Source organism: Pinus tabuliformis, chromosome 6 (assembly GCF_031772625.1).
Source record: "Pinus tabuliformis cultivar Carrire ecotype Pingquan chromosome 6, CPIR1, whole genome shotgun sequence".
NCBI classification, from domain to species: domain Eukaryota; kingdom Viridiplantae; phylum Streptophyta; class Pinopsida; order Pinales; family Pinaceae; genus Pinus; species Pinus tabuliformis.
Window position 1 is genome coordinate 526,894,949 of NC_142292.1, and position 144,179 is coordinate 527,039,127.

The window sequence follows — 144,179 nt, forward strand, 5'->3', positions numbered from 1 at the left end:
TTAGGCATCCATTAAAATAATTAATTATTTTAATCAAACTGTCTCTGGGTGGAATTTCCCAAAACGATTTATATGTATTCTGGAATATATGTGTCCTAGCCTCCCTGCAAATTTTGAGGCTTAGATCACATCTGATGCTACCAGGAATTAACAAGAGACATAATGGATATCTTGAAGGACCAAAGACCATGCTTTTTTGTAGATTTTCGGATGTGAGGATTTTTTCGTGGGAAAATAACCAGTAGAAATAATTGATTTTGGGAATGAAATTATTCAACCATATAATTTTCCAAATTGAAAACTTAGGAAGGATCTATTGAGAGAAGAGTAGATCCTCATACCCTACCTTCACCGAGTATATATGTGCTTTCCATCCCAAATGATATACAACCTCTCGATGCCAAGGGGCACATCTAGTCAAGCTTTTATGTAATTTATCTGCAAGTCTTTGCATATTTGAATGGATAAGCTCTAGTCGCCAATCAAACCACTCACCATAGTTATCCCACTGTGAAAATTGCCCCAGATTAGTAATCCCAAAATTTGACAGGTGTTGATAGAGCAGCCTTAAATCAGGATTCGAGAGCATATGTGGTTGTTGTCACTGCTACAACACCCTCCAAAAATTTCACTACATTTGAATTTTGGAGCCTATTATCACCATCGTATATAATGTGTCACCTTGATCATCAAATGTCGTCTCATGCTATTTTATGTGTTTCAAGTGTCCTTGAGTGGTCTCAAGTGTCGTCTCATGCTATTTTATGTGTTTCAAGTGTCCTTGAGTGGTCTCAAGTGTCGTCTCATTGACTAGAACATTGTTAGGCGCGTGATTGCAAACTTCCACGGTCAATCATATTGTTAGAGCTCTCAACTCTTGGCATCGCAAACCCAAATGTTGGTTTTGGTTTGTGGATGATACCTTTTTCATTTGGAAACATTGTCACCATGCGTTGGATGCCTTTCATTCCCATCTTAATAGCATTTCCACTTTTATCCAGTTCACTATGGAAATTAAATCTAACAAATCCCTACCTTTCTTAGATGTCCTTGTCACCCGCCTCCCCAATGGTTCCCTATCACATCAAGTCTACAAAAAAAATAAAAATAAAAATAAAAAAGACTCATACAGATCGTTATCTCCATGCCCTTTCTCATCACCGCCCATCCCAAAAGGTTGGGGTTCTCAAAACCCTCTTCTCCAGAGCTTTAAAAATCTTTGCCCCCCAATTCCTTTCAAATGAAAAATCCCATCTAGTCAAGGCTTTTAGAGCTAATGGCTATTCCTATGCTCAAATCTCCAAATCTCTCTGGTCTATTTCTCACCCTAAACCCAAAATTTTTGACCCCTCTTCCTCTTGTGGCCTTGTCACCCTCCCTTACATCAAAGGGACCACAGATCTTATTGTTAAGATTCTAGCTAAAAAAAGCATAAAAACTATATTCAGACCCTACAAAACCCTTAATAAATTGCTCTGATAGGCCAAAGACATTTCGGATCCCATGCAAGGATCAGGGGTTTATAAAATCCCTTGTTCCTGTTGGAAGCTTACATTGGTCAAACGGGTTGTCCCTTCAAAGGCAACCTCAAGCAGCACATTGCTGACACCAACCACAATCGTCTCTTAAAATTTGTCATCGTTGAACACTCTTATAAATCCAAGCACATAATTTGTTTCAATCAATCAAAAATCATAGCCTTTGCACCATCATACAACTCTCGTATTATTCGAGAAGCCCTCAAAATCGAGAAGAACCCTAATACCTTTAATAGGGAGAATGGTTACATGCTCAGCTAATCCTGGAAACCGTCATCCACCATATCACCTGGTGACTCCTTCCCCATCCTTGATCTTTATCTTCCCCCTTCTGAGTGCCCCTGGTTAAACTTCACCCCTCCCCCCTCTTGATCCTTCCCTTCATCTTAAATTAAATTTGTGATCATCCTATTGAATCTTTAACCTTGATCTAATATCTATAGTTACATATATTCTTCACCTTATTTTTAGACCTCTTTTTATTTTATTTTCATTTTTCACTTTAATTCTTAGCCTCTAATTAGACATTAATCATTTTATTTACTCGCTTTAATCTCTAAGCATCTTAGTTGACTTTAATCCTTTCTCCTTAAATCCTTTATTATTTTATTTTTCACTTTAATCCTAAACCTCTTTATTTGACTTTATAATAAGAAAGTTTTTGTTGGTGTTATTAAATCCCCTTCACCATAATAGTCCCCCTTTCACTTAATGTTGACCCATCTCAACCAATCCTTAAATTCTACGATCTATAGGTTTAAATTTTCATATAATTATTTTCATTAAATTAGGTCCATATAATGATTATAATTCATATTAAAATAATAATAATAAATAAAAATAAATAAAAAAAATTGTATCTAGTTCCTTACATTAACTCTCTAGATTTTCAATTAAAAATTAAATTTAAAATATCTTATTTTTAATTTTACTGTTTTCAATTTTTCAAATTTACCACATCGTAATCATTAGTATTTTGGGAATTTCAAAAATTGGTCAAATATGAGTTATTTATTTAAATCAAAATTTTACCGTTAGCCCAACATTCAAATAATTTCTAGTTTCAAAAATTGGTCAAATATTATTTATTTAAATCAAATTTTGACCGTTATCCAACATTCAATTATTTTCCTATAAAAAGGCTCTCCAACACTCGTTTACTCATATGGCTCTCTGTGGTCCCTGATGATGGATGGAGCCACCATCTGAAATGTTGGACAGATCACACATATTACAGAGTGTTAGTCCGGAAATCTCTAACAATCTTTAGGTTCATTTCATGTTCATAACATCTGTGTTGTTGTAAAATGACAATTTTGGGTTGTAGTCACACACACTTCACTTGTGGTACTTGGGGAATGTGTACAAAGTAGTGTTTTGATTTATATTTATCATTGTTTAATCTTGTCTAGTTTTCTCGATGAGTCAGTACGAGTCACGCGTTTTTATGTTTAAACTCGTCACATTCACCCCTTTTCCTATATCCCAGACTTAGACAATTCTTTGGTTTCAAAGCAAACTCATTGAGGCCAAGAGCGCGTGAGCGCACCCTAAAGCCTTGATCAGGGATCCTTCATTGTTCATAAGTGCGTAGTGTGCCCTCCAAGAGCACAAAGTGCACTCCTTAATCCATCCTTCCATTTCCTTGTTTCAAACTGTGCCCTTCAAAAACCGAGCCTTCCTTTGAGCACACTCCTTTGACCTGAAGGAAAGCGCACTCCTTTGACCTGAAGGAAGCACCCTCCTTGGGAGAACTCCTTCGACCTGAAGGAATGTTACCTCCTTGGGAGAACTCCTTCGACCCAAAAGAATGTGGCCTCCTTGAACGCATGAGCACACCTTGAAGGCCTTAAGCTTCATCCTTTAGCCTTCAGACTTGCACCATGTGCCCTCATTGGTTTCCTTTGAGCACACTCCTTTGACTTGAAGGGATGTGCCCTCCTTGAGAACACTCCTTCGACTCGAAGGAATGTGCCCTCCTTGAGAGCACTCCTTCGACTCGAAGGGATGTGCCCTCTTTGGTTTCTTGAGTACATGAGAGCACTCTGAAGACATGAAGCCTCATCCTTTAGCATTCAAGAGTGCGCCCTGTGCCCTCTTTCTCTCCCTTGAGCACACACCGCACTTGAGAAGCTCGATTCCTTCCCCCTTCGTCCTTTGGACTTGTGCCATGTACCCTGCCTTGACTGTCTCCCTCTCTTGAGTTCATGTTGAAGCCACGAAGCCTTTCCCCTTCAGTCCTTCATCCTTTCAAAGTGCACCCATGTGCCTAAAAGCCCCTTTTGTCCCTCTTGAGCGCACTAAAAGAGGCATGAATAGAAAATATGCATAAAACATGGTAGAATAGGAGATTTTCAGGTTGATTGTTGCTTGCCATGAGTGATTGCAGACACAGGTATTCTAGAAACATCATGGCAAGTATACACGAGGGATATCAGGCAAAGATAATAAACGAAAGTTGCATGAAGAACGAAGAGAACACTTGAACCTTGATAATCAAAGCACCCCAAAGACTCCATTACATCAAATACCCTTTGGAGGGTGAGGACATCAACGATTGAAGCTGCTTTAAGAAATGAAGACACAACTGGCAGCCACGTCACCACTGGAGAAATTCCATGTAATCAGTCACTATCAGTCCCAGTCATCAAAGATAGTGACATGTCAAGTATCATCACATGATGATGTGGAAGTCATGATGTATTATTGTAATCATTGTAAACACAAATAAGTGGAAGTCTAAGAGTCATGTATGAACTAAAGAGTCATGGAAGTCCAAAATACATGTAATATCAAAAGTCATATGTAATTCCAAATGTTGTAGAAGTCCAAAGGTCACTGGAAGTTGGAAAATCAAGAGTCATGAAGATGTGAAAGGTCATTCCTCAAGTTATAAATAGATTCGCAGTCCTCATGTAAAGGAATTTTAACCTTGGCTTCTCCCACAAGGTATTAGAGAGACAAAGATAGTAATTTTGGGAGCAAGTAGTGGCTCTAATGCTCCACTCTTGGAGCTAGTGGTGTTCATTATATTTATATATCTTGGGAATTTTGCTTAATATTGAAGCCTTTTTAGGGCAGCACATTTTCATGGATGGATTGTGAATTTTTCTAAGACTATTCTTCAAATGTTTATTGTTCAGGTTTGCTTCCACCAGTATTGGAGTAATTGAACTAGTTTGGTGACTTTAGTGCTTCTTGTTGGAAATGTGTTGTTATCTTTATAATTATCGTCACATCTTTGTGAACTATTTTGCTTGATGTTAGACGAGCCTTTCTCTTTCACATGTGTCTCTCTTAGAGGCTCAATTTATTCTCCCTCCATAGGGAAAGAACCTAGATACATCTGCAATCATATATTCACAAGGCACACACACTTGCTCATTCAAAAGGACATTTGCGCTTCTCTCTCTTACTGATAGTGAAATCTAAGGCATATCTTTAAGTTAACGACAGTCGGGTTGTATTCCGTATGGGACTCCTACACCAAACGGTGTAAAGTCTAATTGGGACCTTATATCGGGGAGATCCCCTTTATGTTGGCGGTTTCCAACGCCATCAACAAGGGTTTAGTCATAATCAAATCAGTCTAAATGTTGATACGAGATCCATTCTTAGGGGTGCAACTAATATGATTGTCAATAAAAAAAGAGGAAGATGATATCAGCCTCCAGATTGGAGATATCTTCTTAGACTATTGTAATCTCGTCCTTTCATCGTTGCCTGTGCCACACTTCGTGAGGAGAACATGAGCCCACCATGCATCCAGATTTGTTCTTAATTTCCAAGCCAACTTAGCTCCCATTGCTTGATTCACTGAGGCAGGATCTCTAATCCCCATACCTCCATGCACAATGGGGGAGCGCATGGTATACCATTTAACTAAATGGAATTGCTTTGAAGATGCTTTGTTGCCTTCCCATAAGAACTTCCTAGCTATCTTCCATAAGGCATTGGGAATATATTGAGGAGATAAGATTATAAAGAACTGATAGATAGGAATTGCAGAGGATTGCTTTGATAAAAACTATGCATCCCACAAGGGTGATCCATTTAGCTCCCCATGATTCCAGTTTCCCCTTGACTTTTGCTATCACATTGTGCCATGCTTGTGGAGAGTGGGATTGAAGAAAAATCAAAATACCTAAGTACTTAAACTCTCTCCAATGTTTAATTTTGCTAAACCTCATCACCTCCCCAATTTGTAGCCTCTTAGATATCAATATGTTCTAGGTATAAATATGAGATTTGGTTGAGTTTTCTATCCCTCCATAGGCCTCCAGAAAATTGTCCAATACCACTTTGAATCTCTATGCAATTTCCATCGAAGATCCTCCCATGAGAATGATATCATCTACAAATTAGGAATGGTTTTCACTTTAAACTTTAGGGGTGAATCAACGACCTTTAAGATTGTCGGATTGAAGCTCATGATCAAGGCGCTTACTCAAGGAGTCTGCCATAATAATGTATAGGAAAGGGGAGAGTGAAAAACCTTAGTGAAGACCTTTGGAGGCTTGAAAAAATAGGGTGAATCTGTCATTGACTAGGGGTGCGATCCAAGGAGATTTGATGCAGATAGAGATCCATTTAACAAAAGTGTTACTAAAACCCATTTTACTTAATATTTTTAAAAGAAAACTGTGCCTAACCCTATCAAATGCATTGGCTAAATCCACCTTTATATCCATTCCATTGTCTTTCCTCAATCTATTGGACTGGATGGTTTCTTGAACCAATATTACGTTATCAAAAATTTGTCTCCCTGGAACAAAACTTCCCTGGTTTTCAGAGATAATGGATGGAATATGTCTCTTGAGACCGCCCGCAATAATTTTAGAGATGATCTTGTAGGATATATTACATAAGGAGATTGGTTAGAATCTGGAAAAGGATGAAGGCTTGGATTCCTTTGAGATCAAAGCTAGAAAAGATGAGTTAATTCCCCCTTCTATGAAACCTTGCTTTGATAAATATCCAACCATTCTGCACATATATTTTTTAATTGTTTCCCAAAAGTGTTGATAAAAGTCCATTAAGAAGCCATCTAGCCCTAAATCTTTGTTTGGATGAAGGGAGAAAACTACATTGTGAATTTCTTCTTTAGAGGGAAGCTGAGTTAAATGATTGTTTGATTCCTTAGAGATCATAGGTTAAATATGTTCCAACACATTTTCCTGAGAGTCTAATGAGGGAAGAGAACTCTCAAGAGTATAAATTGTTGAAGAAGGCAACTAAAACTTCCTTTATCTGCTAAAAATCTTCGATCTTATTCCCATTGACGGCTATTGTCTGAATTAAGTTCTTTCACTCTCTATTCTTGGCCTATTTGTGAAAGAATTTGGTATTTTGATCTCCTCCCTATATCCAGACACTTCTGGACTTGATTCTCCAATATTACTCCTCCTCCTTTACATTGAGTTATATTATCAAAGGCGAGTCTTTCCTTTTGCAACATCTCTAGAGTCATTGCATTCTTATCCATCGAGGAGTGGAGTGAACTCATTGTGTGCTCAATGTCTTTTATAGCTGCTTGTTTTTCGACCTGCATGGCTTTGGCCCATAACTTAATGCATTCCTTTATCCTTTTAATCTTTTGCTCCCATATTCTGATAGGGTTTCCCTCTACCCATTAGGACCAGGAATGAGAAACCATAGCGTGAAAATCCAACAACTTGAACCATAACAAGTTTCATATGAAATGGATGGGGCCATAGTTGACGGGGGGAATAAAAGCCAAATGGATTGAGCGGTGGTCACAGCTGCACCATGGGGGGATATCAAATTTGATGGAGAGGTTACTTTGCAGGAAGGCATATGAGATGAGAAAACAATCCAGCCTGACGACAATGCGGGAGGGCCCATATATTTTGTTGTTCCAAATGTATTTAAGGTTGGACGAAATAGGATCGAAGAGTTTAAGATGAGAGATAAGGTCCTCCATATGCTCCTGGAAATCCATGACAGGAAGGCATCCTTTTTTCCCAGCTTAGGAGAGTGGTATTAAAGTCCTATCCTAATATACCATTGGCCCCAAATTCAGAGTATTTAAGCACCATTAGAGAGCCCCAACATTCTTGCTTATCACGATAACAAAACATACCTTATTGGATGATAGATCGAAGAAGATGTTATCTATTGGTTATTTTGAAGGGAGTTGAGAAGGCGGACCTATGTAGGATCCCATTACATGCATAAGCCTCCCAATGCTCCTTTGTGCTTACTGCATCTAACCCACTTCCATTCCAAATTTGATGATGATGTGTTACCATATCTTACTCTTGCAACTTGGTTTCTTGTAGTAGGGTAACTAAGGGTTTCTCCTTTCAAATCAGAGGTTTGACTTCCAATCTCCTTTTCTCATACCCCGGACCTATGCAATTCTAAGAGAGAATTATCATTGTTTACTTTTGGAGGAAGGCGCCCCTTTGATGGGACTAGGAGCAACTTTTATTTTATTCCCTTTGCTTCCCAGACCTTTGGAGTGAATACTTTTGATGTTTGAGTTCCTTTTCATCTTTTAGTTTGTTCAATTTTTAATTCCTAATTAGACTTCCTGCCTGAGCAACGGGCTTTGCAATCCTTTTCATGAGCTTTCTCTACTTCTGATTTTTCATCCATAGAGCTTGTAAAGGTATTTACAGCAGCTCTGTCTTTCGAGGAAATAAATATATCTTCCTCATCAAAGGAATCATTCTTGGGATGCGTCAAGATCCATTGAAGGGATCCCTTCTGGATCATGGGTATCCTAATGAGGTGGCATTGGAGCATTACTAATCGAGACATCTCCTTCAGGCCTTTGGGGGATAATTTCCCCTTATTCTCCTAACGTGTTTAGATCCTCATATATAATTCTCAAATCTCCTAGAGTAGGTGATTTTCTTGTTCTTTCACTACTACCTTTGGATTTAGATTTGGGGGATCTAGAGGGGGGTAGATTTTGCTGAGAGTGTTGGATTTTTTGTTGTATAGGAGGGTTTTGACATTGAGGACCTTTATTTCTTTTGGATTACTGCCATTGTTCTCCATCTTCACCTTGATGATCATGATCCTCGACTTTTTTGGGGTAGTTCCTAGCAAATTGGTCATATTCATGGCGACCCTTACACTTGAAGGGTAACTGGTCATATTCGACTTCTTGAATGTGAATCCAACTGTCCATGTTGAGGTAAATTACTACAGGGAGGCCCTTGTGAAGATCAACCTAAACACATATTCGAGCACATGAGAAGAGACCATATTTTAGTTTTGCACAATCTATGTACTTCCCTAGAGCATTATTAATCCTTCTGAAGGTTGCATCGTTCCAGAAGTGCATAGGAATGAAGGGTAATTTCGCCCAGGCTCGAAATATGGATGGGACATCGCACTCCGGGTTGAAATTTGGGCTCCATCGATCTTAATAAAGACCCTGAGCTCCCATGAAGTAAGGCCCACTTCTAAAGATCAGATCTTGATCAAACTTGTTCTCAAAATAAAAGGTGAAGAAACCCTTGCCACAAAAAGAAGAAGAGACCTCTCCTTTGATAAGAGGTTCCCCGTTGTTCAGGATCCATTGACCAACAATTTTGGGGGATCACCATATCTCCATAAATTTTCCAATCAGACCATGATCTACACGCTGAAGAGCTCATTGACAAGCTTGAGGTGCAAAAATTTTGATCTTGGGAATCTCATCAAGTTTTTTGTCGGAACAAGATTTAGAGGCTCTTTGGAAATCTGACCTATTCGAGACCAATGAGTTGAAGGTCGCGATCTGCTGATCTAGAGGAGGAGGAGAGACCGAAGCGGCCATTAATGCGCGTTGGCCTAAAAGGAGCTTCAAATCACAATCTAGAAGGAAATAAACATACAAAAGCTAGGCGAGGAAAGGGAGAGAGACAACGAAAGAGAGGAAAACACGCAGCAGGCTGGCAATCGAGAAAAGCGCCAAGGGCCACAGGACCACTAAGCAAGGGGGAAGAAGAATGGACGTTGCAGGGATGCAAAGGATAATCAAATTCAATTTTTCATCTTGATTTTACAAATTAGATAGTATAGTAACTGTTATTTTTTTAAACAATTATGAGAATTTATGGAGAATTAGTACCGTCGAAAGATCAGCTCCACTATTACACAATATAACTATTTATATATACTACTAATGGACCGGCTACAATATGTCTCCAGAGACTTGAAACCACGAGATCAGAAAATAAATTATTCACCAAACCACTCAAACTAAGATCCTTTGACTAATTGTTAATATAGACAATCAAGAATTTATTACAACAATATAATATTAAGAAAAATATTAATATAAGAAGCCATCTAAATTTTTCATTTTAAATTTGAATATATCATTTATATATAGAATTAAAATAGATTTGTTTTTCCTAATCATTAAAAACTAACCCAAACTAAATTATACTAGTAATCACAATTTTTAAATACATAATTTTATATGCACATTAAAGTGGTGTAGATCTCATGGAAACAACATAGCCATCACATATTAGACATACATCATTGTGTCCTTAATATTAATGCAACAAGTAATAGCCATATGTCATAGACCATATAAACTTCAATAATATAGAAGGAATCTTAATGAAGGCCACATAAAAGTTCTAAAATTGATCATATGTCATTGGCATCAAGGTAATCCATCGACTATTTAAGCATCGTTATTCTCTTGGAAAATTAATGTAATGAAAAATTGACATGTGTAATCTCATTCTTAATCATGTGGGCACCCACACCAAGATCTCATCGACTATTTTACCATCATTATTCTCTTGGAAAACTAATGTAATAAAAAGTTGACATGTGTTCTTAATCATGTGGGCACCCACACCAAGATCTCATCGACTATTTAAGCATCGTTATTCTCTTGGAAAACTAATGTAATAAAAAGAAAGTTGACATGTGTAATCTAATTCTTAATCATGTGGGCACCCACACCAAGATCTCAGCCATAGTCTCTCACGAGAACTAATGACATGTGACTATTGTCTGCGTATTACCTTTACTTGAGGTCATTTGGAAATATGAACATGGTTTCTCGTAGAAAATTCTTCCTTTTATAATAAAAACTCAACCATGATAGCACTGAAAATCTTAATGAGTAACTCTAAGTCTAATGTTGCAATCTAGAAGAAATTATTTAGTTAGAATAACCCAAAATGTAAGTAAAAGTCAAAATAAAATTAGGGATGCTCCCATATAATTTCTCTTTATTCTATAGGGTGGATGTGTCATAGCGTACATTAATTTCTTCATGATTGTAGGATTAAGTGAAACTAAGGGTACTTCTCCATCACTTCTCTTCTTTTTATTCTCCGCGATGGATGTGGCATGGCTTACATTAATTTATTTGCAATCAAAGGCTAAAAATTTTCGCGATGGATGTGGCATGGCTTACATTAATTTATTTGCAATCAAAGGCTAAAATTTTCCGCGAGGGATGTGGCATGGCTTACATTAATTACGCCGTAAGGCGTTTCCCTTTGGGAGAAACTCCCCAGCTGCCCACCTGTCCTCACTGTGCACCATTCGATGTCTTGTTAGACGATTGAATTACACTCCTCCGTTGATTTGAAATACACCCACATCTGGTGATTGTGACCGGCTCGAAACTTGTGAAGGCCGCCAACGGTTGTAACTGCCTCTGGATTCATCTTGCCCAGAGGTTATAACTGGTTATGGATTCATCTTGCACAACGGTGTTATGGATTCATCTTTCCCAATGATGATATAGTAGCAGCAAAGAAGCGAATCTGTTGTAAATTACAGTAACGAAAGAATGAGCGTCGTTCATGTCTCTACTCTTCAGGGATATATATGTATATATCTCTTTGTTGTCTTTTCTTGTGAATGCCCTCAGGTATATATCTGTATACACCATATATCTCTTTGTTGTCTTTTCTTGTGAATTCCCCCGATGAATAAATGGCCCCTGGTAAATAGGCTGAAAGAAAAATTAAAATTACTAAGGAATTTGACTGGAGAGTTGGTTTGATTCAAGTAACCTCAAGCAATACCGAGGAATTTGACTGGAGAGTTGGTTTGATTCAAGTAACCTCAAGCAATACTGAGGAATTTGACTGGAGAGATGGTTCGATTCAAGTAACGTCAAGCTTCCAATCTCACAATGAAGAGATCCAGCTTAGATCTAACCCATATATTATAAGATTTTCTGTCAAGCTTTCACCACTCCAAAGAAATGGTCATGCTCAGCTTATTTCTGGCCAGGTATAGTTCACTGAATTGTCTGCAATTATGCTTCTTGTGAGTGTGTTTAAACTCAAAATTAATTTCGCAACCGCCAAAAGGTGACCAATTTAATTTTGCAATCGTCAGAAGGTGACCAACAATAGCTGATATGCTTCCTTTGAACGACTTTCCGCTGAGATTTGAAACCTCCAAATTAATTAAATTTCCTATTTCTAGAGGAAGCGTTTCAATGAGATTATTTAGGCTCATATCCAGCTTTCCAAGTTTTCTCAACACTCTTATTTTGGGAAGAATCGTGCCATAGAGATTATTGTCTACAAGAAGGAGATTAGTAATCCAATGTGCAGAACTTAGAGATGTTATTTAGTATGAAGGTTGTGAAGAGGTTGTTCTGCAACCGGACGCATTGTAGTGAGACGCCTTCTTGTAGAAGGCGGGTGATGTTCCCCTCGAGCGATTGCCACTGTATTACCCCTAAGGAATGGATCCATTCAATCCGATGGAATACGATTCGAGATACTCCGCGAGAAGGCATAGGACTAGCGGTTGTTATTGCAGAAAAACAACATTGTCATATTTGGAACATGGCCAAGTCCAGTAGGCAGCCAACCTTCGAATTTTTTACTGGTGAGAAACAACACCAACGCCAATGACAATGCCAAATTGTGTTTTAAATTTGATTGACGGACTTTGTCATGTACTTGGATGTGGTTGTGTGCTTGCAAATTAAAATTGAGAAAGACACAGTCATAGTCATTGGCTACCCAATCCCTTCTGCCACATATGATCGTGTCTTGATTGGATCTAATTGCGTCTCTCAACGAACCTGTCAACAATTTCATGTTTCTTGAAGCGCAGACTTGGTCACTAAAACGAAATATTTTCATTTTGCCATTTTTGTTAGCGTTTTTAGTTGGAATCTTGTCGCATGTTCAATGTTTTTAAATGGTTCAAATCAACAATCTTAAATTATGGTTTTTAATTAAATATTATGGTTTTTATATTGAAAATTTGAATATCTGAGGTTTATTGGGCTCAAAGACTTCACCTGGGACCTTCATTTTGCATGGTTTGGATGAATTGTTTGGTCCAAAGCTTGTGGTAATGATTATAATATATTGTTGTTTCAAAATGTGTGGAATTTGATCATTCACCTTTATTATACGCACAACTACGCTAGGGTATATATTGCCTGTATGTAAACAAGGGAGTTTATTATCCTTCCTTTCTTCTTGTAATGTGAATCTACAACATATAGGAGGTTGTTTAGAGTATTTATGGTTGCTAACTAGAGTTTTGCCCTGTTTTATTGAATTATGTCTACAATTCTTGTTACTTTACTCTGCAATTTTAAGGGAGACCTGCAATTTTAAGGGAGACTCGCTAGCTCAAGATTTTCTATATAATTATACATGAATTGAATTGGATGCGAGGATTGAAGTTTTTAGACCATTTTTTGTTTGATTATATGAGAAATTTCTTTGAGAAACATTGCTCGAGATAGGAAGTTGTGGTGTATAACATGAGCTATTTTGGCTTACACATTAGGGGTTGTGGTGGAGAACATGAGTTGTATTTGTCTTATAAGTTGTGGTGTATAACCTGAGCTATTTTGGCTTACACGATAGGGGTTGTGGTGGAGAACGTGAGTTGTATTTGGCTTATGTGCTGCATCAAAGGGGTTTCTATTATGTCAAAATCGTCCGGGACTTGCTCCTAGCTTCATCCCTTTTGAAATATGCCACTTTGGTTGAATTTTATATTGTTAATGTTAAAAACTCGGTGGAATTCACAGACCCTTCTATGGATCTGATTCCTCATTACATCTTAAAATAAACATCGACAAAAAAAAAACCATTGCATTCAATCAAGGATCCATACCTACATTCACCAAAAGGGCATAAAATAAAACTTAGTTGCAAGTACAGTGTTGAAATTACTAAGCATTCCCTCAATTGACATATTACAATCTAAATCAATAGGATAGTGAAAGAGGAGTTCCCTTTACTTTTAACACCATGTTATTTCTCTCACTGGAATTGTAACATATCACATCTCTCTTCATCTATGCTCTTTCTCCATATGTTATTGCCTTACGGCGTTCCTTTGCAACATTTGGTGCAATTGCTAGTTTATTTTCAATCAAAGGCTAAAATACTAAAGGGCCATAATTAATATTAAATGATATTGAATAGTTAGTCATCACTACCCTTACATCCATTGATTTGGAGCATTGATTGGTTGTTGCAAACTAGGTGATACTTGTAGCACACGCATTGTCTCATTTAATGGACTCAAATATACATACAACTTTGTATATTCAAGTATATATAAGTAGACTTATACATGGGCGTAGATTTGTGGTTGTCGAAATAGTAAAAAGAGTGATAATTTCATGGATTAAGCATAACAATGAGACATGGATTAAAACTTAAAATTATCATTTAGATCCATCTTAACTTGATTGTGCCTCTAGCATATTGATGTGTAAGAAGTAAAGTCTACTATTTACTTTGTATGTGCTTACATATATGCCCAAATACACAATTGAATTAAGTTTGGGGATTTGCACTAATATGCACCCATTTGGATCTAACTTGATTGTGCCTTTAGCATATTGATATGTAAAAAGTAAAGTCAACTATTTACTTTGTATGTGCTTACATATATGCCCAAATACACAATTGAGTTAAGTTTGGGGATTTGCACTAATATACACCCACCTTAATGTATGTAAGCATTTTTTTTTTGGGTCAAAGCTACATAAGTAGTTTTTAAAAAATATATACGCCATATTGTATTTTTCTAAGAAATATATAGGCCATATTGTATGAGTTAGTATTTTTTAAGAAATATATAGCCCATATTGTATGAGTTAGTGCTCTTCCTTAGTTCAACACAAAGTATTATGTGGTGACAACGGAGAACTAAACTCATAAGTATTGGGAACTTTTCACTTCATTTTAGATGTCTAGAGAAAATTGTTCAACACAAAGTATTATGTGGTGATAATGGAGAACTAAACTCGTAAGTTTTGGGAACTTTTCACTTCATTTCAGATGTCTAGAGTAAATGAGAGCACATTAAATGGAAAACTATTGAGATAGGATCACATTGGTGTTTATAGAGTATCATTGTATAATGTGGCCTTAGATTCTACTAAGAGCATACATGTGACAATTTTTCATTGATTGTAAAAAAATTATAGGGAAAAGCTACCCAATCATAACCAATGGTCCCTGCACCATTAATATTCCAATTTTGGAATTATTTAAAGGCTCTTCACAACATTTCCTTGAAAAGTTTAGCATCCAATGGTGCTTTGAGATGTGTATGACTTCTATTGACTCAAAGAGTCATTGTGAATTTTGTTGTCATTCATTCATGGGTTTCAAACCTAAGTAGGTTATCCTTATTCATTAACCTTGTTGTATTCACTCGATAATTGCTAAATAATGGGCACTCGAGTGAAGAAAATATAACTTGTATAAATTGATTTTTACTCAATCTTTTATCATCAACATATCCATAATTTTGTACAACAATTAGGTTTCAAATTCATCTTATCTAGATTGTTAAAGGTAAGAACTTCATTGTATGTAAATGATGAAGTCTAAATTGATGATGAGATATTTACATCTCTCGTGCATTATTAGTGGCTTCTATCACTCTAACCTTTAGCCCTCCAACTCTTCATTAATAAGATATTATGGAATAATAAAAATAAACTAGGTTAAAAAGTTGTCTACATGACACACCCTCCTCTATCAAATTCTTCCCTTTGTTCCCTTCAATGTCAACCTTTGCCATGTTAAAAGCATGCTAGTTATGAGTAAAATTTGAGAGTCCTTATAGCTTTATATCTTTTTTTAATCTTTTGGAATACATTCAGGTTTGTTTTAAGAGGGGAGAGTTAGGTTATTAAATTGAAAAAACACTTTATTTTCTTACATTCAACTCATTACAACCTTTGTGATAAATATAACTATTTATTTACAAATTCTTACATTTGAAAGACCTAGGTCATTATGAAAATTATTGGTATGTTTTCCATTCATTAAAAAGCTTACTCAATCCATAATACATTACTACATGCCTTCTATTTAGCTCTACCCAATATTTCTTGCCTTATGGCACTATAATCCAAGATAATAAGATAATACATGTTCACCCATTTGACTTTCAGAGGAGAAGTCATTTACAATCCAATGATCATATTATGTTTAATAATACAAATTCACTACGATATATTTAACTTTTTTCTTATCTATGAGATCACTCCTCTAATATTCCTTATGGGCAAGCTTTGTAGTGTATAGATTTTGTACTTGGAGCTATTATACACTTAATACTCAACAATGACACGAGGTTACCCATTTTTCATGATGGTTTATCATGCATTAGTTGTCCTTCCCTGTCTTGTGACTTATCTAACGATAAATGTATGAATGTAGTTTACCCCTTTTAATGTCTAGTGCCTAGATAAAGTACCCGCCGTCTTTGTCTACATCATTATTTTCCCTTGTTTAGCCCTTCGTGGGTTCTTACCATAGGCATACTCTTCCTAGTTCGATCAATATCAATATGCATTCTTGATTTAATCACTTGGTCAATTGGAGATGGCCTTGAGAGGCTTCCAACATTCTCAAATCCATTTGGAGGTGCATGTAAAGGTTCATTAGGCCAACTTTGATCTCCCCTTTTAATGTTCTTCTTCTAGAATATGATCAATGTGTTTTATGGTTGATCCACCATTAGATTTCGTAGATTTGCAGAAATCATAGACCACGGGTAAATTTCATGTTGATGACTTGGAAAACCTACATCCTGGTCAAATCCATAGATGGATAGCGGAAAATTAAGGTTTATACCCATAGTTATTTGTCATTCCTTTGATGTGACTATGTTATTTTGTTGCTTATATGTATCATTCTTTTTGTCATTATTTGGACTCTTTTCATTCTCTAACACATTAAAACTCCATCATATTTGCACTCAAATGCTTCCCAACTTATTTCTCAAACTCTTAGGTTGTTTTGATTCATTCTCTTACACAACTTTCTTTGAGTAGAGACTACGCCTCATAAGTTTAGGCTCTCTCTCTATTGGTTTGCTTTCTTCCTATTGTTACATCAATTAATTTGGATACATGGTTTCCTCAAATATTCTTCAAACTTGCTTTAAGGGGTCACCTTAGAGCCAAGGTCACACTTGATATATCATATTCCTTAATCTCTTTATTGTTGTTTATTTGATATACATTTTATAGTAAACATATCACTTTTTTTGGGGGGTAGTTTTCCAAGCATTTGTAGGAGAACCTTTACATCTGGGAGCACAACATGATGTTTGTCTCTTAGTATCTCTTCAAAAGGTGTTTTGGGTATTCTTTAGCCTTGGTAACATCCACATTTCCCTTATTTTCTTATGGCTCCATTTCTTCCATTTCTTAGATAGAACACATAGTTTAATTATAGGCTAATTATTTGCTTTCTAAGCTCTTATTTCACTTCTTCATTGCTACAAAGACCCTCAAAAACTAATTAAAGTACATGGTAAATTCAACCAACCTTAAGTTAAAATTAATTCAAACTTAATCAATAATTTAATGGCTAATTTTTCCATCACCTTCCCTTGAGTTCTCAATTGTCATCAACAACAAGTGAAGACTCCACCCACCCATCCTCTCTTTTCATAGTGGTTGGGCTAATTGTGTAATGGTATAGTGCTTCACCCTAACTATTGAATTATAAGCTCTATGTTCCAACCAATCCTCAAGCCTATTTTTTGCATGCTTACTTCTTCTCTTTAAACAATCCTTTTCTCTATTTTTACGTGCCCCATTCACCAATTTTGATTACTTGCTTTCTCTTTTTTCTATATATCTCATTTATCAATTTTATTTGTTAATGAACATTATTATCGAATTTAAAAATATATATTTCAACCATAGTAGTTGAATAAGCACTATTGTCCATCTTTACATCTTTTGAGAAAAAATATAAATATTAATAAATAAATAAATATTAATGTAAAAAAAAAGAGTGCATTAAGGTTAAGTAAATTAAATTGCCAAAAATTTGAGATATAAATTTTTGAAATAATAAAATGAAACATATCCCACTGTACATATACATATACATATACATATATTTATGAGATATAATGGTTTGTGGGATACACAAACACGTAGAGGAGCGCCCATCCAAGCTCTTTATAAATAAAGAGTATTGGTTTTGGTTCCTCTCTTCCTTTCCTCAAATTTTGAAACTTTTCCATCTATTCCTTTCCATAATTTGTAAAAAAAGAGAGGAAGCACTAACCATGTATAAGGTCACTGAGACTACAAAGGTGAGAGCACATTCCATGGAAGAATATTAATATATGATCATTTTGGTGTTTCTCAAGTATCATTGTATGATGTAGCCTTAGTTTCAGTTGAGACCATACACATGATAATTGTATGATAGTATCCTTAATTTCTTTTGAGAGTATAAACATGAAAATTCTCCGATAATTGTAAAAAAAATTGATACGTAAAAATTACCCGATAAGAATCAATAGTTTTAATTAATACTTTAGTTTAGGATTTTTTTTAAAGAGTATTCAAACATTTCATTGAAAAGTTGAGCATCTCATGGCACTTTGGCATGTGGATGCCTTCTAATTACTCAGTGAATTTGGTTGTTAGTCGTTCATGGGCATGCCATTTTTAACATTATCTGGGTTTTGAACTTGAGAATGCTATTTTTAGCATTACACTGATTATATTGGTTCAATGTTTATTAAATAATGTGCATTCAATTTAAGAATTATATATTTTAGGTAAAAAGATTTTAAGGTAGTTAATCCAGTTATAATTTTCCTTAACGTAAAAAAAATAATGTAAATTTTGAAATGAAAACTGTACTGAGTACCTGTTCTTTTGAGGTAGTAAGTGTTGATTCAGAATATACCATTTTTTTGGTAGTATATTTTGACACTTTAAATTTTTTTATGTATCAAGTAAGAACATTTTTTGAAAATATTAATCATTTTTTAGGGGTTTTATTTGACACTTGCAATTTTTTAATGTATTAAGTGTGGATAGTTTTTTTTTTTTTTTAATTTTAGTAATTTTCATATGGATTTTGAGAAGCATCGAAGCATCAACATTTTTTTAAGGCATATTTTTGACACTTTAAATTTCAGTATATTCTAAGTATGCATTAAAAAAATTTAAATGTTGATCATTTAATCATTTTTCAAGTAGTCTAGTTCCGATAAAACACATTAAGAAAAATAAAAACTAAAAATAAAAATAAAAAATTAAAAAATAATAATAAGTAAATAAAAAAATTATTAAAACATAACAAATTTAAAAACATGGCAAAAAAAAATTAAAAAAATAAAAATATATTTAAAAAAGTTAAAGAAAAAATACAAAAAATATTTCAAAAAGATACAACAAAAACGATATTAGATAATTTAGAAAAAATTAAAAAAAGGGAAAAAACAAAAAAATTATATATATATATATATATATTCCCGATCCAACGGGACCAAGGGGTGGAGGGTTGATTCCTGGAATCAGCCCCCCACCCCCTGGGCCACGAGGGTGGGGACGGAAGGGGTTGTGTGACCCCTACACCTGCCCTACCCCACCCCCGCCCCCGCGACCCAATGGGCCCAGGGGGTGGAGGTCGATTCCGGGATTTGTTTATTTATTTTTAATTTTATTTTATGTTTAGTGTTTTTTTAATTAAATTTTATTTAATCATTTTCAAAAAAATATTTTTTTTAGTCTTATTACATTTTAAGTTTTTTTTAATGTTTTTTAATGAGTTATTTAACGGAGTTGAATCCCAAAAATAATATTTTATCTAATATCATTTTTTTGTTCTTCTTAAATTATGTATCTTTTTAAATACTTTTTTCTATTAAAAAAATAAAAATTAAATATATATTTTTATTTTATTTTTTATCATTTATTGAGTTCATTTTGTTTTTTGTAATTTTTTATATATTTGTTTTTTTTGCCATGTTTTTAATTTGTTTATATTTTAATATATATTTTTATTCTCTTGCTATAGTTTTTTTTGTTTTAATTTTTAGTTTTCTCAATATTTTAAATTTTGTTTTTTAGTCATGTTTTATATATATATATATATATATATATATATATATATATAATTAATTTGATATTTATTTTTTTTGCCATGTTTTAATTATGTTATGTTTAATATATATTTTTATTTACTTATTATTATTTTAAAAAAATTTGTGTTTTTTCTTTTTGTTTTTTTTGTTTTTTTTTCAATGTTTTTAATTCATAGTTGAAATTTTGTCAAAATTTTAAGGGTTTTCGGAGTCATGATATTTTATATTTAACACTATGGCTCAAAATTGTTGGAATTTTAAGGCTTTTAGAGACATGATATTTTATCTTTAATGTCATGAATCATTGGAATTTTAAGATTTTTCGGAGTCATTATATTTTATCCTTAACGCCTTTGCTAAAAAATATTGAAAATTTACCAATAAATAAATAAATAAAATATTTCAACATCAACATGTTTAAAAATAGTTTTTATTGGCTTTTACTGCCATTTTTAAAAACTGTTGAAAATTTACCCCAAAAAAACGTTATTCCATCAACATTTTTCGTTTTTGCACTATTTTTCATGTTTTTTTGGCTTTTTTTTGCTAGAGTTATCATTTTGAGTTTGCAATTCTCGTTTAAAAGTTTAAATATTTAAAATCATTCCACATATATTATAAAGGAACCTAAATTGACAATGACATATTTGCATTTTTCATGCTCCATTGGTGGCTTCTATCATTCCTGAGATTGGCCCTCTAGCTCTTCATTAACAAACTCATGTTGGGTGTATGCTAGTTATATGTCAAACTTGGACTTGAGTACATGAGACTCTATCTTTGTTTTCATATTGTGTAATGCATTCATGTTTGTTTAAGAGGGGAGACTTACATTTTTTGATTGAAAAACACTTTATTTTCTTTTATTCGACTTATTATAAAATATATGATAATTTATTTACAAATGTTTACATTTTGAGATCCTAAGGTCATTGAAGATTACATGAGTGTTTTCCCTTTCATTAAAAAACTTAATCAATTCCATAATAATTTGTTACATGCCCAATATTTAGCTCTATCGATGGCCTATCTTCTCACACCATTATTTAGGCAAACAGGAAGAGACACATGGATCCTTTTGATTTTTAAAGGAGGAGTCACCTGCAATCCAATGCTCAAATTATGTTGATAATACAAATTCACTATGACATATTCTAATTTGACTTCGTATCTAAATAGAGACCACTCCTCCCATATTTACTAATGAAATTTTGATTTGGCTTTATAATATGTAAATTTCAAATTAGTACTTCCATATACTCAACATTCGGCAATGACATGAGGCCTCCCACTTTTCATGATGTTTTATCATGCATTGGTGGTCCTTCCCGGTGTTTCCCCTTGTCTAGGACTAAATGCATTAATGTGTTTTATCCCCTTGTAAGGTCCCTTGTTCTCTTTGTTTAGACCATTAATTGTTTGTGTTTAGCCTTCTTGGTTTCCTTTCTTGAACATACTCTTCCTACTTGGATCAACCTCAACATGCATGCTTGATTTGACCGCTTTGTTAGTTGGAGATGTCGTTGGGAGGTTTCCAACATTCTTAATTCCATTTGAGGCATACAGAAAGGTTCACTAGATCAAGTTTGATCCCCTTTAATTTTCTTCTTGGGGCATGCAATATGTATAGGAGTTGTCTTTAGTGCGACTTTTTGGACTTTTTGGTGCCAGAATTCGGTGGAAAATTTTGAGGTGAAATCTTGATTTGTGTTATTTAAAATGGTTTTTTAAGTGTATATATGGATTCAGCACCCCGAAAAACCCCTAGGGCACTTCAATTGTGCAGGGGTTACCCATTAAGCTTGTGATTTCAATAAATTCCTGTCGGATTTTAGATAAATTAGACTGGAAAAGCTTTCAAAAAGTCACACTAAAGACAACTCGATATGTATATTGTATGGTCCATCCACCATTATCTCCCATAGATTTGCAAAACCCATAGGTGAGAGACCCCATTTTGGGCCAAAATCACGTAGATGACTTGGGAAACCTACATTTCCTTGGTCAAATTCGTAGATGAATAACACAAAATTGTGGATTCTACCTAAACTTATTTGTCACTCCCTTAATGTGACCAATTGTTTCACTGTATATATGCATCATTCTTTTCTTTTTGTTTGGACTCTTCTCTTATTCTCTAAAGCACTAAAATTCCATTAGATTTGTGATCAAATGCTTCCTAACTTCATTCTCAAACTCTCAGGTTGCTCAGACCCAATATCTCCATTAACTCTTTTATAGTAAAGAATTTGCCTCATAATTTTATGCTCCCCATTAGTTTGGCTTCTTCCAATTATCACATCAATTGGTTTGTAGCCAATGTTTCCTCAAAACTTCTTCAATATCACCCAAGGGAGGCACCTTAGAGTCATGGGAACACTTCATATATCATATTTTATAATATCTTTATTGCTATTTATTTGATAGACATTGTATTATGCACATATCACTCTATTTGAGAGGTAGTTTTCCAAGTATTTTGAATGAGAATCTTGGCATCTTGGAATGTAGTGTGAGGCTCAAATTCTCGCAATTATTTAATAGGTGTTTTAGGTCTTCTTTAGCTTAAGTAGCATCCATGCTTTCCACTATTTTTCTATGACTTCATTTCCTTTCGTGATCTAAAAACCGATCATCCTCTAATACTTTGCAATTTTTAATAAATTTGGGTCTTCAAATGATCACATAACTTATTCAAAAGTGAATAGTTAAGTTTTAAATGAACTTAAAAATGAAACAAAATTATATGAAACCCAACATGATAAAATTGAAAATGAGAACCACCAAGTGACAATGGAGTTCGTCCAGTGTGGACTACGTCTCCGGGCCCTGCTTCAATGTCTAGGCCACTTTATTGATCTCGGCAACAAAAAGAGTACATTATAGATCTTTGATTCATAGGGTAAACCACGTGTAAACTTCCTTCTAGTGTAGCATTGTTTCTTCTTTAAATAAACATTCTCCTTTAGAGAACTCTCAGTCACAAGTTGGCTCACTTCAGCAAATAAATGATGGCGCCAAAAGAAAAGGACTCTCTTACTGAATGTGGCAACAAGTCCGCGTACTCTTTATGAGATCAAGAAGCACAAATCCAACTACTTCATAATGAAGTGTCAAAATAGTCTTTTCCCACAATCATACTGAGAATCGACTAAAACTATCTGCTCTAATGAAGAAACAGTTGTTGCAGATGCGTCCGAAAGGCTCGAAAACCCCTGTCTAGGCTCTTTCTGTGCTAAAAAAAGGTCTCCATATGGCCTCGAAAAAAAACAAAAATGATTTTTGACTACAACGCAGAAGGACTTGGCTCTGCAAATTGTTCAACATAAAATGCTAAAATCACAAAAATATTGTTGTCATTGCGTCCATAACACCCAAAAGCCCTTGTCTAGGCTATTCTTGGGCTCAAAAAGGCTAAAAATGGCCAAGATAGGCCTCCTTCCTCCTTTCTCTACGATATATCCTACAAAATGACAATTTCACATGTTTTTGGTGTGAATCCTACCTCAACTGGTGCAATATGTCGAATGGTTAGTTGGATGTCGCAGGCCCAACTACCACCCCTTTTCATGGTCATGTGGCACATCATATGGCTAAGGGTGCGGGCCAGAGACCACACGCCCACTTGCACTCTACCCCTGGTCGCTTTGGTTGTCATGTGGCCATAGGCCAAGGCCATGCGCCAACCCCGGCTCTAAGCCCTCCCCCTATGGTCACTGTTGAGTGTATGGGACTAAGGGCCAGGCTAACTGCCTGCCCCCCCACCTTCAGCCACGATCATGTGCACTACCACTTAACCAAGGGCTAGGGCAATGTGCCCCGCCCCCTCCTTCAAACATAAAACCACGACATTTTAAATATAAAATTGCCACTATGTATTAATAAGCGGCTTTGGTGGTTTAGTGGTTCGGTGGTTAGTTTTTTGAGGTGAGGTTGTGGGGTCAAAACCCCCCGGGTTAGTCAACTGAACCAATAAACTTTTGGCACAAAACCCGAGGATGGTGTGGCGCCCTCCCATTGAGCCATGTGGCACCTCCTAATTGGTCCACACAAAAACACAATAGCCAATAAAATTCCACCACTTGTCCCTGTATGATTATGCCACATGTTAGCACGTGATTGGCCCATCTATCTATCGTACCTGCACAGTCACCTGCTAATGTCAACGCCATGTCACCTATATGGACTGATCTGTGTGGATTACTATCTCTTTTCCCATAAGATAATGCTTCCACTTCTTCACAACTTGCACCATGGCATAGAGCTCCTTATTGTAGGTAGGGTAGTTAAGGACTACCCCATGAAATACTTCAGAATGGTAGCATACAGGCCATCCTCCCTGCATCAAGATAGCTCCCATATCATACCCACTCACATTTGTCTCCACTTCAAAGGGTCGTTGCAAGTTTGGTAACGCCAAAACTGATTCTTGACTGATCTTCTTCTTTAACTCCTCGAAAGCCCTCTGCTGACCTTTTCCCCACTGGAAACTCTTCCCACCTTCTGTTATGGCATGGAGCATTGCTGCTACCACTGAAAATGAGGCTATGAATTTCCTCAGGTACAGTGCTACCCCAAGGAAACTGCTGACCTCAAAAAAATTAGTGGGCACAGACCATTTCATGATGGCTTCCATCTTGGGAGGATCTATCTTTAGCTCTCCTCCACTGATCACATACCCCAGATACACCAAGGACTGCTGCGCAAACTCACACTTCTTGAGATTTTCTAGTAGTTGGTGCTTCTTCGATGTTTCTAGCACCTACATCAAATGTGAAATATGCTCCTGCCAGGTAGCACTATATAGCAATATATAATTTAGATAGACAATAACAAATGAATCTATAAAAGGGTGTAGTATATAATTCATTAATCTCATAAACGTAATTGGTGCATTACATAGGCCAAATGGCATGACTAACCACTCATACAAACCTTGCCTGGTTTTGAAGGCGGTCTTCTAGGTATCTTCTTCTTTGAATCGAACTTGGTGATATCCAAACTTCAAGTCCAACTTGGTGAAGTATTTTGCTTGCTGTAACTGATCCAACAAATCATCTATCTTGGGCAGGGGGTATATGTTCTTGAGCGTGATTTTGTTCAACACCCTGTAATCTATACACATCCGCTAAGTCCCATCCTTCTTCGACACAATGATGACGGGTGACCCACATGGTGATGTACTTGGTCGAATGACACCCTATTCCAACAACTACTGCAATTGTTTCTTCACCTCAATTACTTCTATAACAGATTTCCTGTACAACCCAATATTCGGCAATGGGGAGTCTGGCAATAGTTGGATCTCGTGCTTCACTTATCTCTTAGGTGGTAACCCTTTAGGATCTTCGAACATGTCCCTGTATGCTTATAATGACTCCTCCAATTGTTGCTTTTGTTTCTTAATACACCTATCCAGGGATGTCTTACCTCTTATTGACTCCTCTTCAAGCTAACTTTCTCGTAAAAATACTAAAACATACTTCTTGTTGGAGTTGATCAATTTCTTGGCTTGGTTGGCACTTACTAGTGAAAATTTCAACTTGCCTTTGTGCGTGTTGATGATGAACGATTTTCCATCCTTAACAAGCTAATACTAGTTGGCTCTCCTCATGAATATTGCATCACACATGTACATGTACAGACTCTCAAACATAACTCCACATACATAAAGGGGGACCACATCTAGATCTAATTCATCAATAAAATCAACACTGATAGCAAATCTAATTTTGCATTGTTTAGTTACCTTCAACTTTGCATCCTTATTTACCCATCCTAGTGTATATGGGTTTGGATGATCATGAACTTCCAACCCCAACTTCTTGACCAACTCTATTGCAGTGAGATTTAACTGCAATCCTAAGTCAAACAAAGCATCAATCTTTGTCTTCTTGACCTGTATATTTATATGGAAGTATTTGGTCATTTCTTTCTCTTCTTGCTACTAAAGGCTACTTAGATTCACCTCCTTCTGCATTAATGTACAAATGATCTTCTCATCCACGTCCGAGTTGCTTTCAACTTGGTTGTTCGAATATGTGGCCATGAGATTATTCTTCTTATTATCCTTTTTCTTGTTCTTCGGGTTTAGCTCTGGATGCAACTTCCAACACTTCTCCTCTGTTTGGTCATCAATGTTGCAGTGGTTGCTAGGATCTTTGCACTGGTGTGTTGTGGCTGTCATATTCTTATCTTTTCCCCTTTTTTGCTTCTTCTTCCCCTCCTTAGAAGCATCTTGTTGCTCCTTCTACTTCGATCCGCTTGATTGCACTCTCTTCAAGCCTATGTTCTCCAGGTACTGTGCCTGTACACAAGCTTCATCCACCGATTTGGGCTTGAACAACATCACTTTCTGACGCAAATGGTGGTGCAGACACCCCAAATACTTAAGGAGTACATTTGGGTTCTTTGAAGAGATGCCCAACATTATAACCATCTTTATGAATTTCGTGGTGTACTCCTACTCACTTTGGCCTGACTTTTACCTGAAGTTATGGCACCCGATCCATTGGTCCTCACATACCCAATGGTATAAAACTGTGACTTAATGAAGGTTTTGAAATCTTCCCACTTAGTTATTGGAGGTTCTCCCTGCAACCTTAGGGTTCTGTGTGGCTTTCCCACCAAGTTAGTGTATGACCCTCTAATTTCAGTCACGCGAATGAGATCTTTTGCCCTTCCTTGATTTGATGGACGCTGAAATAAATTTCCAGTTGTTGCAACCAATGGTTCAGCTTCAGACCATCGATGTCATCATGGTACAACTTGAAATTGGCTTTTGCTTCCATTGTAAACAGGGATTGATTCACAACACTTGAACTGGGTTGAACTTTTCCGAGTTCTTTCTTTGGTTGGTTCTTCGTTTCTTCCTGATATCTTGATCCCCCTTTTGATTTATCCTCTGCATTCAAACTCTCACCTCTACAGATTCACGAGGAGGTTTGCATTGTGGTTTATATCCACGACTTGTTGTTCCAATTGCGAAAACCTCACCTCTATAGGATCACGAGGGTCATTTACAGATTCGTCGGTCATGATTAGAGTTTTATGATTTTTAACCCCACCGACCTAGATCCCCTTCAAACTCCACAACCCAAAGAAACTCGCTCTGATACCCATATGATCTGTAACTACCATGGATATTCCACTAGACAGTTCGTCTTAACAGATCTGATAATATTATATTAAAAAATTGAGATTCTATATTATTACAATTTTATTAAACTTTAAGATATGTAGATTTAACTGTAATTAGTGAATGCATGCAAATGGAAATTATGCAGAAAAATAGAGAACAAACAAAAAATCTCACACACACATAAGAAATAAAATATGCTCTGGGAAACCCTTTTGGGAGAAAACCCAACCGAAAGGTGAGGCTGCTTCACTCTCTTTCTCTATTTGGAAATATGGCTACAGGTGCAAAGAAGTAAGGCCTGTGGCATGCTACAATGCACAAATCCTCCTTATGTGCTCTACCTTCTATCCCTTTTGGCTATATTTTCTCATCTATGGAACATAATGCTCTCGAAAGAATGGAATGCCTCTTCCTCATAGTGGCTTGGTTACAACACAACTCGATAGCCTACTAGTGGTTAAGTTTGACTACATCAACTCTTAACTAGAGTTACAATATAGATTTTTCTAGAGTCTTTTACATCACAATCATGTGGATAACCCATTTTCCATGAATAATGGGGGTTGACGCGACATCCTCCTTAATTATAGGTGTGAAAACAGGACGGATAACTTCTGAGTGGCATAACTTTTGCATACAGACTCCAATTGACACGCTTCTTGCGTTGTTGGAAAGATCTTTGTGTGTAGAACTACTTAAAAGGGGTGGAGCCAAAGTGGGAAATTTTTGCCCCCAAAAATTTCATTTGATGCCTCAAAATGCTCTTGAAAGGTTTCAGGCCCCGTTTCGCCAAACTGGGTCCCGTTGGTAAAAACAGTCCCATGAGCTGATTCCTCCACTTTTTCCACTCCGAATGCATCTAACTCGGATCAGGCTAGGGGTCAAGATAATTGCCTACCCCCTCCGCCTTCCGCCATGGTCATGTACACTAACACGTAACTAGGGGTTGGGGCCACGTGCCTTGCCCCCTCCGCCAAACATAAAACCACAACATTTTAAATATAAAATTGCCACTATGTATTAATAAGCAACTCTAGTGGTCTAGTGGTTTGGTGGTTAGTTTATTGAGGTTAGGTTGTGGGGTCGAACCCTTGCTTGGTTGGTCGGTCAATCCAACAAAATTTTGACACAAACCCTGAGGGCCATGTGGTACCCTCCCATTAGGCCACATGGCACCTCCTAATTGGTCCACCCAAAAACACAAAAACCAATAAAATTCCACCACTTGTCCCCGTATGGTCATGCCACGTGTTAGCATGTGATTACCCCATCTGTCTGCAGTATCTGTGTAGTCACTTGCTGATGTCAACACAACGTCACCTGTACGACCTGACCAACAGCAGCTCGGTCAACCCTACAAGTTGACTTTTTAGCTTTTTGCCAAAAATTCCAGAACACGATAACTTACACATACGGTGTTAGATTGAGGCAATTTAAGCGTCATTGGAATCAGAACAATGAGATCTACGATTTGGCGCATGTTTTAAGTGATTTTGAGCATATTTTTGATCCACTGGATTATTTCGTTCTTAGGTAAAACACATAATTTTATTAGAAGATAAATCTTAATTACTTTCTACTCTCTATTTTACTTTCTCATTGCTACGAAAATCCTAGAGAATTAATCAAAATACCTTATAAAATCAATAATTCATATTGAAATTAACATTCTTTTTCATTTTTTTTTTTAAACTTAATTGCTAAAGAAGCAATGAACAAGCATGTTTGAAGCGTGATTATTAAAGCATTGATGAAGAAGCATTTGTTTTCTATAGAAAGCAATGGTCCAGATGCAATACTATGTGTGTGTGTATATTAATGTACCATGGATGCCATTTCCATCTTCACTAATGTACAAATATGCATGTTTTCATATGTTTTGCAACTAAGTTGGCAATCAACATGCCTCTATGGAATATATATATATATACTTTGAAAGGGGGCTTTATAATTGCCATTGAAAGCTACTATAAAGGGGTTCTAAACCCCCCTCATAAGTTGCTATGAGGGGGGATCCTAATACCCCTAAACTATACTACGCGGGGCGTTACTAATGAACCAAAAGTTGCTGCAAGGGGGGTTCTTAATGCCCCTAAAAGTTTGTACAAGGGGGGTTCATATCTCTTCAAAAAATCCCCATAAAAGGATGGACTTTTAGACTTGATTCTTTTAGGAAGGATTTTTAAAAAATCCCCCCCAAAGGTCACTTTTCAAGGGGGGTTCCAAACTGACACCAAAAGCTGCTTTTTAGGGGTGGTTTGCAAGCGCCCCCAAAAGGTGTCTTTTGTGGAAGTTTGGCCTGTTCTGGGGTGTGTTGTTTAGGTTGGATCAACCTTTTCAAGGTAGGGAGGTGCATTAGCTTGAGGAGTATTATCCTCCTTTTCTTCAATATTTTCAAGTGGAGAATGTCACAGGTGGGTGAGCTTCTAGGAGCACTTTCCCAGACCGAGGTTAATTTCCTTAATCTCCACAACATAAACATGATAAGTTACTTCCCCTTCCTCCACGTGGACTGGGTCCCACATAATATTTGAACCCTGTGATCCATGACTTACTCATTATACAAGAATTTGGGCTTTCCACCTTGTTGACATACACACCTATAATGGTGGCCTACCATGCCACATCATCCCAGGGATTTGATCTCGGTAGGTCCCTCTTGGTCTTTCAAAGAAGGTGATATCCCATGAATTTTAAAGAAAGATTATCTTTCTTTGGCAAAGGAAGTTATAATGGGTGTGAGAATGCCTTCTTCTACAACGCTGTTTCACCGTGAAAGACCATTTGTCGCGAATCCTAAATAAACATATATTTAGACTTAGTAAATATTATTATTATTGTTTTTTTCTATCACTTTCTCTTAAATTCTCATTTCACAACAACTATTTATTTTTATTAACCAACAAAGACTTTAACACAATGACCATTTTTATTTATTTTCATTAACAAACAATAACTTTACCAAACTAACCCTACCCACACTAGATTGAGCTAACCCCTAACCTTAGTGCTATAAGCTCTATGCTTCCTCTACTCTTAAAAACCAATTCTTGATAATCTACTAACCCTACCCACAATGGATTGAGCTAACCCCTAACCTTAGTACTATAAGCTCTATGCTTCCTCTACTCTTAAAACCAAACCAATTTTTGATAATCTTATTTTTTTTCTCCTTAAACAATCCTTTTCAAGGTACACCATTCACCAATTTTGATTAGCTAAGAATATTAAATATCAAATTAAAAGAAAGAAACCACACTGGCCTAACAAGCGATTTTGTCCATCTTTTCATCCTATGAGACGAGAAGATTTAATGTAACAGAAAGACGCCAAGTAAATTGAAGTACCAAGCAATCGAGATCTGAATTCGTGAAATTAGAAACAAGAAAGCGAGGTTTACCCAATCCTACAATACATAATTCACAAACACAGAGGGGTGGGGCCATCCAAGCATATTCTATAAATATTGGGCTTTGGTTTTAGCTCCCTCTCCTCCCTTCCCAAATTTCTGAAACTTGCCATCTGTTCCTTCCGGAGATCGGCAGATAGACACAGGAAGCACCAACCATGACTTCAGTTCCCAGGAGACTACGAAGGTGAGCAGCCCAACCCTCGTTTTTTCCGTCCATTTTTTCCTTTTCACTTCCAAGCTGTTGTTTGGCACAGTCCATAATTAAATTTGAAGCCTTAACTGCTTAAACTTGGAGCAGATCAAACTGTACAGAATTTGCTTTTCCAACTGTACAGTCAGGCGGTTCTGTAGTTTGTAAGTTGTTTTGTTTCTTGTAATTGGTGGCTAAGACTGATCCAACCCACGGACATTGTAAATTTTTGTTTTGGGCATCAAGAAAAAGTCCGCCACTTCTCAGGTTGGTGAGGTAAATTAAATTTCTTTGTACATAGATAGTATGGAAGCCAGACAAAGGGCTGTTCCCCATAGGATGCTGTATTAGGACGAAGTTGGGTATCAGTATCCGAGATTTTGATGATCATTACAATATTTCAGCTTTTGACGGAACAGACCCTAAGTTTCACGTTCCATGTTAATCGCTTGGATATGATAATTCATGACGTCATATGCTTATTTATTTTATAAACTATTTTCTTCTGCTTAATTTATTTTTACCAGTTAAATTTTAATGGCGGTGGCAGGGAGGAATGCAAAGCTGACGCGTAGCTCCGTGGAGTGTCTGAGGTAGTCCCAAAGAAACGCCCTTCCCCTGTTCGAATCCCTCTGAGAAGAAAAATAAGTCGTCAAACAGCGAGTAATTTATGATGCAGAACATGACTACAAAACTCGGTGCTCCTCTAACTGTCTCCTGTTTTTAATTTTCAATTTAGCTCTGTGTGGGTTTGCTGAGAGGGGGCTATTTCGGAAATGGGCTTAATTTATTTTCTGGCAAATTGGAGTAAATCATGAGATCAGGCATCTCGGCAGTCAGTTCATAATGCTAAAAAGGCTGGGTCTGTAGGCGTTTTATAGGGAGATTAATTAAAGTAAATTATATTTGACAATATGATTTAAGATCGGATTGTAAAGTAACGTCGTGAATCTGCAACCTTTATTCAAGGTTAGGGTAGCTTATCACTAATCCGATAGTCTACACTAAATTAAGTAAATAAATTAAGAAATCCGCAGTCGAATTTACTTTTAATTGGAAGCTGAACCAACTGTGGTGTGGAAGGTCTTGCTTGGGTTTAACCTGAATCACTTTTCACTTCACTGAGAAGAGGCTGTGCAACAGGTAGGCGGCCTCATAAAATGTCCATTCACAATCATTATATGTAATAACGAGTACCCAATCCTTTTTGCCGATGGCATACTGTTACTGCCACAGTTTCCCGGAGGCATTCTGCAGACGTCCGGGCGTTGGCAAGTAGGATGAGAAAGCCACCACTTTTTGTTTTGTTGGTAGTTGTATTTCTTATAATTCTCTCGGCCTTGTAGGCTGAACACTTGTTGCTGATTATTGATGGTCATATTATATGGCCTGATTATTCACAGCGGCATCAGTCTTATAGTCCTAGGATTCCTTTGGCCAGTTGAAAATGATGTCTCTCCAGCTTTCTGTTGAGTCAGATCACCATATCTCTCTAGGATTTAGAGGCTCCGACCGCTTCAGGAGGTTGAGCCTCATAAACACTTCATCTTCAACATCCCATCTATCATCTTCAAAATATCCATTTAAAGAAGATTTTACAGTCTCTACAAGGTCTCAGGGGCCATTGTCCTCTTTCTTCAGTTGCCCTGGCCAGAGATGTTTGGCTTCTTTATTAGAGAGACAGCTACATTCCCACTCTCATCGTTGCATGGGTTTACTAGAGGCCCTAGGCTAATCACCTCTTTCGTTTGGCCCATCGCAGTAGTATGGGGAGAGGGCAAACTATTAGTAGATGCCATGAATATTGGGATGGGAAGCAACAGACCAGTCCGACATTGCCCCTTCACCCTCTAGATAGTTCTAGAGTTATGCAGAGATACACGACAATCCCCCTCCATGTCTAGTCCAGGAAGAATGTCTCATTTGGTTCCTCCCCTTCACGAGTATGTCAACCTCGGATAGTAGGAGAGCCATTCTGAGGTGCTTCTAAGTTCTTACAACCCTCCTAGTTAGTCCAAATACCTCCTCTCGTTCTGTGGCACTCTCCCAACAACATAATAATGTTTAGTATCGGGGAATCTACTGTGATCGACAACATTGCAAACTCTTCCAGTGACTGAGAGTAGCTTCATTCTGAGACTAGTTCCCATTTTTCCATGTGTTTATTTAATTCTAGAAAATTCTCTTATACGTTGTACAGGGTTTCCTTCGTTGCTGAAACTCTTGTAATCTTTCCCTTTTTATCTTCATGCATTATTGTTGGTCTAGATTTGTTACTTGTTTAGGAGATTCGTTATTTGTTACTGACAGTATTCTTGAATCCCTTTGACCTTTCTTTGGTCATGAGTAGACGTTACTATAATTTATTTTATTTCTATCTTGGTTTGATGGGCAACTTGTCAACCCTGCCATTCACTGATGTGTTGGTTGTAGAGGTTGTGATCCTTTCTTTTTGGATGTACTCATTTATCTTTACTCTTTAGTGTTGTTATCAAGTTTGAAACAAGTTATATTCACTTCATCTTTTAGGAAAAAAACACATTGATGTTTTTACTTCATCATTACATCTTTGTGGCCCCGATGATGGATGGAGTGTTCACCTCAAATGTTGGACATTTCATAATTTTCTACACAGTTCACCTCTAGGAAAGTTCATCATTGATGTTTTGTTTTGATATTCAGTAGGCACTGAAAGCAGTCCATCAGATGAGCAACAGAAACAGCCACTGCACCAGCAGCAGGTTCCGCCAACAGGCATATCACCTGCACATGCAGAATTTATGACACGACAAACTCAACTTGAGCTAGGACACACTGTGAGTTATTTTACCTAACCAGTTATCAATGTACTGCATTTTCCTCTGGGCTAAATTGACATACTGTTAATGCTGCAAGCCATGTGAAATTTACCTAAATGGATTGCTTATAAGGAAGTGTGGTAAAATAGGATGTTTGTTATGGATAACATATCCAATGTGGAGTTCAATTCATCAAATGTATTTGGATGGGCATGAATTGAGATGCTCATCTAGTACAATGAAGTATATGCCAGTTTTGTTAAATATTTTGGATCTCAAATTTCTGACAATGCTATCTCATTTTGAAGGGAACTGATACTTTGTGGCAAGCTCGAACTGCATATCTATATCCTGATCCCTTTTATGGAAACTATGTCGCAGCATATGGTGCACAAGCCATGGTATATTATATTTGGCTGAATCACGAGTGATTTTTGTAAATAGTTTGGTTGATTGGGTTGAAGTCAGTGGTTGAGATATTCTGTCCACTTATGCTTTCCCTGCAGAAGTTGAATTGTGGTATTTGCATGCCAAAAATTACCCTCCTGGCATTTTGTCATCTTTATGTTTTAGTATGTTACAAAATCAGCTACTTCTAAGCAAAAGATTATGATTTATTGGAGTTTCCTAAATGATCAATGTTGTGTAGATTCCTCCTCATATGCTGGGGGTGCCTCAAGCTGGTCTTCCATTACCACCATCAGATGCCGTTGAGGAACCTCCCGTCTATGTAAATGCGAAACAATATTATGGAATTTTGAGACGCCGACAATCACGAGCAAAAGCAGAGTCTGAGAACAAGCTGGTAAAGTCTAGAAGGGTGAGTTCCGTTATCTTGTTTTATTCAGTTACTTTTAGAGCAAGAATACAATTTTCTTGGTGGTGCAGTTATTGTTTTAATTATGTTGGGCTTGGTTTCACATAGGATGTGCAATCACCAAGGTGCTAGAATCTATTTGAGCTGTTTTTTGGGTTTGTTTACTGTTTTCTTATAATGGTAACATGATTCTAGTCTCCTGTTGCCTTTCTTTGATAGAAAACATGAACCATTATTAATTACTTCATGGGCTGTCAAGCCATGAATGAAAACTCTTTTGTTTAGACCCTAGGGAGATTGGCAAATATTTCATAACTGCTAACACAAATTCAATGAAGTAGTTGTTTGTAAAATGTGATCGCTTGGAATGTGGAAATAGGACTTCTCTGGACTACAATATCAACAACATAATTTTAGGAGAGTTTGGAGTGGAAGGTTTGCAATCAAATTGTTTGCACATTGCCTTGATTTGGTAATCATACTCTTTAATAAGGTTTGCTTGTTGTAGCTCTATAATTTGTAGAGATTGTTGTCCATTAATTGTCCAATAATATTACACTTGTTTACATACATGCATCCAAGCTTGGTCATCAAGGATGCCATTGATTCAATCCATGTAAATTCCATTTTTAATAGCATATATTTTTTTTCCTATTTATGTGTGGACTGCAGATAGTTTTAAGTCTCTGCTCATTTGATCTCATGGAGGAAGAATAATACATCTGGAAGTGGGAACTTTGCTTGCATGCAGGGGAGCAAGCTGAAACCCCTAGATTTGCTTTAATACCAAAGTGATTTGGAACTATGTTCCATATGTGTCATGCACCTTTCCATTGTAGCTCTCTTAGCAGATTCTTTGAAATTTTCTTTGAGTCAGTGGTCTCTAGACACAACTTTTCCATACAAGGGCCTTTGCTTCTAGCTTAAGGGTTTCACATGGTGTTTTAACTTTTTAGAGATTGCACTTCTTTATCCACTAAATCTCTCAAAAGAACTAGCAACAGATTAGATGAAGAAAATAAACAATAGCATAACATAGACTATACCAAAAGAAATAATACTAGTGCAACACACAGACTTAGGATGCTACACCAAAGTCATTTGTAAAAATGCTATTATTTCAAATTATGTAATACAAAGAACCCCAATTTTACACGTGTGTAAAGCCGTAAACTTTGGCAGCAAATGGCTATCTGTTTTTACAAGTACCCAATAAATAAATTCTGCTATTAGAACCTTAGTGACTGTCAACATTGGAAGGCCAAATGACATAATAGATCCTATTTATACAAACAAATTCTGATCTAGTTATTGATGTTGGAAGGACAAAAATCATAATTCTTTGGCATGATGATAGTGATCTCCCAATGGCATTCATTGGACTTTTCCATCTACCAATTAACTTGCATACACAATCTAACACTAATGGAATGTAAAATGTGCACACAAATTCTCAAATCAGACATAATTCTTTTAATTGGAGAAAGTCCTCGCGAGGAATAACAGCTCCAGATTTTTAAAACTTGAATAACAACTATTACAATCAGTTTGAGTTTCTCTACTTAGATTCTATTTTGCTACTATTTCAATTTTCTTTCTTAGTGAATGCTTTGATACTCTCTTCTACCTTTGAACTCTAAGACATGCTTTAAAAATGTTCCGAACTCTTATCTTATGTCCAAACCTTTTGAATTTCTGATCAAAGCTCATTCTCCAAGGGCTTCTTAGTAGTTAGGCTCGACCTCTCAATGGGCAAGAAGTTGCATGTCATTTCAGTTATCATAAATTGCTCTCTTGGCAACTGCCCAATTAGCTATTCTGTACTTGTCTGCCACTTTGATTCCCAATGATGTAGATTGTTTTCGACTTTGCTTGGTTGTGGTGTAGTGGTGTTCCACACACTTGTATCCATCATTAGTTTCATCCTAAAAGTTCTTATTGGCACTATGTTAGATGACTTCCTCGACTTTGTCAGTTTTTAGGTTTGTTGATTGCCATCCATCAACCTTTGTCAAATTTTGGATTCCATCGAGTATTTTTGACTTTGTCATAGACTTGCAATTATGTTGGCTTTAGCTTGAATTTGATCCTTTACAGATCATACCTCCCCACTTAGGAGGCTTTTTGTGGTGCAAAATCGTGGTGACTTTGAGGTTTGGGAATCTCTCATAGATTTGTTTCTTTGTAAACCACTTGGCATTACCCCACGCTTGCGCTTTTAATCCAACCTACAATAGTTCATGTGATTTTTTCTGGGTTTCATGACCCTTCTTCTACAAGATGGTGTCTTCTAGCAACCTTCCTTGTTGGTCCATTGCTAAGTTAGTCATTGTTGGCAATAATGGTTTTGTCCAACCCTCATTACGCATTCATGGTTCAAAAAGTTTTATCTTGTCAACATTAATGACATAATAAATACCCATATAGATAGGAAGATCAAGGTCAAAAACATGTTAGCTATTCGCTATATGATCTTGAAAGGTCCATGTTAATTGAAGTTAGAGATGGAAGCGTTTTGCTAAATTTAGAAGTGCAATATATATGGCAGAAGAACCCGCATGTGAAGCTAAGGTGCAATCTTACTTTCTCTTAGTGTTGACTTAGGAAAATTCTGTAATTTTCCTTTAGTGAAAAATAGTAAATCGAACTCAACATGCATGGAGATTTTATCTTAGTTCGACTTCAGTTCAGTGAGGTAGTTTGACTTGAGTTCAAGAGGCTAGTTTGCTTGAGTTCAAGATGTCAGTGAGACTTGAATTTAGTGAGGTGGTTCAACTTGGGTTTAAGGAGCCAGTTCGCATGACTTTAAAAGTAATTTGATTCTATATAGACAAGGACACAAACTTGGTGAAACATATGATTATGCATTAGCAAGAATTTGTGTGTTTTGAGCTCAGGAAAATAGTTCCAAATTAAGGCGTGAGGTTAGGGAGAGCCAGAGCGCATCACTTGAGGAGGCTGAGATAGCTTGTGCAAGGAGGCAGTTCTGTCTGTATAGTTGTTACAACCAATGTTGCACGAAGCGGGGACATTTTTTGGAAGCGTCATTTCCCAAAAATCTAGGAAGCTAAGTGTCTACTATATATATATTTAAATATTTTGTTGCATTTATATTAAAAACATCCAAAATACCAATTAGTTGTAGAAGACATGAAAACATGCATGTTTTTAATTAGTTATTCGAGCATGCATATTAAATTTTAGTTGTAGAAGATATGGCATCCATGATTCCATTGTACATCAATGATTAATTATTTGAGCATCAACCATCTAGATTCTAGTAGCTACAAACATACATCAATTTTTTAAGCATAACATAAAACATAAAACATTTAGAAGATTAAATCATCAAACATTCAAGTAACTTATCTAGCAAGTGAGCAACTATCAACATGAGTCATGTCCAAAATTCAAATAATAATGTTTACAAAATAGGCCACTTGGCCACCACCAAGACTCAAGTACACAGTATTCCACCTTATTTCCTTTTGCACCAAATCAGACGATAAGCGTTCCCAATACGGCAATTTCTCACTTCCATTCACCGAACTTTGATAGCTATGCCAGCTCTTGGGAAGACTCAAAAGGGCTAGGCTTACCTATTCTTCTTCAGGGAGAGTAACACCGACCCCACCAAGTTGATCTCGACACTGTGTAAACTTGCTCAGATACTGCGAAATTGTGTCATTCTTCTACATCTTGATACTTAAAAATTTATCCTTAAGCGTAAGCTTCCTGTGGTCACCATTATTCTCGAACAATTCTGTCAGTGCTTTCTACATTGCGAATGGAGTTTCTTTTTCGTGGAGATTTGAAACAATGTGATCTTGTACTCCGTCCAAGATTATTCTCCTCGCCTTGGCTACATATTTCTTCCACTGAGCAAGGTTCTGGACATCAGATGCTTTTGGTTTTGCAACATTTGACTTGATGTATTCTAGCAATCCAATGTCATCCAATATCGCCTCCATGCGATCCTTCCATGCAACAAAATTAGAGGTGCCTTCCAAGGCATACTCTAGCCTTAGTCCATTGAAGGCCATCTTCTCAGCTCTGAAGAAATCTTGCTGCATTGAGCTCCAAAATCGAACCTCTTGAGAACAACTTCGATTTCTTGCTCTAATGTGTATCTTGCTTTGATACCATGTAGAAATTATGATGTAGATTCGCAACTTCTCATGAAGTTTTAATCCAAATCACAAGACACAAAATTAATGTACTGCTCTGCGAAAATTAATTCACAATCTAGAACAAAAATTTTAGACATGCAATAAGAAATAACACACATGCAACAAGTATTTTTCCCGGGGAAAGCAAATTGCTAAAAACCCCAATGCCTGCTTGCATTAAATCAAAAGAATAGAGATGTATTACAATTGCTTTGCTCAACTAAGCACACCCTACAAGTGAATAACCTATCTCTTTGCTCACTAAAAGGCTCTGACCCAGACTTAGTCAAATTTTGCCTCTGCTTGAGCTCCTATTTCCTTTCGCTGTTCCTTGAGAAATTAGGCCCCTATTATTTAGGAAATTCCTCAAATTGATTGTGCAATTCCTTTAGGTTGATCATCTGACTGCATGCAACACCTGTACACTCAATACTAGTCTACAACTGATGTTACACTGCCTTGGAATCTCCACCAAGCCTGGGGAACTCGAATTCTCTGCATGCACTAGCTATTTTGGGTTGATTTATCAGTTAACTAGATGATCACTGAGTTTGATTGAAGTCCCACTGCTTAACTGACCTTCCACTAGTTCCTCCAAAAGTTGGAACTAGTTTAATTGAAAACAACCTGAGATAACTGACCTTGATTGCTACAAATTAGCAATCACACATGCTAAACTGAACTCTAACTCCTCCAACTCGAATTTACTGAGTAAACTGGGTGACACAAGCCATGTCACACAAGTTAACATCATCCAAGTTGTCTGTTGATGTGGAAATTCGGATTTTATCAATTTAATCAATGTAAAATCAAATTGATATTTTCTTGCTGCATTTTTCAACAACAACCACAAAGGTACACATGGTACATGGCACTTATGATTGAAGTGATGGACTCGCAGAACATGGTGGGAAAAAATAGGTCTTCAGATTCGTAGAAGAAAGTAGGGAAGTTTTCTAGTTCAGAGGTAGCAACGATAGCAATAGAGAACGTGGTAGTGTTTGAGACAGATCATGATGGACGAGGTTCTTCCAGAAGCAACTTCCTTGCTAAGAGGGGGTGTTGAAACTAGTAGCGAGAAAGGTCCTTTTTTGACTTGTGCTTCAGTCAAAGAAACCAAGAAGCAGTTTTCCTTAACATGCACAAGTTCCTAAAATTTAGGACGAATTCCTAAAAATCAGGACAAATTCCTATAAGTTAGGATAGTTCATGAAGCAGTTTGATTGATATGCAGGAGTGGAAGGTTCAACTTGTTGTCTTCTAGTGCGAGTTATCTTTGGAAAAAGACAAATGAGTGAGTCTCAAGTTCTAAATTGAGATGGGCGAGTTGCATGAGTAAGTTAGACTAAGTTAACTCATTAATCACTAGTTTGAGTTCCAAAAATATAGCTTGCCAGATTTAGCCTATTCAAAAAGCTTATAAGGAGGACGAAGGCACATACTTGTTTCATTGTTTTGTGAGTACAAGGTTGTGAGACAAGACAATAGAGTTGACAGGTTTGTGAGTGATCAGGAATTGATCGAAGACAAACAATAAGGTATTACAGACTCATGTGCATGGATGTGCCTATGTTATTTTATGCAACGGATCGATAAGATTTCGAAATACACAGACACTGAAGTAGTTAGAGAAAATACAACAGGCAAAACATATAAACACAACAAGTTTAATAAGGAGTTCACCCAATACTCTTGGGCTACGTCTCATGGTCCAGCCTTCAATGGTGGCCTCTCTGTTATGTTTTCAAAGCAGAGTTTTTACAATAGTGAGCTCAATTTGAGTCTCACTCAACAGATGGATATTAGCAAGACTGTACTTGGATTCCCCAAGTGTCTGGAGTACACAGACTCTCTTTACTGATTCTCGACCTCCTATGGGTCACAAGGGTATGAGTCCAATCTGAGACTCAATACATGACAGGTATTTATAGAGGAGTTCGCTTGAACCTCTCAAGCCTTCTTTGGAGTACACAGACTCTCTGCTCTCTCTGTCTCTGTCTCGATGTTGCCTTTTGCTTCTGCATGTTAGCTCGATTTCTTCTCTCTGTTCTCTGCTCTCAGCTTTCTGCTTCTAACTTACTTGCTAACTGCTTTCTTCTTTCTCTGTCAGCTTGTGGCTTTAAAGCCAATCTGCTTTTTTTGACTGTTCGTTTCCGCTTCTCGGCTTTCTAGTTCCCCTGCCTCTGTCCATTTGAATTCCTCTGTTTTTGCGTCATCATCACTGTATAACGCCTCATAGAGAGGTGGCCACCTGTTTCATAACGAACTGAGTGTCAGTTCTCTTGGACGTTTTCGAACGACTGTTTTTACCGTTAACTCCAAGAATGCCCGCGAACACGATCTTCTGCCAACGCATCGTCCACGTCGGACTTCAAATCTTATACAACTCTGCCTGTTTACCCCGTTGAATCCGGTCATCCATCGGATTGTGTCTCCGCCATCGATCTGGAGCCTCCAGATCCTACGGTTATCGTCCATATCGAGTGGATAAGTAGCATGACATTTACCCGTCTGATGTGAGCGGTTTTCTCTCTCTTCTGCCGAACGCGTGGCACCCATTGTGTTGCATCGGGCGGGACTCGGGTGAAACCGCTTACCACTCGAAGTCTTTCTGATATTTTGCCGGTTTATGTGGGACCCCGCCTCTGACGGAATCGGTGCAATATCCGTTACATTTTATAACTTTTTGGGTCCGGTTGCTCGAGGCTTTTCCTTCTTCGAGGGGTTTGCCCGGTTGTCGCTAATCACATATCAGAAACTGCCCCCGTTTCTTGAAATGACCTCTCGTTCTGCTAATTTGTGACAGCGCGCGTTACCATGGGCTGACGGTCTGCACGCTTGATCGAGGGTCTTCGTTGCTCTGCGCTGATCACGAGGATATCTCTGATAAGCTCGATCTTTATAAGACTTTGAAACTTTGGCATGAATTTTACAGAGTTCATGAAAACTTAGAGAGTGTTCTAGGATCCAATTCGGATCACGACCTTCCCACTGAAAAAGCTTTTGGACCACCAAAAGTTGGTTTTTAAGCATCAATCAAGTGAGGGTACAAATTCCTCGCTTGCCCAATTTCTATCCATTTCGCATTGCTTGGTTTTGAACCTTTGAGTCCAATCCTGAGGTACTCAACATCCCCTTTGTGCGTAGTTCTCACCTTCCTGTCCAGAACTGTATCTTCTTGCAATTCATTGAGATATTCAGGTAACAGATCATCAATAGAAGGCAACTGACTCTGCTCTTCGGGATCTTCAATCAATGAAGGTTCAAATAGTCTCAAGCTTTCTGCATTAACAACTGAATAGATGTGCATGTAAGCTGGCAAATCAAGGCGAAAAGCATTCTCACCAATTTTTTCAAGTATCTTGAAAGGTCCATACCTTATTAGCTTCAACTTCTTACCTTCACCTTGCATTCTGTCCTTGCTGATATACAGCCAGACTTGATCACCAACTTGGAAATTATGCTCAATTCGATGCTTATCATGCCTTGCCTTGTATTTGGCTTGGCTCTTTTCCAATTGTTCCTGTATTGCCTGGTGAATCTCTTGGATTTGTTCAATGAACTTGGTTGCCTTGTCCACATCACTGTGTCCATCAACTGCTATGTCTTTACCGAAGACAAAATCCAAGGGAGACCTTGGTGTGAAACCAAAACAGGCCTCGAAAGGAGATCTCTGTGTAGAAGAATGTTTAGCACGGTTGTAAGCATGTTGCACATAACATAAATGTTCATCCCAAAGCCTGAGATGCTTACTGCAATAGCCTATGAGCAACTAGATCACTATCCTTTTGACTACTTCTGTTTGGCCATCTGTTTGTGGATGAAAGGCTGTGCTCTTCTTCAGTCTGGTGTCCATCAATTCCCACAGACTCGACCAAAATTTTCCAACCAATCAGGAATCTCGATTAGATACAATGGAAGTGGGTAATCCAAAATGAACCCATACATGCTGAAAGAACAACTTTGTTGTTTGTTCAGCTGTAATCTGTTTGTTACAAGGTATTAAAATACACATTTTGTTGAACCTATCCACAATAACATATAAATAGTCATGACCTTTTCTAGATTTAGGTAGTCCCCCAACAAAGTCCATGGAAACACTTTCCCAAGGATGAGAAGGAACTGGTAGTGGAGTGTACAAGCCTAGTTTTCTATTGCTGGGCTTGCTTTTAGCACACATAATACATCCTCTTACATATTTAGAAACCGTCTCATTCATTTTTGGCCAATAACAAAATCTTTGCAGCTGTGCAACTGTTTTACTTACACCAAAGTGACCTGATATTAGAGAAGTGTGTGCTTCTCGAATTATCTTTACTCTTTCAGTTTGTGGAATGCATAACTTTCCAAAATGATACAAGAGTTGGTCCTTAACATGATAATCCAATTCTTCTACTTGTTTGCCGCGACTTAAAGTTGCATATACATCTTTAAAATCTATATCTTGAGCATACTATTCAATGTAGCTTTCATGCAATACTGAATTATGCTCAAGTATAGTAGATGCATTTATGATTGGTTTGGACAACATATCTGCAACTTTATTGTGTATGCCCTTTTTATATCTGATGACAAGATGAAATTGTTGTAGAAAACCCATCCACCTATAGTGTCTTGATTGCTGCAACTTAGTTTGGGAGTGTAAATATTGAAGTGGTTGATGATCAGTATGTATAACTGTCTCTTTGCCCATTAAATAATGTTTCCACTTTTTCACACTCTGTACTAATGCATACAATTCTTTATCATATGTGGGATAATTAACTACTGCAGAATTAAATGTCTCGGAATGATAACATATGGGTTTACCGTGTTGCATCAACACTGCTCCCATGGCATAGTCACTGGTATCTGTTTCAATTTCAAATGGTCTTTGAAGATCGGGCAGTGCTAGTACTGGTGCTGTACTAATCTTTTCTTTTAAGGTGTCGAAGGCTTTCCGCTGTTTGCCTCCCCACTGAAACACCTTGTTCAATCCGGTTAAAGCATGTAAGGGAGCTGCAATCAAGGAAAAGTTAGCAATAAACTTTCTCCAATACTGTGCCGCTCCTAAGAAGCTTCTAACTTCTGTAGCAGATTTGGGTTTAGGCCAGTTTACAATGACTGCAACCTTAGAGGGATCTATCTTCAATTCACCACTCCTTACAATATGACCCCTCCATGTTTTACTAAATATAAGAATGTCATCTAAATATACAATGACAAAATCATCAATAAAAGGCCCAAGTACATCATTCATTACTCTCATAAAAGTAGCAGGAGCATTGGTTAAGCCAAAAGGCATAACTAACCACTCATACAATCCCTGTTTTGTTTTGAAAGCAGTCTTCCATGCATCTTGCTCTGCAACTCTGACCTGATGGTAGCCACTATGCAAGTCCAACTTGGAAAAATAAACAACTTCTTTTAACTGATCTAATAGATCATCTATGCGAGGAAGGGGATAACAATTTTTGATCGTTATATTATTTAGTGCTCGGTAATCAATGCATATTCTCCATGAGCCATCTTTCTTTCTCACCAAGACAATAGGAGACCTACATGGTGATGTGCTAGGTCTTATGAACCCTTTCTCGAGCAGCTCCTGTCCCTGCTTCTTGATTTCTGCATTCTCTAAAGCGGACAACCTGTACATTTTGATGTTAGGCAATGGAGCATCTTGCTGCAAATTAATATCATGTACTATTTCCTTTTGGGGTGGCAGACTTTTAGGTTCTTGAAATAGTATATCATATTCTGAAACAAATTTTTCTAAATCAGCTTGCTGTTTAGCATTACAACCCTCAAATATATTGGTTTATTTAGGTTTCTTTTCCTTTACAACCATTAATAAAAATTGTTTGCATGAATTTACAATTATTTTCATCTGCCCTGAGTTTATGAGAGTATAATTATTCTTGAGTTTATGAGCTCTTACAATATATTCGATTCCATTTTTAACGAGTTGATACTTGTTTTCAGCTCTATAGAAAATAACTTTCCTATCATACAAGTAAGGACTTCCTAAAACAATTCCACATATATCCAAAGGAACTATGTTTAACTCAACCTCATCTACAAATGCTGACCCAAAAGAAAACTTAAGTTTACATTGTCTAGTCACTTGTAGCTTTGCTTTATCACATAACCAACCTAGTGGATATGGCTTCTTGTGAGGTGTGGTTAGTAATCCAAACTTCTTTACAATTGCTTCAGAGATTAAATTTACTTGTGAGCCACTATCAAACAAAGTATCAATCTTTTGATGCTTGGAAATAACTTGAATATGAAAAAGCTCATGTCTTTTCCTCTCATTTTCTTCATTATCAGTAGATTGTGCAGAATTACTAGTAGATGCTTCAGAATTTTTACCTTTTATATCTGTGGCCGTAATTGTTGTTTCATCTCCTGAGTCTGACCCCAAATCCTTTTGAATAGCTGCAACAGTCTTCTTCTTTTTGCCATCGAACTTCTTGGGTCTCAGCTTCGGATGCAGAATCCAACAATGTTCATCATCATGTCCATCCTTCTTGCAGTGAGTGCACGAAGGCTTGGTCTTTTGTACAACATTTGTCTTCCTCTCTTTCCATTTCTGTTCTCTTTTCCTTGCTTTTGCTTGCAGTGGGTTTTGATGATCCCCCAACTTCTGGGTTCACATTCTTGCCTCTAGCCTCTAGATGTGTAGCCTGAACAGATACCTCATCTATGCTAGTGGGATTAAACAAGAGAATGGTGTGCTTTAAATTGCTGTGTAGACCACCTATATACTTCAGCAGAGTTTCAAGTGAGTCTAAAGAAATTCTTAGAATCAAAGATCTCTTTCTAAATTCTTGAGTGTAACCTTGTACACTTTGCCCTTTTAATTGGAGAAGAGTTTGCTAGCTCATCATGGCTTGCTACATATAAGCTAGTGGATAGAATTGCTTTTTAATTGCAGAAACAAATTCACTCAAGACAGAAAGAATTTTACCATGCTTCTTCATGTCAGCTTGTGTCCTGCCTTCCCACCATGCCAAGGCAGTGCCTCCAAGGCATAGGCTGGCCAGCTGAATCTTACTTTTGTCTGAATCAATGCTCTGCATCCTGCAATACACATCAATCTGTCTAATCCAATTATCCAGCTTCTCTGCATTCAACTCTCCATCATATATCTACAAATTAAATTTAACATCTAATTTAATCAAAGATGTTTTTATTTTCTGGGCTATTAGGAGGTGTGGGAAGCTTTTCTTCTTTCCCTTTTCCTTTAGAAATGTCATGGAAGAGAGATTCTTCTACTCCTTTATCTTGTTTGGAGTTTGCTAAATCTTCATCTCTACCTTTCTTAAATTCTCTATACATTTCCTCCAACATGGCTCTCATGGTCATGAAACTATCCATGAACTGGGAGTCTGATTCCAAGGGACTTTCTTCTGACATTTTCCTCTTAGGGTAGACTCTTCCAATTTCTGGGTTAGCTTCAACCAACTCTCCTTCTCCTAATTTGAGCTTTGTCATAGTTAATATTCAACAACAAAATCCAACACAAGCTTGTCTAACCTTAACAACCTAGAGCTTTGATACCACTTGAATCAGAATTGATCGAAGACAAACAATAAGGTATTACAGACTCATGTGCATGGATGTGCCTATGTTATTTTATGCAACAGATCGATCAAATTGTGAAATACATAGATACTCAAGCAGTTAGAGAAAACACAACAGGGAAAACATATAAACACAACAAGTTTAATAAGGAGTTCACCCAATACTTCTGGGCTACGTCTCCCAGTCCAGCCTTTAATGGTAGCCTCTCTATTATGTTTTCAAAGCAAAGTTTTTACAATAGTGAGCTCAATTTGAGTCTCACTCAACAGATAGATATCAGCAAGACTATACTTGGATTCCCCAAGTCTCTGGAGTACACAAAATCTCTTTACTGATTCTCGACCTCCTATGGGTCACAAGGGTATGAGTCTAATCTGAGACTCAATACATGACAGGTATTTATAAAGGAGTTCGCTTGAACCTCTCAAGCCTTCTCTGGAGTACACAGACTCTCTACTCTCTCTGTCTCTGTCTCTGTCTCGATGCTGCCTTTTGCTTTTGTAGGTCAGCTCGATTTCTTCTCTCTGTTCTTTGCTCTCAGCTTTCCGCTTCTAACTTACTTGCTAACTGCTTTCTTCTTTCTTTGTCAGCTTGTGGCTTTAAAGCCAATCTGCTTTTTTTGACTGTTCGTTTTCGCTTCCCGGCTTTCTGGTTCCCCTGCCTCTGTTCGTTTGAATTCCTCTATTTCTGCGTCATCATCACTGTATAACGCCTCACAGGGAGGTGGCCACCTGTTTCATAACGAACTGAGTGTCAGTTCTCTTCGACGTTTTCGAACGACTATTTTAATCATTAACTCCAAGAATGCCCGCGAACACGATCTTCTGCCAACGCATCGTCCACGTCGGACTTCAAATCTTATACAACTCTGCCTGTTTACCCCGTCGAATCTGGTCATCCATTGGATTGTGTCTCCGCCATCGATCTGGAGCCTCTAGATCCTACGGTTATCGTCCATATTGGGCGGATAAGTAGCATGACATTTACCCGTCCGATGTGAGCAGGTTTCTCTCTCTTCCGCCGGACGCGTGGCACTCATTGTGTGGCATCGGGCAGGACTCGGGTGAAACCGCTGACCGCTCGAAGGCCTTCCGATATTCTGCCGGTTTATGTGGGACCCCACCTTTGACGGAATCGGCGCGATATTCGTTACATTTTATAACTTTTCGGGTCCGATTGCTCGGGGCTTTTCCTTCTTCTAGGGGTTTGCCCGGCGATATGCGATTAGCGACTCGCATATCAGAAACTGCCCCCGTTTCTTGAAATGACCTCTCGTTCTGCTAATTCGTGACAACGCGCGTTACCATGGGCTGACGGTCTGCGCACTTGACTGAGGGTCCTCGTTGCTCTGTGCTAATCACAAATTGCAACTGTTACGAGGATATCTTTGATAAGCTCGATCTTTATAAGACTTTGAAACTTTGGCATGAATTTTACAGAGTTCATGAAAACTTAGAGAGTGTTCTAGGATCCAATTCGGATCAGTGAGGGATTGCGCCAGTTTTGGTGTGAGCTAGTAGAGCTAGGAAGAGCGTGAAGAAGAGACCTATATGCGGAGTTTTGGTAGAGAAATTGCTTGTTGTTGTGTGCTAGGAAATAGGAGGAAATTTCCAGGCTAGCATAAGGATATAGGAGCTGAGATAGGGGTTTCTTGCAAACAGGTTTCAGCTAAGTATTAACATTGAGAAAAACCAGTTCTCTGGTGAAACATTTGCCTTGTAATAAATTCTATTTTCTCAAACCTTGTCAATAAAATTCTCAATCAAGTAGAGGGTTTTCCCAGTTAGGTTGCTTAGAAAAACTGTGTTGTTGAATTGTGTGATTGCGTATTTATTTATGTTCTTATTCAGCTCCAAAATAAGTAGAGAAATTCTGTGTCTATATGAAAATAAATTAGTTTCAGATTGCTCATATTAGTAGTTGTAGAATTTCGTGGAATTTCTACATTAAGTGATGCCGAAGAGCATGTCAAGAGTCCCAGGAGCACAATTTGGAAGATCAATCCTCTGAAGAAGTTTTCAAACTATATGACACTAATAAGTAGCATCATTGAATAAGTAACAAACAATAGGTTTGGAGGAATGCCATGGTGGAGGATGATGTGTGGAACATTGTGCCAAGGTTGAAGGGAAAGCCAGTCCTAGGTTGTTCTTTAAGAAGTTCCTTTCTCGTCAAGAGGGAGCGTTGATGTTTGTAGCATCAAAGAGGAACTTCTGCATAGGTCTAGTGTTGAACGTGTGGAAGTTGTCCAAAAGGGTTCCTTTCTATTTTGTAATTCACTATAATTAAGGTTAATTATTGTTAATTTTAGATAACGATGCTATGTTCTATGCTTTAGAGCAATTTACTTCAATTTTTCTTATTAGCCCAATATCAATTTCCAGATTAGAAATCACATTAACATTGATAGTAAATGCAGATAGAACCAGTGTTACTTGGGAGCGGGAGCGACATTTTGAAAAGCTCCCTATTTGGGAGCGAATCCCGGAGCGTTTTATATATATATATATATATATATATATATATATATATATATTGATACATATATGTCAACAAAAACATGTAGAATGATGAATTAGATATAAAAAAACATAAAATAACATAGATTGAACCATATAACAACAATCATCTAGAAGTTATAATCTTCATCAACCATGTCCACAAGTTAGTAACATACAACATATTGAGTTATGATTCATCAATCTTAAAGTTTCAAGCTTTCAAAATTCAATATATAACATTTATCATCATTGATCACCAAAGTTGTACTTGTAAGCTAAGTGTAACCATTACAACAAATAATATCTAACATAAAATGAAACAACTTTCAACTTTCATGAAGCATCATATTCATAATTCATTACTACTGAGTTATAATTGCCAACTTCAAACTTAAATTGTCATATATTGTTTAAAAAAATATCATAATAAATATGAAAGAGTTAATTGTTATAAAAACTACTAGAAACTAGAAAAGACAAGTAAATCTATTATCTATTGCTTATGCTTGGGCCTCTTGCCACAATGAGAAATGTCTAATTTTTTAGTCTTGTTGGAAAATCAGGATCTTTATCATTAATATCACCCTCTAAGCATTAATATCCAGAGGTATCTTTGTCATTACCTCTGTATCTGTATAGGGATCTTTGTCATTAATATCACTCTCTAAGCATTAACATAAGATTAAAAGAAGCATAGCATGTCAAGTCAAGATTTTGTTTGAGTGATGCGTACATTTTTAGGAGGGTCATGATAGAGGAGTTCGATAACCAATGTCACTAACATCAAGGTACATAGACGGATTGGTGCTCTTGATTAAATACGAGTTCCATACCCTAATACATGACAAAATTCAATGGAAACAATGCAATTTTGAAAAACTGATAAGTCTGCTGGATTTTGAATGAAATCTAAAATTTTACTTTTTGCATATGAAATCCAATGAGGTCGGGAGGGCGCTCCCTAAAAAAAAATCGCTCCCTGCCTTTTTGGGAGAGTTTTGCCTTTTTTGCAATTATTTTTTTTGCAATGATGTTCCAAATGCAATTGTTTTTCAAAGAAACAAATAAGTTTTTAGTGGGGCAGCTTAATGATCAAGTCTATGGCCCTAGTATTGATATGCGATTCATGGTAATGTTAAATTCTTAAAGTAAAAGGATGAAAATGAAGATTAAAGAGAATTTCACTTTTACTTTAAGAATTTAACATTACCATGAATCGCATATCAATACTAGGGCCATAGACTTGATCATTAAGTTGCCCCACTAAAAACTTATTTGTTTTTTTGAAAAACAATTGCATTTGGAACATCATTGCAAAAAAGGCAAAACGCTCCCAAAAATGCTCCCAAAAAGGCAGAGAGCAATTTTTTTTAGGGAGCGCGCTCCCGAAATCGCTCCTTTTTCGGGAGCGCGCTCTCGACCCGCTCCCGAGTCGCTCCCGCTCGGAGCGCGGATTGGGAGCGGGATCGAGGGGAGGGGGGAGGCGCTCCCCCGCAACTATGCATAGAACATAAACAATAAGCAGAAGACAAGCCAATACAAGAGGACACAATATTTGGCGGATGCTAGGAACCCCAATGGTGGGGAAAACCCTTTTGTCAAATCTTCTTATTATTCTTCAAAAGTTGAACAGAGAGAGTATACATCATACGAAATTTACTTTCTCAATCACTGTAAAACAGTTTAGTCAAACAACATTCAGCAAGATGCCCTAATTAGAAAGTCAACGCTGGTCAAACCAGTAGAAAATTTCCTCCAAATAAGCTCATTCAAACCCGGTCAACTTGGTCTCCAAAGACAGTCTGAATTAGCCCAAAACAGTCCTAAAATTCTCGGTCAAACTTGGTTAATGCAAAGTCAACACTGCGGTCAATGTTGGTCAAACAGTTGCAAATTCCTCAATTTCTGTGCTAGGGGATGCAGCCTAAGGAAATTGAATTTCCTGCCTGAAAAATGCAGTCAAAGGAGGGAGCTTGACCCTCGGTCAACACTGGTCAACATTCTTGTAATTTGCCCAAAATAGATCTGTAATTTTTGGCTTGAAATTTTAGTCAACCCAAGTCAACGCATGAAGAAGAAGATGCTCCTGTTTGTTGTACTAACCAGTGAGAATAAGAGAGAAAGATGTGTTGATGGTGTCCAAATGAGGAAAATGCCTCTTTTATTTATACACAATGTTGAGGGTGAAGAGACACGTCTATTGGGCTTCATGAGCCTACATTAGACTTCTGGCCGACCTTGACAATTTGTCCATAGAAGAAATAAATTCATAATTCCATTTCTACTTGTCAGAATGAGATGATCTTTAGATCAATCTTGCACCTCTCGGAAAGAGGAATCCAATAAAAATATCATCTCCATCATATGAGCTGTCCAAGGTGGAGTTTGGCCCTAGTTGCCAAATTTAACACTCCCTCTCAACTAGGGAGAAATCCACCTGCCAAACCATCTGTCAATTTGTACCATCTCTGACATCCCTGCTTTGCTTTGCTGAACCATGAAGAAATAATGAAGAAGAAATGATCGAGAGTGTATCATACCACTCTCCATTGATCCCAGATCAATATAAAACATCCTAGAATAGGGAATACGGTAGTACACGATGCGTCCATCGGTAGTACTATGGTCCCTATCCTCATTTCCCAACTAATTGGTTAGATGAGAGGTACTTCCCATGAGTCCCGGACTGCATGGGTAGGATGTATCGATAGGAGAAGGTAAAACACTCATCCTGCTCATATGCCATAGTAGAAGGTGAACCACTCATCCTATGCATATATCAACTATCATGGGGTATCACAGGGGAAGGTGAACCACTCACCCTATACACAACGCACCACTAGGGGAAGGTGAACCACTCACCCTTTGGTTGCTCATAGCTCCAAGAAGTACCCCAAGCCCCCCAGAGCTCCTAGAGCTCAATATCCAACTCAAAAGGGACCCTCATAAGAGGGTCTTTCCACAACTCCAAGTCGTTCACGGAAGGTTAAGAATTGGATCTTCACCAGGGGCTTCATAAAGATATCTGTGACCTGTTCATCAGTCCAAATGTGATGGATCCTTATTGCTCCCCATTGTACCATATCTCGGATAAAGTGGTACCTGATATCAATATTCTTGGAGTGGTCATGAAACATGGGATTCTCAAAAAGACGAATCCCACTTTGGTTGTCGCAGTAGATCACAGTGGTATCCAACACATGCCCAAACAACTCACTAAAGAGCTTCCTCAACCAAACAACTTCACAGGAGGCCATACTTGCAGCAATATATTCGGCCTCGGCGGTGCTCAAAGCAACCGATTTCTGCTTCTTGCTCATCCAGGATATCGAAGCAAAACCTAATGAAAAGCAACATCCCGATGTGCTCTTACGATCCACCACACTGCCAGCCCAATCAACATCATAATAACCATGGAGCCTCAAATTCCCGGCAGTGTATCTTAGCCAATAGGTGATTGTGCCCTGGAGATATCTTAAGAGATTCTTGGCAGCAATCCAATGTATGTGATGAGGCTCAACCACAAATTGACTCAATGTATTCACTTCAAAGCATATGTTCGGACGGGAGTTCACTAAGAACATTAGGGCCCCCACGAGTTGACAATACTTATTAGAAGGATTTCCCAAATTGGGCCTAGTAGCACTTCCGCATAACTTCTTGAAGTTAAGTTCCATTGGAGTAGTCATGGACTTACAATCCACCATCCCAAATCTTTCAAATAGCTTCACAATGTATTTTCCTTGGGAAAGGAAAATCTCACCTGGTTTTTGCCAGACCTCCAAGCCTAGGAAGTAGTGAATCAATACTAGGTCCTTCATCTTGAATTCGGAAGCCAACTCCCTCTTACATTGATAAATAAGAGGGTCTGCACCTGTCAAAAAGAGATCGTCCACATAAAGTACCAAGATGAGAGGTCTATCATTTTCAACCTTGAAGTAAAGGTTCAGATGAGCTTCACTTCTTGTAAAACCCAACTTCATTAGATAACTGTCGATCCTCTCATACCAAGCTCGGGGAGCTTGCTTCAACCCATAGAGGGCTTTCTTCAACTTGCATACATGTGTCTTTCGATCTAGAACTTCAAACCCCTCGGGTTGTTATACATAGACTTCCTCCTTAAGTGAACCATGCAAGAAGGCGGTCTTGACATCCATTTGATGTAAATTCCATCCTTGAGAGGCAGTAAGGGCAATGATCGAACAAATGGTGGTATATTGGGCAACTGGTGCAAATATCTCATCATAGTCCACACATTCCTTTTGAGAGAAGCCCCGAGCAACAAACCTTGCCTTGAACTTTTCAACACTTCTATTAACTCCATGCTTGATCTTGTAGAGCCATTTTGAGGTGACAAGAGATTTGTGCTTGGGTCTAGGGACCACATCCCAAACATCATACTTCATAATCGACTCATACTTTTCGTTCATAGCATCCTTCCAAACTTGGTGCTTCACAACTTCTTGAAATGTGCAAGGCTCAGTTTGAACAATGGTGCTCATGGAAGCTAAGTACCCTTGGTACCTATTTGGCTTCTTACTTTCATGAAATGTCCCCCTTGGTGCAATATGTCTCTTTGCATCTTCGAGAGTGTCCCTAAGCCATGAGGGTCTCCTTTTTAAGGAGGACTCATGGGAAGGTGGATCAATGGGATCCATCGATCCTTCAACATCGGGCATCGACTCATCCTGCGGTTCTCCCTACTTTCTCCTATCTTCTTCTTTGTCCTTCCTTGGAATAGGAAGGTTCCTAATCTTCCCAAGGGCAACATCTTCTTCGAAGGTGACATCATGACTTATTTCCACTTCTCTTTGACCAGACACATAGATTCTATATGCCTTTGAAGTTTCACTATAGCCCACAAATGTTCTTTTCTTCCCAGATGCATCCAATTTACTTCTCTTTTATTTCGGCACATGAAAATACACGGGGCTACCAAAAATTCTAAAATGAGAAACATCAAGTTTCTTACCAGTGAAAACTTCTTCGGGAGTTTTGGAGTCCAATGCTTGATGAGGGCATCTATTTTGAACATACACGACAATGTTGGCAGCTTCTCCCCATAGGAACTTTGGAAGGCCTTGATCATGAAGCATGGCACGAGTGGCTTCTATAATAGAACGATTCTTCCTTTCAACAACACCATTTTGCTCAAGAGTATATGCAGTAGTAGTCTCCCTCTTAATGCCAACTTTTCTACAATAGTCATTGAACTCATTTGATTCATATTTGGTTCCATTATCAATCCTCAATATTTTGATCTTCTTTCCTGTTTGATTTTCGACCAAGGCTTTGAAAGAGTGGAACCATGTTAACACTTCGTCTTTCTTCTTCAAGAAATAAATCCAAGTTTTGCAAGAGAAGTCATCCACAAAGAAAGCATAATATAAATATCCTCCCAAAGATGTCACAGTCCACATACCAGATGGATCAGAATGAACCAATTGCAAAATGTCGGTAGTCTTGCTATCACTTGATGGGAATGGTCCCCTTGTATGTTTTCCTTCGGCACATCCCTGACAAACACCTTCATGTTCTACTTTAAATTCGGGCATACCTGTCACTATCTTCCTTGCATCGGGGAGGGCTTTATAATGAAGATGAGCAAATCTTTGGTGCCATAATTCAGATTGAAGAGATGTACCGCAAGACATAGCTCCCAATGGACTTCCTCCAGCTTGATATAGGCTGTCAACCTTGAATCTAAGAGTAAATGCTTATTTGAAATTTCTTTTCCAAACATGTACCTTTCCATCAATGAATGCCACCTTGAATCCTTTGTCCTCTATCGCCGAGATAGATACTAGTTTCTTCTTTAGATCGGGTACATATAGTACTTCTTGTAGATGAATGGTGTTACCTTGATTCAATTGAAGAGTAACATTCCCAACTCTTTTCATGGGATAGGTGGCATTGTCTCCAAGAATGATTTCCAAATTTATATTATTTTCTATTAGATTTGAAAGAGCTTCCTTATACAGTGAAGTGCCTTGAGGCACCACTATCAATCAACTAATTTCCCAAGGTATCCGGAGGAGATGCAGTAGAGAGGGCAGATATAAGATAAAATTCTTTTTGCTTGTTATCTACAACATTAGATTCATCATGCCTGGAGTTTCTTGATGTTTTGGGAGGTCAACTATTTCCATGATGAGTTGCAAGAGCATTCCTTTTTCCTTTGTTGTTAAACCTGCCATTCCTTTGATTGTTGTTGCCCCTAAAATTGTTGTGGTTGTTGTTGTCATCATCCCGAGGTGTATCCCTTTTATTAGGACACTCCCTAGCATAGTGGCCAAACCTGTTACAAATGAAGCATCTACCCTTTCTTCCATCTTTGAATCCTTGTCTTCCTTGACCTTGCTTCTTTGAACCTGCATTGTTCTTATTTTTAGCATGAGCAGAGAATGTAGTAGGATCATTCCTATTTGAAGGCATGTCTCTCTCTATCATCCTTGTTTCTTCTTGAGTACATCTAGTCAACAATTCATCAAAACCTGGAATCCGGTCATTGTTGAGGATAGTAGTGTTGAACACATCCCATTCACGAGGGAGACCTCCAAGGGCAATGAGAGTGAGCTCCCTGTCATCTATAATTTCTCCAATTGATAGAAGGCCATTTTTGATTTCGGTGATCCTCATGAAGTAGGATTGGATATCTTCTCCTCTTCCCTTCTTTATGTCCTTCAACTTGTTCTTGAGAAAGAAGACTTGGTGTGCATTGCTAGCTTTAAACATACTAACCAACTTGTCATACATCTCCTTAGATGTGCCCAAATCAGAGATGTAAGCAACTAAATGCTTATGAATGGAATCCTTGATGATCTTCTTAGCTTTGACCTCACCTTTCTTGTACTTTGTCTTAGCAGTAGCCAATGCATTTGAAGGAGGTTCAACAATCTTTCCTTGCACATAGTCCATAACATCATGCTCTTCCAAAGTCAAGTCAAGAGACATCTTCCATGCATGATAATCAGACTTATCATTGAGCTTGTCATCAGATTTGAAGTAAGATGAGGAGGCCATTGAATCTTGTCCTTGTCCAACAAATCTCAGTGATTTCTTTTCTCACTCTTGCTTGGGCTTTGTCTTCACCTCAGCTCTGATACCATGTTAATTTTAGATAACAATGGTATGTTCTATGCTTTAGAGAAATTTACTTCAATTTTTCTTATAAGCCCAATATCAATTTCCAAATTAGCAATCACATTAACATTGATAGTAAATGCCAAATAGAACATAAGCAATAAGCAGAAGACAAGAGGACACAATATTTGGCGGATGCCAGGGAAAAACCCCAATGTGGGAAAAACCCTTTGATCAAATCTTCTTATTATTTTTCAAAAGTTCAACAGAGAGAGAGAGAGTACATCATACAAAATTTACTTGCCCAATCACTGTACAACAGTTCAGTCAAACAACAGTCTGTAGGATGCCCTAACCAGAAAGTCAACGCTGGTCAAACCAGCAGAAAGTTTCCTCCAAATAAGCTTGGTCAAACCCAGTCAACTTGGCCTCCAAAGACAGTCTGAATCAGCCCAAAACAGTCCTGAAATTCTTGGTCAAACCTGGTCAACACAGAGTCAACGCTGCGGTCAAAGGTCATGTGGTCAACGCTGGTCAAACAACTGCAAATTCCTCGATTTCTGTGCCAGGAGATGCGGCCTAAGGAAATCGAATTTCCTGCCTGAAAAATGCAGTCAAAGGAGAGAGTTTGACCCTCAGTCAACGCTGGTCAACATCCCTCTAATTTGCCCAAAACAGATCTGTAATTTTCGGCCTGAAATTTCAGTCAACCCAAGTCAACGCATGAAGAAGAAGATGCTCCTGTTTGCTGTACGAACCAATGAGAAGAAGAGAGAGAAAGATGTGTTGATGGTGTCCAAATGAGGAAAATGCCTCTTCTATTTATACACAACGTTGAGGGTGAAGAGACACATCTGTTGGGCTTCATGAGCCTACATTAGACTTCTGGCCGACCTTGACAATTTGTCCATAGAAGAAATAAATTCATAATTCCATTTCTACTTGTCAAAATGAGATGATCTTTAGATCAATATTGCACCTCTCGGAAAGAGGAATCCAATAAAAATATCATCTCCATCATATGGGCTGTCCAAGGTGGAGTTTGGCCCTACTTGCCAAATTTAACAATTATTAATGTGAAGAGTCTTTTATTAGTGAGTTGATTAATATCAAATAAAATGTAAAGTATTTACATTAGTGATTTAGATGTAATCTTTAATCTAAAATGTTAATCTAATTGAGAGAATTGGGTATGGAAACTTAGTCATCAACTTAATGAAATAAAAGAAAGGCAAAGTGAAAGGAAAAGACGCAGAGAGTGTGACACATAGATAGTGTTAGAAAAACTCAAGTGAGAGAGTGATTAATGATTTTCACTAAATGTGCAAGTCCAAAGGGGAAAAGAGAAAACAATGTGAGTAGTAAAAGGAGATTAACCTAGCTCTTAGAAAATGAAGGTGCTGCACACAACAGGTGTAGAGGCAACTTCAGGAGGTCATACAACCTAGCAAAAGAGAAGGGTGGTTGTACAAATTTCTGGAATAGATTTCTACAGCAGTAAGAGGGTTTTCGCAATAGGTTTTGGCGAGGCTGTACACTGTAGGTGGAGAGGCAACTTTAGGAGTCCATACAACCCAACAAAAAAAAGGGTGACTGTACAAATTTCAGGGACATATTTCAGTGGCAGGAGTGTTTGTACGGTAGTTTTGACAGGGCTGTATAGGCTATGTGTTGGGGGCACTAGAACAACTAAGTTTTGCTATTTTTTTTTTTGTTTTTCCATTGCGCTATTTTCCCAGTTTTGGATACCTTGTATGCTTGGTGTAATTTTAATGAAAATCTTATATTTGAAGAGTATAAATTTCTGCATGTATTTTGGAAATTGGTTTCTTGTTCTTTTGCTAATTTTTTTATTTCTAGTGAAATTTCCAACAGGTGTATTTTATTTTATGAGTTGAAGAATTCAATCTAAATTAATTTTTCAGTGAGGAAATCACAAAGAAGTAATTTATCTAGGTTGCTGAAATAGAGATTTTAACATGTTGGAGTCTTGGTTTTATTCCTACACTTTTTGCTTGAGGCACGTTGTGCATGGATTATTTTTTGAAGCTTCTCGGGTTTAGCATATGGAGGTGTTGCATAGGTGTTTTGGCTAACTTGGCAAATTTTATTAACCCTTTTGTGCATCTATGGAAGTGAGGCCCATCAACTTAGGGTTTTCCCAAGTATTTTTGGTTAATAATTTTTCTTTGATGTGGTTTGAGCTTAGTTTACCTATTTTCACACTTGGATGGGTTTATTATGAGGTGGAATATTAACTTAGGTGGAGCAGTCATCCTCTTTGGTGTTGAAAAGTGTAACTAGGTTCGGTCTTCATAATGACATGTTATTATGATTTTATGTAATGAGATGTAAAGAAAAAAAATAAATTATTGTATTGACTTGCTTCATGGGTTTCATGATCAAGAGATTTTGTTTTTGAGTCAAGACTCCTATTGAGAGTCTTTAGGAATTATTTGTCATCTAGTCATAAAATGATAGTCTTTGTCATGTAATGAAGTCAGTTACACTTTGTAAAAGGTCAATCTTGTCTATGTAAAGTATTCTCCAAGACCTTGTCACTTATCCTCTTCAAGTCGGCCTCCAACAATAGAAGAACATACTAGAAGAAGTCGGCCTAACTCTTGTGATTATGTCGGCCTAAAGGACATGAGATGAAGTGTATATATAACCACACTCGGCCTCACTCAAAGGCAAGAAACTTGACAAGCATTCGATCAAGGAAAAGTGCGAAGAAGGATTCTTCTGGGTATTGCAAAAGAGAGATTCTTCAGGGGTCAGCAAAGGTAGATTCTTTTGGGGTCAACGGAGGAGATTTCTTCTGGGCAAGCGAAGGAGAAGTTTCTTTTGGGATAGCGAAGGAAAAGTTTTCTTTTGTGATAGCGAAGAAAGGATCCTTCTGGGGTACTTGTTCTGGGTGATAGAGATAGAGGTCTACACACTGAGATTATCTAGAGGAAGCCAGTGAGGTCATAGAGACCAAGTTTCTCTAAAGGAAGTCGAGAAGAAGCAGTGTGAAGGATAGAGACCGAGTTTCTCTAGAAGGAGCTGAGGAGAGTAGTTCGAGATCAAGAAGAAAGTCAAGAAAGGAAAGAGGCAGAGCATCAAGGTTCTTGGGAGGATACTAGAGTCAAGGGTCTTTGTCATGGTCTTGATACTCATCAATTGAAGATATAGAAGAAGAATTTTGATCGGGTTTTCCTCTCAAGAGGTGAGAGGTTTTGGTCTTGGCTGACAACCTACATATTGTGTCACTTGTCTTTTGTTGTGCATATTGATAATTGTCTTGATGAAAAGAACACAATAATAACATAACGAAGAAAAGACTATAAGCTAAGAAGTAAAAGTGTGTCACAAGCAATTATCTAACAGAGAAATCTTTTAACTATTCATTCCCTAAATTTCTCAACATGGTATCAGAGATTAGGTGATGAAGTCAAGAAGGGGCATTCAAAGTAAGTTGACACATGAGAATCGAACTTCAAAGCAAGTCAAAGAACACCAAGCAAGAAATCAATATCTACTCAAACCCTAGATCGAAGAAATATACTCTAAACAAGAGTCTTGAAATTATCTTCAATAAGGAAGTAGGAAGAAAGATCGAAACCCTAGAAGCACTCCAGAGATCATCACTCATACATCACCAAAGAAGTGGAAGCTCTTCAAATCTAAGGAAGGTCAAATTGAAAGGCAATCTTCTCTCTATTGAAGCAAGGATCTCAACTGAAATAGATCATCCTAAAGAAGGCAGTTTTCCCTCACCGAAGTAAGCGCCTTCTTAAAGGGATCATCTGAAGTGACAAGTTCATCATTAGGTTGAAGATTCAATCTTCACAAGTAAGTACCTTTTTATAATTTAATCTAGTAAAAATGACTTCCTGTTTCAAGGAGAACCATAAGTTGGTTGGGAGATCAAACTTCCTTGCATGGAAAAGAAGGATAGACATAGTCCTCGAAGTGAATAAAGTCATTAATCATATCCATGGAAAGGTCTCCAAGCGATTCGAAGAACAAGCATTATCTGAATACATGGAAAGGGATCTCAAGGCTCAAATGATTCTTAAGGAATCTATTAAAGATCCTCTCATTCCCTATGTAGCCGAGCTAGAGACATCTAAAGAAATATATGATAAACTGGTAGAACTTTTCTCTGAAAGCACAATAGAAAAAATCATATCACTTAGATTTGATCTATATAAATTGAAGGTGTCAAAGGATGAAGGGATATTGTCATGCCTTTCAAAAGCATCTCAAATAAAAGGTCAATTGCATGATCTAGGAGAGATGGTATCTGATAACGAAATGATCTCCATTATTCTAAATGCATTCACTGATGAACAAGGTAACCTCATATCTACTAGGGAAGATGAAGCTATCCCATTCATCAAATTATGGTCTCTCTGCAAGGCAGAAGAAGACAGGTTGAAGAAAGAAAGTAACAAAAGATCAGATAGAAGGGATCAATCAGTGACAAAAAGAAAAGGGAAATTTGGAAAGTTTGGTCCTCCAAAGAAAATGAAGATCATGGATAAGGAAAGATGCTATGGTTGTCAGAAACATGGGCACTATAGAAGAGATTGTCCTAAATGTAAGAGGGACAGGGAAGAAGCCCATATTACTGAGGAAGTGAAAGAACCTGAGACAAAGAAGCTTAAGAAGGAAGAAGTAAAAAGATCTCTACTATGATTGAGATGATCTTCTTCACTAGAAGGTATTTTCCACTTGTAATTTATAGATAGGAGGCAATGTAAATAAGATAGGATGCATCAGATTAGAAAATAGCATCATGATAGAAGCATTAGAAGTAAGAGCTCGTGACATGGAAAACAAAAATAATGTCTGGAAGAAATTCTATTGAGTACAAAGAATAAGAGCTCTTGGAACCTCATTGAAATATCCAGTGATACTTATAGAAAGAAGTAGAGGTTATCATCCACTGGGATCATCATACCATAGTCAATAAGGAAACATATGCTGGGTGAGGATATGAAAGATCCTCAAGCTTCTCTGATGGAATCCTCATCAAAGGATTCACTGATCTAGAAAGAAAGCAAGTGTTTCATCAAGAATTCCAACTCATGGGATTCAAGGAATAATGGTATGATGACATAACAATGAAGCAGGTCTAAAGGATAAAGTTCTTTCATTCAAATGAAGTTGCTACAAAAAGTTTGGATGACCGAAAGGAAAGATGAGGTATGCATGCTTACATAGGATATTATGAAAGTCATGTCATATGGTTGCAGGTAATATGGATCACTATTTCCATCTTGGGAAACATGATCAAAAGAAGAAATGATCTCCTCCTCTGGAAGTTAGCATAAAAGCAGAAGTTGCACTAGATGAAATCAACATAATATGTTCTCACAATGAATCATGAGAAAGCTAAATTGATGAACTCTGATTGGAAGCTCTTGGGAATGAAGTGTGAAAAGAAAGGAAGAGATCGTAAAAATATGCAACAAAGGTAGAAGGCATTCAACATCCGAGACCAAGAAGAGTTGACTAGAATATCTCCTAGAAAGATATGAAGACTTTGATAAGAGTCGAAAAAAAGATGGAGACCCTTGACAATGGATATCTTTGGGAAATGTGTCAATCTACATACAGGATGCTGATACCTATAGGAAGATGTCATGATGAAAGACCATCACAAAGGTAATTTTGATTTAAGTGTTCATCTCTTATTTTTGAACTAATATCTGGATGGGCTTATGTAGGACTACCAAAGGGAAGATCTGTAGATGACTTCCAAGAGGACCATATTGAGGGACGTAAGATCCTTCCGAAAAATATGGCATGAAAGCAGAATGACATGAAGCAAAGCCAGATGGAAAACTGATGGATCACTTTTTGATGATATGAGGACATGACTAACTCATGGATGAAAGTGATGGATGGTCTGTGCCCTATGAAAAAATCCTCGAAAGATGAAGACTCCATGACGAAGATTGAATGACATCAAAGGAAGGAGCTCATCAAGCAGCTAGTTGTTCCATGATCTCCACACGAGGGGTTGCTATAGGTCCTTAGTTAAGAGGGACCCTGAAAAGAAGTTTCTTACTTGGAAGAAACTTGGAAATTCCTAAGCCAAGAGGGAGCTTAGGTACATTCTTTTTGTAGGAATGAGTACATTCCTTTATTGGAATATGTCCTCCAAATTTGAGAGGGAGAGATAGACATGTCATTTTGGTCTTCACCTGGGAAGACAGAATGGAGGATTAAGTAATTATTTGGCATCCGATGCTCTTTGAGGATGAGATAGTTATCCAATAGAAGAGTAGTCATGGAGGACTAGTATTCTTTGAGGGACGAGGAGTCCAAGATAAGAATAGTCCTCATGGAACACACCCTGAGTACCTGGGTAGGGGATGTTCTGAGAGAGACAATGATGAGAGTGTCTAAATCATTGGTCTCGTCAGCGTTGAGATTAAATCTTGTGGAGAGATGGAGCGGTTAGTCAAGGCCTTGCTATGTAACAATGTTGGTTGATATGATGCTATTCAAATGAGTTACCAATACGAATTCTTCAGATTGAGAAAGTCCAAGTACCATTATGAATACCTTCTTAGTTAAGAGGGAGTGTTGAAAAGTGTAACTAGGTTCGGTCTTCATAATGACATGTAATTATGATTTTATGTAATGAGATGTAAAGAAGAAAAATAAAATTATTGTATTGACTTGATTTATGGGTTTCGTGAGCAAGAGATTTTGTTTTTGAGTCAAGACTCCCATTGAGAGTCTTTAGGAATTGTTTGTCATCTAGTCATAAAATGATAGAGTCTTTGTCATGTAATGAAGTCATGTTACACTTTGTAAAAGGTCAATCTTGTCTATGTAAAGTATCCTCTAAGACCTTCTCACTTATCCTCTTCAAGTCGGCCTCCAACGATGGAAGAACATGCTAGAAGAAGTTGGCCTAACTCTTGTGATGAAGTGTATATATAGCCACACTCGGCCTCACTCAAAGGCAAGAAACTCAACAAGCATTTGATCAAGGGAAAGTGCGAAGTATAGTCCAATAGTAGAAGTGAGAAGAAGGATTCTTCTGGGTATTGCGAAAGAGATTCTTTTGGGGTCAAAGAAGGTAGATTCTTCTGGGGTCAACGAAGGAGAGTTCTTCTGGGCAAGTGAAGGAGAAGTTTCTTCTGGGATAGCGAATGAAATTTTTTCTTTTGGGATAGCAAAGAAAGGATCCTTCCGGGGTACTTGTTTTGGGTGACAGAGATAGAGATCTAGAGACCGAGATTCTCTAGAGGAAGCCAGTGAGATCATAGAGACTGAGTTTCTCTAAAGGAAGTCGAGAAGAAGTAGTGTGAGGGATAGAGACTGAGTTTTTCTAGAAGGAGACGAGGAGAGCAGTGCGAGATCAAGAAGAAATTCGAGAAAGGGAAGAAGCAGAGCATCAAGGTTAGTGACAAGGTTCTTGGGAGAATACTAGAGTCAAGGGTCTTTGTCATGGTCTTGGTACTCATCAATTGAAGATCTAGAAGAAGAATTTTGATCGAGTTTTCCTCTCAAGAGGTGAGAGGTTTTGGCCCTCGCTGACAAGCCTACATATTGTGTCTCTTGTCTTTTGTTGTGCATATTGATAATTGTCTTGATGAAAAGAACACAATAATAACATAACTAAGAAAAGACTATAAGCTAAGAAGTAAAAGTGTATCACAAGCAATTATCTAACTGAGAAATCTTTTAACTATTCATGCCCTAGATTTCTCAACACTCATCTAGGTCACCTTCCACTAATGCACATGTTTTTGGGTAAACAACGCGTGGTTTTGCAAATCGGCGCATGGTTTTGGCTCTTGCCTTAATGATATTAATAATGGATCGAACCACTTTGCACACCCTTCAAAATGCTTCTGGTGCTTGGAGTATTTTATTATTTTTGGTGTTTAGGTTGGCCCCCTTGTGTGTTGGAAATTGGGCAGCTTCAGGATGAATTTCCCTTTGGAAACCCTACTGCCCCAAAGAAGAAATCAAATTTGGAAAAAGGAAATATTATTCAATATGTCAAATTCCACATTGGGCAGGAAATTATTAAAGAGAAATAAAATATTATTTTTGAGCTAAATTTGAATTTGTGGTTGTTCCCTGCAAATATGACAAGTTTGCTCTACTCCTATTGGGACCGATTCGTTCTTGAAGGAGGCTATAAAAAGAGAGCAATGCTTCTCTCCAAATTAAGGGAATTCAGTTCAAAAATATGACTCACATTCCTCTGTTGTGTTTCAAAATTTCTATCGAGGCTCACCCATCTATCTATGGTTCGTTTTATATCTAATCTCTATGGTTTTTCCTCTACAAAATTGTATTTGGCATGGCAACATATTTGATTTGCAATAACATCGCTCGACGTCATCACAATGGCGTTGTCATTGCATCACAATCACACATTATAGTGACATTACATTACAGGGTCATGGTTCTTGCATTACAGGCTCGCACATAGTTCTCGCATTATAGGCTTGCATTTTTCCTTATGACAATGGCTCGCATTTCTCAGGTTTTGAAGCTCACCATCTTACTCATGAAGCTCACACTTCATATGAGTTGATCTTTTTGTGGTTCATTATTCATGATTCATTATAGTGGTTCAATAGTAGCCCGCATTTCTGTGGTGGTTCAATTGTGGCTCATTTCCTATACATTGACTTATTTCCTATGGCTCACACTTTCCTTACAGTGGCTTGTTTCTTACGGATCACATAGTATCTCAATTTTCTCGCTTATCAAATCTTTGCTGCTCGTAGCAATGTTGTGAACATCGGCATTGAGATAAAATCGACAAGGGTTTGAAAAATGAAAAAATCGTAAAAATCAGGGAAAAATCGGCAAACATCGACCATGCCAAAAAATTGTGATTTTGAGGTAAAATCGGGATGTTATCGAGATGTTTGCAACACTGGCTCGTAGTATATATAGTGGTCAATATATGTTAACTCCGTGACAGTTACTCGTATTATGGTAACCCGGTATCTCTATGACAGTAGCTTGCAATCTCTATGGTGCGTTTTTCTTTTTAGTGGCATAGTATTACATTGGCATAGCTTCTATTCTCTGCATTATTTTTACTGTGGCATTGCAATGGAATCGATACACTTCTATGGCATTGAATTATATTACAAGTTTGCATTACATCTTTTAAGTTAATCACTGTAGCTAGAAATTCAATATAAGACAACAATCTATATTACAATGACTAGACTATGATCTACACCTTGATGAAAGATAGTTGACACAATATGACAATGATCTAATCTATGCAAAAATAACTTGAAGTATATGTCTATATGTGTAACTGTAAGCTTGGCATGATAGTGACCGGTGATATGGCTGAAATAATACATGGCAATGTTGGTTTTGATATTGTATGGCAGTGAATGCTATTTGACTATAACACTATATAAGTATGACAGTAATAGAGTCCTCATCAACAACCTTGTTTATGATATATGATGACAATAACCTTGCTCTTATAGTGATCAAGTATGACAAGAATCTGACATGATTGTGACCCTTTGTACGACAGAAACTATGATACATAATGCAGTGACCCTGATGATAGTTCTCTTGATGACTGTGATCTCGTTGATAGACAGGACCTAACCTTCAGATGACAGTGATGGCAGTGACCTTGACGTCAGAGACCTTGTATATGGAAAAATGTATCTCTAATGTATGTTTATATCTTTGCAGTAATGATGACACTTATTTTGTTTCTAGTAAATTGTGATATGGCAACAATCGTCTATATCGTTTAGTTCACAAACAAAGTTGTGAATTGACCTGGGTTGGCCCGAGGAGGCCTGATGTGATTGATGTATCTCATTCTCATTGTACTTTGTATCTCAGCTAAACAATTGATGAATATCTAATAGAAGAAGAATCTGGTTGGGTTTTCCCCCTTGTGGGGTTTTGCCCCGGTCTGTCACCTAACCCCTGGTGCCTTTATTGTGCATGCTTTTCTTCTACTATTTTTTATTGTTCCGTTGCATTGTTGATGTTATTGTTCTTTCTACATCATTGCTAATGATGTTATGGGGTGAATGCAATATGTAAATGATGAAAAGTTTGTAAATGCTAACATTGTGCACCAATTAACCCTATAGGTGTGTCAAGTCCTAGGACAAAGTGTGTTTTCTAGGTCCCTAAATAAAAGATAATTGAGGTGATGGAAAATCATGAAAGGTTAAGGGAATAATTTTATGCAATGACTTTCAAAGTCTAGTAATGATGCAAAGGTATTACATTTTTTATCATCTAGCTTTCTAGAGGTAGACATTTTGTGTATGGTAGACTTTAAAGAGGGAGCTTAACATTGAGTTGTGTTTCCTCGACATTGGTTCTTTCTACCCCTTTTGCCTTTTTCTTGAAGTGTTCATTTCATTAAACAAGTCCTTTTTTCTTTAGATATTCATAGACAATCATGGGACTATGGGCAATGTTCTCATAGTGAAGTGGCATTCACTTGAGCGTTAAATTTTTGGTCTTTTAATTTGATTTGCTCTCCTCCTTTTATACTTTTTGTTTTTTCTTCATTAAAACCATTTTTTGACCTTTGGTAAGTGAAACATTAAAGGGGAAAGCATTTTTATGGACGGGATGTAGTGAAGGGGTGCACCAGAGATCGTCAAGTATGGTTGGGGATGTGTAAGATGTTCTTTTAACTAGTTTTCCAATAGTTCAAACTGACCTAGGAAATGACAACACTTCTAAAAGAAAAACCATGACCCTCTGGTATGATGAGGCAAAGAATAAAACTATATGTTATGAAGTTTATCTGATTTCATTAGTGTTTGTTGAAGAATCTAGGGCATCAGGGTATAGTGAGATTCTTCTGACAATGATAAATATTTGTGAAGCACTTTTTACTTCTTCTTATTAACACAATCTTCACGTATTATTATTAGTGTGTGATCTCTTTTTTCATCAAACAATTACCAAAAACAAAAGAGACAAGAACACAAGATGTTGGCTCTCAACCAAGGCAAAACCTCTCTCACCTAGAGAGGAAAACCCTTCTGAAAATTTCTTTTATTGAAGCTTCAATTGAGAAATGCCAAACCCTAGACCCTTGACAAGTAGATCCTCCAAGCACAAGACACAGTCTCTCTTTCTTTGTCCTTCAATTGACGTCTTCTTTTGGTTTGCACCTCGATTCCTTCCTTCACACTTCTTCCGGCAACTGACAACTCTTTTTACGGCAACTGCAGAAACCCTAGGTCTTCTTTGGTATCCTTCTCTCCTCTTCTACCTCGCTTGCCTTTTTTTCTTCTCCTTGATACTTAGGCTAGAGAATGAGGCCTTTCTTGAGGTATGTCCTTGAGGTTAGAGGCTGATCCTCTTAGCCCTTACTGCTGTTTGATTTATTTGCACGTGTGGCTGATCTAGGGATTGAAATCAACCCTTTCACTTGCTCCTTTCCTTCGCTAGGTGTGGGACCTCCTTCGCTTGAGATGGAGGCCTATTTGGAGCCTCTTTTCCACCCAATTGAAACTTCTTGTAGAGCGGCAATTCTTGATTTGTTGTAGCAACAAAATGGCCTCTCTTACCTTTGCACGTGTGACAGAAAAGAGCCCTAAAACAGTCCCAAAAACTCAGATTTCTTTCTTCTCCTTTTCGCTGCCCTAGAAGCACTTCAATGCTCCTTTTCGTACCTCTTTTTCGTCCTCTCTTCTTCGCTAATTTAAGAGATGAGTAGTGATCCTTTTGTGAGGTCGAACTTCCCTATATATAGGAGCCCGTCCCTCCTTTTAGGCCGACTTGATCAACTGGTGAGGCCGACTTGACATCTGTGCATAAAAATTCATTTCCTTGAACCGACTTGAAGAGGAGACTTGTCTTTGCTTTGGAGGATCTCTTTTGGCATATATCTTTGACTCTAATACATATGTTTACATAGTGTAACATGCCCATAAGGGTCTTCGACAGTTACATCGACTCTTTGACTTTACCAGAACCACTTGAACATGTGCTTGACCTATACAATGAGCAAGAAACTTATTTTTGATAATGACAAAAATAATTATTCTTTTCTTTTACAAGTACAAAGATCAAAATTACATTTATGAAAACTGAACCTAGTTACACTTTCAACACTCCCTCTTAACTAGGGAGGTATTCATAAATCACTTACAAGGTGTTTGGACATTTTCAATCTAAAGAATTCACATAAGAGAAATCAGATTGGAAACCATTTGTTATAGCATCATAGTAACCAACATTGTTTCCACAACAAGGCCTTGACTGACAACTCTGTCTCTCAATAGATCAGAGCACAATGTTGGCGAGACTAGTGACTATAGACACCTTCATCATTGTCTCTCAAGGTATATACCCACCTGGGTGTTCACTGAGTTGACCTTCTAGGATTATTCTTGTTTTGGGTTCCCAACCCTCAAAGAATATCGGTCCTCTTGCCTACTCTTATCTTGGATGCCCTACACATGCTCAAAGAGCATCAGATGCTAGATGATTACCCAATCCTCCATTCTTTCTTTCCAGGTGAAGACAAGAATGTTGTGTCTATCTCTCCCACTCAACTATGGAAGATATTCCCATTCCTGTGAGGAATGTACCCAAGCTCCCTCTGGCCAGGAACTTGCCCAAGCTCCCTCTTAATTAGAGACTTGTCAGAGCTCCCTCTCAACTAGGGACTCTCCTTTCCATCAACAACATCTTCTTTGTGGGTCCTTCAATTGCTTGATCACTTTATTTTCTTGATGTCATGAATTACAGTTGAGCTTCTTCTTTGTAGGCAATCAGCCATCGATCGCTTTCGTTTTTGGTTCGTCATGCCATTCTTTTCTTCATTGAAAGTGGCATTCTTGATACATATTTGGAACCTTCGTCATATGGCTACTTCTTTTTCATTATGTTTCCTTTAGGAATTTCCATCCACCACATGAATGCAAGTTGTACGTGCACTTACAACCCTTGTTCCAATAGCCCTGCATGAACTTATCCATATATTATTCAAGAAATAAAAGCATAGCATTAAATCAAATAGTACCTTACGAGATGGCTTTCCATCATGACATCTTGTTGACTTGAGTCATCAACATCATGCATTTCCACATCTCTAAGGCCTTTCTAAGTGTCAAGGGTCCTTTGATCTTTTTCTTCCTTTGTCAGAATTCTCATGCCTTCTTCTGGGAGATGCCTTCAACAAATTTGTTGGATGTTGATTCCTAGTGTCCTTTTATTCATGATCTCTTTTTCTCATATGATTCTTTATAGATTTTCTTTGTCAACCACTTTATACTCCATATGAGGACATTTCTCATGTTGACCTTTATCAGTGAGTGAACCTTGCCTTCGTGCATTATTTTTAATGAAAGAGATCTACCCTGTTTTTGATCATGCTACCAGAGCAATTCCCCATGCTCATTGATACGAATGATGACATGAATTTAATTGAAAACATAGATGCATACATACCTCATCTTAATTCTTTTCTTGATCATCTCGGCTTCCTTTGACATCTTCCTTGGTTAAGATTATCTCAAGTTCTTATGGCAGCTTCCTTGATTGAGATTATCTCAATCTTCTTCATTCTGCTACATCTTTCTTTGCCTACATATCATCCTTTCCTAAATCCCCATAAGTGGAATTCCTATTGAGACATCTGCCTTTCCTGAAAGTCATGAACCTTCTATTGAAGATTTCATCGGAGGATCCTTACAGTCCTCATTTTGCAAATGCTCCTTCCTGTTGATGATAGTGGCTTTCTAAGATGATTCTTCTTGGTCATGATCATTCCTTTATGCATTGATGAGTTCATTCCATGGTTACATCCTTCCTACATGAATATCATTATTTGAGCTATTTATACATAATGCTCCTATATTCCTGAAGATGCCATTCTCATAAATCATGCATTCTATCCTACTGCTACATGTTCCTATGATACCCAAAAATTTAAAGAATACTTATGTGAAGAAGTTTATCTCAACCATAGTAGAGATCCGAAGGGTCCTCCTCCTTCTGCTTCTTCTCTTCTTCTTTTACTTCTAAGGTAATGTGGGCTTCTTCTCGTTTTCTCTTGTTGTTGTCTTTCTTGAACTTGGGACAATCCCTCTTATAGTGTCCATATTCTTGGCAACCAAAGCATTGGACTTGGACATATCTCTTTTACCCTTTATCTATGGATCAAGCTTGCTAATTTTCCCTTTTCTTTTGGCCATAATAGCAAATGTCTGCTCCTTCGATCCCACATCATCTTTGGCTTTGAGCGTAGTCTCCTCAATTTTGCATAGAGACCAAAGTTCATTCAACAGGGTAGCTTCCTTCTTGCCATATATACTTGATTTGAAGTTGTCCCATTCCTCAGGTAATGCATTGAGCACCACAGTCGTCATTTCTTTGTCTGACATAACTTCTCCTAGTTCTTGCAGTTGGTCTCTCATCTTAGAGACCTTCATGAGGTAGGGAGCTATTCCTTCCACCTTGGATATCTTCATTTTATATAATTCATTACGCAACGATATCACTTCTCCAACTGTAATGACTGAGAATAACTCCACTAGCTTATCATAGATTTCTTTAGATGTTTCAAGTTTGGAAACATAAGGAATGAGAGGGTCTTTGATGGATTCTATGAGAATCCTTTGAGCCCTTGTTTCATCCTTATTATACTTTGCTAGGGCTTGAGATTGTTCCTTAGCAGGAATAGTGACACTCCCTTTGACGTAGTCCAAAAGTTCATTTTCTTTGAGAAGTAGACCAGTCCTCTTTGTCCATGCAAGGAAATTAGCAGTACCAACCAATTTGTTGCTTTCCTTGCAAAAAGACATTTTGATATTTTCAAAAGAGGACATAAAAATACTTACTTGAGAGTGTTAGTGATGAGGAGATCTTGCTGCTTCCTTGATGAATGAAGTCTCATATTCTTGGATCTTGGAGTTCTTCAAGATGCTTCCTTCAAGGTGCCTTCCTTTGAAGATGATGAGTCTTTTGATGTAAACCCTTGTTGGATGAACTTTTTTGTAGATGCCTTTAGATGGAAGGCTTTCTTCTTTCTTTGTTTCCAGGATCGTAGTTCTTCTCGATGGACCTAGGAGAGAAGATAGTAATCCTTCTTGTCTTTGATGGATATGGAAATCTTGCTTGTAGATCTGATGCTTCAACCTTCCATGTGCTCTTGAGATGCCCTTCCTTGATGTGACACCTTAGCTCTGATTCCATGTTGAAGAATCTAGGGCATCTGGGTATAGTGAGATTCTTCTAACGATGATATCTATTTGTGAAGCACTTTTTACTTTTTCTTATTAACACAATCTTCTCTTATTATTATTAGTGTGTGATCTCTTTCTTCATCAAACAATTACCAAAAACAAAAGAGACAAGAACACAAGATGTTGGCTCTCAGCTAGGGCAAAACCTCTCTCACCTAGAGAGGAAAACCCTTCTGCAAATTTCTCTTATTGAAGCTTCAATTGAGAAATGCCAAACCCTAGACCCTTGACAAGTAGATCCTCCAAGCACAAGACACAATCTCTCTTTCTTTGTCCTTCAATTGATGCGTTCTTCTGGTTTGCACCTTGATCTCTTCCTTCACACTTCTTCCGGCAACTGCAGAAACCCTAGCTCTTCTTTGGTGTCCTTCTCTCCTTCCTTACCTCGCTTGGCAATTTTTCTTCTCCTTGATTCTTAGGCTAGAGAATGAGGCCTTTCTTGAGGTATGTCCTTGAGGTTAGAGGCTGATCCTCTTAACCCTTACTGCTGCTCTGATTTCTTCGCACGTGTGGCTGATCTAGGGATTGAAATCAACCCTTTCACTTGCTCCTTTCATTCGCTAGGTGTGGGACCTCCTTGGCTTGAGATGGAGGCCTATTTGGAGCCTCTTTTCCACCCAATTGAAACTTCTTGTAGAGCTGCAATTCCTGACTTGTTGCAGCAACAAAATGGCCTCTCTTACCTTCGCACGTGTGATCGAAAAGAGCCCTAAAACAGTACCAAAAACTCAGATTTCTTTCTTCTCCTTTTTGCTGCCCTAGAAGCACTTCAATGCTCCTTTTCGTACCTCTTTTTCGTCCTCTCTTCTTCGCTAATTTAAGAGATGAGTAGTGATCCTTTTGTGAGGTCAAACTTCCCTATATATAGGAGTTTGTCCCTCCTTTTAGGCCGACTTGATCAACTGGTGAGGCCGACTTGACATTTGTGCATAAAAATTCATTTCTTTGAACCGACTTGAAGAGGAGACTTGTCTTTGCTTTGGAGGATCTCTTTTGACATATATCTTTGACTCTAATACATATGTTTACATAGTGTAACATGCCCATAAGGGTCTTCAACAATTACATTGACTCTTTGACTTTCCTAGAAGCACTCGAACATGTGCTTGGCCTATTCAATGAGCAAGAAACTCATTTTTGATAATGACAAAAATAATAATTTTTTTCTTTTACAGGTACAAAGATCAAAATTACATTTATGAAGACCAAACCTAGTTACACTTTCTTCAACGGTGTTTACCACTTTCATAGCAAGATCAAAGAAGTTATAGCATTGGATCTAAAAAAGCAACTAATACATGCAATTATACAAAAGAATATGTTGTAATCAAGCTATACCATCCATAATTGCCTTCGTAATTCTGAAAGGTGAGGGTGGGGCATTTGATATGCCACAACTGAGCCAATACAATGATGTATCTAAAGGAGAAAATGACATAACTGTTTGAGTTTGGAGAGTTCAAGCAAGAGGGATTATAGAATCAAAATATACCCCTCTAAAGGTGCCTCTAAGGTGGCTACCCCTTAGGGGGTAACACATTGCACTTGATCTTTGATATCTGTTAGGTGATGGTCAGTGCAATGTGGACCTTCCATCCTATATTGTCTTGCATGTTCCTCTCTTCATCTCACCCTACAATGTTGACCATCCATCCCGCATCATTGTGAGACCATTAATAATCTTGCATCATATTTGAGCATTGGTGTTTTTGTGAAGTTGCCTTGTACTCTATTCCTTTACAAGTGAATCCTTTTACAAGAGGAAAGAAAGAAATGAAGCTCATATCACCGAAGAAGTGGGAGAATCTAATGAGAAGAAATCCAAAGGGATAGATCTTCACTATTAGAGTTTCTCCAATGCATAGCTGGGAGAAGTAGGAGGTGAAAAGATCTCCACCATGGCAGTCAAGATGAGAAGTATTATGACAAGATGCATCTTAGTAGAAGATGGCATCATACTAGAAACATACCGTTAAAGCAAGAGCTCATGACATCGTTACAGAAGCTTGAAAGAATAGTTGAAGTAGAAGTCTACAAAGATGTAGCAGTTATCATATAAAGGAAGTATCTCTTGGCAACCTCATTGAAATCATATATAGTACATATGATTGAAAGAAAGTCATCTGGCATGATAGAAGGGATTCATCATACATCATCATCATGAGAAAGGAGCATTCGTTGGATGAGGATAATCAAGATCCTTCGTTGGAATCTTCATTACAAGGTTCACCTCTACTTGGAAGAAGTAAGTGTCTCGCTGATCATTCCACCTTGTGTGGGATACATTGTTTTAAAGGATGATGGTATGCTGACAAAGGAGTGCAGGAGGTCAAGATGATTGAAGTACTCTCAATTAAGGAAAGGAAGCTACTGAAGGAAGTCTAGATGACCAAAAGGAGAGAAGATGTATGTATATATTTGATAGATTAAGTCATGTCATCATATAGTTGCAGATAGCATAGGTAAATTCTCTACCTCGTGAGCATGATCAAGGATCTCTTCTTTTGAAAAGCTGCATGAAGGCGTGGTTCACATATTGATAAGATGAAATCAACATAATATGTCATATGGAATATGAGATAGTTGTCAAAGATGAAGGAACCATGTATGGAAAGTTCCTGGGAAGCAATATGTGAAGAAAGAAAGAAGAGATCGTGAAAGATGCAACTACGGTCACAAGAAGTCAACATCCGACGACTAGAAGAATTGATCATGACATCTCCATAGAGAAGAAGACCGTGATAAGATCTGTAAAGAAAGGAGACCCTTGACATATGAAGTCTTGGAGATGTGTTTATGAATGTGCAAGATGTTGCAGGCAAACAAGATGTCATGATGAAAGGCCATCACAAAAGGTAACTTTGATTTGATGTTCATTTTTGAGTTTTGAACAACATCTGGATGGGTTGATATAGGGCTATTGAAAAGAGAGTTGTAGATGTCACCTACAACTAGCACTCGTATGGTTGGATGAAAGATCCTGGAGGAAACATGACTTGAAAGAGGTAGTTGTATGAGGAAAAAGTCAGATGGGGACTAGAGGATCACTTTCTGACAGAGAGAAGGATGACATGACCGATGTGGCTCGTGAAGGAAAGTGATGGATGGTTGATGCCCTATGAAGAAGTCCCAAAAGATGAAGGCTCCATAATGTTAAAGATGAACTTCATGACATCAAAAGATGGAGCCCCACAAGCAACTGATAGTCCCATGATCTCCACTTAGAGCAAAAAGTTGTTGGAAGCAAGTCCCTATTTAAAAGGGGGCTTGGACAAGTCGCTGGATAAGAGGGAGCTTGGATACATCCCTTTTATAGGAATGGGTACATTCCTTCATAGGAATGGGTATATCCTCCCTAGTTGATAGGGAGAGAGAAACATCATTCTTGTCTTCGCTTTGGAAGAAAGAATGGAGGATTGGGTAAGCATTTGGCATCCGATACACTTTGAGGATAAAATAGGGCATCCAAGATAGGAGTAGTCGTAGAGGACCGATATTCTTTGAGGATTGAGGATCTAAGATAAGAATAGTCCCGGAAGGACATACTCTGTGAACACTTGGGTGGGGTATGTGCCTTGAGAGACAATGATGATGGTGTCTATAAGTCACTGGTCTCACCAGCGTTGTGCTTTGAACTTGTGGAGAGATAGAGCTATTAGTCAAGGCCTTGCTATGTTACAATGCTAGATGATATGATGCTAAACAGATGGGTTACCAATCCGGCTCTTCTTATGAGAATTCTTCAGATTGAGAATGTCCAAGTACCTTGTATGGATTATGAATACCTCCGTAGTTAAGAGGGTGTGTTGAAATATGTAACTATGCTCGATCTTCATAATGACATATGTAATCATGATTTTATGTGTTTAATGAAAAGATAAAAACAAATTTATTATTGTTATTCTTGAGGCATGGGTTTCATGCTCAAGGGAGATTTATTTTCAAGTCAAGCACCCATTGAGCGCTTTTAGGGATTTTCATTGAGTCTACAAGTCAATTGAGTCATTGTCATGTATGAAAGACCCTTTTGGGCATGTTACATATTGTAAAGAAAATTTATTTGACTCAAAAGAAAGTCAAAAGACCCTCCAAGACCTCGTCATGGTGCAAAGATCAAGTTGGCCTACATGAAGGGACAAGTCGGCCTAAAGATAACAATTCATACCCCTCAAAAGCCTATAAATAAGAAGGAACTCGACCTCATTTGGACACACTCTCAAGCAAGTTTGATCTCCTAAGATAGAAGCTAGAAAAGGGACGAAAAAGAAGAAGAAAAGCAAGATTGAAGTTTTGGATCTCTCTTTCTCTCCCTTTTGTGTTAGGGTTTCTACAGTTTCTGGGCATTATGAAATTTTGAAGCTGCTTTTAGGTCAAAGTTGTGAAGCTGCAAGGTCGAAGTTATGAAGTTGCTTCTAGGTCAAAGCTGTAAAGTTGCAAGGTCGAAGCTGTGAAGCTGCATCAAGGTCGAAGCTGTGAATCTACTAGGTCTAATTTGCAAAAATTGTTGCTGAGAGTTGAATTTGCTAAAGAAGTTGCTAGAAGGTCGAAGTTTGTTGCTGGAAGCTGTGCAAATCAAGAAGGAAGGTTGACTTGGTCTTGGAGGAGTCTTGTTCAAGGGTCATAGGTCTTGGAATTCGTCAATTGAAGTTCTATAAGAAGAGAAGAGTTCTTGTAGGTTTTCCTCTCAAAAGTAGAGGTTTTGGCCCTGGCTGATAGCCTATATCTTGTGTCCTCTTGTCTCATTTTACTTTATTGTTTGGTAGATGTTTGAGAATAAGAACACAATAATAATCAAGTTTAAGAAGAGGCTAATTAGGATAAAGTGAAAAAAAGAAGATATATCAAAGTAAGAGAAATCACCTAGTCTAGCTACCCCTAGATTTCTCAACATCATCTACAAGAAGTCGAAGTTCTGAAGCAATTGAAAGGTGCCGAAGTTGCAAGGCCGAAATTTTGTAGCTAGGGTCGAAGTTGCAGTAGCAGTATCAAAGATCTGGAAGTTGTCTTCAAGAAGATCTTGCTAGGGGCTGGCTTGGGACTTGGAGGGTTTATTGGCTTAGGTCTTTGGGTCTTGGATATCTCTTTTGTAAACAGATTCTATAGAAGAAGAGAAGCATTTTATGAGTTTTCCCCTGGCTTGAGCCTATATCTTGTGTACTTTGTCTCTTTGTGATCTTGTTTTGGTAATTGCTTGATGAACAAAATTAAAGAAATAATAAAAGAACATATAACATCACAAGTAATTATCAAGCTAAGGAAAATAAGCTATAATATCCAAGTCTCTAGATTTTCCAACAAAAACACCCTAATTCAATTTTATTCTAGAGTTGTGTGGCAACGACTTATGTGATTTGCTAAGTTGCCAGGAAACACAGGTATGGGTATGGGGACAGGGATGGGTATGTCACTTTTTAAAACAACGTGCATGGTTCATCAAGGGTATATACTATATTATAGTTTATATATATATTATACAAATTATAATATATATGAAATTTGAATTATGAAATTTAAATTATGAATTTTCAATTTTGAAATCTTCCAATTTACAACAAGAAAAATAAAATGTTGAACATTCACATTGAAATTTCAAATTTAATATCAAGTAGAGAGATATGAATCATGATCATAGATATATATTATATGTCTAGGACTCTATTGTCATACTACATTCAAAATTTGCCTTAACGCATTTCTACACATGAAATAAAAAATTCCAAAAACAAGTGAACTTAACAATGAACAAGTCTCAAGATAACTGATTTGGCTTCCTCAAGCCATGCCATCATTCATCACCATCCATGTCATCATGATCAACATCACTAAGTTCACTTAAAACTCATGTTGTCATCATGAGTTTAAGTGAAATTCCAAAAAAAAGTGAAACTGAACAATGAACAAGTCTTAAGATAATTGATTTGGCTTCCTCAAGCCATGTCATCACTCATCAACGTCCATGTCATCATGATCAACATCACAAAGCCATGTCATCAATTTTTAATATTTTATTAAAAATCCAGCAAAAAAACTTTGTGATTGACTTAGTAGGTGTACCCTTCGTGTACCCATTTTCGGGGGAACCACGCACCCTTTTACGGTATTCCAAGTACTTGTCACAAAGGAAGAACCCATTTTTAATTTTCAGAGTATTGGGTTCTCCATACCCGAACCAGGTTTGGAAGGGTGCATTTGAGAAGAACCCGATTAGGTTTCTATTGCTTAGGTGCGCAAATCAGGTACAGGTACGAGTACCACACCCCTGGGTTCGGGTACCCCTGCTTCACGGGTGATTTGGGGAATAAAAAGTTTCCACACCTAAGTTTCTCTTCAATAAATTAAGATCTTCACTTACTTTCTCATATGATGTCGTGTTTGGTTAATTTGTTGAATAATATGACGACTTCATAATTAGGTTGACGATAAAGATCCTTTTATCTTGTGTCTTGTTTTAGTTGTTTTTAGAACCTTCCTCATTTGATACTTTTGGTGACTTATTGGTTGATAAGATTTGAATGTTAGGATCTTTCTGATTCTTGATGTTTATTGGATCTGTGATCTTGTATTGATGCATTTCTCCACTGTTTTGATCTTTACATTTGAGGACTTCTTTATTTCAATGGAATCTTTAATTACTTTTTAATTGATTACTAATTCTTTGTCGGTAAGTCACTTCAATATTTCTTGTGGCAACTTCTTTCTCTTTTTAACCTCTTAATATGTGTGGTGAAGTTTTGACTATGATTCTTAGGATGAGAAATTTCTTCTTTTTTATCAGTGACACCCTTGTCCAAATCTTTTTGGCTGTCCTGCAACTTTTATATTGATGTATGGGTATCTTGAAGGATCACTTCTAATACATCCTTTAGGACTCCTGATGATAAATTTCTTCTTTTTTATTAGCGACACCCTTGTCCAAATCTTTTTGGTTGTCTTGCAACTCTTATATTGATGTATGGGTATCTTGAAGGATCACTTCTGATACATCCTTTAGGACTTTTGATGAAGGCGTTACTAAGCATGACTTCATTGTAACATTGGACAATGTTATTTTATTCTTATAGTATAATGTCAAAGACATTGTCTTCATATTTAAAATGAAAGTACCTAGTGTTAACATTTAGGTTAAACCTACAATATCTATCTTTTCAATTACGCTTGACTTGGTTATATTGTTTTTTGTCCAAAGCTGTTCTTTTTTCAATTACACTTGACTTAATGATTATTAATTGATTAGCTATATAAACATTAATGCAATTTTCCTTGTCAATTGGACAAATAGCAATGTTAATATCCCTTGCATTAGTCCCTTTAAACAATAATAGTGCAAGAGCATATTTTGTATGCGAGTTAGAAAATCTTTCCTATTTTTTGTTTTTAAGCTTCATTTGTTTTCTTTGATTTTTTTTATTCATTCAGAATACACCATCGATATAGAAACTTCTATATTCTTCATAATAAATGGGTGTAAAAGGTGCAAGAGACCCGCAAATAATGTGCTTATATCCTTGACTTGTGTTTCTCTATATATTAAAATACTTTTTAATCCACCTTTTTTAACTCAATACTTCCTCGAAATGCCCTAACATTTCGCTTATATATGTATGCGGGTGTAATGGCATCCCTTTTTTATTGGCATTTGATTTGAAAACCCCAAAATATATTTTATATTCTCATCGAGCAGTCACCCTTTTACTACTTGCCTTGTGAAATAATTATACAAGTATTGGTTACTTATTATGCCAAATGGAACATGATTTAAAAAAAGTGCAATATTTTTTGGTAAGTTGTGACTTAATGCTCCATCATATATGGAATAATTAAATTTTTTATTTAAAGCTGTTGATATACCTTGAAGGGCATGAATATACTCCATAGTGCACGACTTATGATACCTTTGAATATATGTGGAGAACTGCCTCACGAAGTTCACCAAATTAACAGTCACGACCTGATAGTTGAGGGATTGATTTGGGCAAATTTGTGGCAGCTATGTTAGTGTTTTGAATGTGTAATGTATGGTGGAGTTTGTGGCTGTGAGCCAATGTCCTTGCTTCCATTTTGACCAGATGCAGATTTGTCCCTTGTGACTATGGAATTTGTGCATAAGAGGGCAGAGACAAATTGTTCAATAGGTTGAAGCCCTGTTTTGTTTTCCAACTCTTGTCTGGAAAAAATGAATTGTTTAGGGTCGTCCTTTACTGCCAATGGGTATTAGCTCTCTTCTAGTATATTTCTTGATATTACCATTGCCTTAGAATCTAGCAAGTCTTGTGAGAGGGCTCGCAAGGCAGGGGCTAGACTATAATGCAACAATGAGATCGCTGCCACTGTCACCTTAACACTCCACATCCTGCTCTTTAGTGGAATTTCACCACATGGGAGGCTTCCCAGTATATATCACCTAAAGGGTATTCTAAGTTAATGGGATCAAGGTGATTTAAAGAAGGTTTGATCAAGGTACTCCTCACTTGGAACAAGGCATAATTCTTTGTGTAAAGGAACAATGTACCTATGAGGAAGCTTAGGAAATAACACTTGAAGTCTTGGGTTTCAACATATGATTCAATAATTGTACATCTAGGCGTACAAGCAGAAGGAAAAGGTTTGCTTTGAAAGATATGATCAAGAAATGGAAGGACAAACCTTCAATGAGCCCTAAGTTGAAGCCTTTTTGCTAAACTAGGGTTCAAGAGGCCTAAATTGCCTAGGGTTGATGGTGTCAACCCTAGTTAGGGAATTTCCACAAAGAAAAAGGCTATATTTTGAGTTAATAAGGTCACATGAGGTGGAAACAAGCCAAATCAGCTTCAATGTTGACACGAGGCAAACCTTAGTTGAATTCAACCCTAGCCCTAGCGGCTTGCCTTGAAGGGTCGAAAAGATAAGGAAGAGGAATTTTTTTTCAAGGTTTTGATCATCAAAAGCGATGCTAGTGCCGTTTCCATACTTGGATGACGGAGTCTTATGAATTTTAACCATGGAAATATTAAATCTTTGAAGGGAGTAAGGGGGAGTACCCTAGTTCTCACATTCTAACCCTAGCTATCATTTTAGAAGTGGAGACATTTACTAGGAAAAGCTCTCTAGGAAGTTTTTCTAGGGAGTTAAAGGATAAAATATTTAGCATGCAATAATTACGAAGACTTTCAAATAAACACATGCATTTAAACAAGGAAAAATATAAACCCTAGCATATTCCATTACATGCAAAACCATAAGGATATTCAACAAAATATTCACAATTTATCGAGGAATATCCTTTCTTTCAATCCCAAAATGATGTCTCCACAACAAAAAATAGTCTTCAATAGCCAAAATCCACACAAGATCACATCTCCACAAGTAGAGAAGTACAACAAAGCAAAGTCGACCTCTTCTAGAGAGGTTGTAATCCACAATTGTGATGATAAATGAAAGAGGTGATTCTCTACTTAAATGAAGTCTATCACCTATAATAATTGACTAAAATCTCCTAGAACAAGTTTGATTTTGAGTAGACATAAAGTAAAATTGGGTTACAAGCCAACCCACTAGTTTAACAACAAAATATGTCGATTGAAGCCCACATATGTGAGGTGTAAGCCTCTAAAAAGGATGACTTGATGCCCTTTTAGGGCTCAAAATGCTCCAACGACGCACTGGAAGGGTTACAAAGGTCTCAAACTTGATGATCATCCTCAATTCGAGGATGGGTCCTCAAATCAAGCCTCAAAGAATCTCCATGTGTCTAAAATCCAATTGTGGGTGCCCTACGTCTCTCTATGGGTGCCAAGGAGACATCGTAATGTGCTCTCTCAAGTGTTGGGGCTCCATTAGGTGCAACAAGCCCTCCTCAATCATCTTGGGGGATAACTATCCTCATTTGGGCTCTGGAATAAGGCATGCCCATCAAGTAGTGTCAAGGCCAACCTGGGGGCATGTTGGGTTCATTGGTACATCATCAAGAATCCTGCATGCCAAGCAAGAGAAGCTTAACATTCTGGCATATAAGGGTGCTTTGGCGTATCCATCAACTGCTAAGCTCATCAAAGTTTGCAATGCTTTGTTGTATAGGGGCAAAGTTGCATTTGAAAGATTATCATGCTCTCTGAGAGTGTAGTATGGCCTAGGCATCATGTGGAGTAGGGTACCCTCAAGGCCTCAACTACTCTTGATCACCTGGCAAAACCATCTCAAATTCAATTGAAAGCAACCATTCATTAGAGACTATGACCATAAATGCAGCTAAGTGGACCATACTTAAGTGTTAAGGGCATATTAATACTTAAAACTGGGATCACCTTCAAATATTGAACTAGTGGAAGTCCCGTAAAAGTGTTCCTTACCTTTGTAGGGGTGGCTAAGTAATCAATCCTATTAGGTGCTTCCAACCCCCAAGGGGAGGTGGCATTTCCAAGGTTAACCCTTCAATTAAGTGTTTGTGAGAATCACTAACAATGGAGGGGAAGGACTTCATGGCCAAGTGCCATGTTTAGGGGACCAACTAACGAGAGTCCACATCCTGAGTGTATAGATGCAATGGAGGGAGCAATTGTGAAGGCATGAATTATCACTCTCAGCTTGCTTTTTCTACTCCTTTGGTGCGCCTTTTACTTCTTTTAGGTAATGCTTTTTAATTGGTGCATAACTCTCGAATTAAAGCTTTCTCTTTATGATGTAGCATTTGTTTTGACCCTTAAGATGATGCAATATTTTCACTCATTAGGATTAGGATATGCAAAGATTCCTTTTGATGAGAGGGAGCATCAAGTGCTCAAGAATCGAGTGATTGCTAATGAGGGGGGAAGATCTCATACTAGGCTTTTTGCCACGTGCTAACTTATGTCCTGGTTGTCTTTTGCATTTAAATTTTTTTCTTTCATTGTGGCCATCTTATGTTTTTTCATTCTTTTAGTTGCATCAACCTCTAGGGCAATGTTTCATGGCCTAACTCTAGGATGTGAATATGTGAGTGTTAAATCCCTTTGAGCCAATGACAGTTTTCCCAAATGATCGAGATGATATTAATGAAGATGATGTGACATGGAAAATGTTAAGTATGGAAAAGGAGAATGGACACACTACTTCAATCCAAGTTTCACAAGTAGTGCCCCTCCTATGACCGTAAGGCCTTAGCAGAGGTCCCATTAGACTAGGGCTAAAGATTAACCGCCTTAGCAAGGTGAGAGAACGAATTTATAGTCAAGATTGGTCAATCATCCAAATCACCTCTTTATCTGTATTAAAATGCCCAAAACATTAAGATCGATCAATGATCCAAATCGCCCCTTTATCCATACTAAAATGTCCAAAACATTAAGTAAAGCACTCGATTGCAAAATGGTCAAAATAATTGTTGAGTGGTAGCCCACCTTCATCTAAAGAGGAATGCCGAATGGTGAGAGGTGTATGACTAATACAGATGGTGGAGGAAATTGGCATATCATTGTCAATGAGCAAATGTGTAGGGCTTTTGGTTGGATGGCTATCCAAGATAGGAGAATTTTTTTTCTCCTATATGGTTACCCATTTTGGTGGGTAACTATTTTTTGAAAATTTTTGGCCAAAAGCTAGTTGTGGTCAAAAACATAGATTAAAGAAACTCTGGTAAATATATAGCCAAAGGCCAGATCAGTTAGGGTCTTCTAAAAGGCGTGCCTTGGGGTCACACCATAATGTGGCTATGATACCAATTGAAATAAATATATGGATAAAGGCCAGATTAGATAGGTTCTACTAAAAGGTGTGGCCCATGGCTAGATCAAAATGTGGCTATGATACTTGATGCAATGAGCAATAATTCATCTACTGAGGAATAACCCACACGAGAAGGACAATGAGTTGAAATCAGTATAGGACAACTACTTTAATAACTAAAGAATATCCAACATGAGAAGGACAATAGGTTGAAATCCATATAGGACAAGTACTTTAAGAAATGAATAATGAATGATAGACATGATATAATTGATTGATATAATACCATGTGATGGTATACTCATATGCATTGACTAGTCGTGTTACAAAAAAAGGTTTGTAGATAATAATTATTATATTGAATATGATTAAGAATTGATGATTATAATATCACATGGACGGTGTGCTATATAGCATTGATTGGTCACAAGTGAGTGTAAAAAATGCAACTTTTACTAACTAATTATTTATTATTTATTTTATTTATAACCATACTGATTAATTAATTATTATTTTATTCGCAACATTGCCACCCCCTTTGAAATTGATTTGTCCTTAAAGCAAGGGTAATGACTCAATGAGGGGTGTTGTTGGCGAAAATTCCCTACTTCCCATGATGCATCTTCTTTTGGAAGGTTTTTTCCATTTGACAAGGTATTATTTGATGGTTATGGAACATAACAATTTCTCCTTTGTTGCAAGAATTCCTTTCTGTTTTAAAATAATTCTTCCTTTGTCATCGAAATTGGGAATCTTTGTTTGAATAGGTTGGGCTTGTCCCAACACCTTATTCGGGCAAGACACATGGAAGACATTATGGATGCAACAATTGTCTAGTAACTTCAACCCATTGGCCATTTCGCTAATTTTTGGTTTGATTTGAATAGGTCCATAGGATTTTGGAGCCAATTTGTTTTTTTCCTTGTTGTTTAAGTGATAATTGCTTGCAAGGTTGGCGTCTTACAAACACCCAATTGCCTTCTTCGAACATTCTTTCTGATCTTATGTTGGTTAGCTTCTTGTTTCATTCTATTACGAGTCGTAGTTAAATTTTCTTTTAATATTTTGATGATCTTTTGCTCTTTGTCAAGTTGATTTTTCGCTGCTTGGACCTTAGTGTCAATTGGTGCAAATTCCATCCATTTTGGTGGTTCATAACCATATAAGTCTTGGAAGGAAGCCATTTTGGTGGATTTGTGGTAGGTAGAATTATACCACCATTTGGCTAAATGCAACCATTGGGACCACTTGTTTTGCTTATCTATCACAAAACATCAAAGGTAAGTTTCCAAGCATTTATTTACAATTTTTGTTTGTCCATCTATTTGCGGATGTTAGTCTAAACTCATATTAAGGGATATTTTGGTTTGTTTGCAAGATTCTCTTAAAAATTTCCCTTTAAATTTTGGATCCCTATCACTCACAATGACTTTCGGAAACCCGTGCAATTTATAGATGTTTCTATAGAAGACATAAACAATCTGTTTTGTTGAATTTGACTTTTTCACTGCCGTAAAATGTGCATTTTTAGTTAATCAGTTGACTACGACCAAAATCCTATTATTTCCATCAGACATGGGTAATCCTTTGATGATATCCATCAATATATCTTCACATTTTTTAGTAAGAATGAGTAAGGGGTGAAGTAACCCCAATGTCATGATGTTCACATTTTTATTTCTTTGACATGTGTCACATTTAATAATGAACTTTTGAATATCTTTACTCATCCCTTTCCAATATAGGATTGCCGTGCATCATAATATGTTTCAAAAAATTTAATGTGTCCTGCTGCTAGAGAACTCTGTGACTCCTTTAATACTGCCCTTTTAAACTTTGAAGATAGAATCAGATAAATTCTAATCTTGTACCATAGAATGTGATTTTCCCATTCAAAATTGGGATTTTGGTCCTGTTACCGCTCCAACTAGCAGGAGGCATAAAAGGGATTCCTAAAGGGGCAATTGCTAGATCAAGGGAAATGGTGGAGGCTTAACTCACTGTCACCTCAGCTAAGACTCCCTACTCTTTACGGACTTTCACTAATGGGAGGAGGCCCGGTATATAGAAATTCACTTGTGAAGGATGAATCAACCAATGTATGTGAAGTGACCTTAATGATCCTTTTCTTAGAAGGAGGGGCTTAAGAATAGAGCTTGCTTTTAAAGCAAGGTTCAAAGATTTCTAGGATAGGGAGGTGAGGATTTGAGGGCTAGGTTAAAGGAATATGCCTTGTAAAGGAGTTTCCCAATCCTAAAATCCTTATTGAACTTGAGTTTTCGAATGGTTCTTGAAGAATTGACTTTTCAAAGGTGTGGGACCACACGGGACCAAGTGGACCGAACCTAGGTTAAGGGGAGAGAATCTAGCAACCAATTATGTTCTTAACCGAGACAAGGAAGGGGAAAGGATCAAAGCAAAAATTTCCAATTAAAAGTATCAAATTGATCCTATGAGGTGCTAGCCTAGAGAATACCAGGACAAAGTTTGATCTCAGAGCTAGGGCTTGGGTTATTTCACAACTACATCGTCGAAATGGCTTCAAAATTGGAGGAGGCCTTGAGGACACATCAATGCAGTAGAGGCTTAGAGATCGAACCTTTTCTTGGGCTATTTTGTCGGGAAAGTAATGCCCTAGGCGACCCAACTTGGTTAGACCTAGAAGAGAGAGGGAAAGGTGGAGAAAATTGTTCTTTGAGTGATCACCTATTGGAGGACCAGTGCTTTAATCCCTTGGGGAGAATGGAGTCTAGGAGAATGATGAGAAAGGAACTTGTATTTCAGTCAACGAGGCCTTAAGGACTACTTTGCTTAGCCTTTAAGGCAAGAAGAAGAGCCCTGAAAGCTTTTATACTTCGCTTGGCAAAAGAGATGACTTATCAAGATAAATTCACTAGTGGAATTATCCTTAGGAGATTTCATTCACATACATGGCCCAACATTGAGAGATTGTTAATTTTAGATAACAATGGTATGTTCTATTCTTAAGAGCAATTTACTTCAATTTTTCTTATTAGCCCAATATCAATTTCCAGATTAGCAATCACATTAACATTGATAGTAAATGCACATAGAACATAAACAATAAGCAGAAGACAAGCCAAGATAAGAGGACACAATATTTGGCGGATGCTAGAGAAAAACCCCAATGTGGGGAAAACCCTTTGATCAAATCTTCTTATTATTCTTCAAAAGTTCAACAGAGAGAGAGTGCAATATACAAAATTTACTTGCCCAAATACTGTCAAAAACAGTCCAGTCAAACTACAGTCAACAAGATGCCCTAACCAGAAAGTCAACGTTGGTCAAGCCAATAGAAATTCTCCTCCAATTCAGCTTGGTCAAACCTAGTCAACTCAGCTTCCAAAGATAGCCCAAATCAGCCCAAAACAATCTTGAAAAATCTGGTCAAACTTGGTCAACGCATAGTCAAATTTCTACGGTCAAAGGGTTGTAGTCAATGTTCGTCAACTTGCTAAGAAAATCTCGATTTTAGTGCCAGAATACGTGGCCTGCCCAAACAAAGAATTTCCCACAAAAACGTAGCCAAATGAAGTCAAACACTGGCTGTTCAACGCTAGTCAAAGATGACTACAACTCGGTCAACACAAAAAACATAAATGCCTAGTCAAACCTTCGCACGTGTGGAGAAGAACAGACTGCCTGTGATTTGTATGACCCAATCAGATGAAGGGAGAGAAAGATGAGTGAGTTGTTGTGTGTCCAAATGAGGAAAGTACCTCTTCTATTTATACACAACGTTGAGGGTGAAGAGACACGTTTGTTAGGCCTCATGAGCCTATATTAGACTTCTGGCCAACCTTGACAATTTGTCCATAGAAGAAATAAATTCATAATTCCATTTCTACTTGTTAGAATTAGATGATCTTTAGATCAATCATCCACCTCTCGGAAAGAGGAATCCAATAAAAATATCATCTCCATCATATGCGTTGTCCAAGGTGGAGTTTGGCCCTAGTTTCCAATTTTAATAGAGATGCTATATAGAAACAATAATTCCACAATTTTGCAATTATGCAATGCAACAATTAGCCCTGGTCTAGGGAAAATCCCATTCAATGCATATGCCAAAAGTAAACAAGAATAACATTAAATATATGTACTTACATGTAATAAAACATATCCAACCATCAACAATGTGACAATAAAGAAGCTCCAAGATAAAATAATCCAATCCAAACATCAAAATTCATCCATGCTCCAATTCATCATCCCAGAAAAAGTGCGAAATTCTCTAAAGAGAAGAATGATCGAATCCAAAGTGATGATACAAATGAATTCATACCTTTCCTATTTATACACTCATTAGGAGTTCAAATTACCTAATTTGAGCCTACATTAGCCCATCAACTAAAATAATGTGCAATAACTATCTAATGGTGACAAGCCCACCATATTAGCTCACAAATAAAATAATAAGCCTCCCAAGAGGTCGAATGATCAATAATACATGTTGTTGGGCTCTCTTAGAGCCCTGATGAAGTGCATAAGTGCAAAAATGATGAGTTGGAATTCCAAAAGTAATGGACAAGGGGTTGGCCCCTTGTTCTCCACATAATAAAGATGTGGTGCTCCCAATGGCTGTGAGGGCACACAAGTGACCTCATGGGTCTCCAAGTAAGTCGAAGATGCCTGTAGACCATCTATAAAGGCTCAGATGATGGTGTAGGTGATGCCACATCATCCTACAAGTCCTGGGTTAGCTGCCAAGTGCATTGTACATTTGTGGGGTCGGCTAGGTAAAGGTGAACTAGATGCATCTTCCTCGTCCAATAGGTGAATCTTGAGCAATCTCTGAACATCTCTCGGGATCCGTGGAGTGTTGTTTAACGCTGTGGAGGCCCATGGCTCTCAACACACACCCTACATGTGCCAATGTAGCCCTTTGGAGGGTTAAGACCCCGTATAGGGAGACCAAACCCAAGATGGAGACCATTTGCAATCCTGCATAAGATCCAATGCGTCCCCTAGCCTTCCAGTACAACAAGTCATCAAGGAAATCGAGTAAAAGAGCTTACAAACCATGGACCACAAATGGGGACTTCATAATGGCCTGCCCTTCCATAATGGGCTTTGGCATGTGCTAATGTCTCCAAACTCCAAATGGGGTTAACCAAGTATCCCATTAGGTGGTTTCTACTTTTAAAGGGGATAATATGTCCAAGGTACATCCTTTAAAAGGTGGTGGCATGTGATAAAGAGGTGAATGGAGTAGGGAATGAGAAGGGGCAGCCCTGGGCCACATGCTGGGGTACAAGGGTAGCTAGTAGAAGGGAAGCCCACACTTGGGTATATAATGTATAGGAGGGAGCAATCGTGGTACATGAGGTGCCTGACCTTGATTTTTCCACCCTTCTTTATACGCCTTTTGCCTTTTTATGATATTTCTTTAATTAATTGCTCGGGGCTCAAGGGGTAAGAGCATGATGTGTGGGATATAGCAGTGGGTACTCCCTTTTAAGGTTGGGCGGTTCATTGTCCACCAGGGGTTGGGACAGTCTTGGGTTCCTATATGATGGAGGCTCATAGAACTTGTAGGAACTAGGGTGATGACCATGATGATAGTGCAGAGATCATGTATTGGCTTTTTCCCACGTGCTAAATGTGTTTGTCTTGGCCATCTTTTGCATTTTGTGGTACATTTTCCGGTTGAATGTGGCCAATTGTGCTTTTACTTTTCTTTTTAGCTGCATCAACCTCCGGGCATCATTTCAGGTCTAACCCAAGGTGTGGGAAAAGGGAAGAGGAGAGCTAGCTCTATGTGGACCCAGTGGGGGAATGTGGACCCAAGTGGGAGAAATGATGAATGGGGTAATAATGAGTGGAAAAGGGGTAATATATGCGGATGAGGGAGCGAGAACACACAACCAAAAGCTGGGTTTCCCATGAAATACCATCCCTAAAGCCAAATGATCAGTAAAAGAGATCCCACGGGACTAGAATCCAAGGTTAATATCTGAAAGGGGGTCTAGGGGACAAGAGCACGATCCCACGGGACTAGAATCCAAGGTTAATATCTGAAAAGGGGTCTAGGGAACAAGAGCACAAACCTAGCCCATTCTTTCCGCCGAATCCCCCCATTAATCCATGCCCAAGAGTGTCCATGATAAGCAAACTACAATACTTAATTACCAAATGACAAGGCATACCTTTAGGTTCAAGAGGCCCACGTTTAGACATACAATCATGACAGATGGGTGAGGGACAACATGACTGGCTCAGGTGGCAGAGAAGTGGAACAACGAGCTAGTTGGTGGCTACTGATTTCCGGCTGAGGACCATCTTGGAGAAAAAATTTCTCCTAGGGATATCACCCACAAAATGGTGGGTAACATCTGGCTCCAACTGGGACGTGATCTCTCGAAGAAGTGGACGAAGCTATTCGAACGGGAGGTCACGAAAAGTCCAACAATCTCTTAGTTACTAGAGACATGTTACCTGCACATATAATAGATGAAGAACATGGGGCAGCATGCTTTTGCGAAGTCTCATGATCGCACATGCTTAGTGTTAGGCCGTAAAATCAACAGAAAAATAAAATATGCAAATTTTAATTTAAATGCATCTAATCTACCATGAGAAATATCATATGAGGTTAGTCCTAATGCAAAATGAACATGCGATGCATCTTAATCTAACATGCATAACATAAAATGTTAAGTGATAGATATAATCATAAACTCAATGCAACCAACATGTCAATTGATCAATACAAGAATGCATGCTTCCATGATTTTTTTTGCAGCGGGCCCAACAATACAAATGGGAACAATGATATGAGGGGTTGCGAGGGAGGGAGGTGGGAAAAGAAGAGACCCACATGCCATAGAAAGGAACCCTAGAAGAAGGAAAAGACACCAGTCGAGAGGATTGGATTTGATCCTCCAACCAAGAGATGGAAATGTCAATGACCAAGTATATGAATCTTTGATGAAGAACTATCTCGGGCCTATCATCCTTAGGGTAAGAAGGAGTGAAAGACTCAGACATGTTTAGGATGATACTATTTTGGTCATTGGGAAAACAAGAAGTGGACCCATCATCGTATTTGGGGAAAAACCATGATTCTTGGTCCTTCATAGGGGAAAGCAGCTCTTCATCAAGACTAGGGGAATGAACATCATCACAAACATCTATTTCCAGGGCAAGGGAAGAACGCTCAAACATGAATAAAAATCCTTTATCGCTGGCATGGCCTAGGGAAGCATCTTCCTTGATTTCTTCTATATTAGAGTCATCAAAATTTTCCACAATCTTGGAAGGCTCTTCTTTGATTGAATCATCTTGGAACATAAAGAAGAGACCTTTCCAACCACTAGGAAGGGCTTCATAAGGATTGACATTGTTTTTTTCCCGTAGAAAAAGTCGTAATTTTATTCATGAGACAAAATTACATTTTGTAGATGCTCAAGAGCATATGCAGATGTTTTGTTCCGGCTTTCACCGAAAGCAAAAAGCTGAAATAAAAGAAAAAATAAAAAATTGATGTGGCTATTGTTTTCTCCCTTTCTTCTTCTCCACCTTTTGCCATCCACCAGTGTTGGGGGTAGCTGTTACAATGGATAGTTGATTTTCTGTTGCTGTTGTGGGAGAATCCTTGTTCGACTCCGATCCTTCTGATCCACGAGCTCTCTTGTTGACGAGTATTTTCTGTCCTGATTGCTGGGGAACTTGGCGCTGCATGGGGTTGTTGGGGGCTTCCTCTTCTTTTTGCGTGTTGTCCTGTACTATTTGTTCGTCTTCTTCTGTTTTGCTTTCTTGGTATATGTTGGTAGTTTCTGTGTTTTTTTCCTCTTCTATGTCATTTGTCCATGTTTCTGAAAACTGCCATCCTTTGGGCTTTGTTGGCTGTCTTCTTTTCCTGTTTGTTTTGTTTTGTGGGCACCCACTTTGTAGATGACCAGTTTGACGACATAAGCGACATCTGAAGGCAGTGTTTTCATAATCGAGTGGCTGTGCCCATTGCTTTTCGTTGTGGAGTAAGAGGATGTGGTCTGGTAATCCCTGATTGAGATCAACCTCCACACATATCCTCGCAAACGTAATATCCTCGGAGAGGCGCTCATTGTCTACTTTTAAGAATTTCCCCAAAGCGTTGCCAATACTTGCTAATACTTTGAAGTGCCAAAAGTGCAGGGGTAGGTTATATACCCTAACCCAGACAGGCATTTTGGAGACCACCATGGTGTTGGGGTTAAATGCCGGGAACCAAGATGTCATAAAAAGTCCGGCATTACCCCAGAACCATGGTCCCTCGTTCAATGCGTAGTCCTTGTCCTCTACTGTGTTGAATTTGACAACAAAAAACCCTCTTGAACAGAGGTGGAGATCGCAGTTTGTTGTCCATATGGAGTATATCCATTGACGAAGGGCATTCGGCTTGGGCCAAAATCCATTAAACCTGTAGATCACTGCTTTAGATAAATATTCATCATATATATCATTTACCTCAGGTATAGCAATTGTTATTGCCGGGTTCTGAGCTGTCTGCTCGACGATGTAGGCACCAGGGATTGTAGTTTGCTGTTCTGTTTGTGCTTTAGATTCCATCTTCCCTTTCACCGCATCTTTGAAGGATTTTGAGCTCGTGCCTGGGGATCCTCCGCGAAGCCTTGTGCTAAGGTAGATGGTTGAGTCGTTGCCTATGCCATATTCTTTTAGTTTGTGCTCCTCCTGCAACACTTTTCCTGTGTAGATCAGGAGCTGTTTGCATGATGGGATACCTATCCTTTCTTGTATCCTCTGTTTTAGTGTTTTTATGTCCTCCGAGCTCCCTATCTTGATGCAGACTGTGTTCCCTTCCATAGATCTGATAAAGAGTGAACTTTGTTTATCCTCAGGCATTTCAAGATCTGATTCCTCCAGATCTATCTTAACAGATGCGAGTCCCTGAGTCAGATCTACGCTTTGGGGCTGTGATCCAGTGCCGAGGAGAGCTTTTGTGCGAGCATGTCTTCAGGTCTGAGCTTGGCGTGGGCTGATCCGTCTGTTTAGCACCAGATCTATTAGATCATTGGTAGATCTGGGATAAATGCACCATTCCATGATGAGGGAGATCGATCCAGGGCCATGCACAACAGAGATTCCTCGATGAGAGGAGTGTAACCTTATTGGATTCCATGCGGTTTCAGGGAGCACCGGATCTGTGGTATGATGTCGAGTCCCCAAAGATTGATCAGGTCTGAGCTTGGCGTGGGCTGATCCGTCTGTTTAGCACCAGATCTATTAGATCATTGGCAGATCTGGGATAAATGCACCCTTCCATGATGAGGGAGATCGATCCAGGGCCATGCACAACAGAGATTCTTCGATGAGAGGAGTGTAACCTTATTGGATTCCATGCGGTTTCAGGGAGCACCGGATCTGTGGTATGATGTCGGGTCCCCCAAAGATTGATCAGGTCCGGGCTCATGCAGATTACAGTGGAAGGCGGGGAAGCACAGAGCATATCGATCGCCATCCAACCCATTTCATGGTGGAACCCTATCTGCTCATGCAGGGGAGTTTCGTTGGTGGTGTAGACGTAGTCCTCCACCCTTTTTCTGGGAACAAAACCCTTATATGGTTGCTCCTCCCACCCGAGCGCTTTAACTAATGAGCTGAAATCTGTGGCCGATCCGACAGGGAATCCTCTGAAAAGCAGAGCGCCGGGATCCTTGAGTTGAATTTGTATCCAATCTCTGTTATTGTGTATGATGTGGGTTACATCTGCAATCCCTCCTTTGCAAACGCGGGGGGTAGCGCGTTGGTAAGCATGGAGAAGAACCTTGGGGCATAATCTATTTTCTTCCGACGCTCCTGCAATCGTTATCTTCTGCTCTTCTTGTAGGTTTTAACCCCGTACAGAAATTACTTGCATATGAATTCTGCATATGAGTTCTAAAACATAGAAAATAAATAATGCGAGAGCAGAACACATAAAACACATATACACAGAGATTTTCTCCTGGATCTCAAAACCGGGACTACCATAAAGTGGGGTTACGGGGACCCTTCAAACCCCCTGTTAACTATGTGGAAAGAATATAACACAACCCAACATTCTCCCACTTGTTGTTTTCTTTCCACAGGGGGCCACAATAGAGCTTAGTCATTTTTCCAACCTTGAAATGCCCATTGTCTCTACACCAAGAGAACTTCTCAGAGCTCACAGATTTTGTCAATGCATCTGCAATATTCTTCAAAGTGTCCACCTTTACCAGCAACACCTTTTTGTCTTCTATCATATCTCTCACAAAGTGATAGTGAACATCAATGTGCTTTGTTTTTGAATGATATGCGGGGTTCTTTGCCAAGAAAATTGCACTTTGGTTGTCATAGTCTATCCTTATAGCTTCCTGTACTAACCCCATACTTGAACACAATCTCTGCAACCAAACTGCTTCCTTACTTGCATGAGTGGCTGCCATGTATTCTGCCTCTGTAGTTGATAGTGCCACTACAGATTGTTTCTTACTCATCCAACTCACTGCACCTCCAAATAAGTTAAACACATACCCACTTGTAGATCTTCTATGATCCAGATCTCCAACCTAGTCTGCATCAACAAAGCCATGAATATCCAATACTCTATCCAATCTTGGTCTTCCTTGGTAGCACAAACCATAATCACTAGTGCCACGCAAATACCTAAAAACCCGCTTCACTGCTGTCCAGTGCTCCTTCCCTGGTTTTGACATAAACCTGCTCAATACTCCCACTACATGTGCAATGTCTGGTCTAGTATAGACCATTGCATACATCAGGCTACCAACTGCACTTGCATATGAAACACGAAACATGTCCTCTTCTTGTGTCTTGGGACATTGTTCAATAGATAACCTCACACCTACAGGAATAGGAACCTTCATCGATTTACTATCCTGCATATTAAACCTCTGCAATATTGTCTCGACATATTTCCTCTAGTTTAACCAGAGCTTCCTCTTTGCCCGATCTCTTTTAATTTCCATGCCCAAAATATAGTTTGCAGCACCAAGATCTTTCATGTCGAATTTGGAGGACAATTGGGTCTTCAAATCCTGGATAACTTCTTTGTCATTTCCAACCAACAACATATCATCCACATATAAGACCAGATAAATAACACGGTCACCAATTAATTTAAAATATACACAGTGATCTGCTTTGCTTCCGGTGAAGCCAAATCCTGGTATGAATGTATCAAATTTCTGATACCACTTCCTTGGTGACTGTTTTAACCCATATAGAGACTTCTTTAACTTACATACCAGTTCTTTCTTACCTTTTACCACAAAGCCTTCAGGTTGCTTCATGTAGATCTCCTCTTCCAGATCCCTGTGAAGAAATGTTGTCTTCACATCCATCTGTTCTACCTCAAAATTAAAAGCAGCAGCAACAGATAAAAGTAATCTAATAGAAGTTACTTTGGCAACAGGAGAAAAAATATCACCAAAATCAATTCCCGGCACTTGGGAATAACCTTTTGCTACCAACCGAGCTTTGAATTTGTCCACTTTTCCTTCTGCATTTGTCTTCTTTTTGAACACCCATTTGCTGCCAATGGGTTTCCTTCCAGTCGGTAACTCCACCAGATCTCAAGCCTCATTTTTGTGCAAAGATGCCATTTCATCAACCATGGCCTCTTTTCAAAGTTTTCCATCTTCTAAATCCACTGCTTCCTTCACAGTTCTGGGATCATCATTAGTAACAGACAAAGCAAAATTTGAACAGAAAGCAGATGGACTATACCTTTCTGGCTGCCTTCTTTCTCGAACTGATCTTCTCATAGCCGGAGTTTGTGGCTATTCATCTTCTGATTCCTCCTCTATTGTAGAGTCTGATTCTTCCTCCTTTAGCTCAAACTCTATCTTCTCAGGTTCCTTTGGTTGGAGCTCAAGTTTAATAACATCTTTCACCTCTCTGAACACCACATCTCGGCTGTACATAACCTTCCTTGTTACTGGGTTCCAAAGCTTATAACCCTTTAAACCATCCTTATACCCAATAAAGATGCACTTTTCAGATTTACTATCCAACTTTGTTCTTTTCTCCTTTGGAACATGTACATATGCATCACATCCAAATACCCTCAGATGTAAAAGAGAGGGTTTCTTATCAGTCCATACCTCTTGTGGAGTCTTATCCTTCAACGCTGATGAAGGTGACCTGTTGATCAGGTAACATGCAGTGTCCACCGCCTCTGCCCAGAATTCCTGTCCTAACCCGGCACCATTGAGCATGCTTCTTGCCCTTTCCATCAACGTGTTGTTCATTCTTTCTGCAACTCCATTTTGCTGAGGTGTATATGGAGTAGTCTTCTGCCGTGCTATACCACACTTTTTGCAGAATTCTTCAAATTTCTTACTGCAAAACTCTCCACCATTGTCTGTCCTCAGCACCTTTATCTTCTTCTCTGTTTGATTTTCCCCTAGAGCCTTAAATTCTTTAAACCTATCAAAGACTTCAGATTTCTTCTTAAGGAAGTATATCCATGTATTCCTTGAAAAGTCATCTATAAATGATACATAGTACACAGACTTACCCAGTGATGGAACCTTCACAGGTCCAAACACATCCCTGTGCACAAGCTCAATATATGTTTCGCCTTCTTACCACCAGAGGGGAAACTCACCCGATTTTGCTTCTCGTTATACACAATTTTCACAGAAATCAAAATCTAGAGAGCTATTACTCATACCTTCTACCATACCTTTACCATGAAGTATTCGAAGGTCCTTCTCTCCATATGTCCAAGCCTTTGATGCCACAGCATGGTCTTTTTTCCAGAGACCACTAGATTTTCTGCTCCACTTTCAGGAACCACGGAATTGTTGCATCCATCAACAACAGTGCTACCTTGCAGCTTGTACATAGTTCTAATCTGAACTCTTCGCATCAATACCAGTGCTCCCCGAACCATCTTGCAGGTATCCTTCTCAAACATTGTTTTTACACCTGCATCATCCAGCTTACTAACAGAAATCAGATTTCTGGCTAATGCAGGAATATGTAGAATACTCGGAAGTGTTCTAACCCTTCCACCTTGCAACTTCAACTTTACTTTTCCACGACCAATGATTCTAGCCTTCCTGTCATCCCCCAAGAAGACATCACCACCATCATATTTCTCATACTCACAGAACCACTCTCTATGGGGAGTGAAGTGAAAGGATGCACCTGAGTCAATCAACCATGCCTCATGATCTACATGTGTACTTGAAGAAGCCAAGTACACATCCCCACCTTCATCTGAGGTGGTTTTCGCCTCTGCAGAAGGAGCCTCATCAGATCCCTTTTCTTTGTCAGGAGCTCTAGATTTACAGTCCCTTTTGAAGCGGCCTTCCTTTCCGCATTTCCAACACACCACATTTACAGCTTTTCTTGGAGATTTAGATCTCCCTCTAGATTTAGATCTCCCACTTGATGACTTATTTTTGTTTCTGTTCTGGGGCCGTCCTCGTACAGACAAGGCATCACCATTTTGGCTCTCCATATTTTTCCATCTCATCTCCTCCGTCAGCAAGGCTGAGACTATTTCATCAAACTACAAGGCAGTTGCATTGCTACCTATTACAATAACCAGACTATCCCACGAATCTGGTAGAGGACACAACAAATTGATGCACTTATCTTCATCTGAAATTTTAATATCAACAGATGCTAACTGACTTACCACAGTATTAAATGCGTTCAGATGCTCTGTCACTGAGTCTCCATCTTTCATCTTCAGGTTATACAGCTTTTTCCGCAGGAACAGTTTATTCACCAGAGACTTAGATTGGTACAAAGTCCCTAACTTGTCCCACAAAGCCTTTGCTGTAGCTTCCCCTGATACATTCAGCAATACTGAATTTGAGACACACAATCGTATTGTGCTCTTTGCCTTCCGATCCAACTTCTTCCATTCTTCATCGAACACTCTCGTTGGTTTAGTACCTGGATCTACCGCGATCCACTGATCTTTATCCACCAACAAATCCTCCATCTTGAGTTTCACAACTCAAAACTTTGACCATTAAATTTCTCGATCTCTATCTTTCCACTGCTCGCCATCTTCTTTCACCACCAGAATCAATCTCGCAGATCTTCCACTGAACAGGGTCTACAATAGGCCCGAGCAAAACCCCTCAGCAACAAAGGCGTCCCCTTGAAGCCAAATCTGCTCTGATACCAAATGTAGGTTTTAACCCCGTACAAAAATTACCTGCATATGTATTCTGCATATGAATTCTAAAACACAGAAAATAAATAATGCGAGTGTAGAACACATAAAACACATATACACAGAGATTTTCCCTTGGATCCCAAAACCGGGATTACTAGCTTGATTTTTCATTATATTCCTTTCAATGTTAGATTACATATTTATACATGCCGAAGCATCCAATACCATGGACCGAAAACCATCACGTCCAATACCATGGACCGAAAACCATCGCGTCCAAAAAACATGTGCGAAAATCATGCACAAAACTATAGGTGGGTCCGCCCAACCTAACATAGGGTCCAAAACCAAAATTTTTCGGGGCCCTGCCCCGGACCCCATAAAGTGGAGTTATGGGTGCCCTTCAAACCCCCTATTAACTACGTGGAAAGAATATAACACAACCCAACATTTCTCTTCGAGATCTTGTCTTTTTTAAGGATTGACATTGTTATTCAGAAGGGGCATAGCATTTTTCTTCTCCCCTGAGCTTATTCTTATGGACATGAGAAACCATGGGGTCTTCATTTCTATAATCATACCCAATTCCCCAATCAACAACCCAAAAGTCACTCGTAGCTTCTTCGTTTATTCGACTATCATGATCTTCCTCAGAATCCTCGCATTATTCATTATATATTTGGTGGAAGTTAGGATGCCATTCATTCTCTTCTTTAGACAGGTAGGACTTTTCCTCCTTCATCCTTTCTTGAAGAATGATCTCCAAGGTATTTACTACATGATTTTGATAAAATGTCTCAAGAAGAAGGTCATCAATAGGACTCTCTTTATATTCACTTTTTGTGTTGCAGAGTCTTTCTGATTGCTCACAATAGTGGGAGATTATGATGTTCGCAACATTGATTTATATCTATGGAACATCGCGATCGGGATTGGATCATTCTTCTCTTTAGAAAATTTCGCACTTTTTCTGGGATGATGAATTGGAGCATGGATGAATTTTGATGTTTGGATTGGAGTATTTTATCTTGGAGCTTCTTTATTGTCAAATTGATGATGGTTGGATATGTTCTATTACATGTAAGTACATACATTTAATGTTATTCTTGTTTTATTTTTGTCATATGCATTGAATGGGATTTTTGCTATACTAGCGCTAATTGTTGCATTGCATAATTGCAAAATTATAGAATTATTGTTTCTATATAGCATCTCTCAATGTTTGGGCCATGTGTGTGAATGAAATCTCCTATGGATAATTCGACCAGTGAATTTATCTTGATAAGCCATCTCTTATGCCAAGCGATGTATAAAAGTTTTGAGGTCTCTTCTTCTTGCCCTAAAGGCTAAGCGAAGTAGTCCTTAAGGCCTCCTTGACCGAAATAGAAGTTCCTTTCTCATCATTCTCCTAGCCTCCATTCTCCCCAAGGTATTAAGGCACTTGTCCTCCAATAGGTAATCACTCAAAGAACATTTTTCTCCACCTTTCCCTCTCTCTTCTAGGTCTAACCAAGTTGGGTCACCTAGGGCATCACTATCCCGACAAAATAGCCCAAGAAAAAGTTCAATCTCTTAGCCTCTTCTATGTTGGTGTGTCCTCAAGGCCTCCTCCCAATTTTGAAGCCATTCCAATGGTGGAGTTGTCATATAACCCAAGCTCTAGCTCTGAGATCAAATTTTGCCCTTGTATTCCCTAGGCTAGGATCTCATAGGATCAATTTGATACTTTTAATTGGAAATTATTGCTTTGATCCTTTCCCCTTCCTTTTCTAGGTTAAGAACATCATTGGTTGCTAGATTCTCTCCCCTTAACCTAGGTTGGGTCCACTTGGTCCCGCGTGGTCCCACACCTTTGAAAAGCAATTCTTCAAGAACCATTCGGGAAGTCAAGTTCAATAAGGATTTTAGGATTGGGAAACTCCTTTACAAGGCTAACCCTCAAATACCCACCTCCCTATCCTAGAAATCTTTGTACCTTGCTTAGAAAGCAAGCTCTGTTCTTAACCCCCCCTTTTAAGAAAAGGATCATTAAGGTCACTTCACATCCATTGGTTGATTCATCCTTCATAAATGACTTTCTATATATCGGGTCTCCTTCCATCAGGGAAAGTTTGTAAAGAGTAAGTTGTCTTAGCTGAGGTGACGGTGGGTTAAACCTCCACCGTTTCCCTTGATCTAGCAGTTGTCCCTTTAGGAGTCCCTTTTATGCCCCCTGCTAGGTTGAGTGGTAACATTTTGGTGTCGTTGTCGGGGACACGAAGCGTGTGTTTGTTCCCCATGCGACATATTGACATAACATTATTGGTGACTCCATTTGAAGAATGAAGCCCTAGTTCTTCATTGAACTTCAAATTCAATGCTTCTAGGGTGAAGCAAACATTTGTTAAGGCAATTTCATTCACCTTGGCGACTCCCATGTCATTAAGGACCCAGCGACATGTTGACCACATATATTCCCGCCATAGATATGACAGAGACCCCAAGATATTCTTCATCGATATCCATGAAGAATATGCCAATGTTCGATGGGGAGCCACATTCCGTAGCCAACCACGTGGTAAGGTTCATAAGGTACCTTTCATTTCCCGATCGCGATGTTCGCAACATTGATTTATGTCTATGGAGTTATGGGTGATACCTGTGTCTATGAGTATGATGACATATTTTTTTTCACTTGTTCTTTTAGTTTCAATGTTTGGGGTTGCGCTATTCTTGTTATTGTAGCAAGCGTTATCTCGGGCGTGGCCTTTTCATCTTTCGTATTTAATTTTTTCCTTGCATTCTACTTTTGAATTGCTATTAGATCTGTAAATTTCTGTGGATATTCCACTGAACAGTTTGTCACAATAGATCTGATAAAATTATGCTTAAAATCTGAAATCTACCCTATGAGGGTTAATTTATCTTTAGATTTTTGGATTTGCTAATTACCATGTTATGCTTATGCATGCAATAGATAAAATATACAGAAAATAGAGAATAGCGAAATAAAACTCACAATCCACATCTTAACCTAGGAACATTTTTTGGAGAAACCCAATTGGAAGGTGAGGTTGCTGTGCTCTCTTTCTCTGAATGGAAATGGATGCAAGTACAAAGAAGTGAGGCCTATGCCCCGTGGGCTGCTACAGTGCACAAAATGCTCATCTTGGGTGGGGAGAATTACATTCCTTCCTCCCAAACTCCCAACCACCCGGGATAACCCCAATTGACAATAATAACAATAAATGTTTATTTATATATTTATGTTCAATATATATTTATATAATTTTGCATAAGATAAAATTTTCAAGTGTCCCTTCATATGTATTTCTATAAATATAGCCCTAAATTTTTCAAAGCTTGGAAATGGGGAACTGCATTTTGAAATCAGTACAGCATGGAAGGATGGCCACGGCCACCCAAAAATTTAGGAAATAGGGTATTTAAAAACCACCAAAAGTTCAAATATTTCAAAAAACAGATTTTGTTTTTAATAGCACATTACCAGGAAATTTAGAATGAAGTGATGGAGAAAATTACAATGGTACCTAAATAACAATTTAGGAAAGTATATTTGGGTTTATGTATCTTTAAGCACCTGCATGGCCCAAATGGTGGCATGTTTCTGGGTCCAAAATGCGGCAAACTGTTCAGGCTGTGTGCCTCCCACCCACCCGTGTATTTCATCATGTTCTGGACACATATCTGTAACTAACTGTTTCACGGCTCAGATACATGGGGAGGGGAGGCTTTTCCTGCTACAAAAGTATTCACAATATATGTAATATGATATTATCCTTTCTCATCTATCATCTATTTATTTATTTATACATTAGGGATATTTTTCTGCAGTCTTCATAAATGGCGATGTAAGCAGGTTGTTTATGGCTGTCTATGGAGTCCATCCTTAACTTCCAGGGTCCAGATTTTTAAGATTTGTGGCTTTACTGAGTCAATTGTCTAAGAAACACGAACTGTTATATTTTGAAAGGCATATAAGGTAGTATGACCATTCACCCTTATTCTGATGATTCATTACCAATAAACTGATCATTGTATTTAAGATAGATCCTATTTTCTTGACATTCCTACAGGATGGTTCATAGCAGGAAAGGTTTAGGTCTATATCAATTAATCTTTTGATCCATCATTCTTGAGCCTGAGTTGTTTATGTTCTTTCCTTTTGGCATTTCTCGGTAATGCTTATTTTATCCAATGACTAGAACAGTAAAATCAAAAGAAGATAATTTCTCGAGAACAGTCTTTTGTTTCTTCTACTTTTGTAGTATCCATAGACTTATTTTCTTTTGTCATGAAGCCTTTCACTTGTGCAATTAGGATTTTCTCCTGGATCCAGACTCAAATATTTGCTTGAACTAGATTTGTTTGCTGGAAGCGATGGTGCCATTTTTTGAATGGACATTTGCAAATACCATGGTGCAATCCAAGCATTATTGATTGCAATTTCAAAGGAGCCTTCTATCTTGGTGCTTTCCAACTGAAGTTGATAATTGATTCCATTCTTTGTAGCCCAAATCTATGTATCCGAGATTTCTACCGGAAAACTTATTCCAGCAATTGGTATCTGAAGATGGGATGGTTTTTGAAACAACTGTTTAGATACTAGTAATAATTAAAATTGTGATGGATATTGGTGCTGCCACTTTTGGAAAAACATTTCAGGCCTATTATGGTCGTTTCAGAAATGTTTATATTTTGTGGGCAGTAGGTTTTCCACAAGTAGCAATTTTTGAAGAGTCTGTAGATGTCTCTTTCTGGGCTGTCAACGGCTTTTTAGTTCAAACAGTAAACTTTCTCTATGATGTGGTGGTCTGATCTTTACTAGTGCATTTATGTTAGCAAAGGTAGGTATTCCTCAATTTCTTTTCATCTGCAGAATTTTGTGGTCTAAGTTGATGTTCAAATGTGGAGATTGAATCATCAGTTCTGCGAGATGGAGATTTCAAGGTCACTTGTTCAGTTTTCAAACATTGAAGAGATAAAGTTCTTACTTACTGAAATCATTTTTGCAGCCATATCTTCATGAATCCCGGCACCTCCATGCTTTAAGACGAGCAAGGGGTTGTGGTGGTCGTTTTCTTAACACCAAAAAAGACGGAAATAATCAGGAAGTTGCGTCAGGAGATCAGGATTCTCATGATTCTACAGGCCAAGATAATAAGGTGGTCAATCCTGATGCAGGGAAGGATGTTGCATTACAAGTGTCTGACAGGATGCAACGTACTGATGGTGTAGCATTTATAGGCAATGGCATTAGCACTCCTCATCCTGGAACTGTTGCTCCTGGTCAAGTAGGAGTGGCTGTAAGTGTGACAAATGGCGCACATTACAATTATCCTCAGAGGCGAGGATTTCATTCATCTGCATTTCATTCTATTTCATCTGGGAAAGCAGAAAGTGGCCAAGTGGGAGGCATGGTTTCAAATGGAGGCCACCATACAGCAGTAGCAACCCAATGAAGTCAGGTGGGGCATCGTATGTATGTCCTGTTCAGTGTCCATAGTTTATTGAAAAGTCGGAAGTAAGCTGTCTCTACTGTCCAAAAGCTAAGTTGCTAGTTAATGTTGATTTTTGTAAAAAGATATCCATGCATAGCTTAAGATTTTTATTTTGTAAAATGTATAATGGAAGGTTGGTCTGTGTGTAAACTTGTCATATCTTGTCATGCAGCTTCCTTGACAAGATATTCTTCAAGGAAGGAAAAGGGTTCAGCATACATCTGAGATTAGATCTCTTTTCCGATTCTGAAGCTGATCTTTTTACCTGGCCTTCTCTTGAACTTGGTATATTTGTGTCTGGACTCGAGACACTAGAACAACTATGCTGTAGTTTTATGTGGTGCTGAGGCAGGGGAGAACTCCATCGACCTGCATTGAAATGGACAAAGGCAAATCATTCTTGGCTAATGAATGTGATACTATTTAAGCTTTAGTATTTAACCAACTTTTATTGACCGGTTTAAGTCTCCTTGAAAGTGGACAAAGGAAGATCGTTATTGGCTAATGAATGTAGTACTATGTCAGCTGTAGTATTTAGCCAACTTTTATTGACCGGTATAAGTTATGTTGAAATTGGACGAGTGCAAATCATTCTTGGCTAATGAATGTGGTACTATCTAAGCTATAGTGACTAATGGACTTTGATTGACCGGCATAAGTTATCTTGAAAATGGACAAATGCATATCATTCTTGGCTAGTGAAAGTGGTGTTATTTAAGCTTATAGTATATAACTAACTTGTATTGACCGGTTTTAATCTCTCAAATAATCTTGATAACTCTTAATAACTATGAGCTAGTTGAGATGCCAAAATTAATTCCCTTTATATTTGTATGTGCATTAATTGTGAAAATGATTTTAAGAATACAACACCATCTCAATGCTCTTAACTCTCTTTTCAAAGAGGTTATCTTCAGCTGTGAGAATGAAATATTTTTTCACTTCAGTGGAAAATACACTCTAAAGGAAAGGAAAAATGACAAGAAGAATGAAAGGTAAAAGTTAAAATGTTTAATTCATTGTACAGGTAGTGTACTGCTAGAGATTCAGCTTCTTTGAAGTGCTCGTGTGAGTATTTGCAGGTTATTTGTTTGTGAGTGATGTTTTGGATATGGATCTTCCGTTGAATATTATTTGAATTGTGTAAAGACGATTTAATCAACTGCAATGCTTGGTGGTATATAGAAGTGTTGATTAAAAAACAGGCTATTGTTATGACTGGCTTTATTTTATTGGACTCTTAAAAGGTAAGACGGATTTCATCTCTGGTCTATTACATAAGAACCTGATTCAATCTACTCTTATATGATTAAAGTAAGAGAGGTGTTCGTTGTTAAGCTGAAAAAGTTTGTTTGCGCATGCTCATGTGCAAGAATGTGTTATGGGAACTATATATTTTGCCACGCACAGTATTGTTCCAATTGATTTGGAATTTTAATGAGCCTTGGATACGAACGTTTCCCACGAGGATAAACGTTTCCACGTTATGATTACTTATTCCTGTTGCATGAAATCGCTATGTTGCTCTCATAGGCTCGTGACGAGTAGTTTTGATTCATGATTCAAATATACATATCTTTTTTCATTCAGATAAAAGAATCCAGTATCAGACTAATAGCAATGAAACTTTGGTTGAACAAAGTGGTGGAAGTCAGTTTGTCTTGAAATAGATCATAGTTGTGTGCATTATTTTAACGACATAATAAAATAGCTATCTAAGCGAAAGAGGCCAGGGAAAGTTAAAACTTCCACACTAGAAATATCATGTTATGATATCTAGAAATAGTATATATGTTGTAGTATCTGCGTTATTTTATCAGGTTAAGGAAAGCTGGTACCTGCGTTATCTTATCAGAGTAAAGGAAAGCTCAAATTGTTTATATAGTAAGGCAATAGATGTTTAGATTTTGCGAAGGGATTAACGGAGGATTGATATATGTCTGGCAGCAAATTGAGAATGGTAAAAAGATTTTTGAACCTGAAAATTGTGAGAAGATTTAAAATTGTGAAAAGATTTTTGAATATGTGAATGTGGGATAAAGTTTCAGTTTAGATTTGATTTTTTTTTTTGTTTCTTCAAATGTAGATTGAAATATGTGTTTATATTAAGTATTTATTTAGTATATTTTAATTACAGATTGAGTGGGTTTAATGATTGAAAATATGTGTTTTCCTCCTATTTTATTTAGGATATTTTAATTATAGCTTGAGTGGGTTTAATGGTTGAAAATGTGTTTTCTTTGTAAATTATAGGTTCAAATTTAGACCGGTAGAGTATGTGCAACTTTATAAAATTTGATATTCAAATTGATTAATGTGCGTACATTATTTTAAAAAATATAATAAAATAATGTTATAGAATTTACAATTATTATGTTGCAGTAGCCGCATTATCTTATCAGATTAAGGAAAGCTTAAGTTGTTTATATGGTGAGATTGAAGAAGATAATAGATGTTTAGATTATGCAAAAGGGTAATGGATTGATGTAAGTCTTGGTATCAAATTGAGAAGTGCGAAAATATTCTTGCACATGAGAATGCAGGATAGAGTTTCAATTTCAGATTTGATTTTTTTGTTCCCTGAAATGTAGATAGAAATTTGATGTTTATACTTTATTAGAAATTTGATGTTTATACTTTATTAGAAATATACTAAATACTTTATTAGTTATGTTTAAGTATAAACTGAATGGTTTTAATGATTTAAAATGTGTGTTTCCTCCTAGGAGGTTATAGGTTCAAATCTACGAGGGGTAGAGTATGGATACCTTTCTCAACTTTATCTCCCATTTCCACTCTCACATGTGAGGGGGTCATAGGTTCAGATCTAGATGGGGTAGAGTATTTACACCTTTGTAGACTAGCTGTCAAATTATTATGCGTGCATTTAATTACACTATCTAAGTAAAAGACTTCCAGACTAGTAGTAAGATGTTATATATAAATATTATGTTGTAGCATCTGCATTATCTTATCATAGTAAGGAATGCTCAAGTTGTTTATATAGTGAGATTGAAGAGGTGATAAATGTTTAGATGCAAAGGGGTAATGAATTAATATATGTCTCGGTAGAAAATTGAGATTTGTGAAAAAATTCTTGAACATGAGAATGTAAAATAAATTTTTAGTTTCCGATTTGATTTTTTGTTTATTGAAATGTAGATTGAAATTTGATGTTTAGATTAATAGAGTTTTATTAAGCACTTAATAAGGCATGTGTGAGTACAACTTAGAGTAGGCTTAATGGTTAAAAACATGTGTTTTTTCTATGTGGTCATAGGTTCAAATCTAAAGGGAGTAGAGTATGTGCGCTTTTATAAACTTTAGCAATCAAATTGTTGTTTATGCATTAATTTAGTGGCACTATCTAGGCAAAAGCGGTTGGGCAGAGTTAAAGACTTCAAGAATTGAAATGTTATGATAGTATTTAGAAATATTATGTTATAGTATCTGCTTTATCTTATTGGAGTAAGGGAAGCTCAAGATTTTATTTTATATCGTGACATAGGAGAAGATTTTATTATATAGTGACATTGGAAAAGGTAATAGAGGTTTAGATGCAAAGGGGTAAAGGGGTAAATGGATTGATGTATGTCTTGGTAGCAAATCGAGAATTGTGAAAATATTCTTGAACGTAAGGTTGCAAATAAAATTTTAATTTCAATTTTAGATTTGATTTTCATTTTTTGAAATGTAGATTGAAATTTATGTTTAGATTTTATTAGAATTTTATTAAGTACTTTATGTAGGCATGTTTAGGTATAAATTGAGTGGCTTAAATGGATAAAAATATGTGTTTCTTCCGAGAAGGTCATAGGTTCAAACTCAGAGAGGTAGAGTTTGTATGCTTTTGTGAACTTTAACAACAAATTGTTGCGTGAAGGGATTTTGTTGTCCCACAAATAAGGATGTCTTATAAACCAATTCAATGTTTATTTTGAATGTGACCTTAAAATTATATTATTATTATTTAAAAAATATATAAACTTATAATATTTAAAAAGGAATCATAACCATTTATAATGATATGTAGCAAAATATTTATTGTATATATTCAATCCTCTAGTGGACTGCTTTTTGGTTTGTACACATGTACAATATAATTTCTCAAATGAATTGTATATCCTCATCCTCTAACAATTTAGTATTTTTGGGAGTATATATGCACACTTGGCAGGGTTATGCATTTGTGTGGAACTGAGTTGTATGTTTATCTTTCAGATTGAAAGGAGGATAAAGGGGTGCAATATATATGTATTTTGATTTAATTTTAATTTTTTATTTCTAATAAAAATATACTAGATATTTATTTTTTAAATATAAGATAAAAGTAAACAAAATGTTCATAGAAATGGTTGAATTGAAATGATGCATAAAAATATGTTTCTTATGCTTTTAATTTTTTTTGAAATGAAGTGTGGGGAATTTTAATTAAAATTAAAGGCTAAAAAATGTTTATAAGCATAAATACAAGCATGAAAAAACATATCTTTACGCTGCATATCAATTCAACCATCTATATAAATGGTGAATTCTAATTAAAATTGAAGAATATTTTTGGAAAGCACAAAACATGACGAAAAAATATGAGTGTGCAAAATATTATTGCTGTAATTTTTAAATTATAACATGAAGTAGTGTTAATATGTTCATTTGATTTTTTATTTTAAAATTATAACGTGAAATTGAGTGTTGGTAATTTTTTTGAGTAAGTATTGTATTGTCTTAAGCTAAAATATATATGGTTATGCTAGATATTTTAGGTCAATCCTTCATTAAGAAGACTAAACCATTACCAAAACTGCACTCTTCATAGATAGGCTTAGGATATCATAATTTTCAAAAAGACTAAAACGATGATGCATTTATTGAAAGATAGGTCGGGTTGGCCATTAGGATAAGTTGTGAAATTAGAGTGCAAAATAAGTTGGAGCACAACATAAGACTAAGTAGAGGGATCAAAGTTGGTACCGACAACCTGAATGGGGCTTTCATTGTTGTTGGAGGTGTTTCTCATTGGTGGAGGAATGCTAAGATGTTGCTCAATGCAATTCAAGCGCTTTTCTATGTCCCTAACGTGATGGTGCAACCACTGTGGAGAGTGTAGGATGTTTGTTTGATGCTCAAACCAGTCCATCAAAATTCTACCAAGGAGAAAATTCAAGTGCCAATATAAGTCCATGATGTACATGTACTAGTTGAAGCAGTGGTGCGTATGTCCAACATTTGACACTCAATCAACCAATTTAGCAATAAATTTTGTGTTTGAAAGTTGTTGTAGTTGGGAGACTCTCTTGCATTCCATACAAGTTAGCTCCTCCTGGATGGGGCCTGAGGTGAGATCCCAAAACCCGATCACTAATTCCTCCATGCGTTGGTGGGTACGTGTATGTCCCTAAGAAGCTTGCTCTTGGTAGTAGGCTTCTCCTCGTTGGGCACATGTACATTGATGGGGCATGGTGAGAGGCCTGGCAAGGATATAAGAACAAACTGTCAGGGACGTGAGGGGACAAGTGGTAGGCCCAAGGAGATGTGCCACGTGAGGTGGAGAAGGGGCTAGGTCAACAAATGTTAGATGAAGCTGAGGGGTTAGAAGAGTGTAGAGGAAAACATAGAGCCTATCGAGGAAGCAGGAATATGCGAGAGATGGCCCTGAGAAAAAGAACCAAGCCCAAAGAGCAGACTAAGAAATGCTTGGAGAGCGGCTAGTAAGAACGCCGGCCAAAGTAGTACCAGTAGCAGGTTCAAAAGCATAAACAAAAACCAGACAAAGATAGGGATGCAAACTAAAGGCAATTAGATAGCTCCCGTTGAAGAGTTCCAACGCCCATCGAGACTGTTAGCTAACATGCAAAGGGAATCAGTGTTGGAGGCCAAAACATGCGCATTAATTTTGCAACGAGAGCGAAAGAGAAGATTCGTGCCAATATTCCAGGGTGCCAATTGGAAAGGTCATTGAGTCTCCAGTTGGGGAGGTGTTGTCATTGCTACATCACCCTCCAAAATTTTGCTATATTCGAATTTTGGAGCCTTCCTTCTAGTATGTGAAGTGTCTTTTTTGGTCTTCAAGCGTCATTTTTTGTTTCTAGATGTTACAAGTGTCCATGCTCCTTCCTAAGTGTCATCAGATCACTAAGAGAAATAATTATGCATGTTGGAGTCACAATACACTTCCTAGTTACAAAATGACACTTATTTGTCGCAATTGTGCATACATTCTCTGTTGCACTTGGAGATTGCTTATGAATTGACGTTTTGATGTATATTTCTTAGTCATGGGTCTTGTCTAAGTTTTTATGATGAGTTGAGATTTGTTATGCTTGAAAATACCCCTAACTTAGTGTGTTTTTCCATGTTTCAACCTTCCAGACTTGGACATTTTTTAGACTTTGCAAGTCTGCCCTTTAGGCTAGGAAGAGTGCATTGCATACTCCTAAGGGCTAGTGGAGACCCTTCTTGTTAGTTAGAACTGTGCTTTGCGCCCAGAAAATTCCTCTCTCTCCCTCCTAGCACACAACACATTTCTAGTCAGTTGATCGTGCTTGTCTCTCCATTTTGCTCCAGTCAAGCCTCTATCTCTTAGTTGAGCGCATTGTCCACTTCTAGTGGGCAATGATGCCTTCCTTCGTGCCATGCAAGTCTGCCCCATGCCCTCCTTATGGTCCCGACTCTCCTCCCTAGCGCATGGCGCAATTTTAGTGAACAATGTTGTTGCCTTGCCTCTTGCAACTGTGACCTGCGCCCATCAAGCCTCCTCTTCTAGAGCTATGCATGGCACAATCTCAATGAGCAGTGAAGCCCTCCTATGTCCCCTGCAATTTTACTTTGCGTCTAGAAGGCCTCACTCTCTCTCCTTTGCGCATTGTTGAGCCATTGTTAGAAAATTTGTATGAAACATGATAGAGTAGGAGATTTTTAAGCTAATGATTGCTTTCTATGAGTGATATATACTTGCAGGTGTTCAATAAAGCACGACAAAGATTTGTGAGGAGATTTGTCTGGAAAAGCCGCCCATGGAAGCATCTTGAAGACAAAGGCACAAAGGAACCTTGTTGCGATAGTTGAAGGAATGATGGATTTGGATGATCAAAGTGACTCATGAAGACTCCATGATTTCTCAAGACCCTTTGGAGGGTAGAAGGCAACAACAATGCAAGATCTGTTACAAGTATTGAAGACATAGTGGCAGTGTCGTCACTTCTCAAAGAACTCCATGTTACAAGTCACTATGAGTCCAAGTCATCAATGTCTATGACTTGTCATGTTGTCATCACATGATGATGTAATTTTGGAAAATATTGTAAATGTAAATATGTGGAAGTCCAAGAGTCACATATGGACAAAAGAGTCATTAGGAAAAGTCCAAAAGTCTCATGGAAGTCAAAAGGTCACATTAGAAGTCCAAGAGTCATGAGGGTAGTCCAAGAGTCATGAGGAATATGAAAGGTCCTTTCTCTTGTTATAAAAGAAGCCTCATTACTGAAGAAAAAAACTTTTCACCTTAGCTTCTCCACCTAGGCATTAGAGAGAGATTGTTTTGTTGGAGAGCAAGGAGTGGCTTAAGGCTCCACTATTGGAGCTAGTGGTGTCTCATTGGATCAACGTATTTTGGAACTTTCGCTTAATATTTGAAGCTCATTGAGCCAACACACTTTTATGCATATATCGTGAATGTAATAAGACTATTCTTTATATGTTTGTGGTATGTGTATTGTTCATATGCACTAAAGAAAATGAAATATTTCATTGGCTTTGGTTCTCACTTTGTTGAATGTATGTTTTAATTGTTTTAATGATCGTTATGTCCATGTGAACTATTTCGGTATACAATCAATGATTCTTTCTTAGGTATATGCATGTGTCTTTATTGGAATAATACTAATATTTTTCTTCTAAAGACTCACTTTCTCTTCTTTTCCGGTGAAAGAACCTGGATACATATTGCAATTGAACATTTCACAAGGCATACTTGCTACTCGAAAGTACGTGTGTCGCTCTCTCATGCTAACGACTGCAACCAAGACAAATCTATAAGTGTATGGTAGTCGAGCCACATTTTCGGATGGAGCTCCTATACCAAACATTGTGAGGTCTAATTGGGACTTCATATAGGGGAGACTCCTTGTATGTTGGCGAGATCTAGCAATGTCAACATTCTGACGTTATAAGGAGGGAAACCTTTATATGCCTGATGAATCTCATCCTAACAACTAACAATTCGTGTACGATAGTAATGGTATGAGTTCAAATCCGACTCATATTTGTGAGATAGGGGAGTCCTCTCATCGAAGTCTGGAACAATCTTTTGAAGTTACATATGATCAATTTTGGACAATTTGGCTTATTAATTGTCAATTTGCAAGAGCTCTTAGCTTCCTTTCTGTAGTTGCTATTCTTCCTCATAAGCCGATAAAGAAAGAAACAACTTGCCATGACGTACTGGTTTCTTCAATGAAATATTTGGTTATTGCAACCCTTGAAGAGTTAATTGATTCTACTGAAAGAACACATCAACAAGGGGATCTTCCACCCATTGAGGAGGAAGGAGACAAGGAGGATTTTCAATTTTCTGGGAAAGAATAATCAAGACAAGAAGAAGAGCCCGATTATAACGAAGATTTGAACGGTGAAGGGGAAGACTCTTTAGAATTGAAGGGAGAAAGGGAGGAAGAAGAGCACATGGTTGATTAACAGTTGGATTAGATGGACCAAGGGCCTCTTTCTCTTTCGGGAAATCTTCATCGCATTGTAGAAATTTCATCGTAGAATAAACTGATAATGCAATATACTAAAGCAAAATAGTTGATCTACTTCTACAAACAAACTTGCGGAAGCTTAATCGATTTTGAGAAAGATAAAATAGAACACATATAACAGAGAATAAGAAATCAATCACACATGAACATACAAGAATTCTTTGGGGAAAGCCTCAGCTAAAAATCCCGCTATCTGTATTATCATACAAGTGGAAATATCTCAGGATTACACAAAGCTTTAGCTCACAAGCTATCCAGCTCTCAGTGCAATCCCTCTCTGCTGCTCATAGATAGAATAGACAACACATATTCCTTCCTTCAGTCCTCCAAGCCTCCTATTCCCTTGCGCAGTTTCTCCTGGGTCTTCAAGCTGCCACCTGTGTGTAATTACCTCACACGCTGCTCACTAACCTCTGAAATAACTGCGCAATCCTGAAGGATACAATTCCTTCTGCATGGATGAGTTTCCTTTATAGGAAAATTCCTCCAATTGATAGTACACTGTCCCTTCCTTTAATCTCAATTGGGTCTTTCTTTGAACTGACATGCATGAGTTATTTATGAGAGAATATTCAGTTATCTAGAGAACACTAGTTGCATGCATGCATGCATTAACTGACTAAACTCACAATTAGTTCCACAAAATGTTTGGAATTAATCTAACTGGACTTAACTCAGTTAACTGAGCTAATTAATTACAACTCAAATACAACTCATCCTTATCTCCTTAATTAAGGGATAACTTCCTCAATCAAAGGGATAACTGTTGCATGTCTTCACAAAGACTTCATGTTTGATTTTCTCCAACTAATTAACTCAAGATGAATTAATTAATTATTTTTCAAACAGCTGCTAAGATCAAATTCGAATTTTAATTCTCAATTTTAGTTCAGGGACTAACTAAAATTGGAATCTATCCCGAAATGCTATTTATAGTAATGCTATTTTTAGCATTTCTATTTTATCATTACTTGTTGCTATTTCCAACACCTTAAATGCTATTTATAACATTTCTATTTTTATAATTTCTTGTTGCTATTTTCAACATTCCCTCTCAACAAGAAAGGCATTCAACTCGAACTCGATCCTGAACCTTTGGAATGTTCTGCATGCAACACTTCTCCCTAGTGTTGTTGCTCCAGCAACTCTAGAAACAAAAAAATTATCCAACCTGAATCAGAATGATGCCTTTGTCATCAAAGTCTCTGACTGCTATTGCCTTTGTCGACTGAAAAAATCTGCACCTCTGTGCTCTTCAGTATCTGACTGCTCTAGCCTCTGTCACTTTGATCTCTGACTACATCAATCACATTGATTCCTCCTGCTGCATCCGTGCTGCTGCTGGTCCTGTCTCCCAGCATTGCATCCGCACTGCACCTCCTCTCATCATGTTGCATCGTTCTGCCCACTGCTGCACTACAACTCAGTTACTGAGAAGTAATTAACTGATCTCCCAACTGACCTCCCTGTTGGGCTAGAAACATCCTCTGATGCTGAAGCTTCCTTGGCCACTCCATCTGCATCTGTCTCTACGCACTCAGCCAGTCCTACTACTCCTTGTCGGGGCTCTCGTAGCAAGGTCTAATCAAAGAGGCTGGGTACCTCAAGGATTCTACCCTTATTTCAGCCTTCTTGGGACTATCACTCCACATTGCCCCACCTCCCACTTGGAGGTATGGATGCATGTGATCCCTCTGCCCACTTGGCTTGAAATTTCCCACTACTGGAGGTCTCTGCATGAGTGGATGCCTCCACTCGGTCTCCTTTCGGCTTCTCTAGTTGTGGCTGTTCCACAACCCCCTGAAGCTGCTTCATCAATTGTGGCTCCTCCATAATTGTCTGAGACTTCTTCTGGCGCTGCATGTTGAGAGGTAATGTACTCTCCCTCTCAACCACCAAGTCTCCAACAGTTGCCTTGCTCCTTAAGGATTTGCATGTATCTTGAACCTCAAGAGCATATAGGTTCTTGATTCGTGAACCGATCTGCTTCACCTGTCTCGTGGTGACGTGTCTAAGGAAAAACTTTCCCTTACTAAAGACTACATCATAGCCTTTGTCTTGCAGCGTTGCGATTGATACCAATTTTTTCCTCAATCCTGGCACATACTTCACATCTGTCAAGGTAATGTGAGCTCCATGCTCCCTTTGAAAAACAACTATGCCTACACCTGAGACACTATACTTTTCATCATTACCCATCGCTATGAGTATCTGGAGATCTTTCTCCTCCAAGGTACTGAACAAACTCTTATCGCTGGTCATGTGGAATGAAGCTCCACTATTAAGAAACCAATCACATCCCACCATGGATGAAACCATGCATGCGAAGAGGGTGAAATCTAACTCGAACTATGAGGCCAGTGCCTCACCTTCTAATCCTTCCTTGGATTTCTTCAATGGACAATTTCTAGCAAAATGGCCCACCTCATGACAATAAAAGCATCGCACTTTCGATTTGTCAAACTTCTTCCCACCATAGGAAGACCTTGATTTGGGATGAAAATCCTTCTCCTTCCCTTTCTTTGCCTTTCTCGCTAAGGCACAATTTTTCTTCATCCTCCTTGGACGAAGAACCATCTCTGGTGCTTCTCCTTATCTCCTCCTGCATCAGATCCGACCAAAGTCGTTCCCAATCTGACAGTTTCTCTCTTCCATTTACCGAGTCTTGGTAGCTATGCCAGCTCTTAGGAAGACCGAGGAGAGCAAGACTCACCATGTCATCATCGGCTGTCGTGATCCTTACACTTCCAAGCTCATCCCTGCAGGTGGTGAGCTTGTTTAGATATATAGAGATCGCGTCGCCCTTTTCACACTTGATTTTCCAAAGCTTGTCTTTCAGCGCCAACTTTCTATGATCGCTGCTATTCTGATATAGATCTTTCAATGTTTTCCACATTGAAAACGATGTCTCCTTCCCATGGAGACTCGAGACTATGTGGTCTCGAGGTCCCTCCAGAAGGATTCTCCTCGCTCTAGCCACACATTTCTTCCATTCCGCCAATTCTGTAGCATTAGCTATTGCTGGCTCGGGGACTTCTTGACCAATGAAGTCCTTCAAACCGTTGTCCTCTAACACTGCTTCCATGCGATCCTTCCAATCTATATAATTTGCACTGCCATCGAGGGCATACTCGAGTCTTAAACTGTTGAACGCCATTGGTGAAATTTGAGATGTGATAAGAATTCGAATTCTATAATCAGGAATTTCAAACTTTGAACTTATCCCTTCTTTGTATACTGTTCTCCGCTTTGATCACCTTTTCTTTGATACCATGTAGAAATTTCACCATAGATTAAACTGATAATGCAATATACTAAGCAAAATACTTGATCTACTTCTACAAACAAACTTGCGGAAGCTTAATCGATTTTGAGCAAGATCAAATAGAACACATATAACAGAGAATAAGAAATCAATCACACATGAGCACAGACGAATACTCTGGGGAAAGCCTCAGCTAAAAACCCCGCTATCTGTATTATCATACAAGTGGAAATATCTTAGGATTACACAAAGCTTTAGCTCACAAGCTATCTAACTCTTAGTTCAATCCCTCACTGTTGCCCATAGACATAATAGACAACACATATGCCTTCCTTCAGTCCTCCAAGCCTCCTATTTCCTTACGCAGTTTCTCTTGGGTCCTCAAGCTGCCACCTGTGTGTAATTACCTCACACACTGCTCACTAACCTTTGAAATAACTGCGCAATCCTGAAGGAGATAATTCCTTCTGCATGGGTGAGTTTCCTTTATAGGAAAATTATTCCAACTGATAGTACACTGCCCTTTCCTTTAATTTCCTCTGGGTCTTTCTCTGAATTGACATGCATGAGTTATTTAAGAGAGAATATTCAGTTATCTGGAGAATACTAGTTGCATGCATGCATGCATTAACTGACTGAACTCACAATCAGTTCCACAAACTGTTTGGAACTAATATAATTGGACTTAACTCAATTAACTGAGCTAACTAATTACAACTCAAATACAACTCATCCTTATCTCTTTAATTAAGGGATAACTTCCTCAATCAAAGGGATAACTGTTGCATGTCTTCACAAAGACTTCATGTTTGATTTTCTCCAACTAATTAACTCAAGATGAATTAATTAATTATTTTTCAAACCGCTGCTAAGATTAAATTCGAATTTTAATTCTCAATTTTAGTTCCGGCACTAACTAAAATTGAAATCTATCCTGAAATGATATTTATAGCAATGCTATTTTTAGCATTTCTATTTTATCATTCCTTGTTGCTATTTCCAACATTGGTACTTGAAATGCTATTTATAACATTTCTTGTTGCTATTTTCAACACGCATGCCTAAACACCCAAAAAAGCTATTTTCAAAGTTCGATCTTGATAAGAAGACGAAAGATGAGGATCATATTGATGAAATCTACATGCATTTTCTAATGCTTGAGGTACGTTTTGGTGATGTTGCTTGTAGAGTTTTTTCGTACACTCTGGAAGGTAGAACACCAGTCTAGTATCACAATCTTCCGCCTAATTCAATCCATAGTTGGCGGGAGTTTAAGAAGTTATTCTTGGATACATTTTCTGATGATAAAACTCCCTCCATGTTGCTCAAAGAACTCAGTAATCTTAAGATGGGGGGAAAGGAAAATGTGAAGGATTTTAATCAAACGTTTACACGCTTGTTGAATAAATTCCCTGCAGATGTCCAACCATATGATACTATCACTAAAAGTTATTACACAATTGCCTTGCCTACTAATATTTACATGTTTATTAAAATAGCCGCAAAGGATACACTGGTTTTGAACCTTGCATAAACGATTGTAGTTGAAAAGGACTTGCGTTTTGTTGGAGCCATTGACGATCACAAAGAGTTTAAAGACTCCAAAGATACTGGTAAGAAGACTCAAGCCTTTTCCACTAAAGCCAAAGAGAAAGAATCTTTTGACATGGCAAGCTCGACTAAATATTTGAAGTTTCTCACTAATGAAGTATCTTAACTAAAGAGGAAGTCAACTGAGGTAACTACCAATAGTTTGTATTTTAAGCCGCATTTATTTACGAAGACTAACAATAGTCAATTGGCTAAATCTGCTAAGAGTTCCAATGTTGTGTTTAATGGTGAAAGCTTGGGCATGGACAACTTTTGTACTTTCCATCAGGAGAGGCATTCTGATAAAACATGTCCCCAATGGAACCACAACATGACTACTATGATGACCAACATTGTAGACACTTTATTAGTAGAAAAGAAATTTGAGCAAACTGAAGAAGCAAATGAATCTACTATGATCGAGGAAAGTTCAAGTGTTGGGCATTCAGTTAATACATTTGGTATCATATATAATGCTGATAAACAAAGTGTTGATGAACCACCAGTGAGTGAAGCTCCTCCTCCGCAAACAACTAACCAATATAATTTGAGGAGCAAAGGACCTATTTATGAGCAAGAGATTAAAGGGAAATTATTGAGAAATATTTTACCACTTACCATTCCTGCTTAGAGTTTGCAGAATAAGTCTGGAAGTGCTCCTCCTCCTAAGAGCACTTCCAACAATAAGAGTAAGTACACCACTCCTGAAGTTTCAAACAAAGCTACACCACCAGATACTTCAACACAACCTATTAGAAATGAAAGTATTGATTATAATATTGTTGAGGATATGAAAAGAGCTCGTGCCAACATTTCAATCTTTGAGCTCGCAAAGATAACAGGGCAACGTGAACTGATCATCCAAGCACTTGCATCAAAACCTTTGTTAGGTAAGGAGGCTTATGATTCTTAAGTTATGTCTGATAAGTCTCATGGCATTCTCGAGTCTATAGTTAATGTTGTTAATTTAAATACTAACACTCTCTGCCCCACTTTTCTCTTAACATTTGAAACATTTAATTATAATTTCAATAATTGACTCATTGATTTCAGTGCATTTGCAAATGTCATGTCATTATCTGTTGCTAAGAAATTCAATGCTAATTGGGAAAAAACTGATGCATGGATCATACAACTGGATAGATCATTACTCCAAGCAATTGGTGAACTTAATAATGTTATCATTCATTTGTCATTAGACCACAAAGTTCACTAATGCATTAATATTGTTATCGTGGACATTCCCGAAGCCTATGGTTTGCTTTTGAGTAGAGATTGGTCCACCAAACTACAAGGGTATTTTTCAACTAATTGGACACACTATGGCTTTCTTATAAGGGCAAAAATAATTAGATTCGAGTGGAAAGTGAGCCTTACATGAAATACACCATGAAAACACTTGAGGGACATAATGAACCAGTCGACTTTACATATATTATCTTTGGAACTTGGTTTCTAGAAGTCGATCACGGGTGTTATCAAGCACATCCTTCACTTATAACAACAATTGGAGCTCCTTCCTTGTCATCCAACTGGTGCAAATGAAACATGTAATATAGATGTACATACTACTAGTGTAGGAACTAGCTTAACAACCACTGATATTTGGACCTTATACTTTGATGGTTCTAAGACTCAAGACGGTCATGGAGCTAGTTGTATTCTTACTAACCCTCGGAATAAAAGGTATATCTCGTCATGTTTCTTGGAGTTCGAGTGCACAAATAACATTGCTGAATACGAAACACTCATTTTGGGGTTAAATAAAGCCATAAACATCAAGGTAGAGGTACTTAAGGTAATTAGTGTTTCAAATATTGTTATCTGTCAGGAACGGAATATGATTCACTGTGTTTCACCTAACTTGGAAAACTACCAACAAGAGATATGGTGACACATTCTTTTAAACAATTTAATATTAGTTATGTTCCTAGAGTTGGTAATGTTGCCACATATACATTAACCAATGCAGTTGCTAGAATGTCACCATTAAATGATGGTTTTTCTATTGAAATTATTTATAAGCCATTTGTGCCCGAAAATGTCACTAACTTTTGTGTATTTAATGATGACCAACATATACTGCATTTCATGGACAATGCGGATGTGTTCAAAGACACGACTTTTGAAGAAGATGATCACGAGAAGGCTTTGTAGGAAGCAGTGCAAGCATCTAAAGGGAATCCAATGTCGAAAGATGTGGTGTCTCTTGAGAAATTATATGACCTACAAAACCTTTTTAGAGGACTAGTGAATACAAAGACTTAGATCTCAACGTTATCACATGAACAAGTCAATCTAGAAACCAAAGAAAATTCAAAGTATGTGAACCTCAGTACATGTTGTTTTGCTTAAGAATGAAAATATTTTATTTGCCTTTTTAAAGAGTATCGAGATGTATTTGCATGGATATATGACGATTTAAATACATATGATACATGCATCATCCAACATGTCATTCCTATTAAGGAAGGGGTGAATTCATTTCAACAGAAGTTAAGGAAAGTTCATCCGACGCTTGAACCCTTGATTCAGAAGGAATTAAGGAAGTTGCTGGATGCTCATATCATTTTTAAAGTTCGACATTCTACATTAGTTTCCAACCTGGTTCTCGTTAGGAAAAAAGCCGGTGAGATATGCCTATGTGCTGACTTTCACAACCTCAACTAGGATTCAGACAAAGACAATTGCCCTGTGCCATTGATGGAGAAGATACTCCATACAATATCTGGGTTGGAGATATTATCACTACTGGACGGATTCTTTGGATATAATCAGGTTCTAGTAGCATAACCAAACAAATTAAAGACCACTTTCAGGATGAAGTGGGAAAATTTTGGTTTTAAGTGCATGCTATTTGGGCTTATCAATGTTGGCACTACATTTCAATGTGCCATGGAAATCACATTCTGTGGATTGAATCGACAAAGTGTAGTTGTCTACTTGGATGATGTAACGACATTTTCTAAGAAGAGGTTTGATCATATTTTTCATCTCTAGTGTGTCCAAAGGTAATCTATTAGGACATATCATTTCTAAGAGTGGAATGAAGGTCAATGCAGGAAGGGTCTGAACTATTTCTCAAATCCCTTTTCTCGTGAACAAGAAAGCAATACACTCTTTCTTGGGAAAGATTAATTTCCTGCGCAAGTTCCTCTCTAACTACACACATATTTTCAAACCATTACAAGAGATGATAAAGAAAGATGCTACATATAAATGGGATAAGAGGAGAAAATATGCTTTTTCCCAGATGAAGCATGCCATAGTTGATGCTTCAGCCTTATATAGTCCAGATTTTGGCAAAGATTTCATGTTGTATATTTTCACTTCTGACTCATCTATTGTGGCCGTATTAATACATAAATACAATCAAGGAAATAAGCAGCCTATATCTTTCATGAGTGTTGGCTTACAAGGATAAGAACTGAATTATCTCATCATTGATAAGGAGGTGTACACAATGTATAAGGTGGTCAAGCATTTTAGGCCCTACTTCCTGAAAGCTCACACGATTATCTATGTACCTCATCCATATGTTAGACACTTTTTGTACAACGGGAGATGGGTGAGAGGAGAGTGAACTAGATGACATGTTTTCAAGAATATGAATTTGAATTCAAGCCAATTCATATTGTCAAAGGCCATGGTCTCTGTCGGCTCACACGTGAAGTGGTGGATTCACTAGAAGAAGATCCTTCTCGCCGGGAACAAGAAATAGTGATGTATAATATTGAGAAAGTTCCTCCTACAAGTACAACCATGTCTTGGTATTCATATATGTGATAATATTTAGATCATGCACCTTGCCTTCACATCTATCGACTAAACAAAATATGGAAATACGCTTGGAAGCGTTATCTTACTAGCCTGTGCATGGTGTGCTTTTTCGAAAGCACCAAATTGGTGTCTTGCTTAGATGCTTATATCCTCCAAATTTAGAAGGGTGTTAAGAGACCTTCACGATGGACCAATAGGTGGACATTTCGTTGGCCATACCATTGATCATAATGTGATGAGGGCCGGTTATTATTGACCTACATTGCTTAAGGATACTCATGCTTATGCCCAAAAGTGCCCAACGTGTCAAAGATGTGTTGGTCATGATCCAAGGTCAGTTGCCCCATTGCTACCCATAATAGTCGAAGAACCATTTCAACATTGGGGATTGGATGTTATTGGTGAAATCTTCCCTCACTTCATCAAAGCAACATCGATACATTCTAACTGCAACAAATTATTTCGTGGACCGAAGAAGTTATGCTAAGATAAGTAAATGATCAGGAAGAAGTCTAATTTCTTAAACAAAACATCATAAGCAGGTTTGATGTTCCTACATCACTTTTCTTTGATAATGCAAGGCTATTTTTCTTCACTAAATATTTATTAGTTTGCATTAGAAAATGGTATTGTTTTAAAGGATGCATCAAACTACTACCCACAGGGAAACGATTTAGCTCTGACAGCCAACAAAAATATGATCCACATTATTAAGAAAATTATCTTCTCTGAACAAAAGAACTGACATAAGGCTTTGGTGTTAATTTTTCATAGGGCTACATTGTTCTTTGCTTTAATAATTGCATTTCTTCATTAACGCATTAAGCTCACCCCATATCATCATTACATTATTCATATTTACATCATTATGTATCAACATATGCAACTATGTAGAAAGAACAACATCATCATCATCATAGTAATGCAATGGAACATAAAGGAACAATAGAAGAAAATCGTGCACACACATAGAGACACTAGGATTGGTCCGAGACCAGGGCAAAACCCACTATGGGGAAAACCCTTGTAAATATTATTCTTTGTAGATCGTCATCAAATGATTCAGTAAAATAGAGTACAATGATCCATAACTTTATCTATGCAACAAAACAACTATGCTATCCATGAAACAATTATAATCATGGTTATAACCAAAACCATGATTTTGAGGATTGTAATGTGTTGTAACTAACTATAGGTAACTTTTGGATACTGCTGTCAATGTGTTAAACACTACTGTGAACTGATAACTCATCTTTGGGTCCTGTACACATGCAAAGATACTATGTGCGAGCGTTTAAAACAAATATGGACACTCTCTGTAGAACTGGATGACAACGTCTGGAAAAGATCTGGACGCTCTCTGGAGAACTAGATGAGGGTGTCTAGGGTCAAACATATTCAGATCTGCCTCAAACCCTGGACGCTCCCACAAGGCTTCTGTGCAAGCATCTAAGGAAGCTCGGACGCTCCCTTGAGGCTATTGTGCCAACGTCTGGGGACCAAACTGATCTGCGAAAACCCTAGCCTTCCCAGATGCTCCCTTAAACACACTGTGCCAATGTCTAAGGCTTCCTAAAACTCTCTTGACCATACTCTGCGAATGTCCAGGGATGATGAAAATCCTTAGTTACGATCCAACGTCAGAGATCTAGAAACCCTAGACATGTGTGAGCTTCAACCCTGAAGATCCAAATCCTTTGCGCGAACTTTCCTCCGTTAGACTTGTGCGAACCAAGACAATAAGATAAGATAAGATGGATTGATCAATGTGTCCAAATGAGCTTGAAGTATCTTCTATTTATAGGCTTTCATGAGGGTCCACTTGGGGTTGAGGTCGACCTGTCCAATTGTACATGTGCTTAGGGCCAACCCAATCCAATATACATGAATAAATAAATAAATTGAAAAACCAACTTATGCTTGTCCAAATAAGGTGATCTTTAGGTCAATTTTGGTCCTCTCGAAGAGAGGAATCTATTGAAATTATTATCTTCATGATATGAGTTGTCCAAAGTGGAATTTTACCGTAGTTTAAAAAATTAACACCCCCTCTCAACTAGGGAGAATTCCACCTGCCAATATCTGTCTATAGATCAATATGCCATTCTAGAATCTTCAAGTGTCATCACGTATCATCACTGATCATATTTTTCATGTAGTCATCATGCCATGAACACCTCAAGTATCTCATCATCATAAATCATCAATGTACATCTCGATCTATCCTTACTTATTTATGATTATCTCTTGATTGTTCCTGCTCATATGTTGAACATTCTCAAATACAAAAGAAGAAGAATTTGTTACCGGAGGGGAGCTTAAGATACCACCCTCTATCCATCAAGTTACTACCCGAAATCTCTGCCAACGGGCTACTACCCGGAATATCTTCATCAGAGAGCATATCATGAAGGAGCACATCTCAACCTAGAACCATATCGGTGAGCACATCTCAACTCAAAATCTCATTGGGGGGTTATACATATACAATCCCATAACAAGAAATAGGATATCCAAACACACATGGGAGCACATCTCAACCCTAGGATCACATCAGGGAGCTCAATCTCAACTTGGAATCGCATAGGGTTATCCCAACCCATCCTATTTCTTACTGATATTCCCATCGATGACCCTAAATAATCATGTGGTAGAACACTTGCATCATAATCGACTTGGGTTGTACACCCCAAGTACACTCTCAACCCGTTGGCCAAATGGGGAGTGGTATTCATGACAAGCCTAGCTTGTGGGTATGTTGCCAACTGGGGTATACTCTTCAAAGACCAAATAGGGGAGCAACATTCTCTGACCCTATGAAGATAGGGGAGAAACATCTCCAACCCTATGGGTAATAGATAGGGGTCATACCCTATTGTACAGAGTTCCCTTAACCCCAGGAGCCCTCTATCTCAATTCCTCACCCTGGGAGCTCAGACAAGGAGGAAGAGCTAGCTCAGTGTCCTCGATTAGCACTACTCTCATCATACTCAAATCTGGTATCTTCTTGTATCAACAGAAGTTGTTTCCTTTTCATACAAGACATCAAATAAAATACGATGTTAGATCATAAATAATCATATAAATCACAAAGGATACCATAATAATCCTCCCTCTCAAGGAGGTGCCAACCACAAGCCTAAGCTTGTTTTGAATAGCTGCACTATCTCAATATATGAGAGTATCTCAGTCCCAACTATATATATGGGATTTTCTGCCAATCGGATCCCACTCTATGTCATCGCAATGTATCCATATCATATCCAGATCATGCTTAGATAGTTCTCTAAGGAGCTTCTTCACCCTGCCTCGCAGCTAGCCATGCTAGCAACATCATATTCAACCTCGGTCATGCTATGGACCTCTCATCCAAGATATCATGGCAGATCTTATACTAAAGCAACATCCAAATGTGCTCATCAATCTCAAATATCAACAATACATCCATGCAGTCACATATCATAGGAAAAATATCTCAGCTTAAAAAATAGAACACCTCATGCAAATATTTCAAAGGATGCCCAATGGCAACTCTATGTGAATGAAGCGGCTTACTCATGAATTTATTCAGGTTCTATGTGCATCATATATATATAGATGGATGTTTAAAACGAAACATCAATGCTTCAAACAACTGTCGGATGCCATGTCAACTTTAATAACATTTTTAACTTCAAACAGGAGTGTCTAAGGATTTTCATTTCCATTGTTCAAAAACATTTTCAAATAGCTTTACAATATGGAATTTCTTTCCCAAATTCCAGAATTTGATTCATCATGCCATGATACATCATTCCTAGCTTCAGAGGCCATATCCATCTTACTTAGATCATCATAGGATCATCACCTGTCAAGAGTCAACCATCAAGATATAAAACCAAAACCATAGTCAAAATCAAATCCATACCTTGGAACTCATTATCCTGACTTTATCAGATAATTGTCAAATATGGACATATCTGGATCGGGGAGCTTGCTTCATGCAATGCTCTCTACAAGCATAATACCTTACTAAGCCAACATAATCAGCCGGGTAACAGGTAGAGCTCATATCAAGTCTTCATTTCATTTATGCCAACAAGTTGTCATCTATCATGCAATACCAATCCAAACTTCACCAAGTAATTCTCATAGTCATAATATACGTCATTTCTTTCACTAGGTGCAAATTCATACGCCAATGATGTGTCATGTAGGTTCCATTTTCATGCTGAATCACAATTATCACTACCTCAACCATTGTGATAGGAATAGGGAGGTAAATACAAAACCATTTTCCAAATACCCACATAAGTCATTATGCCCACATAGCATAAACATTAGAGCAAATCAACAATTGTTAAATCATATCATTAGACATCAGGTCAAGTCCAAATTTTCTATCGTAGAGAGATATATAGTCAAAACATATTTCAATCATCAATTAAAAGTTATTGTCAAGCATCATGACAAAACACTATTCATCTATATCAATCAACCAAATCATGCCAACCTCTTATAGCATAAACATAGTGACATATCTATATGTATGTCCCGATCACTTGTAAACATAAGTTCAATATGAATGTTCATATTAAGATAATCATTCAAGTTTTTCCCGCTTTTAGATCTTACTGTTATCTGCAACACATCTATGATACTGACATCCTCCAGGTGACCATATGATTTCATGCACAATACTGCATCTTTTGTAGGAATTTACAGGGTAAGTTCCTCAGATAGAACACCAAAGGACACTGCTCACAAGCAAATCACAGATCAATACACCAGTATTCTTGACGTGGTTAAAACCCTCAAAGAGGGAAACAATCCACGACCTGAGCCAACACGACCACTTCAGGCAATTTATTAATAAAAGAAAGAAAATTTACATAAGATTCTCTCATGAACGATCACCCTACAAATGACCCTCCATGCTCTTTAAATAGAGATCATGGACCAATCGGGTGTTATGCCATAGATCAAGTGTCGGTAATACCGATGAGAGAATGAACCATTAGATCACTTCATGTGTAGAACATATCGTGACCGTCAGATTGTAAGTTACAAAAGTACATAGTAAAGAAACACACTTTACCTAACTCTACACTAGACCAAGTTATACTTAACTATTTCCTATGTGTCAGAATATTCTAACATCCCCCCTTAAGAACAACTTGGGATAGGATTGAAGGATGTACAAATATGAAACAATAGGAGAAGGAAGGAGGTAGCAGAGCCTATCCCCCCTTAGTGACAACTTCCTGAACTCCAACCGTAAATTGAAGTTTAGTAAACTTTGCCTCTATGAGAGCCTTTGTAAAGATGTCTGCAACTTGATCATAGGTTGAACAATATTGCACTTCAAGAACATGGCCATGAATGAGCTTTCTGATTAAGTGCATGTGTAGTTCAATGTGTTTGCTGCACTGCCGTTGGACTGGATCTTTGCATAGTTGAATGACACTTTGATTATCACACCAAAGTGTAGTCGGATGCTGCTGCTGAAAGCCAAAATCTGACAGGATCTGACGAAGCCACATGGCTTCTTTACTAGCTTCTACGATGCCACACTACTTTTCTTTTACCGAAGAAAGAGAAATGACACTTTGTTTCTTGCAAGCCCATGTAATAGGTCCATAACCAAGAGTGAAGACATAACCTGCAGTAGACTTCCGATCATCAAGGTCACCAACCCAATAAGAATTAGTGAAACCAACCAATAGAGGAGATGCTTCTGCATTGTAATGAATCCCAAACTGAACTGTACCTCGAACATAATGAAGTATTCTTTTAGTTGCTTTCCAATGAATTTCATGTGGGTTTTGCATAAACTGAGCAATAAGGCCAACAACAAAGGAAAGGTCAGGACCTGTATGGGTCAAAAACAAAAGTTTTCCTACAAGATGAAGGTATAAGGTAGCAAAAACTTCAGGGGAAGTACAAGTGACTAAAAGTTTGGCTCCAGAATGAAAGGGAGAAGGAGATGGCTTACATTCTTCCATGTGAAAGTGACGTAGAATATCACAGGCATACTTGGATTGGGAAAGGGAAATACCTTCCTTGGATGGCAAGACTTAAAGACCAAGAAAATAATGCAAGTGTCCTAAGTATGTCATTTCAAAATGTTTTTAAGGCTGGAATTCACATGGTTTATAAGATAGGGATCACTACCAGTAAGGATAATATCATCAACATAAAGAACAAACAATGTAAACTTTGAAACGAGAACTGACATTGTTATCCGTTTTATAGAGATAGCAAAAAAGTGACCTGATTTTGAAAAGGGGTGATGCAGAACACACACATTTTTTTAGAGCATAGTTTTTGGCACTTTAATTTTTTTTATGTACATTACATTTTAGAATGGTAGTGATTTTCAAGCTGATTTAAAAAAGTGAGTATTCTGCATCACACCTTTTTTTTAAAAGACCTATTTTTTGACTTTAAATTTTCTAATGTATGAAATGTAAATAATTATTTTCTAAATTTAATAGTTTTTGAAGTGGTCGTTTTCTTCATATTTTCTTGTTTTTTATTTTTATTTTAATTTTTTTGTAGTGAGGTTTTTATTGTTTTGCATTTTTAAATTAGAAAGTCGATATTTTGAATTTTCGATAATCTACATATTTATACTTAATTAATTTTTCAATCCACATGAAATAATTGTTTCTAAAAAACAATATTTTTTAACAACGGACATAAAAATAACCATTCTTAACATAAATATAATAAAAAAACTACACGTTTTGATAATTTTTTGCTAGAATTGACATGTCAAAATCACAATTTTTATACGAAAATTTTAACTAAAAATGGTTAAATAATAGTTGTTGTTGTTGTTGTTGTTGTTGTTGTTGTTTTTTTTTTTAATGAATTTCATGTCGAAATAATAATAATAATCATTTTTTTTTCAAAAAATAATGATTAACTTAAAAATCAATGCGAAAATCACATATTACAAATATTGAACGCATAACAACTTTAATTGATTGATTATTCTTCTCATAAAATGTCAAAGTCAAAACATTGCAAAGCTTGATTTCCAAGCATAACTTAAATTTAATCAACAATGTCACGTAATCCAAACTCTTCGTCTTCTAGAGTTTCATCATTGTCTTCTTCCACAATATTTTCTGCTTCCTTTTGCTCATTTTCCTCTTTTAATGGATTTTTGATGTTTGCGAATATCCCAATGTATGTCTTTCCAAACATTCCATGTAATGGTGGTTGGGGTTCCTTTGCCATTTTTACCACACATGATTCACTAAAGTCCCCTTTCTTCAACCCAATTTCTTGCATTGCATCTGGAAGAAATTGAAGAGCATTAATTCTTTGCTGAATGAAATTGAATTATAATGGATCTTTTTCAGTTGCAATGCAATTTCTTCCTTTTTGAAGGCAACATGCTAGTTTTGTACCTAATTATCAAGCATAAAAGAAATAATGAAGTAAATTAGTACAATGACATATTAATTAAAAAAATAACATATTGAAATTCAATTCCATATAATAAAACTTACCTGAGCCAGAAAATAAATCAAGAACCCAATCTCCTTCATTTGAACATATGTCTATAAGATAGCTAATCAATAATTGTGGTTTTTGATAAATGTTAACTATCTCCCCTTTTGTTTCTTTGTCTTCATATGTTAGTTTTCTCACAACAACATCATAAATCAGTATTTGACTATGACTCTTTCTGTTCACCCGATTAAAAATCATAGACATATGGCTATCATCTTTTGCCCAACTATCAATATGAATGAATTCACAGTCATTTATAAATTGTTGATCTTCATTGTTAAGAAGATTTGACTTTTGCCTGTAACATGAAATAGTAAAAGTTCAATTAACTTGTACATAAATGAATTTTTCAACATTAATCAAATATACATTTTAAAAGTCCTACCATGTAAGCTGCATCATTGAATTTGTTTTCCCCTTGAAGCTTGACAATATCATTGCCAATTGTGTGTCTGAATGAAATGTCACAAATCTCCATAATGGTGATGACGTCACTTATACAAATCCCGCAACCACTTTATTAAAAGCTTGATAAGTATAAGGGTCACTATCATAGTAAATGTTTGGAATATTAAAACCATGGGGAATATCTGCAATAACTAGGGCATAATTCCTTTTTGGTATGAGTTTAGCAATGTCTTCACAGTCGCCTTGTATTACTTGATATTGAATAGTGTCTAGCCCATTTCAAATGAAATGATTAAGAGTTGGATCAAGTTCAATATTCTTAATACGTTGCTTCCTCAGTCTTTCGATCTTTATTTTTTCAATAAAAGTCTTGAAACTGTCTGGTGCTCCATTATCTTCCTTCCTTATCTTTTATAAAATAAACAAATATATGTGTAAGTTATAAATTAAAAATAGTACACAGATGAATAAAAATGAATGTATAAATCAAGATACCTTTTTAAATACGAGATAAAAAGCTTTTAATGTTGATGTAGAACTTGAATCTGGATAGTTGAGTACAACATCATCCCAACTATCTTCATTCAACAATCTAACCATTTGTTCTTGAATTTTCATGTAAACTTTGTGACTGCATAAATAAAGTAAGAAAAAGTTAATATAATGATATGTATAACAAATACTACCAAGAACAACATGTTTTATTTAAAAGATAACTATAATCTAGAAATAAATAAAAATAATTCAGCAAACTTACTTTTGAAATTCTTCAGACATTTCTTCCAATGATAATTCCCCTGACCTCACACGAGATAATATTGTTTTGACAATTTTTTCATCTTTCACTCCTTGCATCACTCTCCAAGGCGTGATAGTCATATTGTCTGGAAGTTGCTTCAGTTCAGGAGCTGATCTACTGTTGCTTTTTTCCACTGGAAAAATCGTAATCTTTCATTGATTAGAAAAATTACATGTTGTAGATGCATTTGCATATGCAGAAGTTCTTCCACTACACATGTGGGTATCTGTAGGTTCCATATCTGTCTATCAAAAAACAAAAATCATCTCGCAGGATGTTTTACATCGCCATATATACATATTGCCACGCAGGGCTGTCAGTTATAATATTTATCAGCTATATACAAAAATAGTTCAAAAATATCAGTTCTTGTTTGTTCATGGGCTGGCTGCCCTATAATATTGTGCATCTATGTATGGGCGGTGATAGTACTGATATGCATTTGCGCCCCGCTGCTCCTGAATCATCCACTCGCCTCTGGGAAGTACCGTAGCCTCCTTGGATAGTTGGTCGGCACTGTTGTTGTGTTCCCTGTAGATATGATTGCAAGAGATGTTATTAAACTGTTCCTTCAGTAAATTTATTTCATCCAGTATACTGCTGAGTGTTTGCGAGTGGCAAGCAGAAATATTATTGAACCAATCAATGACAATCTTTGAATCCCCAAATATGTTTAAATGCAAGCAGTTATGGCTCAATGCAAAATGAATGAGATGGCGGAGGGTGATGATCTCTGCATAGTTGTTAGAACCAACACCCAGACCTAGCTTTGCTTTATAGAAGTGCTGTTCGTTAATGAAGAGGAGAAAGCCTCCTCCGCATCCCTGCTGTTGGGATGCACCATCGAAATAAGCCCATGGGTAGCTGTGATCGATTTGAGGGGGATCCCGGGGACGGCGGACCTTAGGCTGCGGTGGCTCAGGTATATCATTGAAGACAACAATAATCTTAGCAGTAAGATGCGGCCACTGAACCATTTTGTCCTCGAATGTTAAACGGTTTCGGGCCAACCATAGGTACCAGCATATAATGATGGGCAGGCTCTGTAGTTTTGAGTTCTTATGCTGGTTATACCACGACTCCCATGTTTGATTTATGTCGACCCCCTCCCATTTACCGGAGAATTGTATAGCTGGGGAGATAGCTTGCCATAGCTGTGCTAGGACAGTGCATTGTAAGAATAGGTGTGTGCTCGATTCAGTAGACTGCTTACACAGGATGCACCAAGACGGTCCATGTATCGCACGCCTCATGAGGTATTCCCCAGTGGGAGCCACCCCTTTTAGGATACACCAAAAAAATAATTTCTGTCTTGGTGGAGCAGTTAACTTCCAGATGGAGTTCCACCAGAATGATATTAAATCCGGAGCCTTATGTGCGATCAGAGATAGGTATCCCGCTTTTGGGGTGTATGTGCCATGCTCCGAGGGATACCATATGAGCTCATCAGGTCCCTGCTTGATCCTGATGTGCGATTCAGATAAGGCGTTTATATAAGACTGCCAATCTTGGTGCCAGAGAGGAGGGATGTTGATTTGTTGTGCCGATTTCCATTGCTGATTGAAGATGGTAGTGTGCTGTGGATCCGCTATGTCAGCAATGTGAGAGATCCCTTGAGAGTGCAGGTGTCGAACGAGGGCTTCAGGCAATATGTGCCTTCCACCGCTACCGTTCCATGGGTCCAGCCCGATCCTAGCCTGTGTGCCATCATTTATTTTCCATATCAGGTTATCTCTGATGAGTGGTATAGCATGGAGAAGTGCTTTCCAAACAGATGATATCCCAGCTTTGGGCCAGGATGGGAGCCGGATCCAATCCATTATTTGATGAGGCCAAATATATTTGTGATATACAATTTGGGTCCATAGATTGTCCCCAGTGATTAGTGTCCATCCCATCTTTGCAGCCAGGGCCTGTGCGAATGAAGGGAGATCTTTGAGGCCCCAGCCTCCCCATTTCTTTGGGATGGCAATCCTCTTCCATCCAATCCATGCAAAGATGCGTTTTTCTATTGACCCATTCCATAAGTACCTATTGCAGGTCTGCTGAAGTCTGGATAGGATGCTGCGAGGGATCCATGCCAAGGCCATCCAGAAGACCGGAGTAGCTTCCAAGACAGATTTGATCAGGACGAGTCTACCTGCTCGTGATAGGTATCTATGGCTCCAGATATTGAGCTTTTTCTCCAGTTTGACCACTAGCCAGATCCAGTCTGCTACTTTAGGGCTAATAGGCTTGATCCAATAACCCAAGTATTTAAGGCCCTGATCCAAGGGGTGTATGCTGTAAGGGAATAGCTGAAGAGCCATCTGGGATTCATGGACAGTGGTTCTGGAGAGAATGATGGATGATTTTGAGTGGTTGGCCTGCATCCCAGTGGCAGAGGAGAAGAGGGAGATGATATTGGAGAAAGTGCGGGAGTCCCGGGTGCTTCCATCCAGGAACATCATAACATCATCTACAAAAAGGAGGTGGGTGAGGAAGCAGTCCACTGTTATCTTAAGGCCACTAATGTCTCCATTCCTCTTAGCAGATGCAATAAGCCTACTGAGACCATCCATGACTATAAGGAAGAGGAGGGGGGACAGAGGGCACCCCTGTCTGAGACCCCTCTCCGAATGGAAGAACTGGGATGCAGAACCATTAATCAACACACTGAAGGAGGGAGTGGTGATGCAGGCCATGATCCAAGTGATAAATCTGTGAGGGAAGCCCAGATGAATAAGGAGCATCTTGATATAGAGCCAGCTTACCCTATCAAAAGCTTTAGCCAAGTCAATTTTTAAGATGATGGCTTTGTGGTGTTTTGTCCAAATAGAGTGAAAGGCCTCATGTGCTGCCCCAATAGCTTCATGAATCTGGCGATGTTCCAGGAATGCGAACTGTTGGGGGGCAATGTGTCGGGACAAAATGGGGCGAATGCGATTTGCAATGATTTTTGAGATGATCTTGTAGAGTACATTGCAGAGAGAGATAGGACGGTATTCATCAAAAGAGGAAGGGGAGTCAGTTTTGGGGATCAGGGCAATGAAGGTGGAATTGATTGCATTGTACATGGATCCTGACATCCTACATTCCTCAACCACCCTTAGAAGATCCTGGCTGATCGTCTCATAAAATGCAATGTAGAATTCGATGGTCCATCCATCCGGACTCCTTCTTAAACCATTTGATGGTGGATTCCAGTTCCTCAGGGGTCACAGGATCGAATAGGGACTCTGCTTCCTCCTCGTTAACAAACCTAGGAAAGTGTCCAGCAATGTTGATAATGTCAGCAAGGTTGTTACCTGGAGGTTGCTTGTATAGGTTCCTGAAGTGTGATGATCCCATCTGAGATAGCTTATTGAAAGTATCAGCCATTCCACCATCGGCCATAGGGAGGTTCCATATTGTATTGCTGACCTTTCTGCCCTTGGCATAATTGTGAAAGAAGCGAGAGTTTTCATCTCCTGCCTTAAGCCAGGTTGCTCTACTGCGCAGTCTGATAGATTCTTCCCTCTCCCTAAGAATCTTTTGCTTCTGATTTTCCAGCTCCACAAGGTGTGCTTTATCGGCCTCCGATGTGAAACCCAAACCTCTTTCATCAGTGAGAGAGGTTAGCTCAGCTTCAATGTTCATGAGAGTAGAGTTTTCCAGCCGGTACTTGTTCCTAGCCCATTCGATAGTGAGTTCCTTGAGTTGTGATAGATTCATACAGAAGCCTTTTGCCAGAGAATCGGCTCTGTCTATTGGGTTGTGAGGCCAGAAGTCCTTAACAAGTTTGATGTAGGAAGGATCCTGAAGCCATCCATGATTGAACTTGTAAGGAGCTTTTGGCTTTTTGTTGGGGCCATTTATTTCCAGGTAGATAGGATGGTGATCTGATATACCACCTGAGCCCACCCATTGTTTGTAGTGATGAAGTCTTTGAAGCAGAGGTCCTTTCATCATGAATCTGTCGAGTCTACGGGCCAGAGCAGCTTCACCGATCCTTCTGTTCCGCCAGGTGGGAAGGGGTTTGATCATGGGGACATCACTCAGATCATGTCGCTCCAAGAGATCGGTCATGAAGGCAGTGATCGAGTCGATTTGAGCTGTGGCACCCCAAGATTCCCCGTAACCCAATGAAAAATTAAGATCCCCCCCTATGATCAAATTCTCTGATGAAAAAATGTTAAGCCCCAGTAGGTTATGCCAGAAAGCTTCACGCTGGTGACACGGGCCATATACATTGATTACCCTGAGGTTGATACCCAGGTCTGCAGAAAAAAGGTCGAGACCCAGAAAGCCCGGTCCCCCCCAAGTACCTAGGGCCCTAATGGTTACAGGATTGTATCCAATTGCTAAGCCACCCGATCTTCCAGAGGAGTCCATTGCCGAAAATTTCCAACCAGGTATGATCGATGATAGTGAGGCCGAAATGGAGTCCTCGGGGCCAAGCGTTTCTTGAAGCATGATAATATCGACAGGAGATGTTTCAACCAGTCTCTTGAGGGCTAGTTTCTTTGAGGCACTAGCCAGGCCTCTGCAATTGAAAGAGAGGCACCTCATGGGGGAGGATGGCCAGGGGTGTTCTTTGCTCTAAGTACCCCATCGATAGTAGATTGACGCCCAATGGCCACCTCTGCCCCCGCCCGTCTGATGGCTTTAGTAAGATCAGATTTACGCCCTCGAGAAGGCAGCGAGGTCAGTCCAGATGTTAAGATGCCCAGGCCGACGATGTTGGATTAAGATCCCTGGGTGTGAGGGCGAGGGCGAAGGAAGTATGAGTGCTTTGAGCCCCTGGAAGATGAGGGGGAAGATGCAGGTGATGAGGGCGGATGAGAGGATGTAATAGTAGGGGCAATGACCAAGGGGGAAGGCATTGAACAAAATGCAGCAGTCATGGATGGAGAAGATGATGAAGTCAAAGAGTAATCAGACATTGAAGGATTGAGAGATTTACCCGGAGGTGCTGCAGAAGCGGATGCGGAGGCCGCCCGAGATCTGGTGACTGGAGCTGTAGCACGACCAAGAGGAACACCTGGTGCCTGAGGGGTTGCATGCGAGGGAGTGCTTGCGGTCGGAACTTGTTGAGCAACCGGAGAGGAAGGTCTCGGCATATAGGCATTGGGTGCTGGAGCATCATCTTTCCTCTGATTTAGCGGACAATCTTTGAAGATGTGCCCTACCCTATGGCACCGTCGGCATCTGAAGGGAACGCCTTCGTAGTCAAGAATCTGGACGCGAGTGTATTTGCCCCAATGTAGAGTGATCTTTTCTTCTAATCCTTCGCGAGTGTCTAGGTGTACCAGGATCCGAGCTAGCGTTCTATTTCTGGATTCCACGAAAGTTCGATCATAATCGAGATAAGTCCCCAGAGCGTTCCCAATTCGGATGAAAGTTTCTTCGTTCCAATATTGGAGGGGAAGTCCAGGGAGGCGCACCCATAATGGCCCAGCCCCAATCTGTTCACGCTCGGGATCAAACAGAGGACTCCATCGCTTGAGCAACACTGGTGCCATTTCTATGTGCCAGAATTTGGCCAAGACAAGATCCGTATAATTGTCCTTTGCGAAGTGGAGGGAAAACCAGCCGCGAGGGAGGACCTGAACTTCAGGGAGTTCCTTCAGAATCCCACCCCATATCTCCTTCACCCACTGAGTAAGCCGGGTCGCAGAATAAGCACGCCCTCGGACATGACCCACAAGGATAGAATTTGCCATATTAGCGGCCTCTTCAGCGGCCATGTTCTCACCGAACCAAATAGAGATGTCCCTGGTAGTAGATTTGACACACTTTGTTCTTCTTTTCCCCGTGTGCAGCGCAGAGGGATGATTTACCAAGGGGTCCGGGGAGCAGTCCTGTGGGTTCGACCTGGAAGAGATGACCTTAACGGCGGGGGTTTCAAAACATCCCAAAGGAGAGTGGAGAAGCGTTGCAAAACCAGTTGACAATGGAATAGGAGGACCAGAAGAGGATGGAGTCAGAAAGGATGAGGTCTGAGGCCACGAATCAAAGGGTGGCGATGGGGGAATGACTGAAGATAAAAAACGGAGGGTACCCGGAGAAAGGGGGGGTAGATCTAGCCCAGCAGAGTCAGATTGGATGGTGCCTTCAGGAGCGCTGGATGGAGGGGGGACCGGGATAGAGACCGCCGGAGAGGGATGCGGTTCAGTAAGCAGAGGGCCGGAAGCTGCAGACGACGAAGCAAAATTAGGGCGGTCGAAAATTACCTGGGAGGATAGCGGGTCTTCGGAGAAATCAATAGCTTCTTCCGTGTCCATACTATCACCGACAGTAACCGGATCCATGGTGAAAACGACGGTTGTAGCCTGAAAAGTCGGGCCAGGTAAGCGAATCGAGACAGGAGCTGGGAGCGGACTTCAGGCTGGAGAGGTAGGGTTAGGTTGCCTTAACCGGAACCCTCACGGTTATCAACAGTGCGCGCCGATGTCTGTTGCCCTAACCCAAACCTACGCGGTTGGCCGCAGAGCGCTTCCGCTCCATCTCCGGAGCGCTAGTCTCCCTGCTGATCTACTGTTGCTACATATCAATGGCTTAGACTTTTTGACCCTTTGGTTTTTAATGCCAATGTCTTCCCACATGCCAATAATATCATCAATCAACTTCCAAACATCTCCAATTCTAAATGCCAATTGGAAAATGTTATCAACACCTCTGAATAAATCACTATTTTTGTTGCCTTTTCCACCTTTTGAATTGGTTTTCTCTTCAATTTGATAGCCTATTTCCATACAATATTCCTTTCGGAAATCTGTAGTAACATTTATCCTATCCCCACCACATTTTTCTTGAAATTCACTATGAATAAATCTAACCCTTTGGATGAAAGTCATAGACATCCTATATTCATTATCTGAATTATGATCCCATGCCACTAACTTTGCTTCTGTTTCATTTAAACCAGCATAAATGATACATTTTATTGTTTCAAAACCTGGGTTATTAGGATATTCCTCCATCAATTGTCTTTGAGCTTCTACGGAATGGTTCCCCCCAAGCACATAATAATTGTATTCAAAACATTTTGACTTATCAAATGCTTCTTTGTTGGGAACTTGAAGTGGATCAACAAGAAGCACATAACTAACCACATGAGCATATGAATTGTACTTCATCAATGTCTTCAAGTTGTGAACATGCAGATGATGTGGCTTTCTGACTTGATATTGACATTGTCCTTCACTTGCCTTATAGGTTTGTCTGAAATTAAGCTGAAATATACGAACACCATCAATTAAGTTTTTCTTTGTCAAATTCTGTCGAATGTCATTTTGTTTTGTTTTGATAATGCCATCATCTAAATTAGCTCCTGGTGTAATGATTTCTCTGCTTTCTTTTGAAGTTTCACTAGGTTCTTGACTGCTGGTAATGACTACTTCAAAATCTTCAACTTTACTTTTTTTTGTCATAACATTCTCAACAAATTTATTCTTGGGCATTGTTACTTTTGGTCTTTTACGACTTTTCTTAGTTCCAATGTCATCTTCAGTAATGGCAACATATGCTTCACAGTGAGTTTCAACTTCATCGTCCTCAAAAGTAACTTGTTTACCCTTGCTAGATTTATCCACCAGAGGCCTTTTTTTTTTTTTTTCCTGATTCTTTGGATGTAGTTTTGTAGCATCATCAATTACTACATTTTGCTTGTTTTCCATATCTTCTTTTGACACTGAGTAAAAACTGCTGACAACTTTCATGATATCATGCTCTATGAAATGAATGCCTCCCAACCTAATTGAACAACTTTCAACAAAATTCTGCCAAACAAAATATCATATGTCAATAAAAATAAAGTTAAAAAAATATAGCGAGACACTTTCAAGAACGAAAAATACAAATATAAATAGCAATACTTACGATGTTTTGTGTCATTTATGATTTGTTTACACAACTTTGTAGATACCTCTCTCGTGTCATACAATGAATATGATAGTCGGTATTTAATCCTTTCATGTGACTTGGGAGCTTTTGTAAGTACGTAAACAACTTCAGTGTTCGGTACCAAACACATATCTATGACTCTTCCCATCACCTCAAAATTTCCATTATCATTCGGTATATCAATATATAGATATATATTCATATTTGTGCTTTCTTTTTCTTTCACATACCAGACTCTTGATGGAAATTTCACCTCTTTTGAATTCTTCCAGTCTGAAATTATCTTCTTATCACTTGAGGCACTTGAAAGATTTGTAGCCATGAGCTCAGGTGGAGTTCGTTCACCAATGTTTTTTGAAGATGCACTTTTAAGAGTCTTTGGTCCATAAAGATTCACATAAATTTTCTTTGATGCCATTTTCCTGAAAAATAGAAACACATAAATCAGTAAATAACAAAAACATATTAACTTAAATTAACAACAAAAATATATCATAATTTTTTTATTTGTATAATCAAAATCGCCCAGCGACCCCTAACGAGCGGGTGGGCGGGTCGGTGGGCGGGCAGGAGGTCGGGTGAAGGATGGTGGGGTGGGGTGGACAGCCGGGCGGGTGAGGGCGGGCGGGGTCGGCGGGCGGGCCGGGTGGGTGTGGGCGAGAGGGGTGTGCGGGTGTGGGCAGTCGGCCCCCTTCCACCCCCACGTGCCCACGCCAACCCTCTTCCCTCACACCCACCCGCCTCTCCCCCATCCCTCTCGCCCCCCCTCACTCGCACGCCCTCCTCGCCACCCTCTCCACCCACGTGCCCCCACCTCCCCCCAAACGCGCTCCCCTCACCCACCCCCTCATGCCCTGCCCCTCCCTCTCACCCCCACCTCACCGACAACTACCCCCACCCTCACCCCCATGCCCTCCCCCCCCTCTCCACCCATACCCTCCCCCTACCTCCCTCGCCCATGACCCCTCCCTCCTCGCCCCCCTCACACTCCCTACCCTCCCCCCTGCACCCCTCGCCCACAACCCTCACACTCCCCCCACGCTCCCCCCTCACACTCCCGACCCACACCCTCCCCCCGCCCACGACTCCTCCCTACCCCCGCCCACGACTCCTCCCTACCCCCTACCCCCCCCCCCCCCACACTCCCCCTCACTGACCACCCCGACCCCCCCTCGCCGATGACCCTACCGCTCCCCCTACCCCCCCTCACACTCTCCACCCCCTCTCCCCCTTCCACCCACACCATCCCCCCGCCCATGACACTTCCCCACCCCCTACCTCGGTTCCGCCCCCCGCCCCTGCCCCACACACACTCTCCCCCCGACCCCCCTCACACTCCCCCTCCCTCGCCTCACACCCCTCTCCACCCGCTCTCCGTCCTCCCCCCGCCGCCCACGACCCCTCCCCACCCCTTATCCCCCTTCCCCCCTCACCCCCCTCTCGCTCCTCCTCCCCCCGCTGCCCACGGCCCCTCCCCTCCCCTCCCCTCCCTCCCTCTCTCCCTCCCTCCACTCCCCTTCCTCGACCTCCCCCACCCTCGCCGGCGGCCTGCCCACCCGTCTGACCGGCAGCCGGGCGATTCCCAGAATCGCCTAGCCGCTGGTCGAGCGGGGGGGGGGGGGGGGGGGGGGCCGCCAACAAGGGTGGTGGAGGCCATGGGAGGGGTGGGGGGGGCGGAGAGGGGGTGGGGAGGGGCCGTGGGCAGCGGGGGGAGGAGGGGCGGGAGGGAGGGAGGGAGGAAGGGGAGGGGAGGGGGGACAGGGGGTGGGGAGGGGCCTTGTGCAGCGGGGGGAGGGAGGGGCAGGGGAGGCCATGTGAGGAGAGGGGGGTGAGGCGAGGGAGGGGGAGTGTGAGGGGGCGAGGGAGGTAGGGGGAGGGGAGGGAATGTGGGGGGAGTGTGAGGGGTCGTGGGCAAGGGAGGGGTGAGGGAGTGTGGGGGTGGGGGAAGAGGGGGAGTGTGAGGGGTTGTGTGCGAGGGAGGGGTGAGGAAGGGGAGGAGTGTGAGGGGGGGGCTGGAGGGAAGTGGGCGAGGGAGAGGGGGGGTAGGGGGTGAGTGTGAGGGGGGGTGGGTGAGTGGGGGCGGGGGGGGGTGGGTGAGGGTGGAGAGGGGCGGGGGTAGGGGGAGGCTATGGGGGGAGGGCACGGAGAGGGAGGGGGTAAGGAGCGGGCTGGGAGTGGTGGAGGGTGGGTGCAGGGGGAAGGGTTGGGGTGAGGAGAGCGGGGGCGGGGGGGGGGGCGGAGTGGGAGGGCAGGTGAGGTGGGCGAAAGGGCAAGTGTGAGGGGGTGGGGAGGCTGGACGCGTGAGGTGAGGGGGTGGATGACGGGGAGGGCATGCGGGTGAGGGGGCAGGTGCGGGTAGGGATGGGAGTGTTGACGAGTCATGTGGGGATGTGGAGGGGGGGTAAGGAGGCAGGGGCACGGGGTGTGGTTGAAGGGGGTCAGAGTGTCGAGAGTGGGGGGTTGGTGATAGGGGGCGAGTCGGGCTGCGGTGTCCACCCCGACAGCTCCCCCGCCCGCTGCGGGGGTTGGGTGATTATGAGAATCACCCAACCCCCGCGATAGGCGGGCAAGCCACTGGGGTGGGCGCCGCAGCCCTCACACCCCACCCCCCCACGCCCTCACACCCCGCTCGACCTCCCCGCCCACTGCGCGACACCACGGCGGCCCACCCATGGCTATTGGGCGATTGAGTTTGATCGGGCCCACCATGCTCATGATGGACGTAATTGTTATTTTGGCTCAGAAAAATTATTAATTTAAAAAAAAATTCTTCTTCATTAAATTAATTTAATATGAAAATTTTCAAGGAAAAAAATTTAACTTACCTTTCAATTGCAAGAATTCTTCGTTGAATATGTTGTTGATAGCAATATAGCTGCTCCACAAATTCACGAGTCTTTCAACGAACTTCAGAAAACCTGGATGTGATGTGAGTAATAGTGATAATGAAATTTAATATATAAGTGAAATTACGGAGATGTTTTACCATACAGTTAATGTGGGATAATTTGTTTTAAAATATTATAAAGCGAATATTGTAGAATTGTTTTACAACGGGTTGAATGTGGGATTAATTTGTTTTAGAATATATTATAAAAATTAAAAAAAATTCAATTGTTTAGTAAATATTATATACTTTAACTATTAAAATAATTAATGTAGAAGTTGTAGTTTACAATTTTAATTTTAGTGATTTATTTCATAAAAAAATTTAGTTTACATTTTTCAATAAATTGTAGAATAAAATAATGAAGGTAAATAAATCTAACAAACTTTTTGGAGGGAAATATTTTCGTGAAATTTTTTGGAGGGAAATATTTTCGTGAAACTTTTTGGAGGGAAAGTTTCATTCTTTAAGCTATATAATATCCTTAGGAGACTCTCCATTTGTATCATTCAACATTTTCTATTTGAAAGGGATGGATTGTTCTGATAGTGAAGTTTCGATTTATACAACATCAACATATTTATCGCGTAACAACTCTATTCATCTTGATGAATATAGAGGGAATTCTTTCACTATGAATAGAAAGTCAATTCTTCCACTTAGTCCTGATTCTAAGGATTATGAGAGCAGCACTGATGAAAGAGGGGATGGAGAATTTCAAATAAATAAAGAGTCACAGATTCCACTTAGTCCTAATTCTAAGGACTATGAAAGCAACGGTGATGAAGAGCATGATGGTGAAGTTCAAAAGAATGGAGTGCCACGATGTCCACTTAGTCCTAATTCTGAGGACTATGAGAGTAGCAGTTTTGAAGAGCATGATGGTGAAGTTCAAAAGAATGGAGTGTCACAGTGTCCACTTAGTCCTAATTCTGAGGACTATGAGAGCAGCAGTTTTGAAGAGCATGATGGTGAATTTCAAAAGAATGGAGTGTCACGGTGTCCACTTAGTCCTAATTCTAAGGACTATGAGAGCAGCAATGATGAAAAGCGTGATAACGAATTTCAAAAGAATGGAGTGTCAAAGTGTCCACTTAGTCCTAATTCTAAGGACTATGAGAGCAGCAGTGATGAAGAGCATGATGATGAATTTCAAAAGTATGGAGTGTCACGGTGTCCAGTTAGTCATAATTCTAAGGACTATGAGAGCCGCAGTGATGAAGAGCGGGATGATGTGTTATGCTCTTAACCTGCAAAGCAATACCCAAGCACAGAATATGCGAAGAAAATATACCCAGAACACAGAATAGCAATGATTTTATTATTCAAAGAGCAATGTTCACATGCCTCTTCGAGGGGGCAACCTCCAATAGAGCAGAGCTCGATTACAAAATAAGACACAATACTCCTCGCAGGGAGTCTCTATCCTTTATATATGACTCCTACATGCAATACCACGGGCCAATACCATGGGTTTTATTAATACCATCTATCTAATACTACTGCCCATTTGCAACTAACTGTGGTCCCGTCATTAATTGCGGGTTAACCACTTACAAATATTAATATGGGCTTTATTGACTCTAGACTATGACGTGATCCCATGACATAAATAAGGGGGTTAGGGTGGGACCCTAACATGCCCTCCCCCTTAAAACTAGCCTTGTCCTCAAGGCTGAAGCTGCTGAAACTTCTGAAGAATAGTGGCTGGTTCCCAAGTTGCATCTTCTGGAGAGGTGTCTTTCCATTTGATGAGGACTTCCTTAATCATGCGGCTGCGCAGGTGCTTGTCCCTTGTGTCTAGAATCTGTTCGGGTTGATGCCAGATTGACCCTTCTTCGTCCAATTCAGGTAGACTGGTTTGAACTCGGCAATTGTTCCCAATCACTTTCTTGAGGCACGATACATGGAAAACTGGGTGGATTTTTGCTGTAGGTGGCAAAGCCAACTTGTAAGCCACTTCTCCAATGCGCTGAAGTACTTGGTATGGTCCGTAGAATTTTGGAGAGAGCTTTTGACAACTCTTGTCTTTGAGTGATGTTTGCTTATATGGTTGCAGCCTCAAAAAGACCTGATCCCCTTCTTGAAATTGGCGCTCTGAGCGATGTTGGTCGGCCTGTTGCTTCATGCGGTTCTGAGCTTGATGAAGATTCTCGCGAAGATGGGCGAGCATGGTTGCGCGGTGTTGTAGGAGTTGATCCATGGCTTGTACTTTGGAGCACCCCGTGAGATAAGAAGTAGGGGAAGGCTGAAGTTGACCATAGACTGCTTCATAGGGAGTCATTTTGGTGGTGGCATGATAGTTGGTGTTATACCACCATTCAGCCAGAGGTAACCACTGTACCCAAAGGTGTTGCTTTTCTGAAGTGAAACACCTAAGGTAGGTTTCTAGACATTTGTTGACGGCTTTGGTTTGACCATATGTTTGCGGATGATATGAAGTACTGAGTTTGAGTTAAGTGCCTTGTATTCTGAAGAGTTCCTGCCAAAAATTACTGGTGAAGATCGGGTCGCGGTTAGACACAATAGAAGTGGGCATGCCATGCAATTTGAAGATCTGATCCATGAAAGTTTGAGCAACCAAAGTTGGTGTAAACGGTTGGGGTAGGGCGCAGAAATGAGCATACTTTGACAGTCGGTCCACAACCACCATGATGACTGACTTGTTCCCAGACTTTGGAAGACCTGTAATGAAATCCATGGAAACCTCTGTCCAAATTGATGCCGGAATGGGCAATGGTTGTAATGTGCCTGGTGTGTTGACGGTTTCCCCTTTGTGGCGTTGACAGACGTCACATTCTGCTACGAAAGTAAGGATGTCCTGTTTCATGCCGGTCCAAAAAAATGATCTTCTGGTGCGAGCATACGTCTTCTGAAAGCCCGAATGTCCTGCAATGGGAGATGAGTGCAATTCTGCCAAAATGCGACTTTTGAGGGTGGATGTTGGTGATATTACGACTCTGTCCTTGTAGCGAAGAATATCATTCTGCCACGAGTAGCCCTTGCTGGAATTAGGATCTACCTGCAATTGAGAAATGAGTTGGGAGAGCCCGGGGTGTGAAAACCATTCCCTGTGAGCCTCTTCAATCCAGTCTGGAATGGGGAGGGAAATTGCGAGCATAGTACTTTCCTCCTCAAATTGGCGCGACAATGCATCTGCTACACTGTTGTCTTTCCCTTTCTTGTAAATGATCTCATAATCATATCCCAGCATTTTGGCTAACCATTTATTTTGTTGTGGGGAGGATAGGCGTTGCTCCAAAAAATATTTAAGACTGTGATGATCTGTGCGGATTTGGAAACGTCGCCCCAACAAGTAAGGTCGCCAGGTCTTGACTGCATGTAAGATGGCCATCATTTCCTTCTCGTAGGTAGACTGACCCAGATTCCTCCCACTGAGTTGTTGGCTGGTGAAGGCCAATGGTCGCCCTTCCTGCATTAAGACCGCTCCAATACCTGTACTCGAAGCATCACATTCAATGACAAAGGATTTGGTGAAGTCAGGTAGTGCTAAGACGGGAGTTGAACACATGGTGTTTTTGAGAGCGGTAAATGCCTGTTGTGCTTCCTCGTTCCAGAAGAAGGAATTTTTCTTTAGGAGTTGAGTGAGGGGCTTTGCTATGCGGCCATAGTTGCGGACAAATTTACGATAATAGCCTGTGAGACCCAAAAATCCTCTCAAGCTTTTCAAGGTCTTAGGTTGAGGCCATTCTTGCATTTCCTGGATCTTTTTGGGGTCCACCTTGACACCTTCACGCCCCACAATGTGGCCCAAATACTCAACTTCTTCCATGCCAAATGAACACTTAGACATCTTGACAAATAATTTATGCTTGCGGAGCAGTTGCAAGAGTAGATCTACATGCTGAAGATGTGCCGCCCAAGTGCCACTATAGATGAGGATGTCATCGAAGAAGACAAGGACAAATTTTCTGAGATATGGTTTGAGGAGGTGATTCATAAGGCTCTGAAAAGTAGAGGGGGCATTACAGAGACCAAATGGCATGACTAGGAACTCATAATGGCCTTCATGAGTTCTGAAAGCCGTCTTGGGAATGTCGACTTCCTTCATGCGAATTTGGTGGTAGCCTGAGCGAAGGTCCAACTTAGTGAAGAATTGAGCCCCATTGAGTTCGTCCAGCAAATCGTCAACCACCGGGATGGGAAATTTATCTTTGACTGTCAACTTATTGAGGGCCCTGAAGTCGGGACACATCCGCCACTCCCCATCTTTCTTGAGGACCATGACCACTGGGGATGAATAAGGACTAATGCTGGGACGAATGACACCTGCTTCCAACAATTCCTTGATGATTTTTTCTATTTCATTCTTTTGGGTGAACGGATATCTGTATGGCCGCACATTTGGGGGTTGGGCCCCTGGAACCAATGTGATGCTATGATCATGTTCCCCTCGCGAGGGTGGAAGCTCATGAGGCTTGTCAAAGACCGTCCGATGTTTATGTAAAATCTGTTGCATCTCAGGATGAATTGGCAGAGACATGGTTTCGACTACCTAGATGGCATTAAATTGAGCTACCACTCCATGATGGCCCTTTTTTAACAATTTTTCCATCCTATGCGAGCTGATGATAGAGGGGGCTCCCGCCTGTAGTCCACGGAGGGTATGTGTGGAGTTGTTCTGCTTAAAAATCATATATAACTCCTGGAAATCCATTGTGATTGGCCCAAGAGTGCAGAGCCATTCCGCGCCTAGGACAATGTTGCAACCCCCCATGTGTATTGCAAACATGTGGGTTTTCAACTGATAATCCCCCATTTGAAGTTTGACATTTTCACAGCGGCCTTCACATTTCATTGTGCCCCCATCTGCAATTTGGACTTGGAAGTTAGAAACTGCCCGGACAAAACAATGCGTTGCTTCAACGATCTTTTGATGGATGAAATTATGGGTACTTCCACTATCAATCAAGACTACTACTGGGCGATGTTTAAGAAAACCCCTGATTTTGAGAGTTTGAGGGGAAGAAATTCCTGCCAATGCATTTAGCGAAATAATTGGTTCGTCAGATACAATCTCCTTTTAGTTATCTTCTTCGATCGCCTCCTGTTCCTCAAGTGGTGGATCTTCCTCGGTGGAGCTGTAGTCAGTGGCATCTATTTGAAAAAACTTGGGCTCCTTGCATTTATGACCCGGGGAATATTTTTCATCACAGTAGTA

General features: G+C 38.8%; 1 protein-coding gene across 4 annotated transcripts; it reads left to right on the top strand.

The window, feature by feature from the left end:
- Window positions 1–30,399: 30,399 nt before the first annotated feature.
- LOC149259613 (nuclear transcription factor Y subunit A-7-like) lies at window positions 30,400–102,870 on the top strand. Of its 4 annotated transcripts, none has more exons than XR_016257745.1 (7): window positions 30,400–30,629; window positions 31,186–31,333; window positions 33,321–33,451; window positions 33,742–33,834; window positions 34,083–34,253; window positions 101,652–102,160; window positions 102,310–102,870. XR_016257745.1 is itself a non-coding variant. In XM_089418835.1 (7 exons), the coding sequence occupies exons 2-6, from the start codon at window positions 31,306–31,308 to the stop codon at window positions 102,096–102,098; spliced, it is 870 nt and encodes a 289-aa protein (XP_089274961.1). In that variant the 5' UTR covers window positions 30,411–30,629; window positions 31,186–31,305; the 3' UTR covers window positions 102,099–102,104; window positions 102,310–102,870. The 4 variants fall into 4 exon arrangements, 2 of the variants coding, with proteins under 2 accessions (XP_089274961.1, XP_089274952.1); XR_016257743.1 differs by having other exon boundaries at window positions 30,408–30,629; window positions 33,318–33,451; XM_089418835.1 differs by having other exon boundaries at window positions 30,411–30,629; window positions 101,652–102,104.
- Window positions 102,871–144,179: the final 41,309 nt, after the last annotated feature.

Coding starts and splice junctions, on each gene's coding strand:
- LOC149259613 (XM_089418826.1), top strand. CDS start 31,306: ATGATGCAGAACATGACTACAAAACTCG. Junction 33,452..33,741: donor AACTTGAGCTAGGACACACT/GTGAGTTATTTT, acceptor CTCATTTTGAAG/GGAACTGATACTTTGTGGCA. Junction 33,835..34,082: donor CATATGGTGCACAAGCCATG/GTATATTATATT, acceptor AATGTTGTGTAG/ATTCCTCCTCATATGCTGGG.